Below are 122,981 nucleotides of genomic sequence, written 5' to 3'. Positions count from 1 at the left end.
CGACGGCTACTCCCAGGTGATGTCCAGGTCCAGCCGTTGCTTCCGTACCGCCTGCAGGAAGCCGTCGTAGTCCCGCCGGTGGACGTCCTGGCAGCGGGACAGGTCCAGGCGGCGCAGCCGGCCCTCGGAAGCCAGCAGCAGCCATACGGTCTGGCTGGAGACCCGGCTCTCGGCCAGCGAGAGCTCCTGCAGCTCGAGCAGGGGCAGCCCCGGCGCCGCCAGCGCCGTCTCGAACACCGAGTCCAGCGGGAAGGGGACGCCGAGCAGGCGGAGGGTCTGCAGGCGCGGGGCACGGCACAGCAGCGAGGCCAGCGTGGCACGCAGCGCCGGCCCGAAGCGCGCCGGGAAGGTGCCGGTGGTGCCGGCCAGGGCCAGGGAGAAGCTCCGGAGCTGGGGGAGGCCGTGGGGCAGCAGGTCGGCGTCCCAGCGGGGCGGCTCGGCCGGGGTCTCCTCGCCGGGGTCGGCGTCTGGCGGGGCGTGCAGCTCGGCGCTGAAGGCCTGCAGGCCGGGGCAGCCGGCGAGCAGGGCGGCCAGGGAGAGCTCGTCCCGGCAGCAGAAGCCGTGCAGGGCCAGGCTCCGCAGGCGAGGGCCCAGGCTCCGCACCAGCGGCAGCACCTCCGCCAGCGCCCGGCCCCGCCGCCCGGTGCAGCCCAGGGTCAGCCGGGCCAGGCGGCCCCAGCCCAGCAGCTCCCGGACGCCCACCGTGCCGTCCCCCAGCGACACGCCGGCCTCCTCGGCCTGCGGACAGACGGCGAGGACGGCGGCCAGGTCGGGCTCCTCCACCTCCTCCAGGCGCCGCAGGGGCAGGGTGAGGCGGGAGCCCCCCGGGGCAGCCCCTCGCCACCGCGCCAGCTCCTCCAGCGAGGGGAAGCCCTCGGCGTCCCCCGCGCCGTCCAGCTGCGGCCCGTGGAGGAGGCGGAGGGCCTCCGGCACGGCGCCGTGGGCCAGGAACTCCAGGCGCGGCAAGGCCAGCAGCAGGAAGGCCAGCGCCGTCGCCGCGCCGCCGGCGGGCTCCAGGCCGCGGGCCAGCAGGACGCGGAGCGCGGGGCAGCAGCGGGACCGCGCCAGCGGGTCGTAGGCCAGGTGCCGCAGGGCGCGGGGGGACGCCTTCTTGCAGTGGGACACGTCCAGCTCCTGCAGGAGCCGGCAGCAGGAGCCCACGGCCGAGAGAACCTGGACGTTGGCCTGTGTCTCCGCCAGCCCCAGCCGGCTCAGCCGCGGCAGCCCCTCCGCCAGGTCCACCAGCACGTCCGCCGACAGCCGGCTGCAGCCGTGCAGGTCCAGGGAGCTCAGATTCTGCCGACAGCACGCAGAGACCCCTCAGCAGGGCGGGGCGGAGGGGACCCTGACGCCCCTCTGCCCCCCTGCACCCACCCACAGAGGGTGGGCACCCCGGTCCCACTCACCCAGCCCCACACAGGGTGGGCACCCCCAGCCCCACAGAAAGCAGGCATCCCCAGCCCCACAGAGGATGGGCACCCTCTGCCCCACCCATCCAGCCCCATGGAATGTGGGCACCCCCAGCCCGGCTCACCCAGCCCCACACAGGGTGGGCACCCTCTGCCCCACTCACCCAGCCCCACGGAGGGTGGGCACCCCCAGCCCCACTCACCCAGCCCCACGGAGGGTGGGCACCCCCGGCCCCACTCACCCAGCCCCACGGAGGGTGGGCACCCCCGGCCCCACTCACCCAGCCCCACGGAGGGTGGGCACCCCCGGCCCCATGGAGGGTGGGCACCCCCGGCCCCACGGAGGGTGGGCACCCCCAGCCCCACTCACCCAGCCCCACGGAGGGTGGGCACCCCCGGCCCCACAGAAAGCAGGCATCCCCAGCCCCACGGAGGATGGGCACCCTCTGCCCCACCCATCCAGCCCCATGGAATGTGGGCACCCCCAGCCCCACACAGGGTGGGCACCCCCAGCCCGGCTCACCCAGCCCCACACAGGGTGGGCACCCTCTGCCCCACTCACCCAGCCCCACGGAGGGTGGGCACCCCCAGCCCCAGTCACCCAGCCCCACGGAGGGTGGGCACCCCCGGCCCCACTCACCCAGCCCCATGGAGGGTGGGCACCCCCGGCCCCACTCACCCAGCCCCACACAGGGTGGGCACCCCCCAGCCCCACTCACCCAGCCCCACGGAGGGTGGGCACCCCCAGCCCGGCTCACCCAGCCCCACGGAGGGTGGGCACCCCCAGCCCCACTCACCCAGCCCCACGGAGGGTGGGCACCCCCGGCCCCACTCACCCAGCCCCACGGAGGGTGGGCACCCCCGGCCCCACTCACCCAGCCCCACACAGGGTGGGCACCCCCGGCCTCGCTCACCGAGCCCCATGGAGGTTGGGCACCCCCGGCCCTATGGAGGGTGGGCACCCCCAGCCCCACTCACCCAGCCCCACGGAGGGTGGGCACCCCCAGCCCGGCTCACCCAGCCCCACGGAGGGTGGGCACCCCCAGCCCCACTCACCCAGCCCCACGGAGGGTGGGCACCCCCGGCCCCACTCACCCAGCCCCACGGAGGGTGGGCACCCCCAGCCCCAGTCACCCAGCCCCACGGAGGGTGGGCACCCCCGGCCCCACTCACCCAGCCCCACAGAGGGTGGGCACCCCCAGCCCCACTCACCCAGCCCCACGGAGGGTGGGCACCCCCAGCCCCACGGAGGGTGGGCACCCCCAGCCCCACTCACCCAGCCCCACGGAGGGTGGGCACCCCCGGCCCCACTCACCCAGCCCCACAGAGGGTGGGCACCCTCTGCCCCACTCACCCAGCCCCACAGAGGGTGGGCACCCCCAGCCCCACTCACCCAGCCCCACGGAGGGTGGGCACCCCCAGCCCCACTCACCCAGCCCCACGGAGGGTGGGCACCCCCGGCCCCACTCACCCAGCCCCACGGAGGGTGGGCACCCCCGGCCCCACTCACCCAGCCCCACGGAGGGTGGGCACCCCCGGCCCCACGGAGGGTGGGCACCCCCAGCCCCACGGAGGGTGGGCACCCCCAGCCCCACTCACCCAGCCCCACGGAGGGTGGGCACCCCCGGCCCCACAGAAAGCAGGCATCCCCAGCCCCACGGAGGATGGGCACCCTCTGCCCCACCCATCCAGCCCCATGGAATGTGGGCACCCCCAGCCCCACACAGGGTGGGCACCCCCAGCCCGGCTCACCCAGCCCCACACAGGGTGGGCACCCTCTGCCCCACTCACCCAGCCCCACGGAGGGTGGGCACCCCCAGCCCCAGTCACCCAGCCCCACGGAGGGTGGGCACCCCCGGCCCCACTCACCCAGCCCCATGGAGGGTGGGCACCCCCGGCCCCACTCACCCAGCCCCACACAGGGTGGGCACCCCCAGCCCCACTCACCCAGCCCCACGGAGGGTGGGCACCCCCAGCCCGGCTCACCCAGCCCCACGGAGGGTGGGCACCCCCAGCCCCACTCACCCAGCCCCACGGAGGGTGGGCACCCCCGGCCCCACTCACCCAGCCCCACGGAGGGTGGGCACCCCCGGCCCCACTCACCCAGCCCCACGGAGGGTGGGCACCCCCGGCCTCGCTCACCGAGCCCCATGGAGGGTGGGCACCCCCGGCCCTATGGAGGGTGGGCACCCCCAGCCCCACTCACCCAGCCCCACGGAGGGTGGGCACCCCCAGCCCGGCTCACCCAGCCCCACGGAGGGTGGGCACCCCCAGCCCCACTCACCCAGCCCCACGGAGGGTGGGCACCCCCGGCCCCACTCACCCAGCCCCACGGAGGGTGGGCACCCCCAGCCCCAGTCACCCAGCCCCACGGAGGGTGGGCACCCCCGGCCCCCACTCACCCAGCCCCACAGAGGGTGGGCACCCCCAGCCCCACTCACCCAGCCCCACGGAGGGTGGGCACCCCCAGCCCCACTCACCCAGCCCCACGGAGGGTGGGCACCCCCGGCCCCACTCACCCAGCCCCACGGAGGGTGGGCACCCCCAGCCCCAGTCACCCAGCCCCACGGAGGGTGGGCACCCCCGGCCCCACTCACCCAGCCCCACGGAGGGTGGGCACCCCCGGCCCCACTCACCCAGCCCCACGGAGGGTGGCCCCCCCCGCCCCGCTGACCTGGCAGCGCAGGGCGACGAGCTGGCCGATGGCGTTGCCGACGAGGCCGGGGCAGGGGCGCAGGCTCAGCTCCCGCAGGTGCGGCAGCAGCAGCAGGTGCAGCGCCGCCCGCGTCAGGCGCCGGCTCTCGCCCAGCAGCCGGATCAGGTCCTGCACCAAGTTGCCGGCTGCGAGAGGGGGGGTCCGGGGGTCAGCGAGAGAACCCCGGCACCGCTCGCCCTTCCTCCTCCTCGCAGAGGTGGGCCCCGCGCCCCGCGCCTCACCCAGGTCGTTAAAGGGGCCCATGACGAAGCGGAACTGGTACTCGTCCAGGTAGTTCTCGCTGTAGTCCTTCACCCAGATGCTCTGCATGTGCCGGGCCAGGCTCCGCAGGCAGAGGCTGCCCAGCGCCGGCACCTCCTTCCTCCTGGGCATCCGGCTGCTGCGGGGGAAAGGGACGGTCGGGCACGGCGCTCCCGGCCGCGTCGGAGCTGCCCACGGGCCCCAGTGGGCACCGCGACTCCTCACGGCCTGAGGATTTTTTAGAATCATCGAATCGTTTGGGTTGGAAAAGACCTTGAAGATCACCCAGTCCAACCAGTAACGCGACACTGCCAACTCCACCACTAAACCAGTTAAGGGCAGAGTCATAATTCCATGTGTCCTGGCTTGGTGGCTGGATTATTTTTAATGAAAGTAAAAACCAGGAATCGCTAAGGTTGGAAAGGATCTCTAAGATCATCAGTCCAACCATCAACCCAACACCCCCATGCCCACTAAACCATGTCCCCCAGTGCCACCTCTGCCCGTTTGTTGAACCCCTCCAGGGATGGGGACTCCCCCACCTCTCTGGGCAGCCTGCTCCAGTGCTTGGCCACCCTTTCCGTGAAGAAATTTTTCCCAATATCCAATCTAAACCTCCCCTGGCGCAGCTTGAGCCCATTCCCTCTTGTCCTATTGTTACCTACTTGGGAGTCACCCAAAGTGACTTTTGGGTCGCTTCAATCGTTTCTGCAGAACGGGTTAAGGAATTCCTGCCTCGGCGCGCGCAGCCTCAGCCAGCCCAGCTGTGCCGCAGCACGGCCCGCGGCCGGGCGTCCACTCCGGGGTCAGCGAGCTGCGTGGCGCGGCTGTGGGTTTGGCTCGGCTTTGGTGGTTTACCGCAAGCGGAAATCCCACCGCGACCAGAGAGGAGTAACCGGGAGGGAGCGGGACAAACAACACGGCAGCGGCCCCCGGCCGAGGGGGACTCCCCAGAGCTCACCACCGCGCGCTCCTCCCGGCAGGCAGGCCGGGCACCGGCGGCACCGAGGACGGGAGAGCGCGGTGCCAGGAAAGGTGCCGGGACGAAGCGTTAATCGCGGTGTTAACGGGGACCGGCAACGCTCGGGTAATCACGCTGCGTTGGGGTGTCTGCAATGAGACAAGAATGAGGGGCTGTAGCTCCGGGAGCCCACCAAACATCACCCAGACTAAAACCGAATCCCGGTTCCACGAACTCGGGGGACGTCCCAGCGCGGCCCGCGGGCTGGTACCGGTTAACCGGGCCTTCGGAATTCCCGGGAACCGCGGAGGCTCCTGGAGACTGGAGAAAGGCAAACGCCAGCCCTGCCGGCGAGGGGCCGGGGAGCCCGGGGAGCCACGGCCCGGGGGGACGGACCCGCCTGTCCCGGGGAGCCCGGGGAGCCCACCCGGCCGCCGTGCCCGCTCCGGGGTCGCCGGGGACCCCTCCCGGGGGAGCGGGGAGGCGGAGGCGGCCCCTTCCCGGAGGGAGGGAGGGGAGCGGGACGGGGCCAGCCGGGAAATCCCCGATCGCTGCACCGAGAAGTTCCCCCGGGGGCGGGGGGGGGGGGGCGGCCCCGGTCCCCCGCCACCGCGCTGGGGATGGGCAGCCGCTGCCGGACCGGGGACCGGGACCCAGGACCCAGGAACCGGGACCGGGAACCACGAACCGGGACCCAAGAACCGGGACCGAGACGCAGGAACCGGGACCTGGACCGGGAACCACGAACCGGGACCCAGGAACCGGGACCTGGACCGGGACCTGGAACCACGAACCGAGACCGGGAACCACGAACCGGGACCCAGGAACCGGGAACCAGGACCCGGGAACCAGGACCCGGGAACCAGGACCCGGGAACCAGGACCCGGACCGGCACCGGGAACCACGAACTGGGACCCAGGAACCGGCACCGGGAACCACGAACCGGGACCCAGGAACCGGCACCGGGACCCAGGAACCGGGACCTGGGCCGGCACCGGGAACCACGAACCGGGACCCAGAAACCGGGACTGGGAACCACGAACCAGGAACCGGGACCCACTCACCGGCGGCTCCGCGTCCCGTCCCGTCCCGTCCCGTCCCGTCCCGCTTCCTCTTCCCTCCCGCCCGGCCCGGCCCCACCGTTACCGGCAGCCCCCGCCCTGCCGCGCCCCGTTCTGCCGGGCACAGGGCGCCCGCCCCCGCTCGCTCCGGCCCGGCCCCGCGGAGCCGCCCCGCCTCCCCTCGCCGGGGCCCGGCCCGCCCCGCCGCCCTCCTGCCCCTTCTCCCCTGCCCGGCTTCGCCCGCCGCACTGCGCATGCGCGCTGTCGGGAGGCCCCTTCCGCCCTTCCGTCCCCTGAGGGCTGCCCGGGGCCGTGCCTGACGCCGGGCTGGGCCGGCGGGGTGGCCGTGGGGGCCGGCGGCGCGGCGGGCAGCCCGAGGGGGCCTGAGGGGGCCTGGCGGGGGCCGGGGAGCGGCGGCGGGGAGCGGCCGGGCGGCAGGTACCGGGGCCGGGCGGCAGGTACCGGGGCCGGGCCGGAGTCTCCCCCTCTGTGGGGCTGTGCGAGGGGTGGCCGGTGCTTGGGTGGCGGGGACGCTTCTCCTCCCCCGCGGGGTGCGTGGGGCGGGGGGGCCGGGCCCTCCCGTGGGCTGGGGCGCGGTGTTGGCGTGGGGCGGCCCCCCCGCTGCAGGCCGAGGGTCTGTGCTGGGGTCCCTGCGCCATTGTGGGGTGTCTGTGGGGGCAGAGCTGGGGTCCCTGCCCCGTGGGGTGTCTGTGGGGGCAGAGCTGGGGTCCCTGCGCCATTGTGGGGTGTCTGTGGGGGCAGAGCTGGGGTCCCTGCCCCGTGGGGTGTCTGTGGGGGCAGAGCTGGGGTCCCTGCCCCGTGGGGTGTCTGTGGGGGTAGAGCTGGGGTCCCTGCCCCATTGTGGGGTGTCTGTGGGGGCAGAGCTGGGGTCCCTGCCCCGTGGGGTGTCTGTGGGGGCAGAGCTGGGGTCCCTGCCCCGTGGGGTGTCTGTGGGGGCAGAGCTGGGGTGCCTGCCCCATTGTGGGGTGTCTGTGGGGGGTAGAGCTGGGGTCCCTGCCCCATTGTGGGGTGTCTGTGGGGGGCAGAGCTGGGGTCCCTGCCCCATTGTGGGGTGTCTGTGGGGGCAGAGCTGGGGTCCCTGCCCCGTGGGGTGTCTGTGGGGGCAGAGCTGGGGTCCCTGCCCCGTGGGGTGTCTGTGGGGGGCAGAGCTGGGGTCCCTGCTCCATGGGGTGTCTGTGGGGGCAGAGCTGGGGTCCCTGCCCCGTGGGGTGTCTGTGGGGGCAGAGCTGGGGTGCCTGCCCCATTGTGGGGTGTCTGTGGGGGGTAGAGCTGGGGTCCCTGCCCCATTGTGGGGTGTCTGTGGGGGGCAGAGCTGGGGTCCCTGCCCCATTGTGGGGTGTCTGTGGGGGCAGAGCTGGGGTCCCTGCCCCGTGGGGTGTCTGTGGGGGCAGAGCTGGGGTCCCTGCCCCGTGGGGTGTCTGTGGGGGGCAGAGCTGGGGTCCCTGCTCCATGGGGTGTCTGTGGGGGCAGAGCTGGGGTCCCTGCCCCGTGGGGTGTCTGTGGGGGGCAGAGCTGGGGTCCCTGCTCCATGGGGTGTCTGTGGGGGCAGAGCTGGGGTCCCTGCCCCATTGTGGGGTGTCTGTGGGGGCAGAGCTGGGGTCCCTGCCCCGTGGGGTGTCTGTGGGGGCAGAGCTGGGGTCCCTGCCCCATTGTGGGTTGTCTGTGGGGGCAGAGCTGGGGTCCCTGCCCCGTGGGGTGTCTGTGGGGGCAGAGCTGGGGTCCCTGCTCCAATGGGTGTCTGTGGGGGCAGAGCTGGGGTCCCTGCCCCATTGTGGGGTGTCTGTGGGGGGCAGAGCTGGGGTCCCTGCCCCGTGGGGTGTCTGTGGGGGCAGAGCTGGGGTCCCTGCCCTGTGGGGTGTCTGTGGGGGGCAGAGCTGGGGTCCCTGCCCCGTGGGGTGTCTGTGGGGGCAGAGCTGGGGTGCCTGCCCCATTGTGGGGTGTCTGTGGGGGGTAGAGCTGGGGTCCCTGCCCCATTGTGGGGTGTCTGTGGGGGGCAGAGCTGGGGTCCCTGCCCCATTGTGGGGTGTCTGTGGGGGCAGAGCTGGGGTCCCTGCCCCGTGGGGTGTCTGTGGGGGCAGAGCTGGGGTCCCTGCCCCGTGGGGTGTCTGTGGGGGCAGAGCTGGGGTCCCTGCCCCATTGTGGGGTGTCTGTGGGGGCAGAGCTGGGGTCCCTGCCCCGTGGGGTGTCTGTGGGGGCAGAGCTGGGGTCCCTGCCCCATTGTGGGGTGTCTGTGGGGGGCAGAGCTGGGGTCCCCTGCCCCGTGGGGTGTCTGTGGGGGGCAGAGCTGGGGTCCCTGGCCCCGTGGGGTGTCTGTGGGGACAGAGCTGGGTGGGAGCACTCACGGTGCGCAGCAGGGCTCGGTCTGGGCTCTGTTGCCCCGCCGTGGGGTAGCCCAAGGCTCCCCATTCCCTGGCCCCCCACCCAGGCAGGCAGCAGCTCTGCGGGGAGGGGACCCATCTGTCGTGGTGGGCGCCGAGCCCCCCGCCCCGGCGCAGACCTCTGTAGAAACAAAGATTCTGTGTCATGCGGATATTTCCAGCAGCAAACATAAGGACGGATGAGAGCAGGTCCGAGAGGCCAGCGTGCCTTGAGGAACGTTACAGAAGCAGAGCTGTCTGTGTGCAGAGACGCTCGCATGAAACATTTTTTTTTGGGGGGAAAAAGCGTCATCTTTCGCTTTAATCAGCTGCTGTTTGTAGCTACAGATCTGGGGGTTTGTTTCCAGTGTAATTCACCTTTTTCCTCAGTGTGGTGCTGAAAACCTTCAGTCCGTCTGAGAAATGGTGGCTGGCTTCCGTGCGCAGGGCGTGGTGGAACAGTTTCATCACAGGCTCGTTTGGGATGAAGGAATCTGCACCGTAGGAAAAAAAAAAATAACAGAGTCACTCTGGATTGCCCGTGGAAACTTCTCTGCTAGTACAGTAAAGACAGAACTCGTTTTGCAGTCGTAACCCTTAACGTTAACTCTAAATGTTCGCCGAGCTGTAGCTTCTTATTTATGAAACAGGAGAAAATCTTGCTTCCGAGCAGAGCGTGGTTTCCGACCCTTCCCGGCAGCGCGTACCGCTCGCAGAGCTGCTCTGACCTGCCAAGGTTTCCGCGCTGGGGAACGGGAAGTTTGCGCAGATAACCTGCGGATGAAAATTGGGTTCTGAATTAAAGGCTGAGCCCGAAACGTTACTAGAAATGAGGAGAAGGTTTAAGAAGTAGCGTTTAGGAAGGACCATAGGTAGCGCAAGCTGAAGGGGTCCGCCGTCGGGTTGGAAAAAATCGGGTTTGGAGGAGGGGCAGGAATGACTCAGCCTTTGGATAATTGGTAAGTGGGCTAATGGGCACGCGTGCAGCGTGGCTGTTCGGCGGCCGGGAAGAAAAGCAGAATTGTTAGGGCCAAAGGTTTTCTTTCGCATAGTCTGGTAGAGGTAGGGTATAGCTCTTCCAGCTGAGAATGCTGCCTTGAGCGCGAGAGTACAAATGGAGCCCTCGTTAGTCAGCAGAATATTTGAATAATAGTCAAATATTATTCAAATCTGATTGAGTTTCAATGATTCAAGGTAATCATTCTGATAAATGATGATCAAATCATTCATCAATGACTTGATTGGTTTGATGGCCACCGGTCTGGCTGATCAAATTAAGCCTGGGCCACGTACCTGGGTTTGTAGTCCGAGATGTTGTAGGTGGAGCGTTAGAAGCCGTGCGCCTGCGCGCGCCCAACGCTGCTGCTCGGCGCTGCCGCGCGCCGTCGCTACCTCGAGCGTCTCCGACGAACGCAGTCGCTTTTGCGTTGGACGGAATCCACGTGCCCCTCTCCCCCCCGCGAGGGACGCAGGCGTTCGAGCTGCGTCACGGGGCGTCCCTCGCGCTGGCCCCCCGCGCGCGCCCGCGGCGCCGCCGCCGCCACCGCCTCGCTCCGTGCCGCTGGCGCTGCCGCGGCGTCGCCACGGTGGGCTCGCGCTGGGGCGGTGGGAGAGCCCGGCCCGCGCAGAGCGGGGAACGCGTAGAGAGCTGCGCCTTTGCTCCGGGGACGGAGCAGCGCGCCAAGAGCGCGCGAACCCTCGGAGAGGAGCCTGGCCCCGGCGCTGCCGCGTTCCCAGCGGCACCAGCGCGATCCCTCGTCCCTTCTCACCAGCGCGGCCGTCCCCTCGCCAGCCTCCCCGCCGAAGGGGTTCCCCAAAGCGTTTGCCGGGTGCGTGTGAGCTGAGGGGCTGCGCCGGGCTTTCGCTATTCAGTGGGTCTTGCACCGCGTCGAGGCGGCAGGTTTGGGGGGAGCGCGACGAACGGGTGCCGACGTGCCGCTGGTCTGCCGTGCAGCTGAACCGTCGGGGGGTCGTCCCCTCCGGCTGCAGCCGGCGGCTCTGCCCGACCCAAGCCTCTAAAGCTCTTTCCGATAAACGAAGCCTGTCTTTACGTCAGTAAACCGCGGCTGGCTTCGCAGGCAGGACGAGCTCCTGCCGCGCGCGGACCTGTCGCCTTCTGCCGCGGCGCGGAGGCGCGCACGAAACTCAGCGCGGCGCGGAGACGCGCACAGAACTCAGCGCGGCTGAGTTCCGAAACGGCGCGTTCCGTTTCCCCTCTTTGTGAACAGAAGCTCCTGGTGCGTTCGCCTTCGGCGCGAGAGGTTCCCCGAGCGTGCCCGGGGGAGTGCGCCGACGTTAGCCCTTGACTTCACCGGGAAGGGCCTTTAAATAGGACGGGGGTGTTATGTTTGGGTGGTGGGTTTTTTTTTTTTTTTTTTTAAGATCCTGTCAAGGTTTTTGCCGTGTGACCTCGGGCCAATTTCCGTCCTTTCCTTTCTCCCCCAGTTCCCAAACACGAAGCTGCGACTGTGCCCTACTTCGCAGGCGCTCAGGAGGGTGTCTTGCTAAATTTAAACGCCAGGCACTGTTAAGTTCCTTTGGAATGTTTGAGGTGCGGCCATGAGCAATTTTTGTTTATTTTTAGTAGAAGGGAGGCTTCAGGAGCTACAGCGCTGGGAGCTGAGGCTTTCCTTTGGCTGGTTCTGCGCCGTAAAGCCCCAAATCCCACGCGGGACTTGCGGAAGCGGAATTGTGCGGGCTTTCGCACCCCTTCCTAAAGAGTTTGCGAGTCTGTCTTGTTCGTTCGAAAAACACCTAAAAGACTGCCGGAGAGGAGGGAAGAAAATGGATGGCAGGCGTGCGGGGGCTGTCGTAGCCGGGTCTTGCCCTCGGCGCAGTGAGGAGTGCTCTTCTGCCGGGTTTTGGGTTGGTTTTTTACGGATCGCAAAACGTCTCACGGCTCCGGAGAATGCCGCCGCAGACTGCGGGTCCCGCCGCTACCCGCCCTCTGAGCAAAGGCGGCTTGCTATGATTCCGTAACGAGCGGAGAAGTTCGTTAAGGGTGATCGTTGCTCGGAAAAGAAAGCAGAGGCGGCCGTATAAACGCTGAAATGCCCCAGCTGCTTTTCCAGCGCTTGGTCCAAGTCTGACGAGGAATGTTGGGGTCGCTCTGAACCTTTGAGCGATAAAGCAGAGCAGGCGTATATTTAAATCAGCTTTTAAATCAGCTTTTCTTGGTGTGATTAAACCCAGGGAAGGCTAAAAGCCATCGACGCGCCGTGGCTGGGACGCGATGGCTGCGGAAGGGTGCTCAGCGGTGGGATAATGGATGAACTGTTCCGATGGAGATGAGCTAAAATCGACTGACCTCCTCCCGCTACCGGGGAGCCGGGGCTGGTCCGCAGCATCCTTTGCTTTTCGGTCCGTTGCCGTGGTTACCGCCTCACGGCAGCGCTGCTGGCGTATCGGTTGCAATCCGGAGAGCTTCAGTTTTTAGCCGAAAAGAAAATCGTTAAATCGGTGGCGTAAGAAGCATCATCCGGAGCGCGCTCCCGCGTCCTTGAGCGGCGGCCGCCCGGCTGCGGCTGCGGCTGCCGCTGTGCAGTGGCGCAGCCGTGCAGGGCGCAGGCTCGCGGCGCCCGCTCGCCGGGTCCTAGTGCCTTGGATCGCTTCCCGCTGGGAAATCGGGGTGGGTGCCCTGCGGCGAGCGCGGCGCTGGCCTCGGGCCACGGCCGCGGCCCCTCCTCCGGCGGCCCCGGTGCGCGTGGGGCTGGCGTTTCGGTAGCATTGGGCCGGACGCCCGGATCCGACGGCTTGTTTTTAAATAGGCAAGGGGGTCCGGAAAACTTTCTCCTGGCGCTTGGCGTGGCCTTCAGCGGGAGAGCCGCTGTCGTGTCCCGGGGGCCGTGCCGGCACCGGGGCGCGGGGGCACGAGGCTTGGGTGCTTTCTTGCTTTCTCATCAAAAGCGTTGCCTCTCCCTGCAAGCCCCGTCCCGTGTCGTCGCGCAGTCGTGGTTCAAACGCCAAAACGCGTCGCTTTATGTCGTGTACAAGCGGCACGGGCTAAGGTGCTTTATTTTAGGCGGTGGACGCCACGGGTTGCGTGGCTGGCCAAGCGCCTGCGTTAGTTACTGCGCTCCGCAGCAGCCCGAGCTGCGGACGAGAACCTTCCTGCGCTGGAGGTGTGCGGGGACAGGGCAGGCGATGCCCCGCGCTCCAAAAAGATGACGGTCTAAAGATAAAACGGGACGCGCCGGGATACGGATGCATGGAAAGCACCGGGAATTCGTGGGGCGGCGCTGGTCAGCGTGGTGGGCTTCAGCCTCGCTACAACAGCGCGGTATCCGTCATTCGTTATTGGGTGTCACTGCAAAGCAGAACTTTAATTAAGGTTTTTAACAGCTCGGCAGGTTTTCCTCTGTATTATTGGCCTCTTCCTTGGGAGGTAGAAATAAGATTGTGCGCCTGCTCGCGGTGCTGGGACAGGAGCTGGAGCTGAGATTCGCTCCGGCTCTTGCAGCAGCTGCAGGGCTGGAATTTGCCTTTCGTGCGCCTGCCCCTCGCGCCGAACCGAGAGCAAACCTGGAAGAGGAGGGAGCTGGCACGGGTACAGCCGGGCAGATCAAGCTCTCCTTGCAATCTTCCCACTTCTCCGGCGAGGGCAGAAAAGGACCCAGGCTGACTTTCAGGTCGCCTGGGAGAATATGCATAGCTTAGAGTTTAATTAAAAAAGCCTTAAACTCGGCAAACGCGATCTGGATTTATATTGACACAGTAAAGGCAGAAGCCTGGAGTGCCGTTTTTAGAATTTCTTTTCTGAACACAAGTTTGATGGAAGGCTAAGCTGCTTATAAATCAAGAAGAAGCTTGGCTAGGGCAATTTCATGGGGAGATGTGTGTGTATATACACATTTAAAAAAATATATAAATACACTGAGATGGCGTTTTGCGCTTCCTAAGTAAATAGTGGGGAGTTTTCTGAAGTTTTTTAAACTTCCTGCTCGGTTTGCTGCTGAATAAGCTGTCAGTGTTCAAGCTACTTGGCGTGCGGACCGTTTCTTATCCTAGATTTCAGCAAAAAGTCTGAAGGTTTTAAATTGAGTATTCTTTGGCCTTTTTATGATAGTTTGTCTGTAATGATGAGTATTGCTTCGAGGGTTTGGGCAGCTACCGGACGATCGTTGTGGTCCCAATAAAGCGGCGGCCGCGAACGGCCGGCGGGACGGCCCGCGTCCCTGGGGAGGGCGGGCGGTGCGGCGCCGGGGACCCGCCCGCGAAGGGTGATGCCTGGAGACCTGTAACGTTTGCCGCTTTTTTTTTTTGCAGGCGCGTGAAGATTGCCCCAGACTTGGGCAAGAACGACCGGGACGTGTGAAGTATGCCCCGGGCTGATCTCGCTCGGTCTGCCGTGCGGATACTCGTCTCCTGAGATCCTCCGAGTTGGATTTGTGAACACACACAGAGGCAGCTTTTACGGTGCGTGTTATTGCCTGATAAATACCTCGGTGCCTGAGGAGGGGCCGTGCTGGGGTTACTGCTCCCTTCCCCGGCGTGCCGGCCCCTGCTCCGCGCACGGCCTTTGCCTGTCCCTGTGCTCGCTCTGCAGTCGTGCCTCTCCGGCACCAAGGGTGCAAGGAGCTCTGCTGGAACCGTCCCTGCTTGGGATGCACGGTGCCCTTTTATAACCAGACATCTTCTTGTGGGTTCTCTGAAAGGTGAGGTTGGGTCCGGAGGCAGGTGATCTGCTCGCCCAGCCGCTGATGGTGCTGGGGAATAAACCGCGCCCGCGTCTACCAGGGGCTTGGGGTTTGTCCGTGCGGTTGTGAGACGACCTGGGCAGCAGCGGCCTTCAGCGCAGGTGGGGATCGGGCAGTACGAGCTGAGACCGTGGCCTTTGTTCAGGCTGACGCTTCCTATGAGTTGCTAAACTAAATGTTAAAACAGTACGTTTATTTCAAAGCTTTGAGATGAATCGGAAAATAGGGTGGAAAAGGGGGTGCTGTAGTTTCTGGTAGCGGTGGCAGCCTCTGGAAGTGCCAGGAAGACTTATTCATCGCAGTTATTTTGTTTGGTTGAAAGAGCAGTTCATCCAAAACGACAGTGTCTGAGTTGGGAGAAAAAATTAAACTGTTTTTCTCTCTGTAGAGCCGGCTTTGGGCCAAAATCTACTGGTCCTACGGAGGCTGCAGCAGCCAACAGCCAGCTTCACCTTACGGCTCTTTTTCTTGTTCGCACCGATTGCTTAAGACTGTCTCAAAGCGCTGTAATTACAGAAAGCTCTACGTATCCCTGTGTAGTGCGCTTCCAGTTAACTAATAAAACTGCTGCCTAACCTTGGATTCTCGTCTTTCCATCAAGTTTTAATTTTCATGCAAAGTCCACGTAGCGCATGAGAAATGAAAACGGAAAATCATAGAATCATCGAATCCTAGAATCGTTGAGGTTGGAAAAGCCCTTTAAGATCACCCAGTCCAACCATTAACCTACACTACCAAGCCCACACTAAACCAGTCAAGGGTAGACCAGACTGAACCATGTCCCCAAGTGCCACCTCTGCCCGTTTTGTGAACACTTCCAGAGCTGGGGACTCCCCCACCTCTCTGGGCAGCCTGTTCCAATGCTTGACCACCCTTTCCGTAAAGAAATTTTTCCTAATTTCCAACCTAAACCTCCCCTGGCGCAGCTTGAGCCCATTTCCTCTTGTCCTAAAAAATTTTGCTCCCCGTCGGGGAATGGCGCTGCGTAACTCTGCTGGGCTAAGAGACGGTATCTCCTCGAAAGCGTCGATGTTGTATCCTCCTGGTCGGCAAAACAGTGACCTTAACGTTTGGTCCACAAACTCATTTTCAAAGGCTCTTGCTTTTTTGTTTGTACTTATTTCAGTAGGAAGTCTCAGTGCGAAGGGCTGGCGTTGGTATCTTTTCTGTCCTCGTCGTGGCCTGGGGCTGTGAAGACCCCCCAGCGCCGCAGCCAAGCGGCCTCCGCGCGTCCCCCGCCTTCTGCCCGCGGCGTTCCAGCTGCGAGGGGGGGAGGAGGAGGAGGGTGGGTGGGCGCAGCGCCTTTTGGCAGGCAACAGACCCGCCGGCAGAGTCAGGAAAAGCAGGGATCTGGGCTGGGAATCATAGAATCCTAGAATCGTTTAGGTTGGCAAAGCCCTTTAAGATCATCCAGTCCAACCATTAACCTACACTACCAAGTCCACACCAAACCAGTCAAGGGTAGCCCAGACTGAACCATGTCCCCCAGTGCCACCTCTGCCCGTTTTTTGAACCCCTCCAGGGATGGGGACTCCCCCACCTCTCTGGGCAGCCTGGTCCAATGCTTGACCACCCTTTCCGTGAAGAAATTTAGCTTTAAGTGACCTGAAACGGAGGCTTCTTCCCCTTCCTTTGGTTGCAGCTTTTGCATGGGCTGTGGAGGCTGAAAATTGTCGCGGACTTATTGTCCTTGGGGTTAATCACAGCCTTGTTTTAAAGGTAAAATGTTTTCAAGTTTTGCATAACGGTTTTTAGATTTCCATTGAAACTATAACGAGGCCCTAATTGGGTATTAATTAGAAATTCAGTATGCATTCTTGCTGGAAATACCTTCCTTGCATACTCCTTCGCGTTGCTTCGTTCACCGGGGTTTGATTTCCGTCGCTGCTGCGTCTGTGGTGACGCCGTGGGGAAATCGGGCGGTGTGCCGCAGGTTTGCACCTTGATGCCGGCGACGGGAGCTCCGGCGGGTGGGCTGGGTGTCAGCCCTCGGCTGCCGAGCTGACTGGTGGAGTGGGCTCTGCAGGGATGCTTTCGGGGGGAAAAATGTGTGTGTGTGGGGAAAAAAAAATCCCCTTGCGCTTCAGGTTTAACCTGGAAAACTCTAGGAGCAGGGAGGAGGGAGAAATCAGTTGTGTAGCGTTTGTAGTTTTCTTTTTAAATGAAAAAATGCTCTTCCAGCTGCAGCTGGTCTTGCTGGGAGGAAAGCTTTCCTGATAATCGCTGTTTTTTGTTTGTTTCAGCATATATCCTGTTATTCCTAGGGCTCTGCGGGAAGGACAGCGGGAAGTTCCCGTCCCTTGGGAGGGGGAAGTGTCGCACCTCACCCGTTCCCAGGCTGCCGCAGCACCGTTCCCCCTTCTGCGCTTTTCTAAAGTCCCTGTGAAATTCTGTGGCTGTTTCCCAGTTTTCTTCGTACTTAGAGAAAGGGTTTCTTTCACTCGATTTCCCTGCCTGCCCTTCCGGCCCTTCCTCGGAATACGAACACCGCCCTCGCTCTGCGGGGTTAGGGCCCTGCAGGCGGCTGTGCGAGGCGGCTGTGCCCCCTCTTTGGCCAGGGGCCGTGCCCACCCTTCTCACGCCTCTCGTGCCGCACCTCGCGGGCCCAGAGGTCGCACAGGAACACAGAAAAAAAAATTTGGTATTTAGATTCCAGATTTCCTGAGCCTGTCCCGCGCCTTGATCGCAGGAGCCCTTTTCCTCTTGTATTAAACTAAATGTGTGAAAGCAGCCCGAATCGGCGCTTCCCCCGGGGCTCCTCGCATCCCCAGCGCCGCTGACGGGTTTCTCTTCGGAGCGGGGACGCGGCTCTGAGTTACCCTGCCGTCGTCCGATCCCGCGTGTGTGCTGACCGGCTGAGCCCCGCCGCGGGCAGCCCGTGCCTCGGGGGAGCGCGGTTCCACCCCACGGCGGGCAGCCCGTGCATTGGGGGAGCGCGGTTCCACCCCACGGCGGGCAGCCCGTGCATTGGGGGAGCGCGGTTTCACCCCGCGGCGGGCAGCCCGTGCTTTGGGGGAGCGCGGTTGGACCCCGCGGCGGGCAGCCCGTGCATTGGGGGAGCGCGGTTCCACCCCACGGCGGGCAGCCCGTGCCTCGGGGGAGCGCGGTTGGACCCCACGGCGGGCAGCCCGTGCATTGGGGGAGCGCGGTTGGACCCCGCGGCGGGCAGCCCGTGCCTCGGGGGAGCGCGGTTGGACCCCACGGCGGGCAGCCCGTGCATTGGGGGAGCGCGGTTCGACCCCACGGCGGGCAGCCCGTGCATTGGGGGAGCGCGGTTCGACCCCGCGGCGGGCAGCCCGTGCATTGGGGGGAGCGCGGTTGGACCCCACGGCGGGCAGCCCGTGCATTGGGGGAGCGCGGTTGGACCCCACGGCGGGCAGCCCGTGCCTCGGGGGAGCACGGTTTCACCCCACGGCGGGCAGCCCGTGCATTGGGGGAGCGCGGTTGGTCCCCACGGCGGGCAGCCCGTGCCTCGGGGGAGCGCGGTTGGACCCCACGGCGGGCAGCCCGTGCATTGGGGGAGCGCGGTTTGACCCCGCGGCGGGCAGCCCGTGCCTCGGGGGAGCGCGGTTGCTCCCACGTGCTCCAGCGACCCTGCGGAGCCCTGCTCCCGCGCAGCCGGGAGCTTCCCTGCCCCTGCAGCCCTGCAGCAGGAGGGACGCTTGGCCACGGGGCAGCGCGCTGGCAGACCCCCCTCGAGCTTCTTTGCTGCTGTTGCTCCGGGGCAGGCAAGTGGCAACCTCTGCTCCTGAGCCAGGGCTGAAGCCGAGCCGCACGCAGGGCTCTGCGGCCGGGCATGTGCCGGACTTCCAGCCTCCCGGAGACTCTGAAATGCGCTGCTGCGTCTCCCGGGCTGAGGGAAGAGGTCGGGGCTTGCCTGGATCTGCGGAGATGCAGCCTGTAGGTAGCTCCCTCGTTGGTGAAATCCAGCGAACCTTGGCTAAAAAGGGAAAAATAAACGTTACATGGAGCAGATGTGGTTCGGGCTGGAGAAGAGCACGGCGCGGTGCCTGCTCTGGGGCAGAGCGAGAGTCCGTCCTGGCCAGGAGCCTGTCTTAACCGTGGCCGGCTGTGGCTGCAGGGAATATTAGGAAAAGGTGAAATACGGTGATGTTTTCTCCAGCGTAACCTCCCAGGTTCTGGCAGTGAGTTGCTGGAGACTTCCGAAGCCGCAGGTGGTACTTCTGTCTGCGGTCAAAAGCACTTGATGGATTTTTCTGAAAGGGAAAAATTTGGTTTTAATATTTATTAGAGAGGAACCAAAGGAGTGCTAGTCTTGTGAGCCTGAGCAGAGCAGGGAGCCCCGACGCAGTCCTTGTAGAGGAATGAGGGCAGGTTGACAGAAGGGGTATTTTTAGTCCTTTTTTTTTTTTATTTTGACCCACAACTGTTGGATTTGTCTGCAGCATGAACAGGAGAGACCCCCCCCCCGTGCTCCGAAGCCACCTTTGCTGCCGGGGGCTGCAGCAGCGATGCCTCCCACCCCTCCTCCTTTCGTTGACGGATCAGTGCAGGGGGAGTACCGTGACCCCCCCAAAGCGGCCGGCTTTGGTCGTATTGCGCTCGGTAGAGACAGACAGAGCGACCTGACGTGGGACAGACTGCCCGTGTCTGCTCAGCCAGCGCATCAGTGTGGCCTTGGCAGCGTCAGGTCAATGGTTGGACTGGATGATCCTAAAGGTCCTTTCCAACCTCAACGATCCGATGGTTCTGTTCTATGGTTCTGTCACCCTCTGGTCTCTCCAGCTCTCGTTGGCGTTGCTTTGCGTTCCGCTCTTCTGGCCATCGCTGTGGTTTGGCCTGGCCTCCTCCGGGCTGGAGGTTTTCCTGGAGAGCTTTGGGAGGACTCCAGGCACAAGCCGGACAGGTTGTGCAGATGCAAAAAAATATTCGTAAGGCGTGGGAAGGCGGAGGCTGGAGAGCGGGTTCCTCCTGCCGCGCGGGCGCGGGCTAGCTGAGCCTTATTTTTTGTAACTTCGTTGTGTTCGACTGGTTCTGGTTGTGTCTGACACGGGTTTTGTTCAAGTAATGCAGGTTTTGGCATCTGATGTCCTTGACCTCGCCTGGAGCTGACAGAGTTGAGAGGAAGGGGAAGGTACTCTTGCCTTTTTGTAACTTTCTCACAGACTTTTGGGTTGGATTTCCGCGTGTGTAGCTGTTTCCTTTCAAACGGCGTAGAGAAGGGGAAAAACGACTTCAGCTCAGACATCCGTATCTCTGCAGAAGACTGCTTAGGAAGTGATGGACAGGCTTCAACTTTTTTTAGGATGAGAGGAAATGGGCTCTAAGCTGCGCCAGGGGAGGTTTAGGTTGGATATTAGGAAAAATTTCTTCACGGAAAGGGTAGTCAAGCATTGGAACAGGCTGCCCAGAGAGGTGGGGGAGTCCCCATCCCTGGAAGCGTTCAAAAAACGGGCAGAGGTGGCACTTGGGGACATGGTTCAGTCTGGTCTACCCTTGACTGGTTTAGTGTGGACTTGGTAGTGTAGGTTAATGGTTGGACTGGGTGATCTTAAAGGGCTTTTCCAACCTAAAGCGATTCGATGATTCTGTGATTTCCCTTTGTGCTGCCCGTCTGGAGTAACGTGGAGTAGGTTTGTTGACGGCGGTGTTGCTTATCTAACAGATAATTTAACCTTTGCTTTGCGTGAGAAATATAATTGCCCTTTGACCGAAAACCCTGCAGCTTCTCAAAGCAGTCTGGTGGAGCTCCTGGAGCCGTGGCAGGGTTTTCCCGGCCGGCGGGGAGTGCCTCTCCCGCTGTGCCGGGCGGGTGCGGCCGTTTCCTTGTTTGCAGGGCTCTGGGGATCAGCCTGGGGGTTGCTCTGCTCCAGTTCTTGCTTGTCCCCGCGGTTGATAGAGGCCGAGTTTCTAGCGAAGCGTTTTGTTGTTCATCCCCGGCTGCGCGTCTTCAGGCGCGTTCCCTTGGATGCAATTGCTGTATCCTTGAAGGCCACCGACTTCGTTCTGTAAGACGTTCTGGTCTTCCTCTACCTGAATGTGCCGCCCCCCGTTCCGTGCCGCGCTCCGCTTTTTTTGGTGCGTATCTGTGGTTTCAAGCTTTTCTGACTTACAGTTCCTAAAGCAAAATTTCGGCACAGGGTACGGGCATTAAGATGGCTGATGCGAAGCTTGTGGTTCTTGCTTGCCTTTCACAGAATACTTAGGAGTCATCCGCAGCCGCGCAGGAGGTAAGGGACCAGAGGATACGTTCGTTAACACAAATATTTTGAAAGGTCCAGCCCCCGCGTTGACCTGTCGAGGATTCCCCTAGCAGGTTCCTCTTCACGCTTTTCAAAACTTCCCGGTGACGCTGGTTCTTTCCCTTCAGGTCGCTCGTTGCCGCCTTCACGGTCACTGCGATCGGGCGCTAAATTGGATGCGAACGGTCATAAAAATTCATGGTGCGGCCCCTGTTTGGGAGACGGCCGCGTGCGGTGGCGTCCCGGGGGGCACACGGCTGGGCGCAGGGTCCCGGGCTGCCGTGGGTGCTGGTGTCTCGCAGCCGTGGAGGGAGCTGCAGCACGAGGCGGCTGGGCACAGGGGCTAGCCCAAGGCCCCTGCGTTAGCCCAAGGCCCCTGCGTTAGCCCAAGCCCCCCGCGTTAGCCCAAGCCCCTGCGTTAGCCCAAGGCCCCTGCGTTAGCCCAAGGCCCCTGCGTTAGCCCAAGGCCCCTGCGTTAGCCCAAGGCCCTGCGTTAGCCCAAGCCCCCCGCGTTAGCTCAAGCCCGCTCCGTTAGCCCAAGGCCCTGTGTTAGCCCAAGGCCCTGCGTTAGCCCAAGCCCCCCGCGTTAGCCCAAGCCCCCCGCGTTAGCCCAAGGCACCTGCATTAGCCCAAGCCCCTGCGTTAGCCCAAGGCCCTGCGTTAGTCCAAGGCCCTGCGTTGGCCCAAGGCCCCTGCGTTAGCCCAAGCCCGCTGCGTTAGCCCAAGCCCGCTGCGTTAGCCCAAGGCCCCTGCGTTAGCCCAAGGCCCCTGCGTTAGCCCAAGTCCACTGCGTTAGCCCAAGGCCCCCGCGTTAGCCCAAGCCCCCCGCGTTAGCCCAAGCCCACCGCGTTAGCCCAAGGCCCTGCGTTAGCCCAAGCCCCCTGCGTTAGCCCAAGGCCCCTGCGTTAGCCCAAGGCCCTGCGTTAGCCCAAGGCACCTGCGTTAGCCCAAGGCCCTGCGTTAGCCCAAGGCCCTGCGTTAGCCCAAGGCCCCTGCGTTAGCCCAAGGCCCTGCGTTAGCCCAAGCCCCCCGCGTTAGCCCAAGCCCGCTCCGTTAGCCCAAGGCCCTGTGTTAGCCCAAGGCCCTGCGTTAGCCCAAGGCCCTGCGTTAGCCCAAGCCCCCCGCGTTAGCCCAAGCCCCCCGCGTTAGCCCAAGGCACCTGCATTAGCCCAAGCCCCTGCGTTAGCCCAAGGCACCTGCGTTAGCCCAAGGCCCCTGCGTTAGCCCAAGGCCCTGCGTTGGCCCAAGGCCCCCGCATTACCCCAAGGCCCCCGCGTTAGCCCAAGCCCCCTGCGTTAGCCCAAGCCCGCTGCGTTAGCCCAAGCCCCCTGCGTTAGCCCAAGGCCCCTGCGTTAGCCCAAGGCCCCTGCGTTAGCCCAAGTCCACTGCGTTAGCCCAAGGCCCCCGCGTTAGCCCAAGCCCCCCGCGTTAGCCCAAGGCCCTGCGTTAGCCCAAGCCCCCTGTGTTAGCCCAAGGCCCCTGTGTTAGCCCAAACCCGCTCCGTTAGCCCAAGGCCCTGAGTTAGCCCAAGCCCCCCACATTAGCCCAAGGCCCCTGCGTTAGCCCAAGGCCCTGCATTAGCCCAAGGCCCCTGCGTTAGCCCAAGCCCGCTCCGTTAGCCCAAGGCCCTGCGTTAGCCCAAGCCCCCTGCGTTAGCCCAAGCCCCCCGCGTTAGACCAAGGCACCTGCGTTAGCCCAAGGCCCTGAGTTAGCCCAAGGCCCCTGCATTAGCCCAAGGCCCCTGCTTTAGCCCAAGGCCCCTGCTTTAGCCCAAGGCCCCTGCGTTAGCCCAAGCCCCTGCGTTAGCCCAAGCCCCCTGCGTTAGCCCAAGCCCCTGCGTTAGCCCAAGCCCGCTCCATTAGCCCAAGGCCCTGCGTTAGCCCAAGGCCCTGCGTTAGCCCAAGCCCCCTGCGTTAGCCCAAGGCCCTGTGTTAGCCCAAGGCCCTGTGTTAGCCCAAGCCCCTGCGTTAGCCCAAGCCCCCCTGCGTTAGCCCAAGGCCCTGCGTTAGCCCAAGCCCCCCGCGTTAGCCCAAGGCACCTGCGTTAGCCCAAGGCCCTGCGTTGGCCCAAGGCCCCCGCATTAGCCCAAGGCCCCCGCGTTAGCCAAAGCCCCTGCGTTAGCCCAAGCCCCTGCATTAGCCCAAGGCCCCTGCATTAGCCCAAGCTCCCTGCGTTAGCCCAAGGCCCCTGCGTTAGCCCAAGCCCACTGCGTTAGCCCAAGGCCCTGCGTTAGCCCAAGGCCCCTGCGTTAGCCCAAGGCCCCTGCGTTAGCCCAAGGCCCTGCGTTAGCCCAAGCCCCCTGCGTTAGCCCAAGGCCCCTGCGTTAGCCCAAGGCCCCTGTGTTAGCCCAAGCCCCCTGCGTTAGCCCAAGCTCCCGCGTTAGCCCAAGGTCCCGCGTTAGCCCAAGGTCCCGCGTTAGCCCAAGCCCCCTGTGTTAGCCCAAGCCCCCTGTGTTAGCCCAAGGCCCCTGCGTTAGCCCAAGCCCACGCCGTTAGCCCAAGCCCCTGCTTTAGCCCAAGGCCCTGCTTTAGCCCAAGCCCCTGCGTTAGCCCAAGGCCCCTGTGTTAGCCCAAACCCGCTCCGTTAGCCCAAGGCCCCTGCGTTAGCCCAAGGCCCCTGCGTTAGCCCAAGGCCCTGCGTTAGTCCAAGCCCCCTGCGTTAGCCCAAGCCCCCTGTGTTAGCCCAAACCCGCTCCGTTAGCCCAAGCCCACTCCGTTAGCCCAAGGCCCCTGTGTTCGCCCAAGGCCCTACGTTAGCACAAGGCCCCTGCGTTAGCCCAAGGCCCTGCGTTAGCCCAAGGCCCTGCGTTGGCCCAAGGCCCCTGCGTTAGCCCAAGCCCGCTCCGTTAGCCCAAGGCCCCCTGCGTTAGCCCAAGGCCCTGCGTTGGCCCAAGGCCCCCGCATTATCCCAAGGCCCCCGCGTTAGCCCAAGCCCCCTGCGTTAGCCCAAGCCCCTGCGTTAGCCCAAGGCCCCTGCGTTAGCCCAAGGCCCCTGCGTTAGCCCAAGCCCCCTGCGTTAGCCCAAGGCCCCTGCGTTAGCCCAAGCCCCCTGCGTTAGCCCAAGCCTGCTCCGCTACCCCAAGCCCCCTGCATTCGCCCAAGTCTGCTCCGCTAGCCCAAGCCCCCTGCGTTAGCCCAAGCCCGCTCTGTTCGCCCAAGGACCTGTGTTAGCCGAAGGCCCTGCGTTAGCCCAAGGCCCCTGCGTTAGCCCAAGCCCGCTCTGTTAGCCCAAGCCCCTGTGTTAGCCGAAGGCCCTGCGTTAGCCCAAGGCCCCTGCGTTAGCCCAAGCCCGCTCCGTTAGCCCAAGCCCCTGTGTTAGCCCAAGGCCCTGCGTTAGCCCAAGCCCCCTGCGTTAGCCCAAGTCCCCTGCGTTAGCCCAAGGCCCTGCGTTAGCCCAAGGCACCTGCGTTAGCCCAAGGCCCTGCGTTGGCCCAAGCCCCCCGCGTTAGCCCAAGGCACCTGCGTTAGCCCAAGGCCCTGCGTTAGCCCAAGGCCCTGCGTTGGCCCAAGGCCCCCGCATTAGCCCAAGGCCCCCGCCTTAGCCCAAGGCCCCTGTGTTAGCCCAAGCCCGCTGCGTTAGCCCAAGGCCCCTGCGTTAGCCCAAGCCCCCTGCATTAGCCCAAGCCCCTGCGTTAGCCCAAGTCCCTGCATTAGCCCAAGGCCCCTGCATTAGCCCAAGCTCCCTGCGTTAGCCCAAGGCCCCTGCGTTAGCCCAAGCCCCCTGCGTTAGCCCAAGCCCCCTGTGTTAGCCCAAACCCGCTCCGTTAGCCCAAGCCCACTCCGTTAGCCCAAGGCCCTGCGTTAGCCCAAGGCCCTGCGTTAGCCCAAGCCCCCCGCGTTAGCCCAAGCCCCCCGCGTTAGCCCAAGGCACCTGCATTAGCCCAAGCCCCTGCGTTAGCCCAAGGCACCTGCGTTAGCCCAAGCCCGCTCCGTTAGCCCAAGGCCCTGCGTTGGCCCAAGGCCCCCGCATTACCCCAAGGCCCCTGCGTTAGCCCAAGCCCCCTGTGTTAGCCCAAGGCCCCTGCGTTAGCCCAAGCCCACGCCGTTAGCCCAAGCCCACGCCGTTAGCCCAAGCCCCTGCTTTAGCCCAAGGCCCTGCGTTAGCCCAAGGCCCCGCGTTATCCCAAGGCCCCTGTGTTAGCCCAAGCCCGCTCCGATAGCCCAAGTCCCTGCGTTAGCCCAAGGCCCCTGCGTTAGCCCAAGCCCCCTGTGTTAGCCCAAACCCGCTCCGTTAGCCCAAGCCCACTCCGTTAGGCCAAGGCCCCTGCGTTAGCCCAAGCCCGCTCCGTTAGCCCAAGGCCCCTGCGTTAGCCCAAGGCCCCTGCGTTAGCCCAAGGCCCCGCGTTAGCCCAAGGCCCCTGCGTTAGCCCAAGGCCCCTGCGTTAGCCCAAGGCCCTGCGTTAGCCCAAGTCCCTGTGTTAGCCCAAGGCCCTGCGTTAGCCCAAGGCCCCTGCGTTAGCCCAAGCTCGCTCCGTTAGCCCAAGGCCCCCTGCGTTAGCCCAAGGCCCTGTGTTAGCCGAAGGCCCTGCGTTAGCCCAAGCCCCTGCGTTAGCCCAAGCCCGCTCCATTAGCCCAAGGCCCTGTGTTAGCCCAAGGCCCTGTGTTAGCCCAAGCCCCTGCGTTAGCCCAAGCCCCCCTGCGTTAGCCCAAGGCCCTGCTTTAGCCCAAGCCCCCCGCGTTAGCCCAAGGCACCTGCGTTAGCCCAAGGCCCTGCGTTAGCCCAAGGCCCTGCGTTGGACCAAGGCCCCCGCATTAGCCCAAGGCCCCCGCGTTAGCCCAAGCCCCTGCGTTAGCCCAAGCCCCTGCATTAGCCCAAGGCCCCTGCATTAGCCCAAGCTCCCTGCGTTAGCCCAAGGCCCTGCGTTAGCCCAAGGCCCCTGCGTTAGCCCAAGGCCCTGCGTTAGCCCAAGGCCCCTGCGTTAGCCCAAGCTCGCTCCGTTAGCCCAAGGCCCCCTGCGTTAGCCCAAGGCCCCTGCGTTAGCCCAAGCCCCTGCGTTAGCCCAAGGCCCCTGCGTTAGCCCAAGCCCGCTCCGTTAGCCCAAGGCCCTGCGTTAGCCCAAGCCCCCTGCGTTAGCCCAAGGCCCTGCGTTAGCCCAAGTCCCTGCGTTAGCCCAAGGCCCTGCGTTAGCCCAAGGCCCCTGCGTTAGCCCAAGGCCGCTCCGCTAGCCCAAGCCCCCTGCCTTAGCCCAAGTCTGCTCCACTAGCCCAAGCCCACTGCGTTAGCTCAAGCCCGCTCCGTTAGCCCAAGGCCCTGCTTTAGCCTAAGCCCCTGCGTTAGCCCAAGCCCCTGCGTTAGCCCAAGCCCGCTCCATTAGCCCAAGGCCCTGTGTTACCCCAAGGCCCTGCGTTAGCCCAAGCCCCTGCGTTAGCCCAAGCCCCCCTGCGTTAGCCCAAGGCCCTGCTTTAGCCCAAGCCCCCCGCGTTAGCCCAAGCCCCTGCGTTAGCCCAAGCCCCTGCATTAGCCCAAGGCCCCTGCATTAGCCCAAGCTCCCTGCGTTAGCCCAAGGCCCTGCGTTAGCCCAAGGCCCCTGCGTTAGCCCAAGGCCCCTGCGTTAGCCCAAGGCCCTGCGTTAGCCCAAGCCCCCTGCGTTAGCCCAAGCCCCCTGCGTTAGCCCAAGCCCCCTGCGTTAGCCCAAGGCCCCTGCATTAGCCCAAGGCCCCTGTGTTAGCCCAAGCCCCCTGCGTTAGCCCAAGGTCCCGCGTTAGCCCAAGGTCCCGCGTTAGCCCAAGGTCCCGCGTTAGCCCAACCCCCCTGCGTTAGCCCAAGCCCCCTGTGTTAGCCCAAGGCCCCTGCGTTAGCCCAAGCCCACGCCGTTAGCCCAAGCCCCTGCTTTAGCCCAAGGCCCCTGCGTTAGCCCAAACCCGCTCCGTTAGCCCAAGGCCCTGCGTTAGCCCAAGGCCCCTGCGTTAGCCCAAGGCCCCTGCGTTAGCCCAAGGCCCTGCGTTAGTCCAAGCCCCCTGCGTTAGCCCAAGCCCCCTGTGTTAGCCCAAACCCGCTCCGTTAGCCCAAGCCCATTCCGTTAGCCCAAGGCCCCTGCGTTCGCCCAAGGCCCTGCGTTAGCCCAAGGCCCCTGCGTTAGCCCAAGGCCCCCTGCGTTAGCCCAAGGCCCTGTGTTAGCCCAAGGCCCTGCGTTAGCCCAAGGCCCTGCGTTCGCCCAAGGCCCTGCGTTAGCCCAAGGCCCCTGCGTTAGCCCAAGCCCGCTCCGTTAGCCCAAGGCCCCCTGCGTTAGCCCAAGGCCCTGCATTACCCCAAGGCCCCCGCGTTAGCCCAAGCCCCTGCGTTAGCCCAAGCCCGCTGCGTTAGCCCAAGCCCCTGCGTTAGCCCAAGGCCCCTGTGTTAGCCCAAGGCCCCTGCGTTAGCCCAAGCCCCCTGCGTTAGCCCAAGGCCCTGCGTTAGCCCAAGGCCCCTGCGTTAGCCCAAGGCCCTGTGTTAGCCCAAGGCCCCTGTGTTAGCCCAAGCCCCCTGCGTTAGCCCAAGGCCCCCGCGTTAGCCCAAGCCCCCTGCGTTAGCCCAAGCCCGCTGCGTTAGCCCAAGCCCCTGCGTTAGCCCAAGCCCCCTGCGTTAGCCCAAGGCCCCTGCGTTAGCCCAAGCCCCCTGCGTTAGCCCAAGGCCCTGCGTTAGCCCAAGGCCCCTGTGTTAGCCCAAGCCCCCTGCGTTAGCCCAAGGTCCCGCGTTAGCCCAAGGTCCCGCGTTAGCCCAAGGTCCCGCGTTAGCCCAAGGCCCCTGTGTTAGCCCAAGCCCCCTGCGTTAGCCCAAGGTCCCGCGTTAGCCCAAGGTCCCGCGTTAGCCCAAGGTCCCGCGTTAGCCCAAGGCCCCTGCGTTAGCCCAAGCCCCCTGCGTTAGCCCAAGGCCCCTGCGTTAGCCCAAGGCCCCTGTGTTAGCCCAAGCCCCTGCGTTAGCCCAAGGTCCCGCGTTAGCCCAAGGTCCCGCGTTAGCCCAAGGTCCCGCGTTAGCCCAAGCCCCCTGCGTTAGCCCAAGCCCCCTGTGTTAGCCCAAGGCCCCTGCGTTAGCCCAAGCCCACGCCGTTAGCCCAAGCCCCTGCTTTAGCCCAAGGCCCTGCTTTAGCCCAAGCCCCTGCGTTAGCCCAAGGCCCCTGTGTTAGCCCAAACCCGCACCGTTAGCCCAAGGCCCTGCGTTAGCCCAAGGCCCCTGCGTTAGCCCAAGGCCCCTGCGTTAGCCCAAGGCCCTGCGTTAGTCCAAGCCCCCTGTGTTAGCCCAAGCCCCCTGTGTTAGCCCAAACCCGCTCCGTTAGCCCAAGCCCACTCCGTTAGCCCAAGGCCCCTGCGTTCGCCCAAGGCCCTGCGTTAGCCCAAGGCCCCTGCGTTAGCCCAAGCCCCTGCGTTAGCCCAAGGCCCTGTGTTAGCCCAAGGCCCCCTGCGTTAGCCCAAGGCCCTGCGTTGGCCCAAGACCCCCGCATTACCCCAAGGCCCCCGCGTTAGCCCAAGCCCCCTGTGTTAGCCCAAACCCGCTCCGTTAGCCCAAGCCCACTCCGTTAGGCCAAGGCCCCTGCGTTAGCCCAAGCCCGCTCCGTTAGCCCAAGGCCCCTGCGTTAGCCCAAGGCCCCTGCGTTAGCCCAAGGCCCTGTGTTAGCCCAAGGCCCTGCGTTCGCCCAAGGCCCTGCGTTCGCCCAAGCCCCCTGCGTTAGCCCAAGCCCCCTGTGTTAGCCCAAACCCGCTCCGTTAGCCCAAGCCCACTCCGTTAGCCCAAGGCCCCTGCGTTCGCCCAAGGCCCTGCGTTAGCCCAAGGCCCCTGCGTTAGCCCAAGCCCCTGCGTTAGCCCAAGGCCCTGCGTTAGCCCAAGGCCCTGCGTTGGCCCAAGGCCCCCGCATTACCCCAAGGCCCCCGCGTTAGCCCAAGCCCCCTGCGTTAGCCCAAGCCCGCTGCGTTAGCCCAAGCCCCTGCGTTAGCCCAAGGCCCCTGCGTTAGCCCAAGCCCCCTGCGTTAGCCCAAGGCCCTGCGTTAGCCCAAGCCCCCTGCGTTAGCCCAAGGCCCTGTGTTAGCCCAAGCCCCCCGCGTTAGCCCAAGGCCCCTGCGTTAGCCCAAGGCCCTGTGTTAGCCCAAGCCCCCTGCGTTAGCCCAAGCCCCCTGCGTTAGCCCAAGGCCCCTGCGTTAGCCCAAGCCCCCTGCGTTAGCCCAAGCCTGCTCCGCTAGCCCAAGCCCCCTGCATTATCCCAAGTCTGCTCCGCTAGCCCAAGCCCCCTGCGTTAGCCCAAGCCCGCTCCGTTCGCCCAAGGCCCTGTGTTAGCCGAAGGCCCTGCGTTAGCCCAAGGCCCCTGCGTTAGCCCAAGCCCGCTCCGTTAGCCCAAGCCCCTGTGTTAGCCGAAGGCCCTGCGTTAGCCCAAGGCCCCTGCGTTAGCCCAAGCCCGCTCCGTTAGCCCAAGCCCCCTGCGTTAGCCCAAGGCCCCTGCGTTAGCCCAAGGCCCTGCGTTAGCCCAAGTCCCTGTGTTAGCCCAAGGCCCTGCGTTAGCCCAAGGCACCTGCGTTAGCCCAAGGCCCTGCGTTGGCCCAAGCCCCCCGCGTTAGCCCAAGGCACCTGCGTTAGCCCAAGGCCCTGCGTTAGCCCAAGGCCCTGCGTTGGCCCAAGGCCCCCGCATTAGCCCAAGCCCCTGTGTTAGCCCAAGGCCCTGCGTTAGCCCAAGCCCGCTGCGTTAGCCCAAGGCCCCTGCGTTAGCCCAAGCCCCCTGCATTAGCCCAAGCCCCTGCGTTAGCCCAAGTCCCTGCATTAGCCCAAGGCCCCTGCATTAGCCCAAGCTCCCTGCGTTAGCCCAAGGCCCCTGCGTTAGCCCAAGCCCCCTGCGTTAGCCCAAGCCCCCTGTGTTAGCCCAAACCCGCTCCGTTAGCCCAAGGCCCCTGCGTTAGCCCAAGGCCCCTGCATTCGCCCAAGGCCCTGCGTTAGCCCAAGGCCCCTGCGTTAGCCCAAGGCCCCTGCATTAGCCCACGGCCCCTGCATTAGCCCACGGCCCCTGCGTTAGCCCAAGCCCCCTGCGTTAGCCCAAGCCCGCTCCGTTAGCCCAAGGCCCTGCGTTAGCCCAAGTCCCCTGCGTTAGCCCAAGGCCCCTGCGTTAGCCCAAGCCCCCTGTGTTAGCCCAAGGCCCCTGCGTTAGCCCAAGGCCCTGCGTTAGCCCAAGGCCCCTGCGTTAGCCCAAGCCCACGCCGTTAGCCCAAGCCCACGCCGTTAGCCCAAGCCCCTGCTTTAGCCCAAGGCCCTGCGTTAGTCCAAGGCCCTGCGTTAGCCCAAGGCCCCTGCGTTAGCCCAAGCCCCTGCGTTAGCCCAAGCCCGCTCTGCTAGCCCAAGCCCCCTGCCTTAGCCCAAGTCTGCTCCGCTAGCCCAAGCCCCCTGCGTTAGCTCAAGCCCGCTCCGTTAGCCCAAGGCCCTGCTTTAGCCTAAGCCCCTGCGTTAGCCCAAGGCCCCTGTGTTAGCCCAAGCCCGCTCCGTTAGCCCAAGGCCCTGCGTTAGCCCAAGCCCCCTGCGTTTGCCCAAGGCCCCTGCGTTAGCCCAAGGCCCTGCGTTAGCCCAAGCCCCCTGCGTTAGCCCAATCCTGCTCCGCTATCCCAAGCCCCCTGCATTAGCCCAAGTCTGCTCCGCTAGCCCAAGCCCCCTGTGTTAGCCCAAGCCCGCTCCGTTCGCCCAAGGCCCTGTGTTAGCCGAAGGCCCTGCGTTAGCCCAAGGCCCCTGCGTTAGCCCAAGGCCCCTGCGTTAGCCCAAGCCCGCTCCGTTAGCCCAAGCCCCTGTGTTAGCCGAAGGCCCTGCGTTAGCCCAAGGCCCCTGCGTTAGCCCAAGCCCGCTCCGTTAGCCCAAGCCCCTGTGTTAGCCCAAGGCCCTGCGTTAGCCCAAGCCCCCTGCGTTAGCCCAAGCCCCCTGCGTTAGCCCAAGGCCCTGCGTTAGCCCAAGTCCCTGCGTTAGCCCAAGGCCCTGTGTTAGCCCAAGCCCCTGCGTTAGCCCAAGCCCCTGCATTAGCCCAAGGCCCCTGCGTTAGCCCAAGGCCCCTGCATTAGCCCACGGCCCCTGTGTTAGCCCAAGCCCCCTGCGTTAGCCCAAGCCCCCTGCGTTAGCCCAAGGCCCCTGCGTTAGCCCAAGGCCCTGCGTTAGCCCAAGGCCCCTGCGTTAGCCCAAGCCCCCTGCGTTAGCCCAAGGCCCTGTGTTAGCCCAAGCCCCCTGCGTTAGCCCAAGCCCGCTCCGCTAGCCCAAGCCCCCTGCATCAGCCCAAGCCTGCTCCGCTAGCCCAAGGCCCCTGCGTTAGCCCAAGGCCCCTGCATTAGCCCAAGCCCCCTGTGCTAGCCCAAGCCCCTGTGTTAGCCCAAGCCCCCTGGGTTAGCCCAAGCCTGCTCCGCTAGCCCAAGCCCCCTGCGGTAGCCCAAGGCCCTGCGTTAGCCCAAGGCCCCTGTGTTAGCCCAAGCCCCCTGCATTAGCCCAAGGCCCCTGCGTTAGCCCAAGCCCATGCCGTTAGCCCAAGCCCCCTGCGTTAGCCCAAGGCCCCTGCGTTAGCCCAAGGCCCCTGCGTTAGCCCAAGGCCCTGCGTTAGCCCAAGTCCCTGTGTTAGCCCAAGGCCCTGCGTTAGCCCAAGCCCCCTGCATTAGCCCAAGCCCCTGCGTTAGCCCAAGCCCCCTGCGTTAGCCCAAGGCCCCTGCGTTAGCCCAAGCCCCTGCGTTAGCCCAAGGCCCCTGCATTAGCCCACGGCCTCTGCGTTAGTCCAAGCCCCCTGCGTTAGCCCAAGGCACCTGCGTTAGCCCAAGGCCCCTGCATTAGCCCAAGCCCCCTGCGTTAGCCCAAGCCCCTGTGTTAGCCCAAGGCCCTGCGTTAGCCCAAGCCCCCTGCGTTAGCCCAAGGCCCCTGCGTTAGCCCAAGCCCCCTGCGTTAGCCCAAGGCCCTGCGTTAGCCCAAGGCCCTGTGTTAGCCCAAGCCCCCTGCGTTAGCCCAAGCCCGCTCCGCTAGCCCAAGCCCCCTGCATTAGCCCAAGCCTGCTCCGCTAGCCCAAGCCCCCTGCGTTAGCCCAAGGCCCCTGCGTTAGCCCAAGTCCCCTGCGCTAGCCCAAGCCCCTGCGTTAGCCCAAGCCCCCTGCGTTAGCCCAAGCCTGCTCCGCTAGCCCAAGCCCCCTGCGGTAGCCCAAGGCCCTGCGTTAGCCCAAGGCCCCTGTGTTAGCCCAAGCCCGCTGCGTTAGCCCAAGGCCCCTGCGTTAGCCCAAGCCCCCTGCGTTAGCCCAAGCCCATGCCGTTAGCCCAAGCCCCTGCTTTAGCCCAAGCCCCTGCGTTAGCCCAAGCCCACGCCGTTAGCCCAAGGCCCCTGCTTTAGCCCAAGGCCCTGCGTTAGCCCAAGGCCCCTGTGTTAGCCCAAGCCCGCTCCGTTAGCCCAAGGCCCCCTGCATTAGCCCAAGGCCCCTGCGTTAGCCGAAGCCCCTGCGTTAGCCCAAACCCGCTCCGTTAGCCCAAGCCCGCTCTGTTAGCCCAAGCCCGCTCCGTTAGCCCAAGCCCCTGCATTAGCCCAAGCCCCTGCGTTAGCCCAAGCCCCCTGCGTTAGCCCAAGGCCCTGTGTTAGCCCAAGCCTGCTCCGCTAGCCCAAGGCCCCTGCGTTAGCCGAAGCCCCTGCGTTAGCCCAAACCCGCTCCGTTAGCCCAAGCCCCTGCGTTAGCCCCGTTTGCCGTTTCGCAGGCAGCAATTGACGCCGCAGACAGCTCTGAGAAGAGGGGCTGATGACTTTAATTAGGCATCTATTCAGATCAGCCAGGGAAAGGACAATTATTGCGTTTAAAAAATGCCCCGCGATTAACTGTTTGGTCTCCGTGCCTCCCATCCGCCTGCGCCGCGTTGCGTGCACACCTTTGCCCGGCGCTGCCGGGGTGCCGCACGCGGCGTTTTGGGGAGGTAGCCTGCATCACGGCGTTGCTCTTCCTCCTGCTTTGCCATGGAGGGCTGCGGTGCCCGGGGGGGACGGGAAGATCGGGGTGCGGCTGCCGGGGGGCAAACCTTGGCGCTAGCAAGGGGGGACGGGCGGGAGCGCGGGTGGCACGCCGAGCCCTGCCGTGGTGGGCTCCGGGGGCTCCAGGCAGGAGGGAATTGGGGTGGTCCCTGCCCCGCGCGCGGCAGGAGGAGGCTTTGTCCTTCCTGGTGCCTCGGCGCGGGTGGGCGAGCGGCGGCCGTGCCGGTGGCCGTGCCGGTGGCCGTGCCGGGGCCTTACGTTGGCTGAGCCGAGGCCGGTTGCCTTTCCTCCTGCGGCTTCACCAGGAGCCGGGTAGCGTTAGGACCCAGTGAGCTGGCAGCGCCGGTGACAAGTCTGGAGCAGCGCTAGCGCAGAGTAGTCTCCATCAGCTGGGCTGGATTTTTGTATATCCCTGTATTAAAGAATCCTCTGCCAGAAAAGGGCTTTTTCCCCTTTCTGTGCGACCCGGCAGAGCCTCGCCGGGGGGGACACAGGGATGGGCGGATCGGCTGCAACGTGGAAAAACCTCTGCTGAATTGCTGCTGGCCATGAACTGAGACCATTATCTAAAAATAATAAATCTTTAAAATAAAGAGAAAAGCCAGCGGCAGCATGGCCCAGAGCAAGAGACACACATACAGCCGGGTAAGTTGGGGGGAGGGAAACTTATTTACAAACTCCCGGCTATGCTGTTAGATAATATTGTAATGAATCTTAACGCTATCTGTTGCAATGAAAAATATCTCTCTTTTTATACTGGAATTTAGATTGTGCTTCCTGCGCTTTCGTGTTTCTGGAATTTGATGCCTTCATCGCTCACAATATCTGTTATGCGAGATGGTGGGTGGATAAATAGCCTGAATTATATCAGCAGCCGTGTCCTTTTGATTTAAGTTGGTCTGTCTGTGCTGTTAATTATCACCGATAATGCAGTGAGGCGTCAGCTGAGCCTCCGGTGATGACAGAATCTTTCTAGGGCTTTTCAGCACAAAGATTCGGGGTTGTTTTCCTTTCTGCATCGTGTTTTTTCCTTCCTCTTTGCTTATTTTCCAGGTTGCATGGTGAGATACTGAGCTTCCGAGTGCCTGGCAATCATTTCCAGGTTTTACCGTATTGCAGTTAACCCTGGGCTGCGCGGCGGGCAGCAGAACCGGAGCCGGGCACCGGCCCTACAGCGAGGCCTTTCTTTGGAGTTTCTTTCTTTGTCGTTTTGTTCTTCCTCGCCGCCGCGGTGACATTGTGTCCCAGACGCTCGCTGTTTTGGGGACCGGGCGGCGCGTTTTCGGCGTCTCTGTTACTCGCCGCTTGCCAACTTGGCAAAGCGCTTTGTAACTCCAGGGCCGGTTGCAGGGGCGGGAGGGCTGCGCTTCGGCAGAGCCGGGGAGGGGAGACCCCTTCCCGTCGCCCCCCTTACGTGTCCGGCCCGGGGGGGCCGCCCGAAAAAGCCCCGCGGAGGAGCGTGACCCGCCACCGCTCTGCCTGCCCGGGCCAGGGCGTTGCGCGAGAGCCCCGAGCCCGTCGCCGGTGGGGCGTGCGTGCGTGCGTGATTTCGTCTCTGGCCGAAACGATTTGCTTGTGTGGTCACGGGCTGCTGAACGGAGCGGCTGCCGTTCCGAAAAAGGCTCGGGGCTGCCGGCGATAGCGTGCGGCTGGAAAGTTGCTTTAGCCACCCTGTGCGGGGTCAAAGTGCGTTTCCGTGCGGGGATGCGGCCGCGGAGCGCTCCCCTGGGCTGGGAAATGGTGCCCGCGGGCGCGCGAAGCAGGCTGCTCTCGCTTCCAGGACTCTGTCTGCTAAACGCTGCTGTTTTCAGCGCGGGGGGAGCGGGGCGAGGGAGGTGAAATTTCAGACTGAGTCTTGACAATCCTCTCCTGCTAACCGCGTTGGATTTCGGTCGGGCAGGACGGCGGCTCTGCCTCCTGGAAGCCAGCAGGCTTATCGGCGCTTTACTCAAATTGCATTTTGAAATCGGTACGGCGGGGACCAGAGCTGCGCCAGCCCTTCCGGCTGGGCCGGGCCGACCGGCTGCGCCGGCGGCGTCCGTACGAGGGTTTTAGGGACGCGTGGTCGTACGCCAGCGCCGTGGCCGGTGTCGCGGCAGTCAGAAACACCCGAACCGTGGGCGTTTGACTTCTTCCTCCCCAGCCTCCAGCGGGATGAGTCCAGTACCACGGCGGGGGCTTCGTCCCGGCTCACCTGCAAGACTGACGGCAGCGGAGCCGCGCCGCTCCGGCTGCTGCTGGGCGCGACGGCAGCCACCCCCACCGTGCCACCGGCTGACGGGGCTGCTCTTAATCCGGGGCTAATCCCCTCCTTTCAATAGGGACGGTACGGCGGCACTGCACGCTCGCTGTTCGGCGCTAACTAGACGTAACAGAAACCAGAGTTATTTCCAAGCCTTTCCTTATTCCAGCCGCGTTGGGTCACGTCTTGAATTGGAGGCTAAGAGCATTTTAACCTGCCGTCGTGAATCTCGTTACCGGAGCTTTTGAGAGGTGGTTGCTGTGTTCAAGGTTTGCCCGAAACTTTTGATCTGTACTTTGAATGACAGTTTGAGGTTCAATTAGTCATATCTGCACGGAAGGAGGCATCCCTCTGTGCCGGCGTAATGACGTGAGGCTGGCTTCTGGAAGGAATGCAATAAATATTCCTCGGGTTATCCGCTATAATGGAGCGAAACACTGAAACCGTCATGCTCAGGTGAAACACAGTAGTGACCCAAATCACACTCAAATCACGAGTCAAGTCACTTGGAATTGCACCCATTTTTCTGTGACTAATAACCAGCGCCTTCAAATAACTGAGGGAAATGGTCTGTAAATGTGTGTAATGCTTTAAATGGGGGGGAAAAAACGGGGAAGAAAAAGCCGTGTTTCTGAGCGGTGCCAGGTAGGCAGTTCTGCGGAGCGAAGTCTCCCACTCCTGGAGCGGGTGGGCGGTGGAAGCGCAGCCCGCGCCGCTCGCTCCTCACCCGCAGGAGCTTTCTTCTCCCTGCTTGCCCGGGGCGAGGAGCGTCTCCTGGGCTCTGCCACGTGCTCCTCCTGGGCTGGGGGCTTCCTAGGGACCGTCCTGCCGCCGCGCGGGCGGTGACGGCTGCTCCGGCGCATCAGCGTTCCCGGTCGCTTCCCCGGCTGCCCGATCCCCACCGCCGCCCCTGTGCCCCTTCGCGGGGCTCCCGAGCTGGCCGCCGGTACCCTGCGGTGTACGTTTGGGAGAGCGGGGGGTCGGAACGCTGCCTCTGCTGTCGGAGCACGCTGATTTCTTGTTTAATGTCATTTAGCAGCTTATTCACCCTTCAGACCACCGCTGCACGGGAGCGATGGCTGAGCAGTTAGGCATGGTCCGCACTGATGCTGGCGCCGATCTCCCGAGGGCTCCTGCCTAATTCAGAGTCCGTCAGTGGGTGAGCGGCCTCGGGGGGCGACTCTGGCCTCGCGTGCGGACCCTCCTCTCCTCCCGTGGGCTGGCGTCCGTGGGAGCTTCCTCCGGCTCTCTGCTCCTCCGTCCTCTTTACTCACCATCGGCGTATCACCGCCTTGCTCTCCGTGGCCAGAATTCGGGTATCCGCAGCACCGGTGTGGCCGGCTGGAAAGGCTGGCGTGGCCGGAGAGGACGCTCACGCATCCTTCGCTCACTGGGCGCCGGCAGAAGACGACCTTTTGGTCGCTGGCGGCAGGGGAAGCGTTGCTGAAACTCAGCCCCACCTGAAATTTTGTCTGTCGGTTTTCCTGGAGACGGAGCCCGCCGGAGCCGAGGGCAGACCCGGCGGCGTGCGAGGCGCAGCTCTCGAGACACGCTCTGCTTCTTAGGAGGAGATCAGCGAGGAGCCGGCGTGTTGTACCGTGTCCGGAGACCCGGGGAGGTTCTGGGTTGTGTCAGCGGCTGCTGCGTCGGGCTGTTGAGCCCCGGTGTCCCCAGGGGTGACCATCCCCAAGTTTGCTGTGTCTCTCACCCTCACCTCCTTCCTCCGCAGCTGGCAAGGGGCCGTGACCGCGGCGAGAGGCACGGCTGCAGGCACCGGCCTCCCTGCCCCACCGCCGGCCTGGCTCTGCCCTTCCACCTCCGCATGGGGAGGCCATCGGGTCCCCAGCGCACGGTCATCCGGCTGGGAAGGTAGATGGGAATGCACTATTTCCAGCTTGGAGAGTTTCTCTCCTTTTAAAATCCAAAATTGCGGTAATCGCGTTGTTTTGAGTCTTCATGAGAATGCTAGTCTTGGGTTTAGCCAGGCAGATTAGACCCTGGCTTGTCCGACAGCACCGGAGAGCTGGGGCGAGACAGAGTCATCAGAGAAGTCAGCTTGATCCTTGCTTCAGTCCGACATACCGACAGCACTGCGGGTCACAGAATCATAGAATCCTAGAATTTTTTAGGTTGGAAAAGACCTTTAAGATCATCCGGTCCAACCATTAACCTACACTACCAAGTCTACTCTAAGCCAATCAAGGGTAGACCAGACTGAACCATGTCCCCAAGTGCCACCTCTGCCCGTTTTTTGAGCACTTCCAGGGATGGGGACTCCCCCACCTCTCTGGGCAGCCTGTTCCAATGCTTGACCACCCTTTCCGTGAAGAAATTTTTCCTAATTTCCAACCTAACCCTCCCCTGGCGCAGCTTGAGCCCATTGCCTCTCGTCCTATCGCTAACTACTTGGGAGAAGAGCCCAACACCCCCTCCCTGCCCCCTCCTGCCAGGAGCTGCAGAGCGATCAGGTCTCCCCTCAGCCTCCTCTTCTCCAGGCTGAACACCCCCAGCTCCCTCAGCCGCTCCCCACCAGCCCTGTGCTCCAGACCCTGCCCCAGCTCCGCTGCCCTTCTCTGGACACGCTCCAGCACCCCAATGTCCTTCTTGTGCTGAGGGGCCCAAAACTGGACACAGCATTCCAGGTGCGGCCTCAAGGGTGCCGAGTACAGGGGTACAATCACCTCCCTGCTCCCGCTGGCGACACGAGAAGAAAATATTAATCCTGGCGCGTTGTCCTGAGGCAGGGACAGCGGCGATCCCCGGCCGGGGAGCTGGCCCCGTGGCTCACCCGGCTCTGCAGCTCTGGGACCCGCTTGCTGCTTACGGTGTTGGTCAGAGCGAAGGTACCCAGACTGTGCTCTCCGGCACGGCGGGAGGAGCGCGGTGAGCTCCTGAGCTTAAGACCACGGAGATGTCGCTGAACGGTGTGCGCTGTCATCCTCGCGTTGGAACAGTGCAACTTGTCCCATGGTCTTATTTCTCATTAGTTAGAAACAAAAGTTAGAAAGCTGTCACCTTGTCTTAAGGGCATGAATATGTTAGAAGCTTATTCTGTGCTCTCCCTTCTTTCCTGAATGTTAAGGATTCAGGAAGCGTTTCTATTAAAATTAGCGCTGATTGAGAAATGGACCTTCAGCGTGTGAGTTTTGATGGGTTTCTGTGCTGGCCACGCTCACCTGTGGAAGGTGCGGCACTACCGTAGCGTTGTCTGTGCTCTTCAGGGGCATGGTTTGACGTGAGGCTCAAGAGCAGTTACTGAACTTGAGGACGGACATTGCGGCAATCACACGGGTATTTAAGGGGCCGTCTGAGCGGGGCGGTTGGCGCGAGATCGGCTTTGATGCCGAGGAACGCGGTGCTGCTCGGCTTGAACTGCGGCGAGCGGTGCTGGGAGAAGCGGGTGAGGCCCCTGGTGCGACGCTAACGATCTTGTGGGACGATGGTTGAGATCCTGCCCTAAAAAAAAGACTTGTGGGTGAAGGTCTGCGGACGTTTCGTGGGAGCGTGCTGCGATAGCGTTATGCTCTGTAGACTTGGCCTTTCTGCTTGAGCTCTGCGGTCGTTCAAAGATCCTGTCGTCGTGCAAAGAGAGTAGGAGGTGTTTCGGTGTCGATGCGAGCTGGGGGCAGCGTTGCGTATGTTCCCTTTGTAATGGCCGTGACCGCGCCTGACGCCCCACCACGGTGTCCGTTCCGATCCTCTCCGCCCCTACGCGGGTGGCAGTCTGTCCTTCCCGCTCAGAGGCGGGCGGGCTTGGGACGCTCGCGTTTCTGGTGGGTCCTGGGCAGCTGCAGCCGTGGTGCGGAGCTGCCTAGGGTGGACCTCACTGAGCCCCTTGACGTCCTCTTCTACCCCTCGTGCTGTGTCCCAGCAGGTTCAGGGAGCACGGAGTACTTACGTACCTTCACAGGCATTGTAAAGTAGGGAAACAGATCTTTTTTTTTTCCTTTTTTTTCCTTCCCCCCCAAGTTAGCACCGCGTCCCCCCTGCTGACCCACCAGAACTCCCTCGGTTAGTGCAGCGGGGCCTTCTGTGTGACCACAGAGCGACGGAAAGATGTTTCATCATTGCGTCGAGCTGACCGTGCGAGGATGCGTGAGCGCGGGCTCTGCACCCTCATTTATCCACCGTGTGGTTTGGAGAAGATCATAAAAGTTGTAGAAACCACTCGTAGGAGGTGGGGGGCCCAAGGTGCTCTTGTGCAGGGCTGGCTTTGGGCTGCCCGACTGCTCGGGGGAGCTCGATGGCTCCTGCTCAGTGTGAGGAGGAGGATAGATAGAATTATGGAATTGTTGAGGTTGGAAAGGACCTTGAAGATCACCCAGTCCAACCATTCACCTGACACTGCCAAGTCCACCACCAAACCAGTTAAGGGCAGAGTCATAATTCCATGTGTCCTGGCTTGGTGGCTGGATTATTTTTAATGAAAGTAAAGACTAGGAATCATTAAGGCTGGAAAGGATCTCTAAGATCATCAGCCCAACCATCAACCCAACACCCCCATGCCCACTAAACCATGTCCCAAAGTGCCATGGCTACACGGTATAAAATCATCAAATCGTTTAAGTTGGAAAAGACCTTTAAGATCACCCAGTCCAACCATTCACCTGACACAACCAGCTCCACCACTAAACCAATCAGGGGTAGAGGAATAATTAATTTCATGTGTCCTGGCTTGGGGGCTGGATTTTTTTTAATGAAAGTAAAACTAGGAATCACTAAGGTTGGAAAGGATCTCTAAGATCATCAGCCCAACCATCAACCCAACACCCCCATGCCCACTAAACCATGTCCCCCAGTGCCACCTCTGCCCGTTTGTTGAACCCCTCCAGGGATGGGGACTCCCCCACCTCTCTGGGCAGCCCGGTCCAATGCTTGACCACTCTTTCCGTGAACAAATTTCTCCCAATATCCAATCTAAACCTGCCCTGGCACAGCTTGAGGCCATTTCCTCTCGTCCTATCGCTGGTTCCTTGGGAGAAGAGCCCGACCCCCCTCCCTGCCCCCTCCTGCCAGGAGCTGCAGAGCGATCAGGTCTCCCCTCAGCCTCCTCTTCTCTTGCTTTGCTGGCAGAGAAGAAGGTAAGTGAGGGGAAGGAGCTAAGAAATAGCTAATGCTAGTTTGGCTGTTGGTTTTGACTGATGCAGTCTTTCAGCCGTAGAGTATGATGTTCTTAAGGTTTTTTCTTTTTTTTTAAAAAAAAAAGCAGTTTAATAGTGCTTTGCAGACTTCAGTTCTCTCCTCCTGAAGCGCGCAAACGTTAGAGGTGGGAACGGATGCCAAAGGCTGCATTTCCTTGGTTGTATTGCCCAGCAGCTTTGGGTGAAGTTCTGTCGTTCCTGGGACGGAAACACAGCGACGTGCCAAAGCCGGCGGACGCGCTGCAGGAGCAGGCAGTACGGTGGGAAGAGCGTCCTTCGTCCGGGATCGGACGCGTGGCGCTCGTCGCGGCTGAGCGCGCGTCGGGATTTCCGGGGCCGCAGCAGCTGGGCTAGCTGTACATATGTGTGCATTTTTTAGGTCAACACCCCCAGTAATTTTAAAGCCTCTTTATGACTCGGTGGCTTAGTCCGAAGCTGCAGCCATAAATTACCTGCTGGAGCGCACCCAAAGCCATGTATTTACCCCGCTTGGGTCTCTGCCGGCGGAGACGACCCCGAGGACTGAGCTCGCCTGCGGCACCGGGGCGGCCACGCTCCCCGGCATACGGCACCGCCGCCCTGGGGCGAGCGGGGGCCGGCTGGCCTGGGCGGGTCGGACGGGCGCCCAAAATAAAGGACAGAAAATCTCCGCAGCCCCTTCTCCGGGCTGTTGGGCGCCTCGTGGAGAGAAAACTGGGGTTTTATGGCTCCTCGGGGATTTTCGGCTGTTTTACCGTATAAAAAGTAACCTTCAGATGCTTCACCTGCGTGACTGGGTATGTGGAGAAGGAATGCAAAGCCCTCTGCCTTATTTGCTAATGAAAATGCTAGGACTCATTTAAAATGAATCTTTAAAAGGGAACGCTACCTGAGTTGGCAGTTTTTTTCAGGCTAGTCAGCAGCTCGACGGTAATTTGCATAATTTTACGTTTTGCTGTGGTAATGTAAATTATTTTGGTCTGCCCTTTCGTACCGCTACAGAGAAGAATCCTGTGCTGGGTATCTCTTCGCAGTCGGGATGATTGCACGTCCTGGAGGCTTTTACCTGCGTTTTGATCTTTCCAGTTGCTTGGCTGCAGAGCAGAAGCTTTCGGGAGCCAGGGCGGCCGGGGTGCGAAGCGCTTGCCAGGCGCGGAGCTGCGTGGTTTTCACTCAGCTTTTCAGTCGAGTCTGCTGTTAGTTTCTTTCTGCTGCACTAATCGGGCAGCTCGGTGCAATCTCAGGGTGGGTTGATGCAAGGAAAAGGTCTTTTCTTTCTGTTGAAGGACTGCTCGCTCCTCCGTAGGCACGGAAAGGAGCCGCCGTGGCAGAAAAATCAGTGCCGGAGCATATTGCAAGTGAAATGTGGTGGAACTTCCCAATAGGCTGATGCGGTGATTCACTCGTCGGAGTCTGCTGCTAATTCCTAGGGGATGGTCTCTGGAGATGGAGCCAGGATGTGCTGCTTTCTTTATCACGCATCTCTGCTTCGTAATTTGTAAAACAGGCCCTGAAGAGCTTTTGTGGGTTTTTTTTAAAAAAAAAAAGAGGAAATTCTTTTTCCATGCGAAGTCCCAGTTTTTCTTCCCTGGAGAATTTATGCGACTGCTGGCGCGGAGGAAGGCGGCACCGAGAGGCCGGCGGCGCGCTCTGCCGCTGCGGCGCCGCCGGGAATTGCCCCAAACTGGCAAATCTGGTTTACGAGACTCCTCACCTCCACCTCTGCTGCTTGGCCCTTCCTCGTGGCGGGCGTCTGTCTGTCTGCGGCCACGTCGGAACCCGCTCGAGGGACGGCGTTTTTAAATTCGGTTGGGGCAGCGCGCTGGGGGGGTTGGCCGTCGGTGACGGAGAGCGGGCGAGGGGCCGGGGGGAAGGACGCCAGGAGCCTCGTGAATCGGCTGCGCTGTCAGAAGAGCCGTAACGTGGAGCCACGCTCTGTGCTGTATCTGCTGAACCGTCTAGGTGTTTTGGTTACCGTGAGCGCGTGCTTTTACTCTGCGCATGCTTTGGAAAGGAAGGAAGGAAGACAAGCTCTCCCGCAGCTCCCATCCGAGTGCTCTGCGGGAAGCATTCCCTAGACGCCCACGTGCAGCCTACACCACCAATGTGATGCTGCTGCGGCAGAAACGGGGAAATACCTGATTTTTGAGGTTTATCTGCTGCTGCTCTACAGACTGGTGCTACAGGAAAGTCAAAATTAAATCGTTTGAAAGGCGAACGCCTTTGTGTCCTGCGGGTCGTGCAGCTGGCGCTCCCCGCCTCCTGAAACGCTCCCTGGGCTTCGCCTGCCAGTTCCCACCGCCGGCGTCCGCCTGCGTCGCGAGCGTCCGCTCCGCGTGCTCCTGCCGGCACGAGCGGTTCGGAGTTTGTCCGGCTTCGCGGTCCGTGCTCCCGTCCTGGCAGTCCGGCTGCGAGAGGGCGTCCGGGAGCGCCTCCAGAAGTTACCTGCGAAACATCCCAGTCGCGTGGTTCGGGAAGTCACCGGTGCGAGCTGAGCCTAAGGTGGAACAGGTCATCGGGAAAATAACAAAAATGTGAATCCTGCGGTTGGAAAAAAGGGGCTGCAGGACGGGAGCTGAACTTAGCCACAGGAAGACAGCGTGACGCTTTTACCGTATGAATTAGCACTAAACCTGCCTGCTGTCTCTTAACTGGGAACATCACTGGCGGGGTTCAGCACCGCGCAGCCGCTCAGCACCGCGCAGCCGCTCAGCACCAGGCAGCCACTCAGCACCAGGCAGCCGCTCAGCACCAGGCAGCCGCTCAGCACCGCGCAGCCGCTCAGCACCGCGCAGCCGCTCAGCACCACGCAGCCGCTCAGCACCGCGCAGCCACCCAGCACCAGGCAGCCGCTCAGCACCGCGCAGCCGCTCAGCATCACGCAGCCACTCAGCACCAGGCAGCCACTCAGCACCGCGCAGCCGCCGAGCACCACGCAGCCGCTCAGCGCCGCGCAGCCACTCAGCACCAGGCAGCCACTCAGCACCAGGCAGCCGCTCAGCACCAGGCAGCCGCTCAGCACCGCGCAGCCGCCCAGCACCAGGCAGCCGCCCAGCACCGCGCAGCCGCTCAGCACCGCGCAGCCGCTCAGCACCAGGCAGCCGCTCAGCACCGCGCAGCCGCTCAGCACCGCGCAGCCGCTCAGCACCGCGCAGCCGCTCAGCACCAGGCAGCCACTCAGCACCGCGCAGCCGCTCAGCACCGCGCAGCCGCCCAGCACCGCGCAGCCACTCAGCACCGCGCAGCCGCTCAGCACCAGGCAGCCACTCAGCACCGCGCAGCGGCTCAGCACCGCGCAGCCACTCAGCACCAGGCAGCCGCCCAGCACCGCGCAGCGGCTCAGCACCGCGCAGCCACTCAGCACCGCGCAGCCGCTCAGCACCAGGCAGCCACTCAGCACCACGCAGCCGCCCAGCACCGCGCAGCCGCCCAGCACCGCGCAGCCGCTCAGCATCACGCAGCCGCTCAGCACCAGGCAGCCGCTCAGCACCGCGCAGCCGCCCAGCACCACGCAGCCGCCCAGCACCGCGCAGCCGCTCAGCACCACGCAGCCACCCAGCACCGCGCAGCCGCCCAGCACCGCGCAGCCACTCAGCACCGCGCAGCCGCTCAGCACCGCGCAGCTGCTCAGCACCGCGCAGCCGCTCGCTCCCCCCGCCCCGGTGGGATGGGGGAGAGAATCGGAGGAGCAAGAGTGAGAAACACTCCTGGGGTGAGATAAGAACAGTTTAAGAGTTGAAATAAAGTAAAATAGTCATGATAATAATAATAATAGTACTAATAATATCCAAAGCAAGTGATCACCAATGGATGCTCCCCACCCGCCGACCGATGCCCAGCCAGTTCCCAGCAGCGATCGCTGCTCCCCGGCCAACCCCCCCAGTTTCCATACTGCCCATGACGCCGTATGGTATGGAACGGCCCTTGGGGCAGTTGGGATCAACTGTTCTGGCTGTGCCCCCTCCCAGCTCCTTGTGCCCCTGGCAGAGCATGGGGAGCTGAAAAGTCTTTGCCTGGTGTCAGCACTGCTCAGCAACAACTACACCATCAGCGTGTGATCAGCATTGTTCAACATTCTCCTACTAAATCCAAAACACAGCACTATGCCAGCTCCTAGGAAGAAAATTAACTCTATCCCAGCTGAAACCAGCACAATTATTTATCAAATCGGCCAGAGACAACACTGTGACGGTACAAGTCCGATATCTTCAGTTTATAATCTCGCTTCCTTATTTCCTCTGTAAGCGCATTCTGTGCTTCAGCCTTAGCCGACACACGCTGAAGTCGTGCGCGAGCGCTCCTGGGATGGATTTTTCCACCGTCCCCGGGCTGTTAGCACACGTGCGAGACCCCTTGCCCCGGGGCAGGCTGTGCCCGGGGAGCCTGGTGCCGACGGGAGCCGTGCCCCGCTCCGCGCAGGTGCTTCCCGCCGCGGTGCAGCTCTCGTTTCCAGCTCGTGGCGTTAGATCTGGGCCGGGCTGCAGCTGCCCGCGGCCACCAGAAAGGGAAAATGGCCAGCGTAAACCAGGGTGGATAAAAAGGGAAGCGATTGTTGTTAAAATCGCTGAGCAGGAAGCTTTCTATTCAAATGGTGAATCTTGCTTTTCCTTCAGGCTTCTTGTTTTCTTCGAGTTTTGCTCTCATTTTTTAGAACAAGTGGGACACGTTGATTTGAAGCTGCAAGTATTTTGCAGAATATTGTTGCTAGTCCTTGTGGCAACCGAAAGGATCCGATATTTTGGTAGACGCTTGAGTCTGTAGCATAAGTTTTTAGACTTGAGGTCTTGTTTTTGTTTATTTGCTAGAAAACGGTGCTTGATTTTTGTTTATTGTTAAAAGATTATTTTGATTTCTGCCAATTGTGTTTGGATGAAAAGCGGGATTCAGTTTTGTGTGGAAAACTGGCGTCGCAGTTCCTAGTCACCCGACCTCCTAAGCACGACGGGTGCATTCTGCATTCAAACCCAGCGCGTCGGCGTGCAAAGGCAGGCAATAATTTGCCGGTTTGCCTGCTAGCGGTGGCGATTCGGGTCTCTGCATGTGCCAGCCGAAGTGCCCTCGGCTCTTGGTGCAGGCTGGAGCCTACCTGCCGCTGCTGGAGACCCCGCTTGGCGTCTGGCTGCTGCTGGAGCCGGCCCCCGCGTCCGTCAGCTGGCTGCGGCGGCGGGGTTTGGGGCGGTCAAAGCGGCCTTCTGTTCCCGTCTGAATAAAGAGGGTGTTCTTTCACTTAAGCCAAGCCCAGCAGCAATCGAAACAAAATATTTTCTGCACAATAAACAGAACTCCTGACAAACGGGGTGATGTGAATGCCAAGCGCGCTTCATTTTAGAGACCGCAGCGTCGGACTGAACGGTGGAGCTGGGACTGAGCGAGGCAGCCAAGCGTCCCCCTCCCTTAATTGCATCCAAAGGCAGCGGCCCTCTAATGGCATTGACGTTCGAGGAGGGGCTGTTGGCATAGCATGACTTGTAAAATGATTATATAGCTAATTTAGCTCTGTGGCAATACAGTGCAAACTTCATCCGTCTGTCTTGGGCGTGTTCCAGAGGAGGCGGCACTGGGGGGAGATCCCAGCGCCTCACTTGTCTGGCCCCCCCTTATCACCTTCACCAGTCTTACTTAAATTGTAGTAGTCTCAAGTACCTTAACCGAGTTCCTCGCGCCCATCGCCTTAACGATGCTCTCAAAGAATTGATCGACGTCGTTAACTTTACCTGAACGGAGGGGTTCGTATCGGGGGACGGCAAGCTCGGGAGCTAATGGTGCACGCTGAAATTTAACCGTGAAATTTAACCATCATGTTTGCGATGGTAGCGCCTTGGAAGCTTGATGAATTTACCACCAGTATGTTCTGCTCGTCGGCATCCTGACAGGACCGCTGTGACGGTCGGTACCCCGGGGTCCTGGCGCAGAGGGGGTCCCGCGAATGCAGTGGGAACCTGGGGTGGGTGGCTAACTGGGGCTGGTGGTGGGCCACCAGCCCCTCCGAAATCCTGACAGGAAAACGGGGCAGGAAGGTAAACTGCGTCAGAAACGGGTTTTCTGTTCCTGCGCATGTAATGCAAGAGGCTGGAAAGCTGCGGGCAGTTTCTGATACAGTGAAAAAAGGACGGAGCACGTGCGGGTCAAAGCACATATGACTGCGCTAGCGCCTGCTACTTCACAGTTCTGTCGTTGTGTGGGTTTTTTGTGGTTTTTTTTTTACCCGAAGCTTATAAAAAACTTATAAATTGGGTTTGTGAGTCTGGTGTGTCTATTAAGAGCTGAAGAGTAGTAGTCGGTGGTGGTTTTGCCATCGGTTGTCATTCCTGTTTGCCAGCTGTAACAGAAGGAATTCCTTTTGCTGGCTCCCGAAAAGAAAGGGCGGCGGAGGTGAAGGGGGACCGAGCCCTCGGGCTGCGGGTGGCCCCGTGCAGAGCCCGGGCTGCGGGGTGCTGGGGGGCAATGAGACCGCCGACGTCCGAACCGTGGGTCCGTCTGTCTGCACCAGCTGTGTTTAGCCTCCTCCTCTGATTACGAGGGGTGTTTTATTCCTTTTAGCTACTGAGAATTTCCCTTACTGCAATTTTTGATTGTTAGAGTCTCAGAAGTAACTATATATTTAAGGCACATATTTTTGGACTTAACAGATGGAAGAGATCAGTATTGATGATTTTGCCATACTGCCTTTTCTAAAGCAAAGTTCAGTATTCTGCAGAAATAATAGCATTCTCCTCTCCCATCAGGCATCCAGCGCCGGCACCAGGATGAGCGCGGAAGCGAGCAGCAAGCCCCTGAAGGTGGGCTCCAGAGTCGAAGTCATCGGGAAGGGGCACCGCGGTACCGTGGCTTATGTCGGTGCCACCCTGTTTGCCACGGGGAAGTGGGTCGGCGTCATCCTGGATGAAGCAAAGGGCAAGAACGATGGGACCGTGCAGGGCAGGAAATACTTCACCTGTGAAGAAAACCACGGCATCTTTGTGCGGCAGTCACAGGTACGCTTCCCCCTGCGCGTGCCCTGCACGTCTCGGGTACGCGCCGCTCACGTGGGCTCAAGCAACCCGTGTTGCGTGGTTATATAGAGGAAAGCGGCCCTTTGCACCCCGATGGGGACGGGGAAAATAAGTTTCCTTCGCTCCCAGAGAGCGCGACGTTTCTGGGACTCTCCGTCTTCCATCGTGCGAGGGAACAGAACAGCTCCAAAGACAGAAGCCTCGCCCGGGCTGCGCTGCTGCCGGAGCTGTGGTTTGTTCCAGCCTGACACCCTGCGCGTTTTCACTGAGTGTTTTGATTAGCTCAGTTTATGGGGTCGTCGGGAAAGATTTTTGGATGAATTGGGTGAAAAAAGGTTTGGTGAATTCTAGAGAGCGTGGGATGGCTTTATTTTGCCTCCAAAAGGAAGAGTGAAGTCTGCCTGCTGCCTCAGAGATTTATCAGCTGCATCGTCTGTAGGAGACAGAGTTTGGGACCAATATCTGGGCGTTTACCTGGAAGTAAAGTCAGAGAATTTGAATTAAATAACGTTTACCTTAAAGCATATAAAATGCGTGACTCGGGTTTAGCTGTGCAGCTTTTGCTGTTCACCTGCCACAGGTAGGAACTAGGAGCTCGTTGATGCACAAACAACTCTCTTCCATTTTAAGTTCCTCTGTAATCATCAAACAGCGCAAGCGCAGCACAGTGACGCCGCTCTTGAGTCGCACGGGTCGGTGCGCTCCAAGCACGGTGTCACGGTGAGAGGCAGTCAGCACCTCTCCTCCTTCCTTGGCACGAAGCGACTGCTTTAAGTTCGACCCTGTAGCATCTCTCCGCTCCCACAGCCCCTGCTGCTGCCCCACCAGACGCGGTGACACGCTTCCAGGACGCTGGCAGCGGGCGAGCGAGGCAGCGTGGGGGAAGGCGAACATGAAATAAAGGCAGTTTTAGGAGCAGGAGTGCTGGGGTGGATCCCAGCATCCTCTGTCCTGGATGGTGGTCAGAGGCTGCGGCAACGGTTCGCCGATGAGAAGTGAATGCTCTCTGCTGGCTGTTCCGCTGGGGCTCATGGACCTGGCTTCCTTGGTCCTTCACTCAGCCTCGCCTGCCAGCTGGAAAAGTAAATAAGTAGTTTACAATTCAAAGTTTTGGTCTGCAGGAGCGGAACGTGCATCTCCCAGGCCGGGTAGCTGGAGAGGAGCTCAGCGCGCGGGACAGCCTGCTGGCAGGACTCTGCCCGTCGAGCACTCGGGAGATCCCAGCGCTGGCAGACCGGGGGGAATACGCGGGCAGTTTCTGTGCTCCGGGCGTAGCCTGGCCCTCTGCACCCACGGGACGTCTGGTGGCGCGCCGCGGTGCAGATGTGACCCGCGGTGCTGGCGTGGGCAGGTCAGCGTTGCTGCGCTCGCCCCGGGGCCTTCGGGGAGCTTGCGTCTCATCTGCTGGCGACGGCAGGGCGGTGCTGGGAAGGCTCCTGTGCGTGGCTTCGCACGGGGGTGTTTGCGGGTGTGCTGGGCGCTCCGTGGTGTCTTCCCCTGGGATTCGAAACCTGCTGGGTTGCGGGAGCCGGCCCGAGGGAGCTGCGTGCAGGCGGGCTGAGGCTCGCTCGGTCCGACAGCCGCCTCTCGCCGCGCTTCCCCTTTCTCCCTTTGGCTTTGGAACGGTTGGGGTCTTCGTCTTGCGCGTCCCCAGCTGAGGAGCCGCGCAGTTTGCTTAAAAATAAGCTGCTTTTCCACGGTGATGGCGAGTAGTTTGTCTCTGCCCGCTCTCCCCTGCGGAAGAGCAAATCCCTGGTGCGTGCGTGCGTGCGGAGAAGATGCGCCCGTGCCGGTAGCGCTGGCCGTCCCTCTGACCCTGTGACGTGCGTGGAACGGTGAACCCGGGGAGCGCAATCTTTGAGGAGCATAGCCAGCGTGGATCGCAGATCGCAGCAATTCCTGTGCCTGCCTCATGCAGCCGCCGCCGAACGGGCGCAGGGCCGCGGCTCCGTGCTCGCCAGCCTTTTTCCTCCAGCTCTTACGGCGGAGCACAGCTTCCCGGGGCGCTTCCAGCACGAGGGCTTGGCGAGCCGGCCTGCGCCAAACCAGAAGAGGAGCAGAGGTGGTGGAGGAAGCTGCCAGGGCGTGGGCGGCCGGTCACCTCAGTGACCGCGACGGTTTGGGCATTAATTTTACAAGCACCGGGCTTAAGATGCAAATGGAAAATGGCAGGATTCCCTTTCAGCGGAGGCAGTGCTTGTTGCCTCCACTGTAAATCTGTCTCCTGCTTCCTCCCATATTTCATTTCTAGGTCTCCCCAGCGTAGCGGGTGGCTGTCCTGTGGTTACGCATGGTGCCGGAGCACTGAACGTCAATAATAAATCATTCTTTTTTGGGGAAAAAAACCTGTGAGAAATGTTTTTCTCATTGCTTATGAAGCAGATCACCTGCGTCAATACAAGCGCATCTTGTTAAACACTTGTAAAGCGGTTTTAAGAATTTCCAAGATTAAGTGACTTTCTCTTCTCCCCTGCACTTAAAAAGATATCTCAAAAAATGAGCACCGCTAGTATCAGCATCAGCAAAGCCTAGCAGTACTCTTAGTCCTTTAATTTATTGTGGAGTTTCAGCTTTAAAAATGTACTGATGGGAAAACTTCACAGGTTTTAGGTACGTTTTTTTTTTTTTCTATTTCATGCAATCATCAAAGTAGATCCCGCACAGGGATTTGATGCTGCGCTTTACCTATAACAAAGCGCTCGTCTCCTGGGGGAGGACCGAGCCCACGCGACGCATCCGCTCCGGACCGCTCGGCTTAGCGCCAGCTGCAGCGGAGGTGTGCGTCCCAGCAGTGCCTCGCCTTGCTCCTGCTCGTTATCCCTATGCCTAGGGTTTGCGTGGGTTGCATGGGATTTGTTTATGCAGGGAAAAATCACGTGTCTCTGCTTCGGACCGTCCCCTCCCGGCTTGTTTTCCAGCTGGCCCAGGGCCGGAGCGCTGTTTGGAGCAGCTGCGTCAACACGTGCCGGCATTTCCGACCAAGCGTTTGCTCCTTATCTTTCGGCAACCTTAACATTTTGCCTGCCTGGGGCTTGTCTTTGGGCTAGTAATTTTGAACGTGAGCGTTCTTTTATGGTGCGTGGAAACGTTATCCCTGATTTTGACATCCGGTGGAGCTGCTCTTCCGCTCCTGCTTGGCAGAGGAGCTCCTCGGCTTAAACCTGCTGCCGCAGACGTCTTGCACCTTGTTGCGCTTCTCCGGCCTGACCCAAAAGCGAGCCCTGTTCTGGTTCCTGCCACCTTCTTGTTGCTAGCCCTCTCCCGGCAAGTCTGCTGTTGCCGCCCGAGCCGTGCCTGGGGCGGCATCAACCCTCGGTTCGGATAAACTCCTGTGCACAGCCTGGTGCGGCGCATCCCCCGGGATCCCGTTTCCGGAGCCCTCCGGTCTGGTTTTGCTGTGTTTAGTGAAAAGTTGTGAAAATCCGTGCGTTGCCAAGTCACTGCGAAGACCGGCTGCGCCAGATGCCCGCTTTCAGCGGGGGTCCGAGGGGCACTTGCCTTGGCCGCGCTTTTAAAGCCGTGGTTTGAGCGTTCTCAGCGTTGGCGCGGTTGTTCTGATTTCTGTGGCATAATTTTGCTCCACCTCCTTGCTTCTCTTAATTTAAGAGCATGGTCTTGGCCCTTGGGCATCTTCCCCAAATAGAAACCGTGGCTGGCAGGTTTGCAGGTTGTTTTTATTTTTAAACTGAACTCCCAGGCTTAAGGTTTTCATGGGATGGAGCGGGTAAATACCTGCCAGGAACAGTTCAGGCAGCGTTGGTCTTTGAGGCGAAGGGATGGTTCTCAAGAAGTGATCTAATCCTTTCCAGCGTTGTTTTCTCTATTTATCAGGCAAAAATGTGTGCAGAAATAGTTAGATAGCCCTAAACCTTCAACCCTTAGATAGCTTAACACGGCTCAAGCCTGGAGGTATTCCTGTCTGTGCCTCCTGGGATTCCCTGGCGAGCCGGGCAGCTTTCAGATTAAAAAACCCGAACAAGCCCTGCTCTGCTGGCTGTGACGCACGCTGGGTCACTGTAGTTCTCTGTTTCAGAGAAAAGCAGTTACGAAGAGAAAGAAGAGCTTTAAAATAATTTTAGCTAAGACAACACGCAAAAAAATAAAAAATGAGCTTTCTGTCAAGTGTCGGTAACTTCAAATAACTGTCAGAGCAAGGCTCACGAACGGATTGCTGTGCAGAGCGATCATGGAACTGTTAAAGGTGTTCTGGGCTGTCGAATCCCCAGTTTTGGCTTCATTCCTTATGTGAATATTCTTTATCCCTTCTGTGAATGAAGAATATTTTGCTGTTTGCAGGAAGCCTGTGGAAGGAGGGTGGTTGGATAGCTGAGCTTGAATGACTAAATTAAAAATCTGTGCCAAAAAAATGCAGTCTGCACTGGTTAAATCTGCTGCCAGAAGGGACCTTTTTAGCATTGGACCGGGCTGCCCAGAGAGGTGGGGGAGTCCCCATCCCTGGAGGGGTTCAACAAACGGGCAGAGGTGGCACTGGGGGACATGGTTTAGTGGGCATGGGGGTGTTGGGTTGATGGTTGGGCTGATGATCTTAGAGATCCTTTCCAACCTTAGTGATTCCTGGTTTTACTTTAATTAAAGAATAATCCAGCCCCCAAGCCAGGACACATGAAATTGCTGCTCTCCCCTTAACTGGTTTAGTGGTGGAGTTGGCAGTGTCGGGTTAATGGTTGGACTGGGTGATCTTCAAGGGCTTTTCCAACCTCAACGATTCCATGATTCTGATCACATTCTGCTTATGGGTTTTTGTTTTGTGTTTTTCCATTTTGTTTGGGTGGGGTTTTTTTGGTTTTTTTTTTTGGTAATAATAATTGTTATCCTTCTTCCAGATCCAGGTCTTTGAAGATGGAGCTGATACAACATCCCCAGAAACACCAGAATCTGCTGCCTTGAAAGTCCCCAAAAGAGGTACGGCTGGTTCGTTTTGTCCCGAAACCTCGTCTCGCCCTTGGTGTGGACCAGGCGAGATTCCGCTGCCGAACGGGCGTCGGGGGTCCCCACGCTGGGGCGGTGGGCGCCGGCGGCCGAGGCGTGACGGCGTGTGTCCCAGGGCTCTGCCCCGGCTCCGGGGGCACGCTCACCTCCCCGGCTCATCCACCTCTGTCCCCTCTGCAAGGTCCTGCGTGGTCTGCGGGGATCGCAGGGGGAAGCGCCGCATGCAAAAGTTGCTCCAGGCAGTTCTGTCCTTACCTTGAAAGTCTGTCTGGCGGGAAGCAAGTGGGAAATCCTTCCTGGAGGGGTGGGAAATCCTTGCTGGAGGGGTGGGAAATCCTTCCTGGAGGGGTGGGAAATCCTTCCTGGAGGGGTGGGCATGTGGGAAGAAGACCCGAACCGCGCTGCCGCTGTGAAATCGCGGCTCGCAGCTCGCCAGCCGCTCGAGGCTGCCCCTCATTCCCACCTCTCCGGCGGCGAGCGCTTTCCGCTCGGCGTCGAGCGTTCCTTCCACTTCTCCCCTTGTCAGGCCGCTCTGCGATCGCTGCCTTTGTTTGGTACCTCGCGGGTTGCTCTTTTCTTCGTCTGACAGGCTTGCCTCCCTTCGAGGTCTGTTTTTGTTGAGTAGTTACTTAGTGGTACACTTAGGGATCCTAGGAGCTGGTGGAAAAAGCTCTGATAGCTTCCTGTCCTGGACGGCCTGTCGGGAATGCGTGCCAAGCCGGGGATTTCTTGTGTGTGAAGCGTTTGTTGAACGCATGCTTAATCATTCGGAACAGGGTTGGGGTTTTTTGTTGTTGTTTTTTTCCCCCTCTCCCGGCTAGTAGAAATTAAAATTCCCCTTTATGTGGCAGAATGAAATCTACCATTCAGCTGCACAAAACTTGCCCGAAGGCGTCAGAGGGGGGTGCCGATTAGCCCGAGAAGTGGGGTGTTCCTGTGAGACGGTAATTTTCTCGGTCCCGTGAGCGGCAGGGAAATGTGACTTGGCGTTCACGTCCCTTGGCAGCCTGCCTTCGCCTTCCGCAGGGAGCTCCGGGCTCCGACAGCTCGCTGCCGCTGCCGAGTGCTCGGGTTCGCTACAGCCTGGCAACGTGAATTCGCCTCTGCTTTGGAGCCTCCGATTAGCCTGTGCTGCTGAACAGGGAAACATGTAAAGCAAGCCAGTTTGAATTTGGGGGTGGGGTTCAATGCAAAAAAAAAGGAAACTTTTCTGCTTAATGCAAAAAAAAAAAAGGAAACTTTTCTGCTTAGTATACTAGTGCGAGTGGTTTTTTCCTGCAGAGCACTAGAAAGCCCAGCCTTTCATGAGCAACTTCAGCCAGCTCTTTGCGTGTACTTGATATTAATAGTAAATGAAAATATTCCTTAATGTGTATATGATCTTTCCACGCTTTCTCAATTCAGGCTTTCCAGCTGAAAATCCAGTTCTCCTTGTTCTTCTGTACTCGTTTAGGATTAGGTGCTTGCGTGGAGCTGTGCAAGCATTTTTTCCCCCGCTGCTCCTGTAGCTCTGGGCTTTCCGAATGTGTTAGCGGGCATCACCCCTTCGAGTGCTGAACCCGTGCAAGCCACGCGCCTTCCAGCGCCCGGCATCTGCTGTCGTTCTTCTCGTCCCTCGGTTAGTAGGAGCTAGGGGGAAAAGACAAGTGCTCTTTAGACCCTCGCTTAACGTCCTGCGAATGCCGTAGCAGCTGATGCTTCCTTGAGCCAGCGGACAGGAATGAAGAGACCAGAAATACGTTAACTACGTGGAGACAGGGAAGCCTTGGGAAAAGCAACAAACCAAACCTCCGGGTTTGGCGTGGCTCTTCAGCATACGTTGCTGCCTTTTAATTTCACTACATCTGTGTGTGTCTGTACGATGAACCTTTAAATGCTGTGCCATCTCCCCTCTCATGACCTGGAGGTCTTTCCGAGGCTCTAATCTCTGCTCTCTGCTGCAGAGTTGTCTCGGGTTCTTCTGACACCTTTGGGGCGACCAGCCGTGCCTGCGGCATCCAGACGCGCGTGGCTGCTTACTCACAGCACACCGCTGCGCTGTGTTCGGCGCTGTCTCCTGTCTCAGTGCGCTCTGAGGGTTGTTCTTGCCACCCAGCAGCGTCCACTGAACTTCTACGGTGATGCTCTGGCCCCTTTTCCCCAGCTGCTGGCGTGTCCACTCAAGTACAGAAATGACTAGAAGCGGTTCGGGTTAGCCCGCCGGGTGCGCGGCCGCAGCGTTGCGTCCTCTGCCTCTTGCCGCTCAGAGCCCGTTTCGGGGCAGGAGCCCGCGAACGCCACGCGGGAGGGGAAACGGGAGCGTTAGCTCAGGTTTGGGGGCTGCAGGATGGGCGTCTCCAGTGTTTTCCGCTGCGGTCTGCAGGCAGCAGCGCGGCCGGCCTCGAGTACCACGAAGCGACACGGGTGCCGTGGGAGGGGGCATTGCCCGCGGGGTGGGACGCGCACGGGGGCTGGGGTCGGCCGTTGATGGTTGAACTGGTGAGCAAGGGGCCGTGCCAGCAGCGGGGGCACGGCGGGCGGACGCTGGCCGGGTCCCGGGGGGCCAGCCCCCCTCGGGGTCCCGCGGCGGGAGCAGAGGAGCCCCGGCACGCAGGCTCGGTGTTGGCCGCAATGCTGGTTGGGATGCAGGCGCCGGGATGCGGCTGCTTCCAAGGAGTTTCCATGGAAACGGCTGCTGCAGTCTGACTGCGGTGGGTGACGCGGAGATTGCCCTTCCCGTGGATCCAGCGCCTTCCTCTCCCAGCCTGGCAGAGGCGTGGGGTGCGCGGTGGAGGCGGCTCCTATCGGTTATTTATGAGACGCTTCTGCAGCGTTTGCTGTTGGGGTGATCGGTGCCACAGCTGGAATTATTAAACCCTGGTGGAATTGCAGCTGGGAGAGGAGGGGGGCAAGCAGCCCCCGTGGCTGTGAGCTGCTCGTGGACCCTCCAGACATCCAGAAATGGAGCAGAGGATGTAATTTAGCCAAACCCGCAGTGGTTACCTGCATCTCTGACGCACATAAGCCAAGATCATGCAGTCTGGTTCCTCCACGCTCACGTACGTGGCACTCGCTGTGCCGTCCAGCTGCGCACACCGATAATCCAGAGAGCAAGGGAGGAATCCTGAATGCGGGGGCGGCGGGTTTGTTTGAGCACCGGGGTTTAGCCCGGTGCTGACACCCGACATCCCGCTGTAAGGGCCCGGCTCTGTAACGGGGCGCTTCGTCGGTGCGGTTCGGGTGATGACGTGGGAGCAGCTCCTAGCAGCCGGCACCCCACGAATTTAGCGACCCGGGGAAGGCCAGCGGCCGAATTGTCGGCAGATGTGGCCGCCCGCGTGCGGGGGGTTTGCTCTCTGAGAAGCGGGGAGGACCCATTTCTGAGTGGTCTCTTGTACATCCGCCTCGTGCGTGTTCAGATTCCTGACCGCGTACGGACCGGGATGGAAACCTTTGATTGTTCTGCGCGAAGTAAACGGTCTCTGGACCCGTATTTCTGTTGGTACTCACATGAGATTCTCATTTGGAATCCAGCTGATCAGATGCGGTCGCATGGACCGCCAGACCGCCGCGCGTTTCCGATAGAGAGAGTGCTCTGAAGATGACTCGGTGTTCTCTGAATTGCAGCCATTTAACTCAAGAAAAGCAGCGTAGCCTGGCCCAGTTCTGACACGTGCGTCCGAATGTTTGGCTTTCTCAGGCCGTGCCAGCGGCTCTAATAAGGGAGTCCCTGTTCCTCCAAACCCGTACCCCATCGTACCACCGTTTCCCGGCGTATCCGGAGCCGCGCGGTCTCCGCTTCACGCCCACTCCCCTAAGAACGCGTGTAAATGGTCCTTTCACTGCGCCTCGGCGCTTGCTGGGCTGCAGGGGCGCTTGCTACGCGGGTCAGGCCAGAGGCGTCCTTTGGCCCAAAGCTCACGGTTCTGTTTCTTCTCTTTTTTTTTTTTTACAGATTCCCTGGACGCCGCCAAAGCCAGCAAACTGGTGAGTGCTGAGCCCGTGACTCTGCAGGCTGCTGAAACAAATTCCCTTTGCAGCGTATGGTTAGTGGAAGAGGCAGACTTGTGCGTGCCACTCTTGATTTTTCTTTGTAAACTCTTCTCGCCTCTCTAAAAGCTCCGTTTTTCAACCCTGCAGGAAAAGCGCGTGGAGACGCACACGTACACAAAGCATGAAGGACAGAGTCTTGCCAGCCTGTCTCTTACTGAGGCCTTTTCAGTTCTGCGCTCTGTAATAAAAACGCCCGTGGCAAAGTGCGTTTCTTCTGAAACCCATGGGAAACAAAGCCATATAAAAAGTAATTTTCAACTAATGACCAGACACCAGCAAGTTACTGAGGAGTAAAAGGCCAGCGCAGTTTCCTGTATTACACATTTTATCTAAGTTCAATCAGTATTGCAACATTCACGCCCTGCATGCCTCTTGGCTGTGTTCCTTTGAGTAATGACCCTAACATCCTGCAGGAACAGCATACTCCTCGGGATATTTGAAATTAGCTTTCCCTGGCTTATACGTATGGCTTACGGAGCAACGGTGTGTACTTCTGAGTGTCTGTATCCAGGAATCCCGGTGGCCCTTGAGGCAGCAATGGGTACGTGTTGTATCCGGAGGTGACGGGCGTTTCCTAAGTAACAGAAAATTGGAGCAGGTACCTATCTTCAAATACTTTTGAGCCCCAGACAAGCACAATTAAACAAGTACTTAAGGTTAAAAACAGAAAAATGGCCACGCAGGTGTGTGGGTACGGAGGAATCTGTGGTGGTGCTGGGCGACGCGGTGAGTTTGGTTTGCGCGAGCTTTGGGAGAGAAGCTGGGTGCTTCCCAGGGACAGGCTGGTCCATCTTGCGCGTAGGCAGCAGCGGAAAAGAAAACAGCTTATCTGGAGGTAAGGGGCTTCTCCCTGTTGCCCTCCTGTGCGCGGGACACCCGCGGTTCTGCGTCAGGGCAGCTTGCGAGCCCGGTCTCAGGCTGGGAAGTTCCAGCAAATTGCCGGGAGCAGGAATGCTTTTCCCCGGCTCGACGCAGAGCCGAGTGCGGGGTCCTGGTCAGCCTGTGCAGCGTCGGGACCTGGCCACGGCTGGCCACGGGCGATGGAGCAGCGCTTCGAGGTGCTCCGGGGGGTTCAGCGGGCTCAGGTGCCCGGGAGGTTGTGCCTTGTCGAGCTGACTGCCAGAGTAGAGGGTGGAGAAGAAACCCCCTGTCTCGTATTAAAGGGCTTTGGAGGATTTTGCAGGGATTGCCTTTTTCTGCTGAGTGGGGCATGACTCACCTACCAGCCTGTCTGATCCGATGGCCTTTCCATTGCAGGGCCTCTGGCACTGGTGGCATCTTCTCCCCTTGCGTTCTCTGCCTGTGATGCCTAACATTAGTCTCCCGGTTTAGTTAGACGCTGGGATTAGTACGTGAGTTGCTAGGTGAAACCGAACAGCACGCCTCGTAAAGGAGCTCAGACCAGACTGCCCTTCCCCAAAGTAACGGCTGCAAAAGGGAGTCGTGAAGCGCTGGAAGAAAAATTTTAACGTTGTTTCAGAACGTTTGTAATGAAAGATAAATACAGTATTTATGAAGTGAAAAAAATCTTAGCGTTCATGAAATCAGGATGCTAAAGTAGCAATTGTTTTTTAAATTCTTTATGCTGCTCACCTTCTGAGAGGGTTGCAGGAAAGGAGATGAACCAAAGGGTTTGCACGCAGCACGTTTAAGAAACCCCAGATTAAATATCTAATGGTGCCTTCTGTCCAAAAGCATAGCATTTTTTTTTTTTTTTTTAGTGTATAAGAAGTTGAGAATTTGAAAAAGCAAAACGTTTTGGTAGCTGGAGCTCCGTGCTGTTCTGGGCTGGGGATGCTGCTGCTTGCCGTGCTGCTCTGCTGGGGGGCATTCGGTCTGGTGCATCGTTACGGAAAATGCTAGAGTTCAAAATTAGCATCCTGCCACCTTTCAAATACTGGCCGTGGTGCGGCAGGCTCCCAAAAGTAACTCGAGGGATGCCACTGTGGCGGACAGACACAGATTTGTCTTCTGCCTGGCGTGTTAGAGACAGGCGAATGTGGGCTTTGCTGTTTGCCTGCCTGGATCACACAGCTCCTCCCAGGAGCTGCTGCAGCTGCCGCGTAGAAACATGGAAATTAGGTGCTGGAAAATTGCTTTGAGCCACTTGCCCAGTATTTCAGCCCAGACAGGTACCTTTGCTGAACGTGCAGCCCGCAGGCTGGCTGCCCGTCGAGCGCAGGGTCCGCAGGGCATATCTGGGGTTCGTCCTTTGCGGGTTAACGTGCTGACACCGTGAAGGGTCCCCGGTTTCCTGCGTGCGAATCTGATCAAACGCTGAAGAGTCTGGCTTCGAGCCAGCGTAACCGCAGACTGCAGAAAGGAACAAAAGCAGCTGCTGCCTCTTGAGGTGCTGCCGGTGTCTCCGAGAGGCAGAGAGCCCGCTCCTTCCAGAGGGGCTGCAGTGACGGGAGGCAAGCGAACGCCCGAGGTACGGTTTTACCTCCTGCAAAGCCTCAGCTCTAGGGCGAGCGTTCTCCAGCATCACTTCTTGCCCAGACCTGTTAAAGGGGGTATTTGCTGAAGGTGATGCTGAAAGGCTTTGTAGTCCAAGCAGCAAGAGGTCAGTGTGAGTAACTCCGGGGGGAACGCTGTCTTGTGGCGGGTGAGCCCCTCTGTGCAGGCGGTGGGGTTAGTGGAGCCTGAGCAATCATAGAATAGAATCATGGAATCGTTGAGGTTGGAGAAGACCTTTAAGATCACCCAGTCCAACCATTAACCTACACTGCCAAGTCCACACCAAACCAATCAAGGGTAGACCAGACTGAACCATGTCCCCAAGTGCCACCTCTGCCCGTTTTTGAACGCTTCCAGGGATGGGGACTCCCCCACCTCTCTGGGCACTTGAATGCGTACTTAACGCTGCTGCAAAAGGTGCATTTTCTGTGCTACTGTATCATGTTCCCTGAAATTAGAAAATCAGCCAAGAACTCTTGATTTCCTTAGCCACTCCTGAAGGCCAGCTCGGCAGCAGCAGCCCGGTGGGAGGCTGTGGGCACTGCTGCAGGCAGCGCGGGAGCACGGCTTTTTGGAGGCTGCCGTGGCCCACGGGCGGGCTGCCGTGTTCTGGGTGCAAATCCCACAGAAATGGGAGCGCCCCTCAATTCACTGGCCCCTTCCCTGGCCGCCGTTGGCTGACGTATTGCTCGCTTCTGTTCCCACTTCTGCTCGTGAGGGCAGGGTATTGAGCTGGGGGCCTTCGAGGCAGAGCTTGTGTTTGCATCTTCCGAGAAAGGTGTCTGAGGAAAACGAGGAAGGTCAGAGTGCTGCATCCAGTTTTGGGCCCCTCAGCACAAGAAGGACATTGGGGTGCTGGAGCGTGTCCAGAGAAGGGCAGCGGAGCTGGGGCAGGGTCTGGAGCACAGGGCTGGTGGGGAGCGGCTGAGGGAGCTGGGGGTGTTCAGCCTGGAGAAGAGGAGGCTGAGGGGAGACCTGATCGCTCTGCAGCTCCTGGCAGGAGGGGGCAGGGAGGGGGGTCGGGCTCTTCTCCCAAGGAAGAAGCGATGGGACGAGAGGAGATGGGCTCAAGCTGCATCAGGGGAGGTTTAGGTTGGAAATTAGGAAAAATTTCTTTATGGAAAGGGTGGTCAAGCATTGGAGCAGGCTGCCCAGAGAGGTGGGGGAGTCCCCATCCCTGGAGGGGTTCAACAAACGGGCAGAGGTGGCACTTGGGGACATGGTTTAGTGGGCATGGGGGTGTTGGGTTGATGGTTGGGCTGATGATCTTAGAGATCCTTTCCAACCTTAATGATTCCTGGTTTTTACTTTCATTAAAAATAATCCAGCCACCAAGCCAGGACACATGAAATTGCTGCTCTGCCCTTAACTGGTTTAGTGGTGGAGTTGGCAGTGTCAGGTCAATGGTTGGACTGGGTGATCTTCAAGGTCTTTTCCAACCTCAACGATTCGATGGTTCTATGAGGGTGGGCTGGCTGGGTAGCAGTTGAGCCTGGCCTGCGCGGCTGGGGAGTCCCATGGATACGAAAGTGATAAAGGCTTTGCAAGAAGGCGGCGTAGAGGTACCACCGGCTCTGACCTGGCTTCTCCTGCTCTCCTAGCATTGCTCCACAGCCCACCTACACTAGGGAAAATTGCTGCCCAAAGCACCAGAGAGCCCATTTCTTCCTGGATGCTACCGGCAGGTCTTGAAGCAGGCACGGGGAGCACGCCCCGACCGCCGCGCTCGGCGCCGGAGCGGCACTTGCCGCTCCGGCGCCGAGCGCGGCGGTCGGGGCCGGGACGTGCTCCCCGTTCCTGCTTCAAGACCATCACCCCGGCACCTTGGCTGCCTTAGGGCAGCAGCCGATGCAAGGCTTTGCCTTGGTGTGATCAAGAATTGCATTTTAAAAGCAAAACATCATGTTAGCGTAAAGTTGTGAGCAGTCTTTGTGACCTGAAGCGTGGCGGGATTGCAGGCACAAGAAATGTGGAAAAAAAACAAAAGAAATAGTTGGGTACAGCAGCTTCTTCCCTTTGCGGTGTCTGACCCGAGGCGGGCCAGTGTGGGAAGAGAGCGGTACTTGTGAGAGCTGGATTTGGGGTGGGATCCCTCCTCCCCAGGGATTCCAGGTTTCAGTCAGCTAAGCACGTTGGTTAACTCTCCTTTGCAAGTGCTGATGGCTACCATTTATTTTCCTTTGAATATGTCCTGGCACCTCGAAAGATTTTGTGCTGGAGGGAGCGCAAGGTGGATCAAGGCACTGGAGTAAAGCTTGTAAATCGGAGGGTTGAAAACAAGCTCCGTTGTCTGCTTTCCTCTCTTAAGCCATCTTATGTCTGTTTAAATTTACCTGAATGTATTTTCCTTTCTGATCGTGCGTATTTTTGCAGCCCAATGACTTCACTGAGACGCGTTCTCTTCCCTGAACAGCTAGCTCTGAAACTTTCGCTTCTTATCACCACTGTCGATATGATGTGAGCTCTAACTTTGTACCCTTTTATTCCCTCTTCATGCAGCGTGGAGTGAAACCTAAAAAGGTGGTGCTTTTTTGACAATTAATCTGTGTCTTGCCGAGTCTCCCGGCCGCATGACAGGCGCTCCGGTGCATCCCAGTTCATTGTCACTCATTGCTGCTGTGCCTCCATCGTACCGTTGCATGTTTGCTCATTGCATGCGCTCCCCTTCGCCGGCCCCCAGCTTGCTCAGAGGATGGGAGGTAAACGCAGCAGAAGCGATCGCTTCTGAGCCAGGCCGCGGCGTGGTGGAAAGAGTTTGCCTTGCGGTATCGCTGCCCCGCCGCTGCTCGAGGGCGGCGCGGAGGCTGGCAGCCCAGCGTTCTGCTTTACACTCAACCGTGAGATTTTTCTGCTGTTCCAGTTAACCCCGGTCAGGTTTTCAAGTCAGCACTGGGTGCCGGTCACTGCGTTACCCACGGGCTGTGCCCGGCATCGCTCCCAACACGTCTGCGCAGAGTTTTTACATCAACTGACTGTAAGTCTTGGACGCCGGAGAGCCAGCACTCACGTTGCTGCATCCACCTGAAGGACTGGCGCGCCTCAGCCTGGCTTTCGCTGCCTTCTCTTTCCCTTAACTAACATCTTAACATGGCGTACGTTCCCCGACCTGTGGGTGCTGGAAGTACCAGCTACGTGCCAAGTGCTTTTCGTGCCGTGGGAAGCACAAGCAGTGCTCTCTCGCGCGTACTGTCTGACGTGGAAACGTTTAAAACTCTCGATTCGTTTCGGTAGCCAGGTGCGTTATCGCAGGGCCACTACGCGGCCCGTTATTGACCGATATATAGCAGTTTTCTGAACGATACGTGGTAGTGCTACGTAAAGGATTTTCTCATGAGCGGTTTTGTTCTGTAGCTGAGCAGCGGTAAAACAGGGAGCCGCTGTAGCGAAAGAACAAACCCCAAGAATTTGGAAAAAGACATCGTGCTGCTGAAAAATACGCTTTGGTGACTTGGAGGCAAGTCACCGTTTTGCTTATATGTGGTGCTTGTCCTCTCCTTGGGCTACAGCTTCCCGTGCTTCTCCCAAGGTAAGGACACCCCACAACCATTTGTTCATAACACTGGTCGAAGCCAAAAATCTTTTGTATCACTTACCAACGTGAACTAAAACTACAAAGGTGCTGTGGTTTAGACAAAAGGTCTTGGCAAAGAGTCATAATTTCCCGTAGGCTGTTTGGGGCGTATTTTTTTGCCATGGAAATCTTGCCAAGAGAAAAGCAAATCTGGCGGCTCAGGACTTGCAACAGGCACCGTACGAGCACTACAGAAAAGCGATACGGTACCTGCTGAGTCCTGGGCATACGTGGTGCCGGTCGGTGGTATCTTCCACGCATCTTTTGTTTCCAGCCGCTTTCATTTCGGTTTTTGGGTGGAGAGATGATCCACACGGCAGCGTTTGTCCACGGAAAGTCCACAGGCGAGGAGCAGCGCAGAAGCACAAGGAGAAGCTGCTGAGACACTGGCGGAGGGGCGGCCAGGAACAGCTATTACCGGGTGGCCCCTCTCTCCTGTCCCCCTCCACGAGCCCGCTGGTCCGAGGTCTCCGCATGTCTCCGGCTCTACGGGCGTGCATGCATCTGCCCCGCGTCCGCTCCTGCGAGCTCTCGCCGCTGCCGTTCTTGCGTGCCGCTCCCACTTGTACTCGGCTGTTTGTCGTGGCTCCCTGACGTTGATGGGAAGAACTTCTGGTTTTGAACGTTGTGGTTCTATACTTCCCCGTCCCGGTTCCCCGTGGTTTCCAGGCAGTTAGGTTGATTGCAGGTTGCCGTACGTACGCTGCCATCTGCTCAGAGCTTTAGCTGTGCGTTGCTTTTAAGAGAAGTGGTTGTATGATAAAGGCTGCCCAGAGAACCCGTCCTGGCTAGCGACGCGTGGAGACGGGCTCGGGCAGGTACGTCACGGCTCTTCTCACAGGGACAGGCCAGTGCCACGGTTTTATAGAATCCTAGAATCCTAGAATCGTTTAGATTGGAAAAGCCCTTTAAGATCATCCAGTCCAACCATTAACCTACACTACCAAGTCTACTCTAAGCCAACCAAGGGTAGACCAGACTGAACCATGTCCCCAAGTGCCACCCCTGCCCGTTTGTTGAACCCCTCCAGGGATGGGGACTCCCCCACCTCTCTGGGCAGCCTGGTCCAATGCTTGACCACCCTTTCCATGAAGAAATTTCTCCTAATTTCCAACCTAAACCTCCCCTGGCGCAGCTTGAGCCCATTTCCTCTCGTCCTTGCTGATGTCGCCTCGGAATTTTAACTTTTTTGGCCTTTAATAAACTTGGCAGCTCTTCACCCCCCTCCTTTACAGCTCTTGACCTTGCACAAGCGTGTGAAAATTGTGGTCCAGTTGGTACGATCACAAAACAGCCAACGTAATTAGCAGATAAATCCTTATTCATGAGATTAAGGTAGCTCTTTGCATGTTGAATATAGACTTTAATCGTATTAAAAGCGGCTGCTTGCTGCTTTTTTTGTGCCAGACAGTCCCCACCCTCCCCGCTGTCGTCCCCCTCTGTTTGCCCTGGGTTTGCCCCCATCTGAGCTCGTCGGGAGCGGCGGCGCAGGGCCTCCGGCCGTTGCGGTCGTGGCTGTTCTGGCCTTTGCCGTGGTGGCGTGGGCCGCGCTGTGCAAGGCAGCCCCCCTTGGAGGGACCCCGGCCGCGCCGTCTGTGGGGCTGCGCGAAGCCGCGTAGCGGCGCGGGGGTGTCGGGGGTCTCCTCGCTCCTCAGGCGGCCGTCTGCCGCGCAGACCCTGCTCGGGGTGCCCGGGGATGCTCGGGAGCCGGTGGCCTGTCTCGGGAGGGTTTGCCAGCGCCTGCCTGGGCCGGGCTGCTGAGGCCGCTGCTGTGCTGGGTGGGGCAGGAAGGACACCGAATCATATCCTTATGGGATGGTTTGGGTGGGAAGGGACCCTTAGAGCCCACCCAGCCCGGCCCCTGCAGTGCCAGGGACAGCTTTAACCAGAGCAGGGTGCTCAGAGCCCCGTCCAGCCTGGCCTGGGATGGTTCCAGGGATGGGGCATCCACCACCTCTGGGCAACCCCTTCCAGTGCCTCACCACCCTCAGTGTCAAAAATTTCTTCCTTATATCCAGTCTAAATCTATTCTTCTTCAGTTTAAATCCATTACCCCTTGTCCTGTCCCAACAGGCCTTGCTAAAGCTTGCCCCCCACCTTCCTGCAGCCCCTCTCAGCACTGCCAGGCCGCACTCAGGCCTCCCCGCAGCCCCCTCCTCTCCAGGCTGAGCACCCCCAGCTCCCCCAGCCTGGCCCCGCAGCAGAGGGGCTCCGGCCCTCGGGGCATTTCTGTGGGCTCCCCTGGCCCCGCTCCAGCAGCTCCGTGTCCCTGTGCTGAGGGCCCAGAGCTGGGCGCAGGGCTGCAGGGGGAGTCTGCCCAGAGCGGAGCAGAGGGGCAGAATCCCCTCCCTCGCCCCGCTGGCCACGCTGCGGGGGATGCAGCCCAGGATGGGGTTGGCTTTCTGGGCTGCCAGCGCACATTGCCGGCTCCTGTCCAGCTTTTCATCCCCCAGCACCCCCAAGTCCTTCTCCGCAGGGCTGCTCTCCATCCCTTCGTCCCCTGGGCTGTGCTGATACCGGGGGGTGCCCCGTCCCAGGTGCAGGACCTTGCATGTCTGTTTAAAAAGCAGTAAGAGGGTTTTTCTCTCCTAATTTGCTGCTAAACGGGTTGTGTGCTCCTGTATCTCCTCTGTGCTGCCTGGGCCGGCGTTTCACTGCCCTGGTCAGCAAGGCTGTCTCCTCTCTTGCTGAGGTGCCTGGATTACACCGGGTCGCGCGGCGTCACCTCCCAGTGAGGCAGAGGTGCCGGCTCCGCTGCCCGGGGCTGCGCTGGGAGCTGCCTGCCCCGGCTGCGAGCGGGCAGAGGGGCGGCTTCGTCACCCCCTGAGTGACAAAGCTGTGCCGCTCTGGCCCCGGGATGCTGGGGGTGGTGATGACGCCGAGAAAGGCTGGGCAGGTCCTCTGAAGTTAAATCTTTAAGAAACACAAAGTGCGCATCGATTGCGTTTGGCTCGGGGAGTCCTTGAGCTGCGGGTGTTTGGATCTGGGATTGCAGCCGGAGCGGTGTTCCTCGGGCGTCCTTCCCGGGCATCCCGCTCTGCCCTGCCGTCGCAGGTGCCACGGCCGCTGTTCTGGTGCGGGCTGCCAGCCTCCGCCCGGGCGCGGTGGCCCCGGCTGGCACCGCGGTGGCTGTTTGTTCGTGCGGGCGCTGCCAGCTCAGCCCGGGGGTTCTGCGGCTGCGGGGTGGGAGCAGGGGTCCGGAGGCCCCGTCGCTGCTCTGTGTTAATGCACCGTCCGGCGGGACGATGCGGGAGAGCCGGCTTCCTTCTCCCCGAAACACACCGCTGCATTCCCCGGTTCGTGGCTCCTGCGCCGCGAGCTCTGCCTCGCTGGCGGGGACGTCGCCGTAGGATGCCGGTGTCCGAGCACGCCGCCTTGTCGGCGGGTTGTGCCTCGTCTGTCTGCTTCAGCTGGCCCGGTCCCACCTTGTCCGTGTCGTGTAGCTGTGCCGGCTGCCTGGCTCGGCCTCCACCGTCCCGTCCCGGCACAGTTGCTCCCCAGGTCCTGGTCCCAGCGGGCAGCATCGTCCCGCCCTGGTCGTGCGGTGATGGTCGAGCTGTGCAGAGCTCCAGCTGGAAGGGATCGGGCCCCGCAGGCGTGCCTGCGGCTCGCAGGCGGATCGGGCTCGGCGGCGGTGCCCGGCTGTATCTGGAGACCCTCAGAGACGCTGAGCACGGAGAGCCCCGGGTCAGCCGAAGCAGGGAGCAAGTTCTTAAGCGGTGGCAGGTTGGTCCCACGGACGGTTTGTGGGTTGCGCTTGCAGCGAGCTGCGAGCGTGAGTGGCGGCGAGCCCTTCTCTGGAGTTGGGAACTCCAGCGCCGTCCCCGTACGCCCGAGCTGCGTGACCGTGATGATAACTCTCTTTTCCGAGGGTGCTGTCTCTCACCACAGGTCACCTGCCCTGTGGCGGCACGAGCTGAAGCCAGTTTGACGCCTGTTCCCCCCGCCGCAATGGATTGGCTTTGTCCCAACATTCCCGTTTCTTTCATCATCCCAGCTGGCATTCCGTGTGCCGGAGCCGGACCTCGAGAGTTTTGTTTTGAGCTCTGTGACAAGCGTGGCTTCATCTCCCTCCCTGTGGGGCACTTGATCTCGCTCTGATCCTCTCTTGCCCTCCCGTTGTCGTCGCGCCGGGTTCGGCGGCGGCGGCTGCGTGCGGGGAGCAGATGGCCCCTTTCAGCCTCGTGAGGGCACGGAGCGATCTGCTCCCAGATGGCTGCTTTTTAAAGAAGAGGAGGCCTGCCCAAGCTCTATTAATCCTTTAAACGAAAGAGTAATCCGATTAGCTCATAAAACGTGCCTCACCTCTGAACTGCCGAGAACGCGTCCTACAAAAGGGTCTAAAAGGACCCGTGCGCTGATTTTTACGCGGCTGGGATTCCTCTTGGGGGCTGACAGACTGTCGCGGCAGTCCGTCGTGCCGCTACGGGACGGTGAGGGGAACTTGGCCAGGTCCGTGCTGCCGAGCGGTGGTTCTTTCCCTCTTAGTCAAGGGAAGGGCCAGCGAACCTGCGGAGCTGTGAGCCGAGCAGCGTCTGGCGCCGCAAGCTGGTGGTACCATGGAAATGAGCCGGAGTTAACCCCGGCAGCATCGCAGGCTGCTCCTGCTCCAAACCCAGGAGGAGATTCAGCAATCTGCTTATCCGTGTTGGTGCTAGAAGCTCCTTGTTACTTTGCGTGGCTTTAGGATAAATAACTTCACTTACGTATCACGGAACGTTTTCAAAGGACGGCTCTAAAGCATCCGACGCCTGGTTTTTCCCTTGCGAAATTGCATTTTCTCATCTGCTGCTTCTGCTTAAGAGGGCGGCTCCAGGAGGTGCGTGGCCAGCCCCGCGTTGGTGTTTATTGAATCCTGGATGTGGAAAGCACTTATATATTCTCAATTTAGAAAACCGAGATGTGCATTAGGAGTTGGTTCATTAGAGCAGCTGCTGGCCTGCCCCCCCCTTACTGTAATTAATGCTCTGAACCGAGTTAAATCTGTGTAAGCTTTCATGTGACTCCTTCAGCAATATATATGGCACTGTGTTCACTAAGGGGCTTACAGCCACGAATCAAGGTTGCTTTTGTCTGAGGATACTTAATACGAAGGTGGGCCTTGTGCCTGACGACTTTGGGTAAGGGCTGGTTGGAATTGCACAGCGGAGGAAAGCCTCCGTCCTCTGGGCCGAGCCGGAGTTGGAGAGGATTTCTGCTGGAGCTTTTGAATGCCTTCAGCTAACTTCACAGCCACCTCTGTTACAAAACCAGCTCTTGATCCACACCAGACTTGCCTGTGACATGCTCAAACTGATGAAACCCGGTGGTTCTTCGTTAACGTATGCTATTCGTGCTTTTAAAAATGCCACGTGGGAACCCTTCCCCTGCGAACACCGCTGGCCTGCCCGCAGCCGGCGGAAGAGCGGTGGGAGGAGAGGGGATGCTGCTGGGATCCTGACCTCAGCCCTTCAAGGTGTCCAGACTTTTTGCTACCTTTTACTGTCCGTCGGGGCTCCGCGCAGGAGTCGTAGCCAGTTCCAAGGAACCAAAAGGCAGTTGGGTTCGGGTCCCGATGTGTTTGTCTGTCCCCAGAACTGTTCTGTGGACGCGGTGCCATCCTGGCTGACGGTTCGGTCCTCTGCGGACCGACGGGCTGACTCCGCTGACCTGGAGTCAGCTCCTTCTCTGCTCGCCCCCAAGAATCATCGTCCAAGCTGAGGAGGAGGGAGCTGGCTGGCGATGGGGCTGGTGAGCCGCCCTGGTACTGACGGGCTGGGCATGTAATTTGGCCTCCAGGTTGGCTGTCGGCAGGAAGGTGTGACCCCACTCAGAGCGGCCGGCCCGAGCACAGAAGGCCAATGCAGATCCCCAAACAGAGCTCTGAGCGTCCCTGAGGAGCAGAATCAAACCCGACGGTGAGCGGATCCGTGCACAAGGCTGTCACGGCAGCAGGTGTCTCGCAGAATGGTTTGCCAGGCTCAGGCGTACTCACCAGCAACAGGTTTGGCAGCTGCAAGCTGGGAACGGAGCTGAGAGTGAAAACCCAAGTGCAAGGCAAGAGCGGGGTGACCACAGCCAGCGTGAGAGCCGAGAGCTTGAGCCCCACGCTCCCCGCCTCGGTGCCCCGAGTTGGGGGGTGTCTGTAACTTCCCTGGACACTCAAGGATTCAAGATAGGAGAAACCGCTTGGCACAGGGAGATGGGAAGCACCACTGGGGCTGAGAACGGTCTGCGCTTGGACTGGTGATAAAGCGAGTGCTCGGGTACGGCGTGAGCGGGTGGCAAGCCACCCCTGCCCTCACGCAGCTGACGGCCTCGGCCAGCTCACTGCTTCGTGGTGTATTCGTGGTTGATCGGGTATTCGTGAGCACTCGTGGCTGATTTTTCTAATGTGGGCTGTGGTCAAAGCCTTGTAAGGTTGAGCTCTGGTTTTTTTCTGAGGACAAATCCAGTTGGGCTCGGGGTTCAGTTTGCATTTGCCGGCGTGGAAGTCGAGGCAGCGCGTGTCTGCGCAAGCTGTCGGCTCTGGCTGGAGGCAGATGGTAAATGGCAGAGTCCGCGTTGCCCTTGGGGAGCAGGGCTGTGCTGCAGGATGCTTCCGGTGCGCAGAAAGCATAGCGTGTCTTTAAATCCCCCTGGGAACGCCTCGGCAAGCCCGCGGCAGCCGTTTCCTTTGGGGTCACTCGGTGCCATTCTCCTCTGAACAACAGAAAATTGTTAATTGCTTGAAAAGGAGTGATTTTAATCTAGGCTTATGTGAAAGATAGTACTGTAAAAAGTAGGCTAACTTGGTGTGTACAGCTAGCTGGATAAATGTAATTCTGTCCTTAATTAACTTTGCAAACGGGAGCAGCATCTCTTTGCCTGTGCAGATGCATAATATCCCCCGTGCCGGTTACCTGCGAGGCAGCACTCCTGGCTCCTCTTCTCCGGACGTTTGCACAGGGCGTTCGCTCCGTGGAGGCAGGAGGGATTCCCTGCCGCCGGAGGGTTCCCAGCCCTGGGACATGGCCGGCAAGCTCCTGGGCGGAGGGTTCCGCGCTGGGCCCGGGGCTCAGCGCTGCCTTTGGCACAGCCTGCGCCTCTTTCTTCCTGGCTTTTAGTTCCCTGCTGTTGGACACGCGCAGAAACGTCTGGGCTCCCATCCGCGCACGGGGCATGGCGCAGGTCTGAGCTGCCCGCAGCCGCAGCGACGGCGTGGAGTGCTGCGGTGGCCGGACTCCTGAAACCGCTTCTCTTCGTTAGCCCCTGGAATCTGCTGGTTTGTCGCAGCGCTGCAGCTCCCCAGAGCTTGCCTGAGCACTTCCTCTTGGCTCTCGATCCGAATATTTTCCCATCTCTCAGCTCATTAGAACATTATCTGCTTGTTTTAATAAATTGCTGTGGGATCAGAGGCATTTGCTTGAGGATGGTCTTTTTCAGGCTGTCATGCACAGAAAGTTCCAGAGGTCAGTGTTACCACAGCTGGACGCGACTCCATGCTGGAGGGGCCAGTCTTTCCTCAATGTTTATCTTCTGTAGCCGTTTAAAATTTTTTACTTTTTTTTTTTTTTCCTCCCCCCCCCACTTTAGGCATTCTCAAAGGTTGAGGCAGCCCCATGTGTTGGCCAGGAGCACCTCCACATAAACACACACCTACAAGACATCTAGAGTACAGCTGTCGCGGACTTCCTGCACCCTAATGTATTTTGCAAAGTTTGCACATGTTTGCTGTGCGGTTAAAACCGTAGAAAAGTATGTTTGTCCCTGCTCCCGGTAGAGAGAAGGCACATCTCTGCACGGGGTTACCATCGCTCTCTCCTGGTTCCCCGGCGCAGCCTCGTGTCCGACATAGCGGTGGTTGGGTAAGAGGCTGCAGCGTGCAGGGGTTTGCTGTTGCCAGGCTCTGGGGTGAATGTGAAGCAGGTTTTTTTGGCACCCATCTGCAGCAGAAGGGGTTGGAGGCTGCTGACCTCTGGTTCCTCAGCACGGCCCGGAGATCCTACGTACCAGCGACACAGCCCAGCCTTAATCTGCGATCCTCTTAAAGCTGTCATCCTCTCTGCGGTACGAGAGGTGCTGCCTAGAGGGGAGATGCCAAGAAAGATACTTCCAGGCGTGCCAGATACCCCAAAATTCTTGATGCTGATTGAAGAGAGACAATCTTAGCTGCTTGGAGGTTGGTGAAAGCCCGCTTATGCTTTGGGGAGATAAATCGATGGGGAAGTAGAAGCAACTCGCACATGAACCAAAGCTTGCATGGCCGGCGCAGCCGTTCACCCTCGCTGAGGATGCTCTGCAGCGGCAGGCAAGACGGAAGGGCCCTCGCCCCCTGCCCAGCTGTGTCATCTGCTGGGGTCTGCTGGGGTCGGCTGTGTCATCTGCTGGGGTCGTCCCCTGTGCCCTGCTGAGCACCGCTGAAGTCCTGCCTCCTGCACCGGCGCGTTCGGGCGAGGGGTGCGGCGGATGCTCTGGCAGCCTGCCGGGAGCCAGACGGCCGCATTGAAACTGCACACGAGAGAGGCCAGCAGCCTTCGTCCTGAGCAGAAGAATCGCACGCGGGTACCACGGACCACGTGTGTTGTAGAAGATCGTGACTGTAAAGGGTGGGCAGCTCGGGTCCCAGGGCCGGTAGTTCTAGAGGGTCTGACGTCGGGTCGTAGATCGAGTGGATGCATCTTGAAGATACTGGTGATCGATATCAGCTGCTGGTAGAGAAAATATCTGAAGTTTGAAGTTTTAGAATACTTGCTTCCTACGTTATCTTCCTCACTCTTTTTGTGGGATATCCACATTTGCTCTATAACTTAATCCAGTGGCGTAATCTTTTATCCTGTGGGAAAATCTCACAAGCTGCACCCGTGTTCTGTGTTTGGCACCCAACCGCGTGCTGGTTGAGCCACCAGTTAAATGATGCTTAAGGCTCTGGAAGGACCTCGCAGGTTAAAACCAAACCAAAACCCAGGACTTGGGCCCCTCAGCACAAGAAGGACATTGGGGTGCTGGAGCGTGTCCAGAGAAGGGCAGCGGAGCTGGGGCAGGGTCTGGGGCACAGGGCTGGTGGGGAGCGGCTGAGGGAGCTGGGGGTGTTCAGCCTGGAGAAGAGGAGGCTGAGGGGAGACCTGATCGCTCTGCAGCTCCTGGCAGGAGGGGGCAGGGAGGGGGGTCGGGCTCTGCTCCCAAGGAACAGCGATAGGACGAGAGGGAATGGGCTCAAGCTGTGCCAGGGGAGGTTTAGGTTGGAAATTAGGAAAAATTTCTTCATGGAAAGGGTGGTCAAGCATTGGAGCAGGCTGCCCAGAGACGTGGGGGAGTCCCCATCCCTGGAGGGGTTCAACAAACGGGCAGGGGTGGCACTTGGGGACATGGTTTAGTGGGCATGGGGGTGTTGGGTTGATGGTTGGGCTGATGATCTTAGAGATCCTTTCCAACCTTAGCGATTCCTGGTTTTCACTTTCATTAAAAATAATCCAGCCCCCAAGCCAGGACACACGAAATTGCTGCTCTCCCCTTAATTGTTTTAGTGGTGGAGTTGGCAGTGTCGGGTTAATGGTTGGACTGGGTGATCTTCAAGGTCTTTTCCAACCTCAACGATTCGATGATTTGACGATTCTATGACTCCATGACTTGGAGAGTCCTAGAGGAGCTAAAGACCCAGACTGACTGACCCCCCGCCACGGTGGGAGCTGCTGGTTATAACTAGCGTGGGGGTGGAGGGACCCCCACCACGGACGGTGTTTCTGCGCCGCATTTACTAAAACCTTGCACCATTTATTTCCCTTCTGGGCCTCGGATGGCGTGTCCCTGTGATGGAGATGAACAAAAGAAGCTGTCCGGGTCGGGTGGCATTTCAGCATGGGGAATTCTCACCCTTCCTTTCAGCCAGCCAACATCCAGCAAGAAGGCGGCTTTCCCCCGTTCGGCGGAGCAGCCGGCAGCGATCTGCCCCATCACGCCCGACGGCTTTGGGCTGTGCCGGGGATCTGGGGCGGCCGGCGTGCAGCCCGTCTCCAGCCGGCACTAATGAGCTTTGGTGCGTAACGAAATCCGGGCTCTGCCGTCCTTTTTAGCCGATCGATTGGAGCGTGTAACCTGAACTCAGGGTGCTAAGTGCTTTCCGGTTACCCCGAGGGCTTTGGATCGAGTCTGGTAGCAAAAGGAGGCGGTGGGCTGACGCGGGCGCGATTCGGCTCCTGGCCGTGCGGCGCGCGCGGTGCCGCTGCAGGCGCACGCCTTGGTCGGTCTTCGCCACCCTTCGGAGCAGCGGTGCCGGTGCTGTTTTGGGCAAATAGATGATACTGAGCTCCCAGGGTGGGGATTTTGTGAACTGGCGTGAAATTTGTGCAGGCTTTCAGCTGAAGTCTGTGCCGGTCTGTGTTTCCGTAGCACAACTGCAGCCCACGTGCGATGACGCTGGAGGACCCGAAGGGTGGATTTGGGAAGGCGGTGCTGTAGAGTTTGGATGTGCTGTTTTTGCTGACAAGCATTGGAATTGCCTTCAGAGCAAAAATGTTGTGAGGGTTTTTAGTGTATCAGAATAAAACCCTGATCTGCATGTTTCGGGCATGAGCCTTATAGGGTAGGAGATTCCACCTGTATGATTAATTACTGAATTTTGGGCTACCCGAAGTGTGCCGTGGGTCTTTTTATGAAGCGTTCCTGATTTTCGAACTTTGACTGGAGGGAAAGGGCAGAAAAATCGGAGGGGAGCCGTGGTCTGCTTGGCCGCTCTCCCCGCTCCCCAAACCTTGTCCGCTTGGGACGTGGCTGCGGCGCTCGGACCCCCGTGCTGCAGCCCCTCTTGGCGCACGCCTGAACCCGGGGTGTCGCGTCCCCGCGGCTGCTCCTGGGGGGCTGTACCCAAACTGCCACACTTTGCCATTAAGAAATCTCCCGATTGCAGCCTAATTACTCTTGGCCAGTTATTACCCGTGGTTCATACGCCAAATCGCCCTTCAGCTTAAATAGCTTTCCCCTTTGCCCGTGTCTGCCCCTTGGATGTAATCACAAAGCAGCTGAACCGTCACTTAACTTTTATTTTGCTGCCTTGGGCAGGGCGAGCGTTTTTAGTCTCCGGCAGAGCCATGCTGGAGGCTTCCTGCGGCGAGGGGAGCTGCGAGGGCTCCGCTCGGCTGCTGCGATGGCTTGAGCGAGGCGATGCTGTCCCTGCCGCCGCCGGGCTCCTTCCCTGCCGCCTTCCCTCGCTCGCCCGGGTGCTGCCGGAGCCGGAGCTGCAGCGGGTCCCTGCGCCCGGGGACGCCTTGTGCCGGAGGTGGCTTCCGCGCCGTGGGCTGGCGCCCGCCGCAGCCGCAGCCGCGGGGTGGTCGTGGGGTCCTGCAGCGGCGGGGCGGCCGCGGTACCGGGGGAGGCGAGGCCAAGGAGAAGGGGCAGCCGCCGTGCCCCCCGGGGACACCTCCCACGGGAGCGTTCGGGCGCCTGGGGCGCGCTCGGTCGGCGCAGCAGGGGCAGGTTTCGTTCTCAGCTCTTTCGGAATGACTCCAGCTTTTCGGTCCCAAATGCTGCTTGTTAGTCTGAAACTTCCCATCCTCAGTCGCTGAGGAAAATGAAGTTAATGGGCCCTGGGAGCGGCTGGCTTTCGTTGTGTTAGAAGACCTTTAAGAGTCTCATAAGCCCACGGATTTTTATTTTTAGAATATATCTTTACACACACATATATCTGTATATTTTAATTCTCTCAACTTTCATAGAATCATAGAATCATGGAATCGTTGAGGTTGGAAAAGCCCTTTAAGATCACCCAGTCCAACCATTAACCTACACTGCCAAGTCCACACTAAACCAGTCAAGGGTAGACCAGACTGAACCATGGCCCCCAGTGCCACCTCTGCCCGTTTTTTGAACCCCTCCAGGGATGGGGACTCCCCCACCTCTCTGGGCAGCCTGGTCCAATGCTTGACCACCCTTTCCGTGAAGAAATTTTTCCTAATTTCCAACCTAATCCTCCCCTGGCGCAGCTTGAGCCCATTGCCTCTCGTCCTATCGCTAACTACATGGAGAAGAGCCCAACACCTCAGCGCAGGAAGCACATCTGCGCAAGGCACCACAGATGTTCATCCTCCTCATTCAGAAGTGGCTCAGAAATCGGAACCCGCTGCGGATGATGGCTCTTGCCGTCGGGTGCAGACTGTCCCCGGCTCCACAAACTGCGGGGCTGCCTCGAGTCTCCAGCGAATTTAACCTGCTGGTGAAAGTTGCCTTTAAAGACTTTTTCCAAGAGATTGCAAATGTCGCGCTGAGCATCCGTAACTAGCGGTGCCAAAAACACGCCTTGCCTGCAGGTGCTTGTATGCGCACGTGCTATTTAAGGATGTGGGCGAGCCCGGGTCAGCTCGAGCTCCGCTCCCGCCTGCCACCCTAGTGTGGAAGTATCGGAGAATAATGGAATTGAAATGGGAGTTGTCCATATTGGAAAGGAAGGTCCGCGTTCACACGCGTATGATATAATACACAGAATTAAAGATGTGTGTATATGTAAAAGGAATTGATACCCGAAGGGCCAGGACCTCCAGCGGTCGGAGGGGTGAGGGCACTGAGATTCATGGAGGGTTTCCAGTGAGATCTTGCTCTAAATGTTACCGGTTGCTTTGGCGCTTAAGCCCCTGCGTCGCAGTCCTGACGGAGCGTTGCTCCGGGGACAGAAAGGATGCCCAGCAGGAATTCGGCGCTTGAGCTTGGCGTGCCGGACGCCGTGCCCGGTGCTGGTGCTTGCCGGCGGGGGCTTTTTTAGGGCAGGGGCTTTTTTAGGGCAGGGGCTTTTTCAGGGCAGGGGCTTTTTTAGGGCAGGGGTTTTTTTAGGGCAGGGGTTTTTTTAGGGCAGGGGTTCCCCGAGGCCGGTCCTGCCATGGGGGTTTCGCCGGCGTCCTCGGCCGTGCAGGGGTGCGCTGAGCTCCTCGAAAATAAATCCCCTCGTTGGCAGGAGGCGCGCGGCTGGGGCCGAGCTGGGCGGCTGCGAGGGTGGGAGTCGGGCACGGTGGTGAAGGGCAGTGCCGCGAGATGGAAGCGGCTCCGCACAGACGGCCGTCCATCTGTCCGGGCGTAGCTCTGTCCATCTGTCCGGGCTCAGGGGATTTGCTCGCCAGGTCCCGGCCGCCTCTTGGGCCGACGCGGCCGCGGCGGCGCGTAGGCACGGGGCGGGCCGGGCTGCGGGCAGGAGAGGTTTGCGGGGCGCCGCGTGGACGCCGAGCGGAGGGATGGAGCTGGCTGGACCCACCGGCGAGGCCGCCGAGCCGGGGCGTTGCTGAGCCGCCGGGGACCCCTCGCCCGAGAGGAGCGTCGCCCTCCGCCGCCGGCTCGGTGCGGCATCCCCGGCGCGGGGAGGAGAGACCCACCGGCGGTGATGTAATGAGCCGCCGGGGCGGTGGTTGGAGGCACCGGCGGGGAGAGGACGAGCGGCCGCGGCTCCGGCGCCTGGCATGGGCCCCCGCGGCCCCGGCGCACCGCAGCCCCGCTGAGCAGCCGCGTCCGTAGCAGCCGGCGCTTCGGGAGAGGCATTTGCTGGATTACCGGGGCGGATGGCGAGCGGATAGAGGGAAGCTGCAGCCATTTGCAAGCGCTGCCGGGCAGCCCGTGCTCCCCAGACAGAGCCGCCGAGAGCCGCATTGTTGTGACCGGGTGCTAACCGTCTCTCTCTGCCTCCCTGTTTCCCTTTCTCTCTCTCCGTCTGTCTTTTCTGCAATGATGAGGCAGGCCCCAGCGACACGGAAGGTACAATCTGCTGCTGTATCCATACCGTCATTGCTAACGCTGCTTCTGAACGTACCTTGGTTTGCTCTTTTTTTTTTTTTTTTTTCCCTTTTCCTTTTTTTGGTATGTTAATGCTGCTGAGCTTTAATTCTGAGCTCGACTCGGTTTCAGGTACCCGTGGCCAGACGGGGGGCGGGGGGAGGTTGCTGGATGAGCAAGCAGCATCACTTAATGCCTGGCTTCTCCTTTCAAGTTTCCGTTCAAGTCGTTTCTCCATTTCACCTGTCTGTGCCTGTGTTGCATGCAGCATCTCTGCAGCTCGGCTGGGCTCCGGTGGCTTCCCCGCTGCCGGAGGTGCTGGTGCTCGGCTTGTGGAAGTTGCATGTTAATAATAACGTCTCTCCTGCCTTAGCGATGCAAGCCCTGCTGTTGGCTTCTGCCTGCTTTTAACATTTCCGAATGTTTGTCGTATCTGGGTTCCCTGTCAAGCTGGCGTTCCTGCAGGTTACGGCACGGACTCTGGTTTGTGCTCTGGTAGTGTCCTATATGTTTATTTTTAGCGTAACCAGGATATCACTGTTCAGCTTAAAGAGAAATCCTGAGGATTTTTGCCTGATCTCAGAGAAGAAGTGAAAATAAAAATAACCAAAGGCACAAACATGCAACTTCACTGGCCGTGCTGTGTCAGCGAGAAGGCTTTGCCTCTTTATTAATGTTACAGTAAATGCTATTGATTTATGTACGTGGTTGCCTGAGCTCACCAAATGCAGGGAAATACTTTGTTACGTGGCGACTGCTTTAAGAGCTCCTGTTTAATCCACTCTCAGATGAAAAGTTTTGCAAATGCAGATTTTCCCCTGCCTCCAGCAGAAGGGCGGAGCGGTGGGGCCAGCCCAGCGCTCAGCGCCCTGCCTGGCAGGGAGCTTGGCAAAGCTGACAGCCGGCTTGATTTAATCCTGCTTTTCCTGCCGGTTCTTCCCCTTGCACATGCCGTCTCTGGACGGGATCACGCCTCTGAGGGAGTGCATGGGCAAGGTGCTGCCGGTTGTTTTAAAATCCCAAATTTCTTGTAGCGGATACCCAGCAGTAACGCGGGGAACGTCACCCCGGGAAGAACACCCCGCGGGGAGCTTGTCCTGCTGTGGAGGGCCGTGGGGGGAGGCAGCGTTAGCGCCAGCAGGCTTTGTCTGGAGAAGCCTTGGTTCCTCCGAGAGGCCGAGTTCCGCGATGGCGAGCGGGACGGCGTCCTGCCCGCCGTTCCGAGCCTGTGCTCGGTTAACGCCCGCGCATCCACGCCGGCAGCGGCCAGCCCCGCTCCGGGGGTGCGCGCCGGCCCCCTCCGCCGGAAAACCTCACGGAAACTACGCGGGAAACCTCTGCAGCAGCAATCGCAGCCCGAGAAGTTCTGCTGAAGCCCTCGGACTTTGTCCGGCAGAAGCGTTTGGCCATACGGTCCCGGTCCTGCCTGGCGCCAGGTGACGTTAATACAGACGCGCTCGCCCGTCCTCGCGGCCGTGCCGACGCTTCGTGCTCCCGGCTGGGCGCGGGTGGAGACTCCTGCGCTCGGAGCGGCACCGAGCTAGGCGGGACCGGCAGGACTCGCCGTCTGCAGCCCCACGTTCGCCACGGGTGACGCTGGCTCCACCGCAGGCAGTTGCGAGTAGCCAGGAGGAGTTTTGCCACATTTCTTGCTGCTAGAAGCAAAGTTTGCAAAGTTCCGAGCCCCAGATGCTCTCTCCTTGCTCCTGAGTGCAGGACCTGCCAAGGGAACAAAGGTTGTGTAATGCCATCAAATATTTATGCAGCAACATTATGCAGCAGAGTTCAGAACTGCCAGATGAAATATTAATAGCCACAGCTGGGTGGTGCAGAGCATCCCGGGATCCAGGAGGGCCCCAAGTTTTTGGATTAAGCTGCTGCGTAGTCTGGAGCCTGGCAGAAATTCGAGCGTCTGCTCCCAGCTCCCGCGCGGGGCTCCTGGATGCTCCCGCAGCCGTGAAGAGCTTTGTCGGCGGAGTCCCGCTGCCCCTCTCCCGCACGCCGTCTCCGTGCCAGCTGGATGCCGTACCCTAAAAGCTAGAAAGGGGGGGGACAAACCAGCGGCCCCGGCCCGGCCGTCGTGCTGCCGGCTGCTTACGAGTGCTTGGCAGAGCGCGGCGGCTGAACCGCTGCCATGAGGCGTGCTGTGGGACAGCCGGCTGGAGCGGGCACGGCCGCGGCCGCCCGGTCGCCCTGCCAGAGAGCAGCAGAGCATTTCTCTGCGCCCCTCGCCAAGGAGCCGCTCGCCCCGGGGGTCTCGGAGCCGCCGCTTCGGCTTTTTACGGTCTTCACGTGGCGTTACGTGGAGGGGGACCAAAACGGCCTTACACCAGGGGAGACGCGAAACCGGGGTTAATCTCCGTCATTTAGCGCGCCTAGCTTTTAGAGAAGGTTACCAAGAGGTTTCTCCCCTTTTTAAGGGTTTGGTGTGGTTTGAGTCGGGGGAGATGCTCGCCATCTCCCCCCCCCGTAGCCCAGCAGGGAAGGGTTCAGTGGTCGCTGGCCGAGCGTTTCCCCCGACGTCCGGCTGCTGCGGCGGGCAGCGCTACGCTCTATTTCGAACGCAGAGACTTCGTTGCCGGTGCGAAACAGCCCGGCCCACGGCCGCTCGTGTCTGCCACGTGTCGGGGCGCTACCGGTGCCGACCGCGCGGAGCGGGCAGCAGGACGGCCGGGAGCAGCGCGCCCGGCGATGGGGGCTCTCGAGTTCCCCCGCCGCGGGCTGCGCTGCAGCCACGTGCTCGGCGAGGAGCGGAAGCGTCTCCCGGCGCGTGGCTTGCGGAGTCCCCGAGGGAGGGGGCTTCTCAGAGCGTTTTTCAGATTTTTAGTGCCACTCAACGCAATCTTTATTTAGTGAGGCTTTTGAAAGATGCTGGAGTACTCCTGAGGAGCTTATACTACTGCTCCTAAATCAGCGCTGTATTTATCTGAGGGTTTTAAGCTTTTACTGTTGTCATTACGTTTTCCTGACAAATTTTGCCAAGCAGAAGATGTTATGGGCGATGGGTATCTTCCCTCAGTGTTGAAATGGGCCTCCTGCTGAGTGCAGCCTTTTAGAAAAGGCTGGAAGTGAGCAAAATAGGGGTTAGCCTAGGTAATACAATAGATATCGGCTATTTTGAACCGGTAACCTCTCCGGTTATAATCTATATTTAAAAAAATAAAAGTAGCAGCTGTAAGACCTCTCAGCTGGTTTCTCGAGGCCTCGGGCGGGAGGAAGGCCATTGCTTCTGACCGCAGAGAGGAGCTGTAGCGGTGGGCGCGATGCTGCGCTGGCCCGAGGCGGGGGCGAGCGTTTGCTGATGGGCTTTGTACCACCAAGCGCCTCATGGCCGCGTCCTTGGGGAGCGCCGCATGCCAGCGCTTTTATTGATCTTTCCTGTTCTTGGTTACTTTAAGCGGTGCGTTAGGCAATAGAATAAAAACCGCAGCAGAATGTGAAAAGCTTTAAAACATGCTCCAGTGTTTTAAAGCTGCGGCTGGCGAGCAGCTGCCCCTGCCAGCGGTTCCCTCTGCCCGGTCGACAGCGCCCGGGGCTCCCCGCCTGTGCCCAGCGCGCTGCCCGTCCAGCTTCCCCCGCTGCCGGCTGGCAGAGGAGCGCTGCCGGCTTCACCGTCGCCTGTTGTTATACCGGTTACGGGTGGAGTATTTGTTAACGGGGAAAAAAAATTTGTTAACGGATGTATAAGCGCACAGCAGGGATGTGCCGAGATACGCAGCGTGGCCGCCCCACCTTTCGACGCGAGAGCACCGACTTGGTGGTGTTGCTGCTGTGCTGCATGCGCACACGGTGGGTGTCTTTGGGCAGGGGTGGAGGGTCCTGCCTTGAAGTCGAGGGATGCATTTATTTCCAGAAGTGAAAAGAAAATGTGGAAGCATTTGAGAAGAAGCTCCATGTTGTGCCTGCGGGTTTGATGACTAAAGAGAAATAGAGCCCGGGGGCTCCAGCATCTCGGTGGGCAGCTGGCTTGGTGATGCTCTAGTCCCTTCAAAAAGCAAAGGGGTGAGGGGAGGGGGAAAAAAAAACCCTTTAAAAATCCCCCCCCCCCCCCCAATCTCACACTCAAGTGACCGCTCGGAAAGGGGTGTTAAGCCCACTCCCTGGCAGCAGAACCTGGTGAACCCTGAGCAGCTCTGCAGCCAGGTGGCTGCATGTTGGCAGCCCCGATTTTGCCTTTGAAGCTAAAGATCTCTTAGAAGGAGATGCTGCATCTGCTGCCAGGGGCTCTGCTGGAGTCGGGGCATTCAGGCGATCGGCCTCCTCCCCGGCTCTGTGCTCCTGCACCTCGCTAAAGCGGGGGAAGCGGGGCTGGAGCTCCATGAGCCATCTCTGGTCTGCATGAGAGAACCTGACCGGGAGGCTGAGCTGCCGCCGGGCTCTGTTTCTGCAGGAGCTCTGCTAGCGGAGCTTCCACCTGGAGCTGCCCTGGGAGCGGGGGTTAATGAGCTCCTACACCTGATGCCATGCACACTAATTGCCGTGATGTCTTTTGTTTCCTTTACCTTGCTCTCTGCTGCGTCTGCTGCTGTGCTGCTGTATCTCTGCTCCTGTCTGTCCCTGTATGAATGTCTCTCCTCTTCTGCCTTCCGCTCCCGTTGCCCTCCAGACCACCGCCCGGCGGGCCAAGGTGAGCAGCTGCGGTCCGGGGGCACCGAGCATCCCCCCTGTCTTAAATATGAGCTCCCCGAGCGCTAACCCCAGCGGGCGTTTTCTCCTGTCCTTCCATCTCGTCGTGCAGAGGCTGGAGGAGCTCACAGGAGCGACGTGCTCCTCTGGAGCGTGCCTCAGTCGCCGGGGACAACCCACCTGGGCAAGATGTCCGTAGGAAAGCTTTGTGCTCTTGGCCAGAGCTCATCTAACGGAGCGGAGCCTGAAAGCGGTGCAGTAGTGCCGAGTCTGGCTGGCGGAGCACGCTGCTGGCTCTCCCTGTTAACGTTACTGTTTGCTCCCCGCTGCCCTCTCCTAGCTGAGCTGGGGCACTTTTCAGTGGGATCTTGGGGGTGTCTGCTGGAGGAGGGAGGCGAGAGCCGAGAGGGGTCAGCCGGGACCGTGCCGATTCCAGCTCACGCGCTGGGGTCTGCCCCTGGCCAGCAGGACTTGCCTTGCAGAGGGGCACGTGGCTGGGGGAGAGCAAGCAAGGGGGATGAATCCTCAGAGAACTCTGTAACAGCCAAGCGATGGTTTGTAAATTGTGAACAACTGTTTTTCTCCTCTGTGCAGGGGTACACTGCAGGGAGGGCTTTATTTTCACCGGCTTGTACAAGAAACTCAGACCAGGGCAGCGACGGATTCATTCAGTCCCGGGGCAACTGGGATCCCAGCTGCCGGGCACCTAGCTTTCCCCTCCAAAAAAGATCTTGTTGACTTCGGCACTGTAGGGCCAGAGGCCAGGCTGAGGTAGGACCTCACGGGGAAGAAAAAAGTGTGACAGAAGTATATGAGCGCAGTGTCGGGAGGAGAGTCCGCCACTCCTTCTGTAAGATAAAATCTCCTCTAAAATGTCCCCTCCCCAAACGCTTGAGGCACGGCAAGGATTTTGCTGTGAGTCCACGCGGTGCGTTTGCAGCGAGGCAGAGAAGTGAGCTCAAGGTAAGCAGCTTTTGCCTGCTGGTGTGGATTTTAAGCCAGTTTCCATCCCAGCTGGGAGCTTACCCTTTACCAGGGCAAGTCCTGGAGAGCTCTGGGTGGATCACGTAGCATTGCCCTCAATTTGCACGATGCTCGTGTTCTCTGCCACCTGCGCTGGAGAGGAGCCGTGCGTGGATGTCCTGCGTGGCCTCCTCCTCCTCCTTTGGCCTCACATGCGCACTGGGCAGGAATTAGATGGGGGTGAAGACGCCCCTGCGCGTGTGCTGAGATCAGAGCGGTGCCCAGCATTGCCCAGCTGCTCTGCCCTCTGCAGCGCTGAGGGCCGCGCTCCGGCCGTTGCATCCCGTTCTGCTCGGGCTCACAGACGTGCCCACATCAGACGGGGTCAGCTGGCGGGCTGCTTTCTCCAGCAGCTTGGACCTTCCTGGGTTCCTGGGAATGGATTTGCAATAGGAACCACGAGTGAGGGTTGTCCGGTAGCTGTGCAGAGGGCTCTAGGAGATGCCGTGCTGCATTTTGGCCCTTTCTGCAAGAAAGTACGTCCCTTGGACCTTCCCTGACCTCGACGGCCAAGGCTGAGTCGCGGGTCTCCAAGGGTTTCTTGCTCTTCGGAAGCGACAAGCAGTGGAACCGTACCAGCCGTGTCCCTGGCGATGCTGCTCTGTCCCCGCAGAAGCTGAAGGCTCACTCTGTGAAGGGTTTTTAATCCCTAAAGCAGCAGGAACAAGAACAACGGCCTTGTTTCAAGCAGTATTTCTTGGAGATAGCGTGCGTGGCTCGGTGCCACGGAGACTGTTCCCAGGCAGGGGCTCGCACCGTCCCTGGGAGAGCCTGGGATCGCACCTGGAGGGGAAGGCTGAGCTGCCTGCCCGTCCGTGGGGCTTTTTACCTACTGCAGTCAAGTTAGCTCAGATTTGCCTAAAACGAGCTAGGAGTCGGCAGAAGATCTGACTACAGCATGGCAAGCGAGCGCCTTTAGCCGGCGGGCGCAGAGGCTTAGGCACCGCACCTGTGCCGGCAGTGCCGGTGCGTGTGCCCGGCCAGCCTGGGGCGAGCCGTGCGCCTTGCCAAACTGCAGTGCACCAAAAAGCTGATCTCGAGGAGTAAAAGAGAAAGTCAGGAAATCAATTTGCACAGTGTTAGATGGCACAGAGGTGGGTGCTGCAGAAATACGGGTGTGCGAGGAGCACAGCAGGGGTTTCTGATGCACCTGGTGCTTCCCTTGGTCGCCAAGGGTCACCTGGGTTGCGTGGCCGGCCTCGCTGCTGGCTTCCCAGCCGGCATTGGCAGCCTCGTAAGCACTGAGGAGGCAGCTCTCTGCTGCTCTGGTTCCTCCAAGCTTCACTGGTTTTCCCTGGGCTCTGGTGAACTCTTGCTACTCTCTCATTTTTCTCCTTCTGTGCCCCTAAAATTCAGTGCTGCGTCCCCCAAAGCTGGCGCAGAGGGTGCAGACTTGGGCGCCTGCCGCGGCGCGTCCCCAGCGAGCTGCCGGCGGCCCTGGCGCACGCCCGTGGGCGCAGCAGCGCCGGGCTCGGACTCCTGCAAAGGCTCGGCAGCAGATGTGTCCTGTCGCGTTTCCAGATGCGGAGGATGGACGGGGGCGAAACCTTCCCCGCTCCCGTCTCGGTGTGCTTTGAGGTTTTGCTCTCTCATCCTCTGGAGCTGGAACGCTAAAACCTCGGAGCATGTTTCCACTCCGCAAACACTGCCGAGGGCCCTCGTTAGCCCCTGTTCTGACCCCCTCCGGCACGCTCGCTTGGCAGGCAGGGTCTGCCCTCGTGTCCCGGCACCTCGGGGTGCGAGCTGGCCTTGCTGTGAAGAGCAAGGAGATGGGTCTGTACCTGCAGCAGCAGCACAGGTAGACGCGGTAGTGCAAGGAAATAAATGCAGCACGGTTTGTAGGGAGAGGCAATCTTTTACTGTCCCCGCTACTGCGGGAGGGAGGAGAGGGGATCCTCCTGCCTCAGGCCTGAAGCCGGGGCTTGTGTGCTCAGAAAAAGATCCCTTCTGGTTTTTTAACTATGTCAGTGGTGTGATAAAATTTTCCCTTTCCCTTCAACAACTGATTATCTGTGAATTTTGGCCGAGCCAGACTCCTCCCGGAGCAGCATAAGGTCAGGGCGCCCGTGCTGCCGGGGAGCGTCTCCGGTAGCTCCGGTCCTCGGCATGCTGCAGGTCTGGGTACAGCGAGGGCACGGATGCACTCTGTCCAGCCAGAGCTGCTTTGCCATTGATGTCCCCGCTGTCACCGTGCTCTCTGCCGAAACAGAGGGTTGTGCCTGACAGCCCTCTCCCAAGGGCATCTCCCCAGTTGGGGCTGTGGTCAGTCCCAGCTCCCCTCCATCCCTGTCCCAGCGGATAAGTACTGACCACGTGTGAGAGCCTAGAGCACCTCGGAAATTTTACTCTGGGTTTCATTGTGCTGGAAACGTGAGTCTGGGAGACAGCGGTTGGCCTGGAGTGAAGGGAAAACACAGTGGCTGAAGTGGTGTCGAAGAATGCAGGGAGATGGACCGGTCGTGGAAGCGCTGTCTCCCTTGAAACGTGCTCATCTGACCTTCTCCTTTGACCGTGTTGTTTTGCAGCCCACCCGGACCCCCAATTCTGCAGCATCCAGCGGCACGGCTGGGCCCTCGGGCTCAGCCTCTGCCTCCGGCGGGGAGATGAGCAGCAGCGAGCCCAGCACGCCTGCTCAGACGCCGCTGGTGGCCCCGGTTATTCCAACTCCCTCCCTGACCTCTCCGGTGGCACCTCCGGTTCCCTCGCCCACAAAGGTAAGCGGTGGCCAAGGTAAGCTGCGGGCTCTGCCGGTGCGGAGGGTGGTAGCTCCTAAGGGGAGGAGGAGGGAAAACCTGCCGCCGGTACTGGCAGGAGGAGGATGAGGAAAAGGGGAGCAGGAGGTCCTCTGATGGGTCCCGGTGGCCATCGCTGCCGGGGCTTGTGGGCTTGGCGAGGAGTTGGCCAAGGACAAACGCAGAGGCCAACACACCAAGGCTGGAAAGACGCTTCCAGAGAGAAGAACGCCGTGCTTAACTTGGTTCCCGAGGCGCGTTCTCCCTTCCCGGGTCCCCGTGGGATCGGAGCAGTCTGGCAGGTGAACGTGCTGGGGGTCGAGGCTCCGAGTCAGAGCTTGAACCGGCCGGTGAGGGGAGGGCTCGGCCGCGGTAAGCCCCAAGGAGACCCCCAGCACTGCCCGCTCCGGCCACTGGTGCTGGATGCACTGGAGCGGAGGGAGCAGCAGCGGGTGCGCTTTGGGAACGCTCCTGCCTTCAGGCACAAAAAACGCTTGGAGAGGCCCACTCTTTCCCAATCTTGGGTGTTTCTAATAATTATATCAGCATAGTTATTCCAGTTTTGATCTTTAAAATAGTTTTTCATTACTTCCGTACTGCTTTGTATTAATTAGTTACAATTAGAGTTTGTGAAAGATTTAGGGCATGAGGGTAAAGAATTAGTAGCGTGAGAGGACAAAGAGCTCGCTCCGAGGTTATGGATTGAGGAAAAGGCTGGAAAAGCCACCACCTCGGGAAGAAGGGATGTCCCTGGTATGGGATGTCCCAGGTGACTCTGGTAGCGCGTTTGTCTAATGGGTGCAAAAGCTGCTCGCTTGATAGTATTGATGGCACCTGTATGTCCAGGGTTGAGAAAGCAGCAGAGGAGAAATCTGTGCGGTTTTCCTATGCTGCTTGACATCACCTAGGATTTTTTTCAAAATCTGTTCCTTAATTGTGGCTTGTGGCTGGAAAGCTGCCTGGCTGAAAAGGAGCTGCGGGTGCTGGTCGACAGCGGCTGAACGTGAGCCAGCAGTGTGCCCAGGTGGCCAAGGAGGCCAACAGCATCCTGGCTTGTATCGGGAATAGCGTGGCCAGCAGGAGCAGGGCAGGGATCGTCCCCCTGTGCTCGGTGCTGGCGAGGCCGCACCTGGAATGCTGTGTCCAGTTTTGGGCCCCTCAGCACAAGGAGGACATTGGGGTGCTGGAGCGTGTCCAGAGAAGGGCAGCGGAGCTGGGGCAGGGTCTGGAGCACAGGGCTGGTGGGGAGCGGCTGAGGGAGCTGGGGGTGTTCAGCCTGGAGAAGAGGAGGCTGAGGGGAGACCTGATCGCTCTGCAGCTCCTGGCAGGAGGGGGCAGGGAGGGGGGTCGGGCTCTTCTCCCAAGGAACAAGTGATAGGACGAGAGGGAATGGGCTCAAGCTGCGCCAGGGGAGGGTTAGATTGGGTATTGGGATAAATTTCATTACTGGAAGAGCGGTCAAGCATTGGAGCAGGCTGCCCAGAGAGGTGGGGGAGTCCCCATCCCTGGAGGGGTTCAACAAACGGGCAGAGGTGGCACTTGGGGACATGGTTCAGTCTGGTCTACCCTTGGTTGGCTTAGAGTAGACTTGGTAGTGTAGGTTAATGGTTGGACCGGGTGATCTTAAAGGGCTTTTCCAACTTAAACAATTCGATGATTCTAGGATTCTACTCTTAATGTTGCCCAGCTTCGTGATTTTTAAGCTCCCAGTCATGAAGGTGCTCGGGACCTTTTGCCAGCCAAAAGGTTTTTGTCAGCGTGTCACGGACCGTTTGTCACACGTTGTTATGCGTAGTAAAAATCAACAGATTAAAATGACGGACTCTGTAGCTGCAAGTGTACAGCGATGCGTTCTTCTAAAACTGCCCCAGTAGCGACGCCAAAATACAGGCCAGCTGGTGGGTCAGGTCTGTGTGGGTTAGGTTAACGTGTCGGCAGCTCTCTCCAAAGGATGTTGCTGCTCCTTTTGGTAATTCTTGGTTTTGATGTTGTAGGAGGAGGAAAATTTGCGTTCTCAAGTCAGGGACCTGGAGGAGAAATTGGAGACTCTGAAGATAAAGCGAAATGAAGACAAAGCAAAGCTTAAAGAGCTCGAGAAGTACAAGATCCAGCTGGAGCAGGTGCAAGAATGGAAGAGCAAAATGCAAGAACAGCAGGCTGATCTCCAGAAACGTTTAAAGGAGGCCAAAAAGGTGAGCATCCCCGGGGAGCTGGGCAGCTCCGGTCCTGGGCCCTGCGCAGGGAGACGCGATTCCGGGGCTGATTCAGTTGCTGAAAAAGCGTGTGGGTGTTTTTATGAAATACCAGCTAGCGTTAAACTGCGTGCTGTCCTGCCTCCTGTCTGCTGAATCCGTGCCAGGTCCTAAAGTGGCCTCTGACCTCACGTATCGCTGTTCTCTCCGGTGTAAATACTGCCTTAGGTGTCGAGCTGCCAGTGCAAGTCCCGGATGCAGCCGGGGTACCGCGCACGTCTAATGCAGCGCGCGAGCCTGGGTCTGACCCGGCGTGGCAGCAGCGCATGCGGCTTGTCCTGGAGCTGCAGTCGCAGCTTCATTCTCTGACCACGCTAGATGTCAGAGCAGACGGAGCCTTTGGACGGACTCCGCGCAGTCCTGCCAAGGTACCAGAGATTTTGCGCGTCCCAGGATTTGCTTTGCTTTTTTGCCGCCCGCCCGCCCCATCTGTCAGCCTGGCCTTTGGGGCAGGAACGTCTGATCTATCCAGGAGTCGATTCCTCTATCGGTGCGACTTCCAGTCTTGTGCAGGGTGAGGTAAGTTTAGTCTGGAGAAGAGGAGGCTGAGGGGAGACCTGATCGCTCTCTACAACTCCCTGAAAGGAGGGGGCAGGGAGGGGGTGTTGGGCTCTTCTCCCAAGGAACCAGCGATAGGACGAGAGGAAATGGGCTCAAGCTGCGCCAGGGGAGGTTTAGGTTGGAAATTAGGAAAAATTTCTTCATGGAAAGGGTGGTCAAGCATTGGACCAGGCTGCCCAGAGAGGTGGGGGAGTCCCCATCCCTGGAAGCGTTCAAAAAACGGGCAGAGGTGGCACTTGGGGACATGGTTCAGTCTGGTCTACCCTTGATTGGTTTAGTGTGGACTTGGCAGTGTAGGTTACTGGTTGGACTGGGTGATCTTAAAGGGCTTTTCCAACCTAAACGATTCTAGGATTCTATAAGCTGATGTTAGAGGCAGTATTTGATAGATGAAGAGTGCGATAGTTGAGGAGCCAGTCGCACATCTCAGCTTGCGGGATGGGTGTCTGAGGGTGGCAGCAGCAGCCGCGTTTCTCCGGTTTAATCCGCTGTTGCAGGTCTGCCAGCGCTGTGGGAGGGGCACCATTCCAATTCCAAACCTGCTGATAAACGGGCAGTCCCACCTTCAAAAGCTTAAGTAAAGCTCCTGGAGATCTTGCAGCTGACTTCAAAAGTCAATGGAGTCCAGCAGCTTTAGGAGCATTGCCGTGTACTGAGGTTTCCGACCCAGCTGGGATAGCCGGCCCCGTAGGAAGCAGCTCGCTGGTGATGCTGCGGGATCTGTTCATCTCTCCCAAAGCTCACCGTGCAGCCCGAGCTTTCCCCCTGTCCCAATGCCTGGATGTCTTGAACGTTTTTTAAAACTCCCACACCTGCGTGGTGGAAGTTCTTTTGCGCTGCGCTTGTTTTTGACTCTCCAGTGCTTGTGAAGCAGCAGCTTCAGCAGTCTGCGGGTTGGTGCGGTGGTTCTTCGTCCGCACTAGCTGCCTTCGGTGGCATCGGGGGCATCTCTCAGCCCACGAGCGCCGGCGTTAAGCACGAGGCTTCAGTTTTGCTCAGCTGCAGGAGAGGAACCGATGTGTTTCCTCCTCCTTGCTTGCTTCTGCGATACGTTAGAGCCGTGTACCTGGGAAGCGCGCAGTGCGTTCCTGCCCAGGACTCACGGCTTACAGCAGTTACATCCCAGCGTGGTTTCCTTTTAAATACGGCGTTAGTGTAAGCTTTTGCTTTGCTGTACTGAGTTGATAATCGGCGCCGAGTCTATTTAGGAGCTGGGCTGAGGCAAGCTGGAACATCTCAGGAGCCGTTCTTAAGCAGTGATCAGATGATCCAGTCCTCTGGAACCTCGTCCGAGCCAGGCACGTCGTGACGAGCATGTGGGAAGGCTGCGGGGGGGTGTGAGGGGCCTCATCGATGTGTATAAATACCTGACGGGGGAAGTAGAGACGACGGAGCCAGACTCTTCTCCGTGGTGCCCACTGCGAGTACAAGAAGAAAGGGGCACAAACCGAGACACAGGAAATTCGGTTTAAGCGTAAGAAAAAACCTTTTTCCCGTGAAGGTGATCAAAGACTGGAGCGGGTTGCTCAGAGGCGTTTGGAGCCTCCATCCCTGGGGACGCGTGAGGCACGGCCGGACGGGGCCGGGGCAGCCGGCTCGGCTGCCCCGGTTGAGCAGGGGCTGGAACGATGATCTGCAGGGGTGCCAGCCCACCCGGGCCCTGCGAGTGCCGGGCGTGCGAGTCCTCCCTGCTCCGGTGTAAGCATGAATACCGAGTACTGCTTCGGGCTGCAGATGGCTGGTGCTGCCTTCCCGTACGCCCCGACTCTCCTGGCCCGCTCTGGAGCGGGTTCCTCTCTCCGGTGGCTTCCCGGGGTGGGGGGCCCTGATCCTGACTGTCTAATGTAGACTTTAATTTGTTAAACCTCATCTCCCTTTAGCTCAGCTAATGCATTTTGAGCTCCTGCCCTGCAGGGCTGGTTGGTATGAGTCCCTGCCGGCGAAAGCCACAGGGCTTTGGAGCTGATGAATCGTGGTGTCGCTCGTTATCGAGAACATTTCTCCTGTGGCAGCTCTGCTCGTGCTGCGCCCTGCCTTTGGGTGTCGTTTGAAACGCCTGCTGCAGGTTGCTGCTTTCCCTCTTTCCCTTCTCCCCCGGGACGGGTTACCTGCTCTGGGCACCCGTGCCTGCTGCTCCCAGGCGGACGGCAGGACTCCGGCCGTGCTGGCGAAGGAGCTTTCGCTTCTCTCTGCCCTGGCTTTCCAGGGTGGATTCTTGGGTTGTTTCCCCAGTGGTTTATTTGGTTGTCTGCTCCGGTACAAGCCTAGCTCTTTTCTGAGAGACTTCTCCGTCTCTCCTCGCCGGCAGACCGCTTTTTCTGCTGGGCTCTTTTGTGGATGGGAGAAGGTGTGAAGCAGGGGGTGGGGGTGGGCACCTGGAGCACGGGGCTTTCCCCTCTCAGCCCAGATAAGCTGCTCTTAGTTGGACTTGATCCTCCTGTGAGAGGGCCACGAGAGACATAACCGTCCGGGCTCGCTGGTTGTGCGAGGGGTCTCTCCGTCGTTGGCCTTGGGTCTCCTCACTCGTGTGTGCTCGACCGCAGGAAGCCAAAGATGCCTTGGAAGCCAAGGAGCGCTACATGGAGGAGATGGCAGACACCGCTGATGCGATTGAAATGGCAACCCTGGACAAGGAGATGGCAGAAGAGCGAGCAGAGTCCCTGCAGCAGGAGGTGGACTCCCTGAAAGAGAAGGTGGAATATCTCACGATGGACCTGGAGATCCTGAAGCACGAAATCGAAGAGAAAGGTGGGAAGGGGTCAGCTTTCGGGTGGTCTCAGCCTGGGTCCCGCTGCCCAGGGGAGCTCCTCGCTGGGGAGCAGGACGCTTGGCTGCTTCGGAGCAGTGGCGGCTCCTCGCTGCCGGTTGCGGCGGGGCTGAGGCTTTGCCTCCGCGATTTCCCCCGGCAGCTGCTGGGGGTTTCTGCTGCGTCGCCGGCCCTGCTCGGCAGGCACAGCTCGGCCGTCGCCCGTGGGCAGGTCAGCCGCAGCTCAGCTTCGTCTTCCCTTGGCTCCCGGCCTCGCTGAGGATGCAGAGACGGAGCTGCTGGCTTTTGAGTCTGGGGACAAGTGTTCCTGTCCTGGGCTTAGTTTTAATCCTTGTTGTTTTCCCTGGGGACAGCGGATCCCACCCCAAAAGGTGTTTGACTGGGACAGACTTTATGTGGGAGGTAATAGCACTGCTTTTGTCGCTTACTGACCCACCCTCCCCGCTCTGCGCTGAGCACAGCTTCAAAACCAGTGCATTAGCCTTGTTTTGATTCCCCTGGGGCCTTTTAGCTCTTGGTATTCAAGGTAAGCTTTAAAAATTGCGCACAGCAGGAAACGAGCCAGCCATTAAACACTTGTATTGGAATTCACCTGAAAAAAATGGAACCTGTAGAAGCAGCAGATGATCAGGCAGGCAGGCTGAGGGATGTGACAGAAGGGTAGACATGTCGAGGGACCGGGAAAAATGTTGGGAGAGCAGGAGCAGTCTGCAGGGAGATGTGGAAATTGCTGAGATGAGCAAGGTCTTTGATCTGAGTTTGCTTTCACTGAACTGTGAGGGCCGGGAGGGTGGGGAGCTGAGAGCACTGGCGGTACCCAGCGACGTGTTGCTCTGCCGTAGCCCAGCGGCTGCTCAGGTGCAGTCTGCGGGTTGGTGCGGTGGTTCTTCGTCCGCACTAGCTGCCTTCGGTGGCATCGGGGGCATCTCTCAGCCCACGAGCGCCGGCGTTAAGCACGAGGCTTCAGTTTTGCTCAGCTGCAGGAGAGGAACCGATGTGTTTCCCCTTGGTAGGATTTAGCTGTCCTCTTACCGGCGCTTGTAATGTCACTTAGCGTTAAGAGAGCTGGATCCGTTTAGCAGCTGCTATTTCTGCACAAGCGGAATAATGCTGCCTTTCTACTGCAGGCTCGGATGGAGCAGCGTCCAGTTACCAAGTCAAACAGCTGGAAGAACAAAACGCAAGACTCAAGGAAGCTCTTGTAAGGTAGGAGACCATTTGCACTCCCCAAAGGCTGCCGATGAAGTTCCTTCCTATGAGAGCCCGTGCTGCCTTGGTCTCACACGAGTTTGTCCAAGTGAGAGGAGTTCCCTGGGCAGAGCCACTTCGGGGCTGTTAGCAGAGCTGCTCACGCAGGGGCTTCAGTATGCACATGAGCAAAGCTGTGTTCTCAGCAGGTGACGAAGCACCTTTCCTTGTCTGTGCTTTGTCTTTTTTCTGCTGCTGACGTTCTCTCTACTCTGTCAAAGGCTGTGAATGTGACATTTTTCTTTGCTCACTGGGTTCTTCCTTTCTGTGCTTTACCCTGTCCCATTTCCAGCTATTCTTTCCTGCCTGTCTCTGCTGTTTTTCGACGTTCTCCTCTTCTGTTCTCTCCATCCCCTGTCGCTCTGATTCTTTCAAAGGAAGGTGCCGTCTCGAGCACCGATTCCCCCCACCCCTCGCTGTTAATGAGCTGGTCTCTGGGGATGCTGCTCGTGTCCCCACCAGCGAGGGGCTGCCAGGGGCTCCGGCGGAGCTCTGCTCGCACTGCCGATGGGCAGCCGGCGCCAGCGTGGGCAGGGGGTCTTGTCTCTGCTGGTGCCCACCGAGAGCAGTGTCTGGGAAGGGAATGGCTTCTCTTGCGCTGGTACCGGGGGCTCTGCTGGGCTTGTGACGGCTCTGGTTGCTCTGTCAAAGGATGCGGGACTTGTCTGCATCAGAGAAGCAGGAACACGTGAAGCTTCAAAAGCAAATGGAGAAGAAAAACACGGAGCTGGAGTCCCTGCGTCAGCAGAGGGAGAAGCTTCAGGAGGAGGTGAAGCAGGCGGAGAAAATGGTTGATGAGCTAAAGGAGCAGGTGAGTCCCCGGGGGGAAGGATGGGCGGGGAGGGGAAATTTGGGGCTGTTTGGGGCATTGAGCAACTGCTGTAGGCAAGCTTGGGTCACCTCCTGGCACGGAGCGCTTGCTGTCAGTCGCTCTTGGAGAGCTCGGGGATACCACTGCAGGGATGACTACTTCTAGGTCGCTGTGCAAAAGCAAACCCTGTTCCAGCAGCAGAACTGTGCTGGGCTCTGCTTGGCCATAGGGTGGCTCCTGAACGCAGGACGTGGACGGTACGTCCTGCTTTCCAGGGCTGGTCTGCGTTTGCTGCTTGCTCAGCGCTGAGCCGTCACGTCTTCCATGAGGCTTGCTCCTGGCAGGCTGAGCCGTCAGTGCAGGCGTGGGGCAGCCCTTAGGAAGCCCCCAGGAAGGATCTGCATTTGCTGCAGAGCAGCCTGTGCGATCTCTCTGAACTGCTGTTCTGGAGGCACGCTGGCCTCGCGCTCTCTGAGCGTTCCCGAGTTACGTAGAAGGAGGGCTGTTAGCAGAGGTGATGCTTCTTAATGCAAAGAGACCGAAATGCCCATTTCTCCGTTAATGCCGTAAGCGTATAACCACTCACCTGAGTCCTCGGGGGGGACAGAGAGCTTGGAAAGCACTGTCACAAGTCTGCGAAGACTCAACCTGAAGGTCAGCGTCATTTACACTGACCTTCTTCAACCTTGTGCCCCGATGCTGCAGCTAAAGAGCCAGTAACATCTCTAAGAGCCGAAGCCAAGCCTCTCTTTTCACGTGCCCTTCCTTCTGGGGCTGCTGCCTGTTCTGGTTTGAGTAGTTTGCTCTCCTGAGGCATGCTGTTCCCTGCTATCAGGAGGGAGCTTATGCACTGGCTGGCAAACCCCAGGATGGGGAGACGGATTTATCAGCCATATCCCACAGCTTGGCAGAGTGATCCCACAGTGGTATAAAAGGATTTTTGAGCCGCTGGCTGCAGCGTGTTGAGCTCCAGGTTGGAGCGTGATGTGGCGTGTGCTTGCAGGTGGATGCTGCTTTGGGTGCTGAAGAGATGGTGGAGACTCTGACGGAGAGAAACTTAGACCTGGAGGAGAAGGTCCGGGAGCTGCGTGAGACTGTTGGGGACCTGGTAAGACGGATTGCTCTGGAGTAAGGGCTGGTGCTGGAGGGCTTGCGCCGCTTCCTTCGTGCCTGGTGTGCGGCTGGGCTGGTGCGAGGGCCGGTCCAGCCGACTGCCTGGCACTGAGGCTGCCTGAGGCACCGGGCACTGCCTGGCAGCGGTGCCAGCGGAGACCGGGGAGCCTCTCCGCAGGCGTTGCGCTCGGTGCCGCTTCCGAGCCGTGCACCCTCCTGCTCTGCAGAATATGCCCCTCACACCCCAGGGTGCCCCTCTGCCCTGCTCTGAAAATGCCCAGCTGCCCTCGCTTGCTCGGCCGCGGCGTAACCGCGTCCCGTGCTGCCTCCTCCTTGCCAGGAAGCCATGAACGAGATGAATGACGAGCTGCAGGAAAATGCCCGGGAGACAGAGCTGGAGTTACGGGAGCAGCTGGATATGGCGACGGCGCGGGTCCGCGAGGCAGAGAAGCGCGTGGAGGCTGCGCAGGAGACCGTGGCCGACTACCAGCAGACCATCAAAAAATACAGAGAGCTGACCGCCCACCTTCAGGTGCGGCCCTTTGTGCCCCCGGCGCGGCGGCGGGGCCGTTCCCGCTGGAGCCGTGCTCCCCTGGGAGCCCACCTCGGTGACGAGGAGACCGAGCAAGCGTAGGCGAGCGCGTTCCCCGAGGAGGTGGGCGCCGGGGGCAGGGATGGCGCGCCGCCTCCTGCTCTCGTGGGAGACGGGCAGGGCAGCACGCAGATGGCTGACGCCGGGGGAGCGGGTCCCAGTTGGGCTTTCCTGGGGACCTGCAGCAGTGCCAGGCTGCACGTGCTTCTCATGACCTCGCAGAGCCCTGCCTGTCCCGCCTGTGTCCAGATGGGGCTCGCTGGCAGAGCCCCTGCTGAAGTCAGCACTGTAAATACGTCAGAACACAGGGCTGTTTCAGCCTTTTACTGCGCTGTGCTGCCGGTGCTCCAGGCTTGGGAACAGAGTCCCGGAAAAGATGGAATAGCGTGGGGTTGTTCCAGCGCTGGGCTTGGTTCTCCTGGGCTTTGCTGGCAGTGGAAGGAGATGGGTAATGAGCCTGTGTGGATCCCTTGGCTTTAATACAGCCTGCTGTCAGCCGAGCGTTTGGAAAGCACTTGCATTCCCCTTCCTTGCTTTCATCCGTCACGGTGCGTGTTGCACAGTGAGCCCCCGGTGCTCCCCGCCACGCTCCCCGAGGAAGGGGGCATCGGGAGGTGAGGTGTGGAGGTCCTGCAGCGGGTGCGGGATTACAGATCCCTGGGCTGGTTTTCTGTACGTCTCATCGCAGCTTCTTTCTGCGCTCAGGACGTGAACCGGGAACTCATGAGTCAGCAAGAAGCATCTGCCGAGAAGCAGCAGCAGCCTCCTCCCGAGATGTTTGACTTCAAGATTAAATTTGCGGAGACGAAAGCCCATGCTAAGGTAGGGTCGGCAGAGCTGCGCAGCAGGCCCGTGAACTGAGCGGGGCGCAGTCGTTCCCGTGGGAGAGGCTCCCGAAGCAGCGGCGCCGAGGCACGGCACCGGCGCGTGGGTGCCAGGCTCGGGGCGGGCATTCCCTGGCGCGGTGGGGCTGACCCTGGGGCACGGCCGGAGTTGGCCGGCGGTGCTTGTGCCAGCTGTGGAAACAGGCTGAGGCGACTGTCAGGATTTTTCCTCTCTCCTAAGAGAAACGTCAAACTTCAAATACCGCTGTGCAAAAAGGGAATGTTTTCTTGTGAAAGAGCGTGCTCGGAGCTGACAGCGTAAGCGTTGTATCTGTCATGCTGTGATCCCTGGCTGGAAAGAAAGAATGTTTGTGAGCACAGATACGTGGCGTACCCTGTACCCGGGTCAGAGCAGAGCTCCAGAGCAGTCCCTGGGCACCTCCGCAGAGCGCTGGCTGCTCATAATGAGAAAAGGACACTGAGGGGCTGGAGCGTGTCCAGGGAAGGGCAGCGGAGCTGGGGCAGGGTCTGGAGCACAGGGCTGGTGGGGAGCGGCTGAGGGAGCTGGGGGTGTTCAGCCTGGAGAAGAGGAGGCTGAGGGGAGACCTGATCGCTCTGCAGCTCCTGGCAGGAGGGGGCAGGGAGGGGGGTCGGGCTCTTCTCCCAAGGAACAAGTGATAGGACGAGAGGGAATGGGCTCAAGCTGTGCCAGGGGAGGTTTAGGTTGGAAATTAGGAAAAATTTCTTTATGGAAAGGGTGGTCAAGCATTGGAGCAGGCTGCCCAGAGAGGTGGGGGAGTCCCCATCCCTGGAGGGGTTCAACAAACGGGCAGGGGTGGCACTGGGGGACATGGTTTAGTGGGCATGGGGGTGTTGGGTTGATGGTTGGGCTGATGATCTTAGAGATCCTTTCCAACCTTAGCGATTCCTGGTTTTACTTTCATTAAAAATAATCCAGCCCCCAAGCCAGGACACACGAAATTGCTGCTCTCCCCTTAATTGTTTTAGTGGTGGAGTTGGCAGTGTCAGGTTAATGGTTGGACTGGGTGATCTTCAAGGGCTTTTCCAACCTCAACGATTCGATGGTTTTATGATTCTGTTTCCTGTGACAGCCAGGGAGCGAGGGGTTAGCTGTGAGGAGAGAGGTTCCAACTTTTTAAAAGACTGAATGGGCTGGGATGCAGCGGGCTGGGGAGGGGACCGAGCGGGCTGCCCTGACAGCGTGTCCTCTGCAGGCCATCGAGATGGAGCTGCGCCAGATGGAGGTGCAGCAGGCCAACCGGCACGTCTCCCTCCTCACCTCCTTCATGCCCGACAGCTTCCTGCGCCACGGAGGGGACCATGACTGCGTCCTGGTGCTGCTGCTCATCCCCCGGCTCATCTGCAAGGTGGGATAGGCGCCTCGGCTCCCGCCTGCCTTGTCAAGAGCTTGCGTTCATTCTTCCTTTGAAGCTTTGAGCTGGGACTCTCCTGCGCTGGGCTGTCGGGGCTTGCAGTGTCCTCCTCATACCCGCTGTGCCGTTCGGGCCAGCCAGCAGTCGGCTGTGCCGCGGCTCTGTGGGAAACACATCTTTTCTTTCTGTCCCAGTTGACTTTGGGATTTTGAGTGTTGAAGTGTTTAAGAGCTTTCAAAATTGTCTGGGAGGAGGAGGAGGAAGCAGGAGTGGTAGGTCAGTGGTTGGAGCACTCGGCTGTGGTACTGGCGGGTCAAAGCTGCCGGTTCGGGCAGGGCAGACGTGCGAGCCTCGGTGTCTCGCAGCACTGACCGGGGGGCTGGCGCTCTGCCGTCCCTCTTATTCCCCTTCTGTTTTGCAGAAATCTTCCCCGTGAAAGCTTGCTTTTTGGGGGTGGGGGTGAGGCGGGCGTTTGGCTGCTCTGTGGCTAAGCGGACCAGATCAGAGCAAGCGTAGCAGGACTCTGAAGGTTTGCCCTCTTCCCCAACAGGCTGAGCTGATCAGCAAACAGGCTCAGGAGAAGTTTGATCTGAACGAAAACTGCGCGGAGCGCTCTGGCCTCAGGGGTGCTGCAGGAGAGCAGCTGAGCTTTGCTGCCGGGCTGGTCTATTCGCTGAGCCTCCTGCAGGCTACGCTGCACAAATACGAACAGTGAGTACCCAGCCCCGCTCCTCACTCTTGATTCCCACCCACTTCGCTGTCTGGAAGCACAAAGGAACTTTGCAGCCTCACTTCCCCTCTGGAGCTAAAGACGGGCAGCTAGGCTGGAAGAAAGCTGAGGGATCCCATTTAATGCCTCGTGACGGGGGTATTCTCTTGTAACCCCTTCCTCACAACAATTGACACGTGAAGGGATCCAATTCTCTAGCACGTGTTGCTCATTCTTCAGCTGTGACCGTGTCTTGAGGCCTTGCACTGATTTTTCCATCCGTCCTGCCAGGAGATGCATCACAGTCTCTTGCTGATCTTGATTGCATCTGGGGTTGACTCTGGGCTTCAGTCGCCAAGAGCAGGCAAGTGCCCAGTGCCCTCTTCCACGAGTGCCCAGGGCTTAGTCCTGTGCGGAAGGTTTCACGGAGCGCCGGCCTGAACGCTTGATCAGTGTGAGCCCGTCGCTGGGCAGTGCCCTGACGGCACCGCGGAGCCAGGGCTTTCCTCGGAGACCGGGAAATGCCGTCGGGCACCAAGACGGCTGTGGCCGGGCAGGGTACTCGCTTTGAGGCTTGCTCAGCTTTGCTCCCAGGAAAGTGGCTTGGTTTGAAGCAGGGCAACGAAAGATCCCTTTGCTCCTGCACCAGCACGGCTGATGAACTCGTTGGATCCCCTGGAGTGTTGCTGGTGCTCGGTGGCAAGTCTTCTCCTGCCTCCAGCGCTGAGTTCTGGCCTAGAGAATTGAGTGTTTTTCTCTTCTGAGGCTCCCTTTCCTGTAGCTCCCAGGCAGCCTATTTCATGCTGTGGTTTTCTACAGATGTTTTGACCTTCGTTAACCGCTCTCTGGCTACGGTGCTCCCGGGGGGCTGCAGAGGTCTGAGGTTGGCACCCAGAAGTGAAACCCTGTATCGATGTTAGGTTGATGGTTGGACTGGATGATCTGAAAGGTCTTTTCCAACCTAAACGATTCTATGATTCTATGATGCTGCCTGGAGCATGTGCCTGTCCCAGCCAAGCCGACCGCGTCCGCGTTCCCTTCCCAGGGCCCTGAACAAATGCAGCGTGGAGGTGTATAAGAAGGTGGGGATGCTGTACCCCGAGATGAGCGTCCACGAGCGCTCACTGGACTTCCTGATCGAGCTGCTGCACAAGGACCAGCTGGACGAGACGGTCAACGTGGAGCCGCTGACCAAAGCCATCAAGTACTACCAGGTGGGTCTGCGGAGCCGAGAGCGACGGGCTCTTGGCCGAGCGCGGGGCGTTTCTGACCTGCAGGGCGGGGAACCGGTGCAACCTCGCCAGTGCGCGCCGCGGCTGCAGATCGTGCCCTTGGATACGTCGTTCACGTGGCGCATCGATCGGCTGTGAATAAGCTCATCGGTAGCGCTTTTCTGCGGATGTTTGTCAGCTCCGGAGCGTGCAGGACTTGAGCCTGTGACTGTGTCACCTGGGGGCTGTGTTCGCTGCTCTCTGTCCCCGGGAGGCCGCGGTTCTCCCATCCTACGTTTCCGCACCTCTGTGCTGCAGGCCAGGGCTGCTGACCCTTTGCATGAAAGGCCAGCAGCTCCTTTGGAGGGCGGAGCGTTCAGAGGGGATTTACTGGGGGTCACTGCAAGAGTTTTCACTTCCAGTTAAAAATTAAGCCAAACCCTCAGTGTTTGGGGCTTTTTGTTGTGTATTTCCTCATTTGGTTGGTTTGCTTGCATGTGTGGAGACATTTGAGGGGTGCTGATCTCTGCTGATCTCTCTCCACCTAGCATCTGTACAGCATCCACCTGGCTGACCAGGCTGAAGACTGCACGATGCAGCTGGCCGACCACATCAAGGTGAAGTGAGGAAAAATAACCTCTTTCCTTGCTCTTCCTGCTCCCCCCGAGATAATTTTGTGAGTCGAAGCGCTGCTTCTCCCCGCCTCTCCCCACTGCGGTCACTTTTCCCCAGCTCCCGCTGCCTGTGGTGGCACAGAGGTGAGGAGGGCTCCCAGCTCAGGGAAGGGGGAAGCAGAGGTGGGGCCATTTGCCTTGCAGCTGTCTGGGTAGAAAGAGAAGAGCAGCAAGGGGAGTGCGGAGAGCCTAGTGTCTGAGAGGGAGCGTTGTACTGCCCTGAACTTCTGAGGGAAGTACTAGTGTCCTGTGCCCCGCAGAGTAAACCAAAAATTGGCTGAATCCCTCAACCCGTTTTCCTGCTCCTGTAAATCCTGCAGTCGTGGCAGGGTGGCGTACAGAGGGTCCGTCCTGAAATGCCCGAGACCGAAGCCCCAGCTTGCGCTAGTGCAGCCGGCTTGCCTGGTCTCCGCTTTGCCCCGAGCTGACGGGACCTGTGTTTGTGCTCTGCAGTTCACCCAGAGTGCCTTGGACTGCATGGGGGTGGAGGTGTGCCGGCTGCGGTCCTTCCTCCAGGTAGGACGGTGCTCGGGGTGGCTCTGCGGGCTTGTGCTGCGTTCCCCTCGCCGACGATCCCTCTGTCAGTTTTTCTGAGGTCCTTTCTCTGCGCCCTAGGCTGGGCAGGAGGCGTCCGACCTTGCCATCCTCCTCAAGGACCTGGAGACCTCCTGCAGTGACATTCGCCAGTTCTGCAAGAAGATCAGGCGCCGCATGCCCGGGACGGACGCTCCGGGTATCCCTGCGGCACTGGGCTTCGGGCAGCAGGTGAGCTGGTGCGAGCTGAGGTGGGATGGAGTGCCTCTGGGCTTCGTGTTCCTAGTTGGGATGGAGACGTGGACTGCACAACCTACTTTTCTCCAGCCTTCAGTTTCTTTCTATCTTTCCTGGCGCTTCCCATCTTCCTAGTGATGCTTCAGAAATAAATTAAAATCTCACCAGCTGTCAGACTAGGGTGAGGCAAGCGTTGCGCAGCCAGGAGCCTCCCCAGTGCCTGGGAAGCGAGCTGGAAAGCAGCCCATTTGCCTCCGCCTTTCCCAACCATCCTCTTCCTGCCCGACTTGCAGGTGTCGGACACGCTGCTGGACTGCCGCAAGCACCTGACGTGGGTGGTGGCCGTGCTGCAGGAGGTGGCCGCTGCAGGGGCGCAGATGATTGCTCCTCTGGCAGAGAACGAGGGGCTGCTGGCGGTGAAGCTGGAGGATCTGGCCTTCAAAGCGAGCGAGCAGGTAGGAAACCCCCTTCTCGACTGCCCCTCCTTCCCTGCTGCGGCGGGGTGAAGCCGGGACCCGTCTCACTCCAACGCTGCAGACCTGTCCGTGAGCAGCTCCGGATGGGAGAGCCTTGTGGAGGCTGGGAATGAACTCCTGGGAATATCGTGGAATCATAGAATAGTTTGGGCCGGAAGGGACCTTTAAAGGTCTTCCAGTCCAGCCCCCCTGCAGCGAGCAGGGAATGGCCAGGGAATGCCGAAACGCGGAGAGCTTTGTGGTCCCCTGCTCCGCGCTGGCCTTCCCCGCAGCTGGCCTCGCTCCGCAGCCGCACCAAGGGCCGCGCGGCCCCTCGAGGCCCGTGGCACGTTGCGGGGAGTCGGGAGGGGGCTGCGACGGCGGCTGTGAGCCCAGCCCCGGGCCGCCTGCCACTTTCTTCCCGTCCTTTGCAGATCTACGGCACCCAGGGCATCAACCCCTACGAGTGTCTGCGTCAGTCTTGCAGCATCCTCATCGCGACCATGAACAAGATGGCCACGGCTATGCAGGAGGGAGAATACGACGCAGATAGGCCACAGACCAAGGTGGGCTTCGGCCGTGGCCGCGGCCTCGGGAAGAGCCGGAGCATCCGAGTTGCTCCCCTGGCAGCAGGCTGTCTTCTGGGCGCGATGCGGGGCAGAGAGCCGGGGAGGTGCGGCAGTTGCCTCCAGGATTCAGGGGGGGCCGGGAACGGTCTCCCTCTTGCCTTGTGGCCCCATCTGCGACTACTGGAATTCTTCACCAAATACCAATTTTATATCTTGTTCTCCGTTGCAGCCCACCCCACCTGCTGACCTGCGGGCAGCGGCTCTTCGCGCAGAGATCACCGATGCAGAGGGGCTGGGGCTTAAGCTGGAGGACAGGGAGACGGTCATCAAAGAGCTGAAAAAATCTCTCAAGATCAAGGTAAGCTGTTCTTCAGTCGATCTCTGCCTTCCTGGCTGGTCCGCAGGCTCGCTGAAGAGCTGAAGTGCTGCTGCGGTGGTCGCGTTCGTGCTCCAGGTGACTTGTTGCCTGTGGAGCTGTCTCCAGGCCCAGCCAGATCTTCTGGAAATATTATTCCAGTTGTCGGGGAGGTGCTGCCCGCCTGGTGCCTCCCTGCCACAGACCGTCCCGGCCTCTCCCCCACGACGTTCTGGGACGGCAAGTGCTGGGACGGGTGCGTGTGCCTGGGCACCGAGCATAGGTGCAGCGTGCGTAGGAGTTGGGATTTCTGGGCGGGCTCCCACCGGGCGCTGTCAGGAGCTTTTCTTAGTGCCCACCATCCCCAGGGCCCTGGAGCGCTCTGATTTCTTTCCTGCCTCTCCAGGGCGAGGAGCTCAGCGAAGCAAACGTGCGGCTCAGCCTCCTGGAGAAGAAGCTGGACAGCGCGTCTAAGGACGCAGATGACCGTGTGGAAAAGATACAGACAAAGCTGGATGAGACCCAGACGCTGCTCAAAAAGAAAGAGAAGTAAGTGTGGGCGGGGGCAGCTGTTGGAGGGTCTCTGATGGGGACTGGACAGCCGGCGGTCCCTCGGGCTTTGGGTTTGTGGGTTAGCGGAGGGGGACGTTAGCGGAGGGGGACGTCCGTGGAGGATCCACAGGGGAACTGGCACATTTTAGCGGTGCAGAGCAGAGCACAGGCTGGTAGAGGGGTGCTGGGAAGGGTCCTGTTCAAACGCTCTTGGGGAAAGGGCCGTTGTCCTGGCACGTTCTTACTACCATTGCTGCGCCCCGAGCGTCTCTTGCCACACGTGGCCTGTCGGCAGGGCGAGCCGTGGGCAAGCGGGGAGCTGCAGCCTGCAGGGCGGAGTGGGGGCTGTCTTGCAGTGTAAAAGCTGGGCAAAACAGCTGAGGAGATCTTGGGTTCGATGTGGATAAATAATTCCTTCGTGTGCTGCGCTGCAGTCCGCAGTGGGGCCTGGTGGGGCTCCAGCTCCCGGATCAGTGGGTTTGTGCTCGAAGCGCAGCAGCAGCAGGAGCATGGCAAAGCCAGGAGCCCTCGGGTCCTGGACTGCTCGCCTCTTCCCGTCGGAGGGGTGTCTCCGGCTACACCGTGACTCTGCTCTTCCCAGGGAGTTTGAGGAGACCATGGATGCTCTTCAGGCGGACATCGACCAGCTGGAATCGGAGAAGGTGGAGCTGAAGCAGCGCTTGAACAACCAGTCAAAGCGAACCATCGAGGGCCTGCGCGGCGCCCCTGCCTCCGGAGTTGCCTCCATCGTGTCTGGCATTGCCGGAGGTGCGTACCCAGCGTCCCCAGGGCACTCCAACGCTTCCGCAGCCACTGCGGGGTATTTGCAGGCTGGAAAGGGAGCCTGGGACGTCCTCCTGACACAGAGTCCGGGAGCTGCGCAGGGGAACGCCCCGCAGTGCCGGTGTGATGTCCCGGGAGGCCGTGCGGGAGCTTGGACTGCCGGCAGGAGCGAGCAGCGCTTGGGAATGCTGCTCCAACGGTCCGCTGCTCCGCTTGCCCGGCCCTCCCGCAGTGAGCCAGAGCTGCTGGCACGGCTGGCAGGGGAGAGGACAGGAGGCGTGTGGGCTGTAATGACAACTGGGGACTGCGGAGAGCCTGCAGCTCCCCGGCGGTGCCCAGCAGCTCCGTGTTTGGGCGGGCAGGGCAGCGGTGGCACCTCTGAGGAGCCCGCCTGGGGCGTCCCTGCAGCTGGCAGGGGCTGGGGGCCCTTGGTTGTGGCCCTTAGGAGTGCCGGTACTGCCCAGCCCGTGGGCCCGTCCTCCCACCGGGATGCTCCCGTTGGAGACGCAGCAGTCCGTGCCTGCCGCTGGCGCGTCCTTGCTGCTGCAGGCAGTGCCTGCCTCCGCTGCCGTGCCTCTCCAGGGTGCGGCCAGGGCTGTTCGGGCTCTGCTGCTCTGACCTGGCTGGCTCGGAGAGTGAGAGATCCGATTCCTCCGTGCCTCCTGGGCTCTCCTGAAGCCCAGCAGCAAGGGGTGGGTGATGGTGAGGGCTGGGTGCTTGCTGAGACTGCAGGTCCTCATGCTGGCTAGCAGGGGTGTTAGCACCTTCCTTGTTGCTCTGTTTGGAGGATGCGTCCTACAAGAAATGCCTGAGGGCAGGCACGGTGGCAAAGCAGGGGTGCGGGGTGACGGACATGCTGTAGGACAGCGTGTGGTGTCCTGAACTGAGTGCTCGGGCGTCCTTTAGGACTGCGACCAGGGCGGCTGTGGAGCAGCCTGGCCCTCTGGCCCCAGCGTGGCAGTGAGCCGGTGGGTCCGGGTTCCTCATCCTTTTGGCCTGATCTGGGTTGGGTAACACCTGGACGCAGCCTGGCTCCTGGGTGCGGCAATTCCTGCCCTTGTAGTTGCTGCAGCCTCTCCCCGAGTCGCTACGGCCACGAGCTCTGGCTCTCGGGGATGCTGACAGCGTGTTCTCGGTCCCAAGCAGCGCTGCGAGCGCTGTGCCAGCACCGGCCTGCTCATGAGTGCCGCGTTTCAGAGCGGGGAGCGCAGGCTGAGGGGACCCCAGCCCTCAGGGGTGTAGCGCGCAGCGGGGCCGTCTGCGGGAGCTGCTCCTCCGGCCCTGCACGGGGACGCTCGGACGCAGCCCCGTGGAGCAGGTCAGCACGGATCACCGTGCCCGCAGACCCGCAGCGAGAGGCGGCTGTCGCGGGCCGGCTCTGGAGGAGCCGTGCCGTGGGTGCGCGTGTCCTGCTCGGGTTGCTTGCAGCCGCGCACGTGGTCGGGGCTCGCCGGCTCCTGCGGCAGCGGCGCATGGAATCCCGCTGCCCCGGCGGGGCTGCTGCGACTGGCGCTGCTCCCGGAGTCGGGGGACAAGGGTCGGCACAGGACGCAGCTGTGGGTGACCAGAGCTCCTCTGGCCACGGCTCCTCTCCAGCTTGATCCTCGGCTTTAATTCTGCTTCTTCTTGTCTTTCCTCTGGCTCCTCTCCTTGTACTGCAGAGGAACAGCAGAGAGGTACAGTACTGCACCCCAGCATGCCAGTGCTCCCCGCCTCCTCCGGCCCCCAGAAGTGCATGCCGGGGGGGGACCAGCGTCCCGAGGCACCCAAGCGTGGCCCTGGGACGAGGCTTGGTTTGGGAGCAGGGGGAAGGACGCAGGTCCCGCTCGAGGGCCAGCGCTGGGCTCGGATGCCGAGCAGCCTGTGGTGCAGGGAAGCTCGTGCTCCTGGATGGCACCGGGAGTCCAGGAAGGGAGCGATGAGCATGAAACCGGGCGCAGAGCGGCGCGAGTCCCGCGGCGGGGAGACGGGTCCCTGGAGCGCCCAGAGCTCAGCGCGGCCCGGCGTCTTCGGGAAGCGGGCACGGGAGCGCCTGGTGCCGGGCTGCTGCGGAGGCGTGGGGGGGTGAGGCGCTGCCCTGGCCAGCCGGGGCCTTGCCCTTCTCCGCGGGAGCAGGACGGGAGGTGCCGCATGTTCGCGACGGCTCCGTCGGTGCCCGGGTGCGCACAGGCAGAGGCTGCTTCCCCCGGCGCTGCAGACACGTGTCCCTTTGCCGAGCCCGTCCGCGTGCCCGGTGCCGCTGTAGCAGTCCTGCCCCGCGCTCGTGCGTGGCGGTTGCTGATGCTGCTGCTGTTCACGCCCGTCCGCAGGTGTCGGTGCCGGCCAGGTGACGGGAGGCGGCTCGGGACCCGTGCAGGTGAAGGACTCGCCTCTTCTTCTCCAGCAAATCGATGCGCTGCAGCTTTCCATCAAACACCTCAAGAATGAGAACAACCGGCTCAAGGTGAGGTGCGGGGAGGGGTCTCGCCCTGCGGCGGCTCCCTGGGTGCCCGCAGCGCTGAGCAGGTCCCGGTGCGCTGGACCCCGGTGCTCAGACGTTGCCGTGAGTCGGGAAGTCGAGCAGAAGAGGGAGGGCAAGGCGCGGGGCAGCTGGGGGGAGCGTGGTGCCGCGGCACAGGGCAGGGCGATGGCCCCGGGGCCAGGCAGAGCAGCCCGAGGCTCCGGCCACCGGCAGCACCGCAGGCGGTGATGTGCTCCCTCCAACGCCGCAGAGCAGCTCTGCCCTCCGCGCTGTGGGTTTCCTCGGGAAAAGCAACAGGGGAATGGCGAGAGGCGTGTTGGGCTCTGCTTTACGGAGAGGGGCTCTGTGAAGAGCCCGGCCGGGGCACGGCTGCACCGTTCCCGTTCCTGCGGCGGGGGGGCTTGGGCTCTGCCCTGGGAGTGCGCAGCCCGAGGCAAGGGCCATCCTGCAGCGCCGCGGCACCGCTCGGGCGCGATCGCTCTGGCCTGGGGGCTTGTGTTGGGTCGGTGCCTGCCTCCAGCTGATGGTCTCCGACAAAGTCCTGTCCCAAGAGGCCAGGATGGGCCAGGGAGGGAGGCCCGCGTGGGATGCGGTCCGTGCGGGATGCAGCGGGCGTGGGATGTGCCCTGCACGGGATGAGCTGGAGGAAGGGCAGCCGGCGGTGGTGAGAGTGCAGCTCTGCGGCGGGGCTCGCAGCGAGCTCTCTGCTAGCGACGAGCTTGGGCCCCTTTGGGGAAGGGGCTTTGGCTCCGGGGGAAGGGGCCGAGCCCTTGGTGCGAGCGCAGGGTCAGCGGCGGCAGAGCCGGGGGTGCTGGTGGCGTCACTGCCCCAGCCTTGGTCCCCCCCTTCAGACCAGGGACTCCAGATGCCGGCTGATGCAGACTCGTTAATTTATTGATTAATGAACGCGCTACGAGGAAATTGGCAAAGCGGCAAATAACGTAATTAACTGAATAACATTCCACTAGTAGTAATTCACAGACGTATAATTATGCAGATCATTATGCACAACTGTGAAGCTGTTAACGATAGCTCCTAAATCTAACGTGTCACATACGCGGCCACCGTTGAGTTACGGTTCTGTACGGACTGAGGTGCCGACCCGTTTCCCCCTCCCCGAGCCGTACGCGTGCTCAGCTGGTTGGCCCAGGGCTTCCCTCCGGTGTCCTGGGGCGTTTGGGACATCGCTGCTGTCCACAGGCATCCGTGCTCCCACCCTGGGAGGATCCACCCACGGTGGTTTTGGCTATCGTTTTATGCCCTTTTTTTTTGGGGGGGGGGGGGGGGGGGCGGCTCTCCTTTTTGCTGCCTTTACACTGCAACTCTGCTCAGTGCCTCCCAAATAAACGCCCTGCCCCTAACGACCTCCCCGTCGGTCCCAGGGAGCCCAGATGAAGATGGAGCTGGCCAGCCTGACGCCTCTGCAGGTACCCAAGGTCTCCGTCCCCAAGAACAGGCAGGGAGAAGGTCTGGCCATGCAAACGCTGTATCGCAAGACCAGCCAGCTCCTGGAAACCCTCTATCAGATGAGCGCCAACGCCAAGGTGGTGGACATGAAGCAGACCAAGTCGGGTAGGTCCTACACAAACGTTCCTTGGCTGGAGCATCTGGGGAGCAGGGGGGTCACGGGCAGCTGCGAGTCGGAGGGAGCTTGGCCCACGGTCTGTGAGCAACCTCCGCATCTTCCCTCTGCCCCGGGGAGGGACCGGCACATCCTTCCCATCCAGCCAGCATCCGGAGCAGGGTTTGGAGCCGAGCTCCAGCCTGCCCGTTTAGACCTGCCCGCGAGGGATCTGCGCTGGTGGCACTAATCCCGGTTTGCTCGCGCTGCAGCAGGGAACGGCCTCGTGCCCCTGAGAGGCGGCCGTCCCCGTCCCCCTGGCTGCGGGCGTTCGTCTGTCTGGGGACAGCGTGGCACCGGTTCGGCACGCAGGGGCTGAGGTTGCTCCCTGGAGTCAGCGTGGCTCAGCCTCTTCCCCACGGCGCTGCTGGCTGAGCCGGGACCCTCTTGCCCCCCAAAATCTCCTCCGGTAACAAAGAGCTGGCCGAGCCGGTGCTCTGCACGTGCTGGATCGTGCCCTGCAGCTCGTGGCTGGCTGGGTCTGGAGCCCCGGGGACGCCGCCTTCCTCCTCCTCCCTCCTGCAAACCTCCCTCTCCCCCGTGTCGGCATCTGGACGAGCCGGCGCGGCGCTGGCTGTTGCTGCTCGTGCCGCGGTGCCGGTCTGCACCCGGCTGCAGGGCTCGCCGTCCGTCGGGGCTGGGCGAGGCGGGCCCCGGTGCTCCGCGTTGGAGGCGTTTGGGGTCAAGAGCGCTGGGCGAGCGCCGGTGCTGCCGTTCCACCCGCGCAGCCTTGTCCGTGCTGGGACAGCCCCGCGGGCACCTGCCTTTCTCACCTCCCGTCTTCCGCAGCGCGGAGCTCGTCAGCGCGGCTGCTGGAGCAGACGGCCCGCCTGTGGTCCCTCAAAAACAGCATCGACACCCTGAGGGTAAGGCAAGCTCCTTCTGCGCCGCCCGGGCTGCCGGCGCCTTTTGGCTGCTACTGGGGCGCGATGCTGGCGTGGGAGGGTGGGTGTCCCGGCAGCACCCCAGGCACGGCCCCCCTGTCCCCCCAGGCTGGCAGGGGAAATGAGCGGGCGCGTCTCAATGCGGGCACCGTAGCTGGTGCCGCCATCCCCTCGGTGCCGCCATCCCCTTGGTGCCACCGGCCTCCTGGTGCCGCCATCCCCTCGGTGCGCCCTGCGGCACCTCCGGCTGCGGCAGCAGGGGGCCAGGTGCTGCCCCCTTCCCCTTCCGAAGCAAAGCCGGGCCCGAGCCCCGTCACTCGTCCCCGGGGCCGCGAGGGGTTCTGCGGGGCAGCGGCGCGGTTCTGGAGGTGACCTTGTCGTGCTCTTCCCCCCGCCCAGGATGACACGATGAGAGAGACGGTTCAGCAGCAGCTGGGGGCCAGCGTCCCCACCAACTTTGGCATTTTCCCCTCCTCCTCTTTCCTGAAGGTGAGACTCTCGGGCTCGGGGTGTCCGGGGCCGTGGGGCGACGGCCAAGGGACAGGGCGGATCGGGACCCTCCGTGCTCCATCCCGTTCGCTCCGGTGCGGCGCTTGCGGCCGCAGGGCCGGCGGCGGCCGTCGCCGTGGGGTCGGCGCTGGCCGCAGGAGCCGGGGAGGGGGCCCGGCCGCCCCCGTGACGGCCGCTCTGCTCCCGCAGGCCCAGCAGGAGAAGGAGGAGGGCATGGCGTGCTACGGCCGGGTGACCTTCCCCTGCCCGCCGGGGCACAGCCAGGCGCACCGGCTGCTCCTCACCCCCGAGCTGCTCTGCAAGCTGCGGGGCCACTTCGCCTCCTAAGCCGGGCTTCGCCGCACCCCCCCCGGTAGCCCCCGCCGCCCCCCTCCCGCGGGGGCCCGGCCGCTTCCCCCGGGCCCGGAGCCGCTTCCCCCGGGGGCGAGCCGGGCCCTGCCGGGGGCTCCCCCCCGCCTCACCCCGCTGCTGCCGCACACACTACAGCCCCGAGCGCCCGCCCCCGGGACCCCGCGGCCTGGGCTGCACCGGGGGGGCCGGAGCCCCCCCCCCCCCCCGCGGCCGCTGCGGGACGGGAACGGGGCTGGGGTCCCCCCGCCGGTCTCGGCACTCGCGCTCTCGAATAAAGCTGCCCTGGACCTGCCCGCGGCCCCGCGCCTGCCTGCGCCGGCACCGGGGGGGACCGGGGACGATGGGGGGGGCGGGAACCGGGACCCGGGGGGGGCAGGGAGGGGGACCGGGGAGTCCGGGGGGGCTCGGGGGGCGGGGAAGGGGACCCGGGACGGGCTCGGGGGGGGGGGTGCGGGTCCCGCCACGTGCGGCCGCAGGGGGGGCGGGGCGCCGCAGCGCATTGACCGGCGCGGCGCGGCGGAGCGCGGGAGAGGCGGGAGCGGCCCCCATTGGCCGGAGGGAAGGAAGGGGCGGGAGGCTGCGGCATTTCCTAGGCCTGATTGGTAGAGGGGGCAAAAGGAGGCGGAACCGCCGCCTGATTGGCTGGGGGAGGCTCCGGGGAGGGAAGTCTGCGCTGATTGGTGGGAGGTGCGGAGGGGTAGGCCGCTGATTGGCCGCGGGCGGGTTGGGCGGGCTTCCGGTGGGGAGGCGCCAGTTCCGGGCGGCGGCGGCGGCAGCAGCAGGATGGTGGGTGTCTGCCGGGCCGGGCCGGCCGCATCCGCCCGCATCGGGCCGGGCCGGGGCCGGCGGGGGCCGGGGATGGGCGGGCGCGGGCGGGGGGCGCCGCGGAGGCCGGGGCCGGGGCTCCTGTGCCGCGCCGGGGCGGGGGGAGCGCGGGGCGGGCCGGGAGCGGGGCCTGCGGCCGCCCCGAGCCCCCGGTGACCGGTGCGGGTGCAGGTGCTGCTGCACGTGCTGTTCGAGCATGCCGCCGGCTACGCGCTCTTCGCCGTGCGGGAGGTGGAGGAGATCAGCCTGCTGCTGCCGCAGGTACGGGCCGCGGCCGGGTAACGGGGGGGGGTGGCGGGGCGAGCCGGGCCCGGCGGGGCCGCTCCGCTGCCGGGGGTGCTCGTTGCCGGCTGCTGCCGAGCTCCCCGCCGGCTGGGGGCGGCCCCTTTTCCCCGTTCCCGGCGGCCGGCTGTGGCCGGGGCCTCACCGAGGCTTCACCGGGGCCTCACCGAGGCTTCACCGGGGCCTCCCCGGGCCGCCGCAGGTGGAGCAGAGCGTCCTCACCATCGGCAAGTTCCACAACGTGGTGAAGCTCGTGGCCTTCGCCCCCTTCAAGTCGGCGCAGAGCGCCCTGGAGAACATCAACGCCGTCTCCGAGGGTGAGCGCGGCGGACGGGAGCACCGGGGTCCCACCGTGGGGAGCCGCGCGGCCCCGCTGACCCCCCCTTCCCCGCAGGGATCCTCCACGAGGACCTGCGGCTGCTGCTGGAGACCTCCATGCCGGCCAAGAAGAAGAAAGCGCTGCTGGGAGTCGCCGACGCCAAGATCGGAGCCGCCATCCTGGAGGAGCTGGGCTACCAGTGCCAGACCGGGGGTGTCGTGGCCGAGATCCTGCGGGGTGAGTCCGGGGACGGAGGGGGTGCCCGGCTGGGGTCCCCGCTCCTGCCGGGATTGGGCTGGGGGGGCTCCAGGAGCCCCAGGGGAGCCGCTGCATCCGGGGCCGCGGGCGGTGACGGCTCGGTCCCCGCGCAGGGATCCGGCTGCACTTCCACGTGCTGGTGAAGGGCCTGACCGCCCAGTCGGCCTCCAAGGCCCAGCTGGGCCTCGGCCACAGCTACTCCCGGGCCAAGGTGAAGTTCAACGTGAACCGCGTGGACAACATGATCATCCAGTCCATCAGCCTCCTGGACCAGCTGGACAAGGACATCAACACCTTCTCCATGCGCGTGCGGTGAGCGGGGTCCTCGGGGCGGGAGGGCGGCGCGGGTCCGTCTCCCCATGCTTACCGCAGGCAGCTGCCGCTCCGGCTGCCTGTACAGAACGGGGAGGGAGAGCAGCGCCGCCAGCACAGCCCGGCCAGGGCAGCGGTGCCGTGGCTGGGCCGTGCCTGGGGGGACACGCGGGGGGCTCAGGGCGCGGCGGGGCTCGGGCTGCGGCGCTGACGCTGTCCCCGCAGGGAGTGGTACGGCTACCACTTCCCCGAGCTGATCAAGATCGTCCCCGAAAATTACACCTACTGCCGGCTGGCCAAGTTCATCGGGAACCGTAAGGAGCTGAGCGAGGAGAGCCTGGAGGGGCTGGAGGAGATTGTCATGGACAGCGCCAAGGCGCAGGCCATCCTGGAGGCCTCCCGCTCCTCCATGGGTGAGTGGGGACAGGCGGTGGCGGCTCCAGCGGAGCGCTGCGCTTCCCGGGGGGACGAGCCGCGGCAGGAGGGGTCCTGTCCGCCCTGGGAGGTGCCGCTCAGCCCCCGGCGCCCGTCTCTCCAGGGATGGACATCTCTCCCCTCGACCTCATCAACATTGAGAGCTTCTCCAGCCGCGTCATCTCGCTCTCCGAGTACCGCAAGGGCCTGCAGGAATATCTCCGCTCGAAGATGAGCCAGGTGGCTCCCAGCCTCTCGGCCCTCATCGGGGAGGTGGTGAGTGCGAGCGCGCGCGTACCCCGGGCTGCCCCAGGCCGTGGAGGTGATGTTTGAACAAATCTGTCAATCCACTGAGCTGTCCTGCTGACACCTCTCGCTGCTGATCCCCGGCCTGGGGGCTGCGCGCGGCCCGGTGCTGGGCTCCGGCGGCAGCCCTAACTCCCGTCTCTGTCCATCCCAGGTGGGCGCCCGCCTCATCTCCCACGCCGGCAGCCTGACGAACCTGGCCAAGTACCCGGCCTCGACGGTGCAGATCCTGGGGGCCGAGAAAGCCCTCTTCAGGTACCGCTGCGGGGTGGTTGCGGTGATGGCAGGCCCCTGGGCCGCTGGCTGCGACGCGCCGGGCCCCTGCGGCCTCGGCTGCGTGTGATCGGCCAAGCCCCAGCCTCTGAGCGACCACCGTGGCTTTGTTTCTCGCCCGGCGGGGTGTGAGGTTAGCCGGAGGTTAGCGGGGCCGCGGGCGGGGAAGGCGTCTGTCCCGTGCATCGCACCGGGCTGGGAGCTGCTGGTGGCGGAGCGGCGGGCGACGGTGGCTCCGGTCCGGGGCTGCCCGCGGCCCCGGGTGCTCCCGCGCAGCCCCCGACAGCTCCACCGGCCGGTTGCAGGGCTCTGAAGACGCGAGGGAACACCCCCAAATACGGGCTCATTTTCCACTCCACCTTCATCGGGCGAGCGGCCGCCAAGAACAAGGGGCGCATCTCCCGCTACCTGGCCAACAAATGCACCATCGCCTCCCGCATCGACTGCTTCTCAGGTGCCCGCGGGGCCGGGGCGCGCAGGGGGGTCGGGGTCCCGGGCGGCCTCTGCGATGATGGGAATATTTTTCGTCAACAGCATCTCACTGCGTGAATGGTGACGCCTGTGGGCTGAGCAGAGCGCGGGGCGGGCGGGGAGGCGGGCGCCAGGCAGGGCGGGGGTGCTGAGCCCCCTCTCTTGTCCCTACAGAGGTCCCCACCAGCGTTTTTGGGGACAAGCTGCGGGAGCAGGTGGAGGAGCGCTTGGCTTTCTACGAGACGGGGGAGCCGCCCCGCAAGAACCTGGATGTGATGAAGGAGGCGGTGGTGGAGGTGAGGCTGCGTGGCGACAGGCAGGGCCCCGCCGTCGGACGTGATGTCAAACTGCCGTCCTGACCCGCCGTGGAGGGAAAAGACTGATTTAATGAGGCTGATCCGACGGGCACCGCTGTGCGGGGACGGGTCCTGGGCTGGGAAGTTTTTCCGCATCGATAAGCTTCCTCTGTCCTCCGGCAGGCGAGCGAGGTGGTGGCTGAGGTCAAGAGGAAGCAGGAGAAGAAGGAGAAAAAGAAGAAAAAGAGGGAGAAACGGCGGCTGGAGGCCCTGGCTGCGGCTGCAGAGGAGGTGGAGAACTCGGTGCTGGAGACAGAGGTGAGAGCAGGGGGCTGCGGGGCGGGTGCTCTCCTGCCAGCGGCGACGGGCTCGGCCCCGTCCTGCTGCGTGCTGGGCTGGCGGAGCAACGCTCCGCGTTATTCCTTGCCCCGCGGGGTTTTGTGGGACAGTGCCTGGGCTCCAGCCCCGCGGCAGGGCAGGAGGCAGGACCCCGGGTTGGGCACGGCTCCGGCTGAGCCTGGGTTTCCCCTCAGGAGAATGAGGTGGAGCCCAGGAAGAAGAAAAAGAAGAAGCAGCAGGAGCTGGAGGCTGAATCGGAGCCGGAGGTGGAGGCTGCCTCGGAGCCAGAGGAGAATGGGCTGGAGGAAGACGCCTTGCCCAAGAAGAAAAGGAAACTAATGGTAGAGGTTGACCAGGAGGAGAAGAAGAAGAAAAAGAAGAAGAAGAAGGAGAAGGCCAGGGACTCAGAGGAGGACTAGGGGAGCAGGGTGGAGCTGGAGCCAAGCTGTGCTCCAGCAGTACGGACTCACGGACTGGCGAGCGGTCAGCTCGGCGCAGCTGCATGCATGGCCCCTCTGGCTGCCGGCATTTCACAGCAGCTGCATGCCCAGCGCTGTAACGTGGCGCGGTGGCTGCATTAAACGCGTTTCGGCACCTGGTGGTCTGGGTCCCTTCGGCCCAGCTGAGGCTCCCGCAGCCCCCGGGGCTCTGTCGCTGCCCGTGGCCTCTGTCGCTGGGCCGTGGCCACAGCCTGCGTGGCACAGGGGGGCAGGAAACCAGTGTGACCCAGCCTCAATAAAGGGCCGAGGTTGTTGTTGATCCTCTTCTGTCTTTTGCTGCAGCTGGCACAGCTGCAAGCGTGCGGGGGGCTGCGCCGTGGCTTTGCCTCCCCTTGCCCGGGTGGGAGGGGACTGCACTGTCCCCGCTCCTGGCACGGGGGCTGCGCCTTCACGAGGCCACGGCCCTCCTTCCCTGGCGCGGAGGGACGAGATGGTGCCACGCGTGTTCGGAGCACTCCTGGCAGACGCCCGTCATGCTGCAGAGGCCGCTTTTATTAGAGGGAAGCAATAAATTACCGGGTGGGCGCAGGGAGGCGGAGGCGAGGGGCCCTAGACATCCAGGGCAGCTATCACGGCTTGGGTGAAATCCAGGGATGTGGCGTAGCCCCCCATGTCCGCCGTGCGCACCTGCAAGGAGAGGGGAGCATTAGCGAGGCGGGAGGGGGTCCCTGCGGCGTGGCAGGGACCCCCGGCCCCATGCTGGGGGGTGTTGCTGCAGGAGCTGAAGGCGAGAGGGGCATCGGGCACCCCGAGCTGTGGCGCAACCCGCGTGCGCTTGTGCGGGTGTCAGGGTGTGCACAAGCGCCGGGCCTCTCGCTGCTGGCTCCGGCACGGCCATCCTGGCTCCCTCGGCTCCGCGGGGGTCTCGGCCAGCCCCCGCCGCAGTGGGCAGTAGCAGCAGGGCCCCTCTGCCAGCGCCCGCGCCCAGCAGGCGTTGCTGGGGGCAGGAATTGAAGCAGCCGAGGATTTCGTGGCAGCCCCTCTTTGGGCAGAGCTGTTCCCTGGGCTCACCCACCCCCACGGGCCTGAGGGGACGGTGAGGGGCGGTAGCAGGGGTGCAGGACCAGCGCTGTGCCCCGGCCCCTCACCCTGCTCCCACCGGCGCAGGCAGGGCCCGGTGCGCGCTGCAGGCCTGGGCCAAGCGCCCTTGGCTGGCATCCTCCGAGCCGCGCCGGCTCCCCTGGGCCTTGGGCCAACCCTGAGCTGGGGCGAAGCGTTGGACCCTTTATTTGCAAACACGAATACAAAGCACAGCATTAAATACACGTCCCAGTCGCTCTCGTTCTCACGCACACAGTCACCCAGGGCATGGCTCCTGTGGTCCCACCAAAGCCTCCTGCAGCCCCACACTGCTGCTGGTCCCCAGTGAGCCAGGTGGGCTGCAAGGCTCACACCGCTGGGTAAAGAGCTCCCGGTGCTGCCATGCCAGAGCGCAGCAGGCTGGCCAGTCCCGGGCGCTGCCTGCTGCAGGGCAAGCATTTGCTGCCCACAGGGGTGCTGCCCCAGCCCGGTGGCTCAGCTCAGAGCCCGGCACTCACCCGGCTGTTCCCCGGCTCTCAGAAAGCAGCCACAAACTTGTAGCAGGACAAAGAGAGCAGCCCCTGCCATCCTGCACCGGTTCCCAGCGGGCAGGAGGTGACAAAAACCTTGCAGCTGCCTCTCCCTGCACACAGGATTGGGCCAGAAAGGGGACCCGCGAGCAGCCCTCGTGCGTTCCTGGATGCGGGGCCTGGGCCCTGTGGTCCCATTTATTGCTAAAGCCTCTGCGGGCAGGAGAAGGCTCCCACCGCAACCGTGGTCCTGCTGTCCCTGGGAGCTGCCTGCTGCGCTCGGGGCGCTGCCCGTCCACCCCCCGAGTCGCCCCAGCGGGCCCCGAGATCCGCGCTGCCCTCAGCGCGCGGAGATGCTGCCTACGCAAACTGCAGGGACCCCGGGGACCCTCGCTCCGAATGGAGTCCTGCCCTCGGTCCCGCCAGCAATCCCCGCTGGCGCTGACCAGGGGTGGTTACTGGGCTCTGGGCTGGGCAGGAGGAGAGCCACCTTCCTCCTCCTCTTCCTCCTCCTCCCCCGGGGCACCAGGGACCCTCGGCCAGGGCGAGCTGCGCCGGGCGGGGAGGGGGAAGGACGTGCTGCTGGGCTGTAAGCTATGGGAAGCTGCTGCAGGGTGCAGTGACGGCCCCGACTCCCCGGGGCGAGCGGGGTTCCTAGACACCATAGTGGGGGTGCAGGTTGTCAATCACAGACTTCACGAAGTCAGAAGTGGTGGAGTAACCGCCCAAGTCCCGTGTCCGAACCTAAAAATCCAACACAGGGAAGGGGAGAAACAAGGGAGAAACGTGATCGTGAACTGAGTGAAATGATTGCGAGAAGGGCGAGGAGAGCAGCTTCCCTCTACGCACTCTGCCAGAGACCCCAGCGGGGCGGCACACGAGACGGAGGCCGGCTGACGTCCCCCAGCCCTGCCAAACCTTCCCTAGCCAGCAAGCAGCGCTACGGGCAGCAGGAACAATCCCCGAGAGAAGCGCAGAGAGGGCCAACTGCGGCTGCCTACAGCCACAGCCGCACGCACGCAGGTTTCTGAGCTGGACGTGGGCGAGGAGCTCCGAGACTCGCACTCGTCCGGCCAGGAGAATGCAGAGCAGCTCGCTACCACGAACACTCACGCAGCTACAGACACGCGGCAAAGCTGGCCGCCCAACACTCACTTTTCCGACTTTGATCACCTTCTTCACCGCATCCGCGATCAAATTGGAGTGAAATTCCAAGCTGGTGAGAGGAAAGGAGCCGCGGGTCAGTCCCTGCGTCAGCCCACGCGCCCCGGCAGGGCCGAGGCAGCGCTGCCCACCCCACCGCGCCCCCACGTCAAAGGCACCTACTTGAGATGCCGCAGCATGTTGGTGGCTGAGAGCAGCATGGCAGTGGGATTGGCGATGTTCCTGCCCACGGCCTGGGCGAAGGGGTGGCGGGCGCCCTGCGGGAGGAGAAGCTGCGGTGATGGAGCATCTCCCACACCCCCGTCCCCAGCAGCCCCCCGCCTAACTCGGGGTGCTGGCACGGCACAGCAGCCTCCGGGGAGCTGAGACCCCTCACCATCTCAAACACGGCGTACTCGGCGCTGTAGCTCTCTCCGGGAACCACGCCGGCGCCACCCACCAAGCCAGCCGCCAGATTATCGATGATGTTCCCATAGAGGTTCGGCATGACCAGGACGTCGAACTGGTAGGGGTTCTGCACCAGCTGCACGGAGGGAACGGGAGGACGTGAGGCCCTGCACACCCAACATGGGCTGCAGGCAGCTTGACAGCCCTCGGGCAGGGTACTTGAATCCGATGGAGCAGCAGAACCCACTGTGTCCGAAAACATCCCCCAACTGTGCTCAAGTGACAGCCTGGAGCACGAGGAGCCCTGCTGAAACAGCTCGGGAGCCACAGACCTACATCAGCTGGCAGAGTTCTGCAAGCCCGGATGAGACACAGTTGCACCAGGGGAGGTTTAGATTGGATATTAAGAATAATTTCTTCACCGAAAGGGTTGTCAGGCCTTGGAACAGGCTGCCCAGGGAAGGGGTTGAGCCAGCATCCCTGGGGGTATTTAAAAGACGTGCAGATGCGGCGCGTAGGGACATGGTTTAGTGGTGGACTTGGCAGCGTTAGGTTAACGGTTGGACTGGATGGTCTTAAAGGTCTTTTCCAACCTAAATAATTCTGTGATTCTAAATGCCCCTGCCACCTTCAACCCCTGCAGCTCCTGCCCTCCCTGCAAAGCAGGGAGAAGGCTCCCGTCTTGTGCAAGGAGCAAACCTCGGCCCAGGGCAGCCACCTGGACCTGCCAAGCTGTCAAGGCAGCAGCTCTTCAGGTTTCAGATCTTTACGGCTCGGCTCAGCAGGCCCAGCAGCAGCAGGCGGCGCAGAGCAGCTCTGGGGCAGGGAAACGGGATCCTCACCTGCATGCAGCAGTTGTCAATGATCATGGTGTCAAATTTGATCTTGGGGTACAGTTCTGCCACTTCTTCACAGCACTGCAGGAAGAGCCCATCGCCTAATTTCCTGTGAGACAAGAAACACATCAAAGGGTGTGCAGGACAGCAGTGAAATCATTACAGCAGCAAGTAATCCAATAGCAACTGGCGTCCTAGCACAGCAGGGCAGGGGAAAGCAGGCAACCCTACAGCACCCCGCACCACTGCACAGCCACAGGCGATGAAATCGGGGCCCAGGGGGAACAAGGGATCTGCTTTCAACGCCAGAGCTTTTCCCCTTCTCTGCTGACAGCCTCCAGGATGCAGCCGTTGGGCCTCATGCTGGAGACGAGACCATATGGAGAGGAAAAACCGCTATTCCCAGGGAAAGCCCAGCCTCTCTGGAACCAGGCTGGCACTGCTCTGATCGTGACAGCAACAAGGTCCCAGACGTGACAGCAGTCGCGTGTCCGACAACCGGACAGCGCTCCGAACCTGCTCCTGCGGCACTCACATGATGTTGGCTTTGTGCACAGCCGTGACCTTAGAGCGCCCTTTTTTGGTGGCGTAGTCAAAGGCGAACTTGGCAATGCGCTGCGACTTGGCCCGGGTGATGATCTTCAGGCACTCGATGACTCCCTTTGCGCTCTGGACAGGAAAGGGAGCGTGAGCAGCCGTCGCATGCGCCACGCAGCCCGGCACCCTGCCTCACCAACCCACGCCACGCCGACAGTCCCGGCACTTCGAGACGGAGATGCCCGACGCTGGATCACCCCCATCAAGAGGTTCCCTAATACCCACGTCCCTTTTTTCTGGCGCTATCCCTCCTGCAGCCCACCCCTGTCCTTGCTGGGTCTGCGTGTATTCACATCCCTAAATACTCTCCTAATTCCGTCGCTGTCACTCAGCACCCACGCGCTGGAGGGCGGCTCCCGTACCTCATGTTCCAGTGAGCTGTACTCCCCCTCCGTCTGCTCACGAATGATCACGAGGTCCAGGTTGTTGTGGCGTGTTTTATAGCCTGGTAAGCTCTTCACGTGGACAACATTCGCAAACAAGTCTAATTTGCGCCTGCAAGAGAAGCGGCAGCAGAGACAGCATTTCATTGTAAGCTATTTCTGGGGCAGCGACTGTGCCCTACAAGTACTGGGGGTGACTGCTGGGGATGGTGCAAACAGCTCCCCACCTCCTACGAGGCCTTCCCATTGCTATCTGTCTGTCTGTCTGTCTACAACCTATCCATTCACCCTTCCCCTCATGGATCATGAGCCAGCCACGCCTCATCGCAGCATGGCTTCAGCGACCCTCTGTCGAGGCAGGCCACCACTGTCTGCTTTCCAGCCACCCACCCGCTCCTCCCCAGGACCCCCAAGGAAGCAGGCAGCGGGATCGCACTCAGCAGAGGCAGCTCCTGGCCACAGTCAGTCCCTCAGGATCTTTTGCTTCCCGGTAACACATTAATTTCCCATCTGCCCTGCACTCGCTTCCTTCAGCCCCTGGTCTGGTGGCAGAACACCATGACCAAGCACAATACGGTTTTCCCAGTGACAGACGTGTCGGTGCCCAGCCCTGGCAGCCAAGCAGGGGACCGGGCTCACCTGAGCCTCATGTCGTAAGAAGCCAGCTCTCCCTTGTACTCCATGGGGGTGTGGATCTTGCCTGCGGGACAACATTGAGCAGGAGTAAGAACACAGAGCATGCTGACAGCTGCTAAGGACATCGCCTGAACCCAGGTGACAGGGCAGCAAGGGCTGGGACAGCGGGTGCTTCACGAGAACCTCAGCCAAGCGTGGAGACTGATCTCTCGCTCTACGGGACCCTGACAAGGCCCTTTGCTTCTCTGGGCTGTACTAGGAGATCTCGTTTCAAAAGCACAGGCCGGATATAACCTCCCCTTTGGCAAGTTCAAAAAACGTGTAGCCGTGGCACTTGGGGACGTGGTTTAGTGGGCATGGGGGTGTTGGATTGATGGTTGGGCTGATGATCTTAGAGATCCTGTCCAACCTTAATGATTCCTAGTTTTACTTCATTAAAAATAATCCAGCCACCAAGCCAGGACACATTAAATTAATTATTACTTTACCCTTAATTGGTTTAGTGATGGACTTGGTAGTGTTAGGTGAATGGTTGGACTGGATGATCTTAAAGGTCTTTTCCAACCTCAACGATTCGATGATTCTATGAAGTTAGTACTTCATAGTAATAATACTTACTGAAGAAAGTACTTCAGTAATTTGCTCCTTAGCTCAAAGACAGCACGCTTCCTTCTCCAGGCCCTAACCACAGAAATTCCTGCCCTCTGAAGGCACCTAATGGCGTTTGAGATAAGGCAACATTTCCTGCAGGCAGAGCAGAGAGCCCCTCCTTGCTAGCACAAGTCCTTACCTATAAGGGCGACTTTACTTTCCTTCATGGAGTCAACCACCTGATCCAGTTTTTCTTCCGACGCCATGTTCTGCACCTCACTCAGGTGATGCTCATCAAAGACCACAGGCACGCTGGCGGCCTGCGCGAGAGATGCAGACAGAGCCGCCGCCCCGTCAGATCAGGGGCTCGGCAGGGAAGCTACGCTACACGTTACCGAGGGCTGCTGCCGGGGGGCTCGGAGAGCTGGGACACGACGCCTGAAACCAGCCAGACTGTCTGCTCAGTGAGAAGAGGGAACCTGCACCTCTGGGTCACCTCAGTTCCAACTGAACAACGGTATTTTCTGTCACCTTTAACACCAGGACTGCCCTTCCTTACGTAATTATAGTTTCAGCTGCGTAACCGGGACAGCCCCACGTTTGCTGCCTTTGATGTGACAGAACTTGTGTGTTAGAAGACAGAACTATTAACTACTGGCTTCCTCCCCAAGTTCTGACATTGCTGCCCGAGAGCGGGGCTCATCGCAGGTAAGGAAGGAGGTCAGAAGGACATAAAGGCTTCTGGACAGCTGGACAATGACAGCCCTGCGGCCACGTTCCCGACAGGAGCAGTGAGGACAGCCCGTGTCCTCCCCGTCACCAGCCCGGGCAGCGTCAGTGCTTGCTGCTGCCTCAGCAGAGGGAGAAGGAGCGGGCGATGGACCCAGACTCTGCCGGCTCCAGGGCACGGTCCCAGGCTGGGAATGTTTTCACACTGAAGAATGAGACAGTTTGCAAGACTGCTGCTCAAACTGGACTTGTTTACAGAAACGGTGAGAACCCAGGGTTTTCACAACCAGCTCTCTTCTGCACCAGGGGAGAGAGACAGGTTGGTCCTGGAGGGTCTCTGGATCAGCAGCATCTTTAACCAACTCTGCAGCTGCTGCTGCTCCTCTCTTCTCCATCCATCCCGTCCCCCCGAGGGGCAGGGGCCAGTACCTTGAACACCTCCTTGACGGCGTGCATGAGCTCTGGGCCCACCCCATCTCCGGGCAGCATGGTGACCTGGAACGTGCCCTCAGACTTCGCATTTTCTGACTGCGCAGAAAGCAAAGAACGGTCAGACCTTCTGCTGCACCCCAGAGCCTAATCCAAACAGGACCCCTAACCTGCGAGCAGCGAACTAGAGGAAGGTTACTTACAACGCGAAGCATATCCGCACCCATAGCGTAGTTTTTAGTAACGAAAATTTACCGCAGTACTAACAGCGAGCTTTAACTTAAAGAGCTCCTGCGTTGTTACGAACACACCACGCAGCAGAGACACCCGATATCCTGGGATCCACTGGCAACTGAAGACCCCTTCCTGAAACAGCATTTCCAGGTATGATCCCTCCCTCTGTACAGCAGAAATCCTTATGGGGAGCTAAGAGCACAATCTCACATTATTAAATTCTCCCTCACTTCTACCTCATGTCCTCAGGACCTCTTAAACCTTCCTGTGCAACAGTCTCATCTTCCTGTTGCATTCACATTATCTCGCAGCTTTTTGCTAAGCATGCCTTTTTTTTGGTCCTGAAGACAAAATCAGTCTCAAAGACAATTCTCGAGACCTGCCACAGGCGATCCACCTCCAAATCAACGCTGCCTGCTTCCCCGCTGTAGCTGCCTCCTATTTGCACGCAGTCCTTTTACTAATCCCCATCTGCTTTAGCAATAATTCCCTGCACAGAGCTGACCTCCAGGCACGAGATTTCACAGAACCAGCCTCAGGGACTAGACAGTCGCAGTCAGAGACAAGAACTGCACCCAACAATTTAATCGGAAAACAAAAAGAGTACACAAGCAGCAACGCCATATGACGTGAGAAATGCACGTCACGAAGCGTAGGCAAACGCTGATCACGGAAAGGCAAAATGAAAGAGCAAGTGGGAAAAGAAAGATGAGATAGCCTTTACTTTTGATTTTTAACATCTTGGAATCAAGTTCCAGGGCACAAAACCTCACCTACCTAAATTTCAAGCAGCAGCAAAGCATCTGCAGAGGGAACTGTGGCACGGGCCCCGGCTCAAGGTCAAAAGAACAGCCTCAGTGCTGAGCCCTCCCCTTTAGCGTCTTGAATAATAACAAGACACCTTCGCTTATAAAGGGGAACACGCCACCCTTGTCGGTCTGAACATGACAAACACAACGTTAATTCGCTACCTGGCACTTGGGTTGCTTCTTTCACCCTTAGTTCCACAGAAAACAACTCATCTCTCCACCGCAACTCGCATTTCCTGACCACAGAGTCTGAGTAACACTTGTATGTGCTAAGCTACCACTCGCTCTTACCTTACTCAATTTCTAATAATCATCGCACGTTATTTCCTGTATTATTTTCTGTTAACTACTATGGGTAGCTACAGTAAATTTAGGATTAAACGGCAAGGACTGGATCAAAAGGATTTTCGCTACTGCAATCAATAGTGCACGCTAGCTAGCGGTTTTAGCTGTACCAGCAGAAAAACACTCGCCATCGCAATCCTGCCAGCGACCGTCTGCGCACAGGTGAGGCTGAGCTGGGAGCCAGAGCGGAGAGGAATCTCCATGGAAGGAGGGAGTGAGGCTGGAGAACACACTGCTCTGAGAGCCAGAAAAACTGCTTGCACCAAGCGGAGCCTGCCCGGGAGCGTTTCCACCGCCCAGGGACCACCACTGCCCGCCCCTTGCTCTCCCCCGTTCCCCTGCTCCCCACGGCAGCTCCACGCCCTGCAGCGAGTGCCGGGGGCTGCCCGCGCTCAGGGTGGGCCTGGGGGCACCGGGACCCCCGCTCTCACCTTGGCCCGTGGGATCTGCTGGAGGGCAGCGGGGGCACGCAGGCCCCTCCACACCCCGAGGCTCTGGGCACGCAGGAGACCCTGGGGCGGAGGCAGCGGGAAGGTGAAGCACCCCATCCTGGACGCGCCCCCCACCCCCAAACCCAGACTGAGCCCTTGGTCTGGGCTGACACCCCCCTACTCCCCCACATTCCTCCTGGCCCAAACTAACCAACTGACCCCCCTCGCCCCACCGCCTGAACACCCCCTGCCCGAACACCCCCAGCCCAAACACCCCCTGCCTGAACACCTCTCCAGCCTGAACAGCCCCCAGCCCCAAGACCCCCACCTGAACACCCCAGGCCTGAACACCCCCCTGCCTGAACACCCCCCGCCTCAACAGCCCCTGCCTGAACACCCCCGGCCCCAACACCCCCACCTGAACACCCCCGGCCCCAACACCCCCCGCCTCAACACCCTCCTGCCTCAACACCCCCGCAGCCTGAACACCCCCGGCCCCAACACCCCCGAGCCCGAGCAGCCCCCGCCCGAACACCCCCAGCCCCAACACCCCCAGCCCAGACCTTACGGCCTGTCCCAGCCTGACCGCCCCCTCGCCCCACAAGGCAGACCCCCACCCCGCCTGCCCCCCCATCCCAGCCCGACCCCTCGCCCCTGGAGCCCAGCCCTTACCCCCACCCAGCCCGACCCCTCGGCCCTCGTCCCCCCCCTCCCCAGCCCGGCCCCGGCCCCGGCCCCGGCCCCTCACCCCGGCCGTCCGCCCCGCGCTCAGCGCCGCCATCTCGCCGCCCCACAATGCACCGCGGCTGCGGCACGGCGGGAGCGGCGGGGCGGGCCCTGCGGCGCCCCCTGGCGGGCGGGCGGACCATGGGGGGGGGACACCACCCCCCCCGAGGCTCCCCCCAGGACCCCCCAGAGGGGCCCAGGGACCCCCCCAGAGCACCCTGGGGACAGCCAGGGACCCTCCAGAGCACCTTGGGGACATCCAGGGACCCTCCAGGGCACCCTGGGGACATCAATGGACCCCCCAGAGCACCCTGGGGACATCCAGGGACCCTCCCAGGGCACCCTGGGGACATCCAGGAACCCCCCCAGAGCACCTTGGGGACATTCAGGGACCCTCCAGAGCACCCTGGGGACATCAATGGACCCCCCAGAGCACCCTGGGGACATCCAGGGACCCTCCAGGGCACCCTGGGGACATCAATGGACCCCCCAGAGCACCTTGGGGACATTCAGGGACCCTCCAGGGCACCCTGGGGACATCAATGGACCCCCCAGAGCACCCTGGGGACATCCAGGGACCCTCCCAGGGCACCCTGGGGACATCAATGGACCCCCCAGAGCACCCTGGGGACATCCAGGGACCCTCCCAGGGCACCCTGGGGACATCCAGGAACCCCCCCAGAGCACCTTGGGGACATCCAGGGACCCTCCAGGGCACCCTGGGGACATCAATGGACCCCCCAGAGCACCCTGGGGACATCCAGGGACCCTCCCAGGGCACCCTGGGGACATCCAGGAACCCCCCCAGAGCACCTTGGGGACATTCAGGGACCCCTCCAGAGCACCCTGGGGACATCCAGGGACCCCCGGCTTCCACGCCTCCCCAGGGCCTGCTCCAGGACCCCTCCCCGCACCCCAGTGCCCCCCTGAATGCCCAACAGCCCCCCATATCACCCTGCCCCGGGAGGGGCAATGGGGGTGCTGAGCACTTCCTGCACTTCAGCAAAGCCTTTGACGCCGTCTCCCACAGCATTCTCCTAGGGAA

General features: G+C 60.9%; 3 protein-coding genes and 2 non-coding genes across 5 annotated transcripts; 4 read left to right on the top strand and 1 right to left on the bottom strand.

Annotated features, from left to right (window-relative positions):
* Window positions 1-14,169: 14,169 nt before the first annotated feature.
* DCTN1 (dynactin subunit 1) lies at window positions 14,170-107,470 on the top strand. The gene is made up of 29 exons (XM_075709075.1): window positions 14,170-14,180; window positions 46,665-46,913; window positions 51,776-51,854; window positions 55,816-55,847; window positions 83,820-84,008; window positions 86,021-86,218; window positions 89,383-89,587; window positions 90,734-90,812; window positions 91,506-91,665; window positions 92,669-92,773; window positions 93,119-93,310; window positions 94,076-94,192; window positions 95,430-95,582; window positions 96,139-96,299; window positions 97,343-97,511; window positions 98,057-98,125; window positions 98,636-98,698; window positions 98,798-98,947; window positions 99,247-99,408; window positions 99,843-99,974; window positions 100,207-100,335; window positions 100,739-100,881; window positions 101,486-101,652; window positions 103,329-103,343; window positions 103,977-104,110; window positions 105,511-105,700; window positions 106,539-106,615; window positions 107,033-107,122; window positions 107,333-107,470. Exons 2-29 carry the CDS (start codon window positions 46,686-46,688, stop codon window positions 107,468-107,470), a joined length of 3,726 nt encoding a protein of 1,241 aa, XP_075565190.1. The 5' UTR covers window positions 14,170-14,180; window positions 46,665-46,685.
* A 364-nt stretch (window positions 107,471-107,834) lies between these two features.
* Window positions 107,835-112,092, top strand: NOP56 (NOP56 ribonucleoprotein). Its single transcript, XM_075709891.1, has 12 exons — window positions 107,835-107,843; window positions 108,491-108,580; window positions 108,804-108,918; window positions 108,996-109,157; window positions 109,292-109,490; window positions 109,716-109,903; window positions 110,029-110,180; window positions 110,365-110,465; window positions 110,789-110,937; window positions 111,129-111,250; window positions 111,434-111,568; window positions 111,784-112,092. Exons 1-12 carry the CDS (start codon window positions 107,835-107,837, stop codon window positions 112,006-112,008), a joined length of 1,647 nt encoding a protein of 548 aa, XP_075566006.1. The 3' UTR covers window positions 112,009-112,092.
* On the top strand, window positions 110,987-111,057 carry LOC142593500 (small nucleolar RNA SNORD56). Its single transcript, XR_012831029.1, has one exon. It is a non-coding gene; the product is annotated as a small nucleolar RNA SNORD56 (small nucleolar RNA).
* On the top strand, window positions 111,286-111,354 carry LOC142593509 (small nucleolar RNA SNORD57). The gene has a single exon (XR_012831037.1). It is a non-coding gene; the product is annotated as a small nucleolar RNA SNORD57 (small nucleolar RNA).
* A 546-nt stretch (window positions 112,093-112,638) lies between the features above and the next one.
* On the bottom strand, window positions 112,639-121,991 carry IDH3B (isocitrate dehydrogenase (NAD(+)) 3 non-catalytic subunit beta). Its single transcript, XM_075709890.1, has 14 exons — window positions 121,959-121,991; window positions 121,779-121,781; window positions 121,211-121,291; window positions 119,392-119,490; window positions 118,433-118,553; window positions 117,646-117,706; window positions 116,986-117,118; window positions 116,562-116,695; window positions 116,033-116,135; window positions 115,180-115,326; window positions 114,966-115,060; window positions 114,795-114,855; window positions 114,300-114,383; window positions 112,639-112,716 (listed from the first exon to the last, which is right to left on the bottom strand). The coding sequence occupies exons 1-14, from the start codon at window positions 121,989-121,991 to the stop codon at window positions 112,639-112,641; spliced, it is 1,233 nt and encodes a 410-aa protein (XP_075566005.1).
* Between the last annotated feature and the right edge of the window lie 990 nt (window positions 121,992-122,981).

This window comes from Pelecanus crispus, chromosome 4 (genome assembly GCF_030463565.1).
Source record: "Pelecanus crispus isolate bPelCri1 chromosome 4, bPelCri1.pri, whole genome shotgun sequence".
NCBI lineage: Eukaryota > Metazoa > Chordata > Aves > Pelecaniformes > Pelecanidae > Pelecanus > Pelecanus crispus.
The sequence above is the reverse complement of the archived record's forward strand: the minus strand, read 5'-3'. Positions and strand labels throughout refer to the sequence as shown.

Bases quoted from the DNA above. Each gene is read 5' to 3' on its own strand.
- NOP56 (XM_075709891.1), top strand. The intron at 110,938-111,128 runs GTGCCCGCGGGG...TTGTCCCTACAG, and splicing joins CCGCATCGACTGCTTCTCAG to AGGTCCCCACCAGCGTTTTT. The intron at 111,251-111,433 runs GTGAGGCTGCGT...GTCCTCCGGCAG, and splicing joins TGAAGGAGGCGGTGGTGGAG to GCGAGCGAGGTGGTGGCTGA.
- DCTN1 (XM_075709075.1), top strand. From the start codon at position 46,686: ATGAGCGCGGAAGCGAGCAGCAAGCCCCTGAAGGTGGGCTCCAGAGTC. The intron at 46,914-51,775 runs GTACGCTTCCCC...TCCTTCTTCCAG, and splicing joins TCTTTGTGCGGCAGTCACAG to ATCCAGGTCTTTGAAGATGG. The intron at 98,126-98,635 runs GTGAAGTGAGGA...TGTGCTCTGCAG, and splicing joins AGCTGGCCGACCACATCAAG to TTCACCCAGAGTGCCTTGGA.
- IDH3B (XM_075709890.1), bottom strand. From the start codon at position 121,991: ATGGCGGCGCTGAGCGCGGGGCGGACGGCCGGG. The intron at 116,136-116,561 runs GTGAGTGCCGCA...CTTGTCTCACAG, and splicing joins GTGCACAAAGCCAACATCAT to GAAATTAGGCGATGGGCTCT. The intron at 115,061-115,179 runs GTGAGGGGTCTC...CTCCTCCCGCAG, and splicing joins AGTACGCCGTGTTTGAGATG to GGCGCCCGCCACCCCTTCGC.